Source organism: Microcaecilia unicolor, chromosome 2 (assembly GCF_901765095.1).
Source record: "Microcaecilia unicolor chromosome 2, aMicUni1.1, whole genome shotgun sequence".
Taxonomy (NCBI): Eukaryota; Metazoa; Chordata; class Amphibia; order Gymnophiona; family Siphonopidae; genus Microcaecilia; species Microcaecilia unicolor.
In genome coordinates, this window is record NC_044032.1 from 591,612,011 (window position 1) to 591,733,906 (window position 121,896).

Genomic DNA, 121,896 nt, shown 5'->3' on the forward strand with positions numbered 1-121,896 from the left:
CGGAGAAAATTTTTCTTCACCCAACGTGTAATTAAACTCTGGAATTCATTGCCGGAAAATGTGGTGAAGGCGGTTAGCTTAGCAGAGTTTAAAAAGGGGTTGGACGGTTTCCTAAAGGACAAGTCCATAAACCGCTACTAAACGGACTTGGAAAAATCCAAAATCCCAGGAATAACATGTATAGAATGTTTGTACGTTTGGGAAGCTTGCCAGGTGCCCTTGGCCTGGATTGGCCACTGTCGTGGACAAGATGCTGAGCTCGATGGACCCTTGGTCTTTTCCCAGTATGGCATTACTTATGTACTTATGTACTTATTTAGAAAAACAAAATACGAAAGTGCTAAGCCCCTAAGAGAAAACTTACACTGGCTTCCTCTGAAAGAATGTATAACTTTCAAAATATGTACTCTGGTGCACAAAATAATTCACAGTGATGCCCCGACCTACATGTTAGACCTTAATGACCTGCCACCCAGGAATGCTAAAAGATCCAGGAATGCTAAAAGATCAGCACGCACATTCCTAAATCTTCACTTTCCCAGTTGTAAAGGTCTAAAATATAGATTAATACACGCATCTAGCTTTTCATACTTGAGTTCACAAATGTGGAACGCATACCACTTGACCTGAAAATAATTCACAATCTAATTAACTTCCGTAAGTCATTGAAGACATATCTCTTTAACATGACATACCATAATGACTCATAATTGGAACCGTAATTCACCATCATTTATTTAATAATCGGATTATTTTCTCCCTATATCGTATTGTTTAATTTCATTATGTAATCCACGTTCAATATATGATACCAATTGTATGTAATCCATGTTAAATATGTGTTAACTGACTGTTCATTATATCATCCTTGTTCTATATGTATTACCAATTGTATCTGTATTCTGAAATGGCATAAGTCATGGCGGAAAATTGTAAGCCACATTGAGCCTGCAAATAGGTAGGAAAATGTGGGATACAAATGCAACAAATAAATAAATAAATGTATACATACCTCTTGTTAGGTTAATCAGTCTATGCTCATACATATTCACTATGGTGTTCACACCCAGTTCTTTATTTACATTATCCACATTATGTTCATGCTATAAGCACATATATTGTTTTTATTGGTTAGAATTTTTATAACTGGACTGCTATCTGCATACTTACCATGCTTTATCTTCTTTGTTCACTTGTCTGGCACTTGTGTGTTTTATGCTTTAAAAAAAACTCTTGTTTTTCAAATATATTATGATTTTCAGCATTTGAATATACCTATGATTTAGTATTACATGTTTTTAATTTTTCTGCATGTCTATGTGCATGTATTTTATCTATATTTTAATAATTTGCATTTTTGTATGTATGTTTCATTCCAAACCCCGCTGTTTACTACGCCATGCTAGCGGCTGCCGTGCGCTAATGCCAACAGAGCTTAATCACTTTGAATGGGCTGTGTCTGCATTGCCGCATGGCTTAGTGAACAGGTAGCTAGTGTTTTGTAAACCCCTGATGCATGACCACATTGGGTCTATTTTAATAATGATTTCCCTGGACACCGGGTCTGCTCCGGTTTCTTAAGCTCAAAACTAATGCTGCATCAAGAAGGGGCATTCTCACTATTTTTTATTGTGGGTTGTGCATTAACATTCAGATTAATGTATGGTACATGCTCTAGGTTAACGCGGAAACACTTACTGCCTCCTATTTAGGACGTTGTAAGTGGTCCCATGTTAACTCTGCATTACGCAGTTACTATATGGTAAATATAATGCACTACCTAGTTAATGCTTCCATGCCCACTCTCTACCCATGCCACATCCCCTGACAGAAAAGCTCAGTATTGCACGCTTTAACACATGAAAACAGGCTACCACAAAACGCAGTTGTGTGGTAGCCTGTTTCAGTGTGTTAACCCCATGTTAAGTGTTTAGTGCCGTTTAGTACAAGGACCCCCTAAGACAGAAAGATCCATCTAGTCTGACAACTTTGCATCCTGGTGAATTGCCATTCATAGAATATGATTTCTCAGCCTGTTCACGATGAGATTCTCTGTGCTTAGCCCATCATTTCTTAAATTCTGATATTACTGTTTTGCTTCCATTTAAAGGCAACTCCATGCATTCACCTCGCATTCCATGAAGTTATATTTTCAGATGTTTCCTGACTCGCCCCACTTGAATCCTCGTCTCATGACCCTCGTTGTAGAAATTTTTTTTAATTTTATTTTTATTTGCATTTAAACAATTTAACAAGCATTGCAATTGAAAAAATAAAGCACATTTTTGAAATAACAAACTACCCCATCCCCGTGTCTACTGAGACATGCTAGCGGCTGCCGTGCGCTAATGCTGACACAGCTCATTCACTTTGAATGGGCTGTGTCGGCATTGCCGCACAGCTTAGTAAACAGGAGGGAAAATGTCTTCCAATATCCTGAAGAATAAATTAGTGCTCCTCAGATCACAGGAAGGAGGGAAAATAATTAAAAAAAAAAAAGAAATTAAACCCCTGAAGCTAGGGATAAAAAGGAACAGAAATATAAATCATCTAAATCTAAACTGAGAAAGCCAGCATAATACAATACAAGCTTTTCTTCTTACTGAGCTTCTATAATCGAGACTACCAGGAGTTCCAATCTCTTAGCATAAATAAATAATTTCAGCTGTTCTGTGTCTTAAAAGACATATTTCTTGACTGAATAGGTTAAACAACATTTGCAAGGATAACGTAATAAAAATTTGGCACCAAGTGAAAAAAATCTTTTTGCCTCATTTGTACGCTCTTGTGTAAACTTTGTTAAATCAGGGAATATCCAAATCTTCTGACCTAAACAAAGCTTCTGTCTCTGGCAAAATAAACCTTAATTATAGGGTCTGCATCTTGTGTAAATGCAAAGGTAACATGGAGAATTGCCCGGGTCACAGTCTCTGTATCAGATTTTTCCAAAAATGCTTTGAGAGGTCAAGACTGTCCTGAAATATATCTTCCATTTCTACAACCTGGGCAGCTCCCTGATCAACTTTAGATAGCAAATAATAAAAGTTTAGTAGTAGGACATAAAGCCTTTTTTGGTATTAACAGCACTTCCTCAAAATCTTCAACTGGTTAGCTGTAAATATAGAATGTTTAGGAAAATTAAGGGGTCCTTTTACTAAGGTGTGCTGAAAAATGGCCTGCGGTAGTGTAGACGTGGTTTTTGGGCACACGCAGATCCATTTTTCAGCCCGCCTGTAAAAAAGGCCTTTTCTTTATTTTTGCCGAAAATGGATGTGCGGCAAAATAAAAATTGGCACACGTCCATTTTGGGTCTGAGACCTTACTGCCAGCCACTGACTTAGCAGTAAGGTCTCACGTGTTAACCGGGCGGTAATGACCTACGCGCATCAAATGCCACTTGACGCGCATAGCTGACATGCGCCAGAAAATAAAAATTATTTTTCGAATGCGCGTAGTGGATGTATTCCAAAAATGAAATTACTGCAAGGGCCACACGGTATCCGGCTGGTAACTCCAAATTGGCAAGCGTTAGGTATGCATAGGTGCCTAAGCGGCTTAGTAAAAGGGCCCCTTAGAAAGCACAAGTTCAAAAACCTCATAGAGTTTTCCAGGTTCTCAATCCTTCTATTCATAATAACCTTATCTTTAATCAGGGCAGACTGTAACTTCTGTGACTCTGAAGACTCCACTGCTGTCTTTTGAAGACTCCATAATATTGTCAGTTTTCATTGCAGTTGTACCAAAAATCACCATAGCTTTAGTAAGAGAAGTTACTTCTATTTGCAAGGAAGTCAGACCCTTCCAAACAGAGTCTAGAGCAGGGGTGTCCAACCTCGGCCCTTGCCAGGTCGGGCTTTCTGGATTTCCCAATTAATATACCTGAGATCTATTTGTATACAATGGAAGCAGTGCATGCAAATAGATCTCATGCATATTCATTCAGGAAATCCTGAAAACCCAGTTGGATTGTAGTCCTCGACAACCGAGATTGGATGACCCTGGTCTGGATATCCACTCAGGTCTTACCAGCGGCATCAGTGTCTTTAACTGCTCAAGCAATGTATCCTTCTCCAAAACATACGGAAATCCTGAAACACAATTTCCAGTCAGAGAATCACTTGGCCAGTTGCCCTTTCCATCTCCACTATGAACTGATGTTCCAGGGACTTCACCAGCCCGAGAGCTCTTCTCCTCAGTAGCCACGCCATCTTGCAACAAGGAACGCTGCAGCTCACTTCCGGGTTGGGTCACCATCGTAGGGGAGAGAGAAGATTGTTGCTGATCTGGACTCAAGGTAACATCAGAGTCTCCCATAGCTGCTGCTTCTAATGGCTCAGCAGAAGAAGTCAGCATCTGTTGGGAGAAAGCTTCAGGGATAGTAGGCTGCCATAAGGGAGAAATCACCTGTGACTTGGAGGGAAAATCTTTAGGTTTCCCTTTTTGTTTTTTCCCCATTCTCACTGGAAAAAATGGAGCAGCATTCTCCCATGCCTCTTCTCAGTCAGCCATCTTGGATCCGCCTCCTGATGTAGAAATTTCTTTTGACTAATAGGTTTGCTTCATGTGTGTTACTTATACTTTTGAAGTACCCTAACATGCTCCCTCCATCCATATTTCTCCTCTCCTCTAGGGAATATATATTTAGGTCCATAAGCCTCACTTCAATGAGCTTTTGATATACAGCCTGCACATGTTAGCAATGTTTTCTTTTGCTTTCATATGGCTAAGATAGATGCAGCAATTTAAAATGTATATTTAAGTGGTCAAAGAGAGAGTGTATCATTGTAATATCTCCATCATGTTTATTCATTAAATTTTCCACAATCTGTTCTTGGTGGCAATGGCCATATACTGGACAGTGTAATTTTCCATTTCTCCATCATACATCCACATTTGTGCAGATATGATTAAGAACCACCCAAGAACAACATAGAAAATCAAAGCCAGGAAATTTCTAAGTTGGATCTTTCACAAGATGTTTGAGATTTCATATAAACTCTATCCAGTATTCCAGCTTCATTGGGGTTGATATTGCACAGCAGTCCAGAAGAACTTGAAAACTTTTAAACAATAAAAAGGGGGCTTCTTGAGGTCCTGGTAGATGGGGAGATGTTTATTTTCCTTAATTTGTTGGGTTTCCCTTAGAGGAGGAGAAATAATGTGAGACCACAAGCAGCATTGGGACATGGTTGATTGTTCTGGTGATATATTACATTATCAACAAGACAAGCATGATTGACACTCTTCCGTAGTCAATAGTTGGCAATCAAGTATGTCAGGACTAGCACTGACATCAATAGCATTGGTGCCGATGCTCTCCAACTTGTGCCCATCAGCTTCTAGACCAGGTTGCCTTTTGTCTTTCTCTTGGCAGCTACCTTCAGTTAATGACAAAAGGTTAATTTTCAGTCTATTGCCATTCCTAAAAGGGTTGAAGTGGAGTCAAGTGTTACCCTTAGATTATGTTTAGTGCTCCTATTATAAAGATTTCAGGCTATAGCTGTTTGTTTTATGGCTGTTTAAATCGCCTCCTGTGTGCTAATTAGGTCTCTATTCAAGGTGAACTTGATATCTAATCACTGGTTCTGTGGGTGCTGTGAGTGCTTGAGTACCCCTAGTATAAGCTGAACCTCCCGTGTCATCTGATAAAACTCTCCTTTCATCTTGGCTGCTGCAGGTTTAAGAAATTAAAGAGATGACACAGGAGGCAGATTTCAAATTGAAAGTATTCCTGAAGTTGGAGTAGAGGGGGATCAAAAATCGTCCCCCTGTTCCAACTTCAGGTGTTTTTCACATAGGGTATTTGTTTTTTCCTTTTGGTTGGCATTTATATTGAAAGTATTGCCACCTATGACTTGATACCCCAAAAGTAACTGCTTATATTGCCAGGACATGATCTTTTGCATATACACATTTGCATGATTTTGTTGATGCAAGTATTAAGCTTAGTGGCAGTCAAACATTTCAGAGTAAGGATACTCTTTTGCCTAAATGGATGTGAAGCATCTATTGCCCATTATTATTGAAACCAGGAGTAATATTTGGTGATGGTCATTGATCTTTAGGAGTTTCTTCATTAGAATATTAATCCAAACCATACAGTTGGGTGATAACCAGAGTAGCAGGACCCCACAATGTGTTGTCTGTGTTCATATGGAAGAACATTTTGCAGTCCCTGTTCATGACTAATCCTGCTGCAGTGTGAGGTAATGGAGGTTTGGTCTTCCTGCCAATCATTGGGCAGGGGTTGTTTTCTGTATTACTTTTGGAGGGAAGTATAAGAGACCCTGTTTCCAGAAGCTTCGAGTCTAGTAATGCCCTGCATAGGAGGGCTAGGTCATTTGTCCCCAGGTGGATTATAACATCAGTATTAGAATCCTTACTCTCCTCTCGGACCACATTCAGTATATGGTCTGTACGTTTGGTAGCTGAGGATCCTAGAAGGCATTTCACTAGGTTGGGTCCTTTGAACTGTGTTCCTAAGTTAATACCTATGATAACAGAGTTTCATACCAGTAAGAATTTTCTGCTTTGCACTGATATGTCATTCTTTTGGGGATGTCTCTTGGATTGTGTTACATCCCTTGCCTCTGGCTTCACACTCAAAAGCAGGTATTCTATACAATGGAACCTAATTTCTGGGAATGCCACTGACCCACCCATGCCCTCCCATGGCTACAACCCCTTTTCATTTGCACACTATGAAATTTAGGTGCACGTGTTATAGAATAGGGCACAGGGCAGATCCATGTAAAACTCCTAATTACTGCCAATTAAGTGCTTGTTAATTCCAGTTATTGATTGCTAGTGCTTAACTGGCTAATTAATTTACAGTGGGGGAAATAAGTATTTGATCCCTTGCTGATTTTGTAAGTTTGCCTACTGACAAAGACATGAGCAGCCCATAATTGAAGGGTAGGTTATTGGTAACAGTGAGAGATAGCACATCACAAATTAAATCCGGAAAATCACATTGTGGAAAGTATATGAATTTATTTGCATTCTGCAGAGGGAAATAAGTATTTAATCCCTCTGGCAAACAAGACCTAATACTTGGTGGCAAAACCCTTGTTGGCAAGCACAGCAGTCAGACGTCTTCTGTAGTTGATGATGAGGTTTGCACACATGTCAGGAGGAATTTTGGTCCACTCCTCTTTGCAGATCATCTCTAAATCATTAAGAGTTCTGGGCTGTCGCTTGGCAACTCGCAGCTTCAGCTCCCTCCATAAGTTTTCAATGGGATTAAGGTCTGGTGACTGGCTAGGCCACTCCATGACCCTAATGTGCTTCTTCCTGAGCCACTCCTTTGTTGCCTTGGCTGTATGTTTTGGGTCATTGTCATGCTGGAAGACCCAGCCATGACCCATTTTTAAGGCCCTGGCGGAGGGAAGGAGGTTGTCACTCAGAATTGTACGGTACATGGCCCCATCCATTCTCCCATTGATGCGGTGAAGTAGTCCTGTGCCCTTAGCAGAGAAACACCCCCAAAACATAACATTTCCACCTCCATGCTTGACAGTGGGGACGGTGTTCTTTGGGTCATAGGCAGCATTTCTCTTCCTCCAAACACGGCGAGTTGAGTTCATGCCAAAGAGCTCAATTTTTGTCTCATCTGACCACAGCACCTTCTCCCAATCACTCTCGGCATCATCCAGGTGTTCACTGGCAAACTTCAGACGGGCCGTCACATGTGCCTTCCGGAGCAGGGGGACCTTGCGGGCACTGCAGGATTGCAATCCGTTATGTCGTAATGTTTTACCAATGGTTTTCGTGGTGACAGTGGTCCCAGCTGCCTTGAGATCATTGACAAGTTCCCCCCTTGTAGTTGTAGGCTGATTTCTAACCTTCCTCATGATCAAGGATACCCCACGAGGTGAGATTTTGCGTGGAGCCCCAGATCTTTGTCGATTGACAGTCATTTTGTACTTCTTCCATTTTCTTACTATGGCACCAACAGTTGTCTCCTTCTCGCCCAGCGTCTTACTGATGGTTTTGTAGCCCATTCCAGCCTTGTGCAGGTGTATGATCTTGTCCCTGACATCCTTAGACAGCTCCTTGCTCTTGGCCATTTTGTAGAGGTTAGAGTCTGACTGATTCACTGAGTCTGTGGACAGGTGTCTTTCATACAGGTGACCATTGCGGACAGCTGTCTGTCATGCAGGTAACGAGTTGATTTGGAGCATCTACCTGGTCTGTAGGGGCCAGATCTCTTACTGGTTGGTGGGGGATCAAATACTTATTTCCCTCTGCAGAATGCAAATAAATTCATATACTTTCCACAATGTGATTTTCCGGATTTAATTTGTGATGTGCTATCTCTCACTGTTACCAATAACCTACCCTTCAATTATGAGCTGCTCATGTCTTTGTCAGTGGGCAAACTTACAAAATCAGCAAGGGATCAAATACTTATTTCCCCCACTGTATATGTGGATCTGGGGGGTAAGTGCTTTTACAACATCCCTTAGCAATGAGTTTCAGAGCTTAACCATATGTTAAGTGGAAAAATATTTCTCCTATTTGTTTTAAATGTATTACTATGTAACTGCATGGCATATCCCCTAGTCTTTGTACTTTTTGAAATTCATCACCCCCAGTTCTGTAACAATTGATTTGAATTTATCCGTTCCACTCCACACATGATTTTAATAGACTTCTATCATCTTCTTCCGCAACCATCTCTTCTCCATGCTGAATAGTTCTATCTTCTTAAGCCTTTCCTAATATGAGAGGAGTTCCATCCCCTTAATCAGTTTGGTTGCCCTTCTCTGTATCTTTTCTAAATATGCTATATTGTTTTTGAGATGGGGGTAATTAGAATTGTACAGGATTCTTGTGCCCACACCTAAAAATTCAACACACTCTGTTCCGGCTCCTATGGAAAGAAGATTAGTCAGAGAAGAGCTGGCATCCAGCCTAGGGGGCAGCAGCTGAGTGTCAATGTCAATGTGGTACCTTTTGACCGCTATTTCCCTAAAAAGGGTTTATAGTGGTTTTCAAGACAAATAAAAATATATTTGATCAAGAATTACAATAGTGAGAAAATATAATGCATAAAATGGAATACAAACAATTTCAGTGAAACAATGATTACAGTGATCGATCAAAAACGTGTGTCTTTAGTTTTCTTCAAAACCTCAAATAGATGTCCATTTAACCCGGGTCCATTCAGTTTTCCAGAAAGAAATTGAGGTTCTACACATATATGAGGTCTTTATGATTTATATGTGCAGCCTCTGATTCCAGCTAGCTGATCTGTGCTGTGTGTAGCAAAGCCTGGCTTGAGCTGTCCAAAGTGTTGCCTGTTGTGTTATTCTTGAACACAGTAAATCAAACAGCTAGAGATCTCAGGAACTACACACTAGCTGCATGTTCACCTCATCACACATGCAGAATAAAGATCACAAATTACAAACAGAAACATACATGCAGACAAAATGAAAACTCCCCTTAAAACTATTCATTTTCTTCTGTACTTTGCAATATAGAAAAGCTGATAGTTCAGTCCCAAAAAAATGTTTTTATTTTCTAGCCTTTTTTTTACAGGTGCACCAAAAAAATGATTCTGCGTGCACGCATCTGCACTACCGCAGACCATTTTTCAGCGCACCTTAGTAAAAGGGCCCCATACTTAACTAATATATATCATCAGAAATTAAGCAAAGGCCATACATATAGCCTAGATTGTAAGCTCTTTGAGCAGAGACCGTCCTTCTATGTTTAAATTGTACAGCGCTGCGTAACCCTAGTAGCGCTTTAGAAATGTTAGTAGTAGTAGTACAACCCAATTAACTAGAAAAATAGTTCACCTAGAAATGCTGCATAAATGTGTGTGTGCTTCCCCATCTCCCCAAAATATATCTCAACTATGATGAAGTGCTCACCTCTGTGACAGGGGCTGTGAAATCAGTATAGCACCTCATAATACTTTGTGACTGAGTCTGTAAGGCGTTACAATTTCCTTAGTCGATCCCAGAAGAGAAATATAAATATAATGCCCTTTTTATGGCGTCAATCTATTTTTTTTTCTTGAGTTTCCTTTCTCTGTTAAAATATGTTTCTCCAGTGCAAAAGGCAGTGCATACACTAAAATGCACTGCCTGAGTTTTAAAAAGCCATATAAAATTCTTTACAATCCCAAAGGGACACGTTTGGAAAAGCTAAGTCAGGATTTCATTACTTCCACGAACAATGAAACCAGAGAAACTGTACGGCTCCATGCCACAATCTGTTTATATAACAAAAATACCATAATACAGTATGGTATGCTTTACATACCACATCAAACAAATGCATTCAAAACGCCTTACTATTGCATAATATATCCATGGTATATACTGTAAATATAATGCACTAATACTGTATATTGTATCATGGTTCATGCAGTCACTGAAATAAAGTGAGATTTGAAGAGAAGAGAATAAAGAAGTGAGGCAGAGTTTATATTTCGAAATGAACTTTATCCCATTTTTAATGTGCTGGGCATTGTAATTGAATAATTGCAACGGTAATAAGTTGTTTTGGGTAATTTGGAATTTGCATAATGAAGTAATTAATATCTATGGAAAGAACAGATTGTGTGTGATTATCAGCCCCTTGAGGAAGTCCTGACTAATACGAAATGGCTTCCTTTTCCTGCATGTTTATGGTTTTTATTACAGCATAATAACATTTGGCTTTCATTTTTTGTTGCCAAATGCAAGGTTCTTTTTTTTTACCACTTTTACCCTCACAAAAAGCTGTCTGTATCCATCTGTCTGTCACTCAATCCCTCCCCAATGATGTTTTCAAGCTTTGGGCCCTTCTACCTACAGTGGGGGAAATAAGTATTTGATCCCTTGCTGATTTTATAAGTTTGCCCACTGACAAAGACATGAGCAGCCCATAATTGAAGGGTAGGTTATTGGTAACAGTGAGAGATAGCACATCACAAATTTAATCCGGAAAATCACATTGTGGAAAGTATATGAATTTATTTGCATTCTGCAGAGGGAAATAAGTATTTGATCCCCCACCAACCAGTAAGAGATCTGGCCCCTACAGACCAGGTAGATGCTCCAAATCAACTCGTTACCTGCATGACAGACAGCTGTCGGCAATGGTCACCTGTATGAAAGACATCTGTCCACAGACTCAGTGAATCAGTCAGACTCTAACCTCTACAAAATGGCCAAGAGCAAGGAGCTGTCTAAGGATGTCAGGGACAAGATCATACACCTGCACAAGGCTGGAATGGGCTACAAAACCATCAGTAAGACGCTGGGCGAGAAGGAGACAACTGTTGGTGCCATAGTAAGAAAATGGAAGAAGTACAAAATGACTGTCAATCGACAAAGATCTGGGGCTCCACGCAAAATCTCACCTCGTGGGGTATCCTTGATCATGAGGAAGGTTAGAAATCAGCCTACAACTACAAGGGGGGAACTTGTCAATGATCTCAAGGCAGCTGGGACCACTGTCACCACGAAAACCATTGGTAACACATTACGACATAACGGATTGCAATCCTGCAGTGCCCGCAAGGTCCCCCTGCTCCGGAAGGCACATGTGACGGCCCGTCTGAAGTTTGCCAGTGAACACCTGGATGATGCCGAGAGTGATTGGGAGAAGGTGCTGTGGTCAGATGAGACAAAAATTGAGCTCTTTGGCATGAACTCAACTCGCCGTGTTTGGAGGAAGAGAAATGCTGCCTATGACCCAAAGAACACCGTCCCCACTGTCAAGCATGGAGGTGGAAATGTTATGTTTTGGGGGTGTTTCTCTGCTAAGGGCACAGGACTACTTCACCGCATCAATGGGAGAATGGATGGGGCCATGTACCGTACAATTCTGAGTGACAACCTCCTTCCCTCCGCCAGGGCCTTAAAAATGGGTCGTGGCTGGGTCTTCCAGCACGACAATGACCCAAAACATACAGCCAAAGCAACAAAGGAGTGGCTCAGGAAGAAGCACATTAGGGTCATGGAGTGGCCTAGCCAGTCACCAGACCTTAATCCCATTGAAAACTTATGGAGGGAGCTGAAGCTGCGAGTTGCCAAGCGACAGCCCAGAACTCTTAATGATTTAGAGATGATCTGCAAAGAGGAGTGGACCAAAATTCCTCCTGACATGTGTGCAAACCTCATCATCAACTACAGAAGACGTCTGACCGCTGTGCTTGCCAACAAGGGTTTTGCCACCAAGTATTAGGTCTTGTTTGCCAGAGGGATTAAATACTTATTTCCCTCTGCAGAATGCAAATAAATTCATATACTTTCCACAATGTGATTTTCCGGATTTAATTTGTGATGTGCTATCTCTCACTGTTACCAATAACCTACCCTTCAATTATGGGCTGCTCATGTCTTTGTCAGTGGGCAAACTTACAAAATCAGCAAGGGATCAAATACTTATTTCCCCCACTGTATATAATGGCACATCCCCATTGGCAATGCTTCTGAGCTGTGCCATACTCCCTTATATCTTCATGTGGATGCCTTAAAGCCCCACCATTTCTCCAATAATGACCCCAAGTTCTATCTCATTCCCCCTTGATCCCTCCCCTCCCCTCCCCCTCCTCCTACCTTCTATTTATAGAATGACACAGGAACAAAATTTGTCCCCATCCCTGCCCCATCTCCATGGGTTCTGTCTCCATCCCGTCCCGTCCCGTCCCCGCAGGCCCTGTCTCCGTCCCCGCCCCATCCCCACAGGTTCTGTCCCCCGCCCCATCCCCGTGGACTCTGTTCTCATCTGCAGAATCCTTGAACACATGATTTTATATTCAAATCTTTTTATTAAACTATAAAAAGGAACAACATGCTGTGCAACTGTTGTGTATAAATTACAAATAGAAAACAATAATAACAACTAGCAGCTATAATAACCCTCCCTCCACCACCACCCTCTACCCTTCCAACCAAGGCATCCTAATCCATCCTGTTAAATTGTCCAGGGGTACAAAAACAACCCGTTCTATATGCCCTAGAGTGTAGAAATATGCCCTATGAAGCACTGTTATGATTTTTTAATCTGTAGATGAATAAGAAGCCATCAACAATCTCGGGATTCAGTCTATCTCTCATGTCTTCCACAGTCCCTCCTGCAATAGAAGATGTCTTCTTAGAAGATCTGCTGGTAGCAGGATGTACCGTATCCCCCACGCAAATTTTGCCAGCTGTGGCCAGCATGTTTGCTTGTTTTTCCAAAAAATAAAAATATTGTCGTCTGCATCAACCATACATAATAACAGTCCAGTTCATTAACAGGCTTCAAAGTAGAAAGTGGCATGGGGACAAATTTTGTCCCGTCCTCACGGGCTCTGTCCCCATCCCCACCCCATCCCTGTGGGATCTGTCCCCATCCCCACCCCGTCCCTGTGGGATCTGTCCCTATCCCATTCCCACGGTCTCCGTCCCCGTCCCCATCCTCACGGTTACTGCGGGTCCCCGTCCCCGTTTTTTTACAGAGGGTGTGTTATGGGTGGAGAGTGGGTTTTCCTGCATAATCCAAGTTTCAAACTAGAATTACTGTGCACTAACCCCCAGATTCTATAAATGGCAACCAAAGCTGCATGCGCAAATCAGTGCATGTAGCCAATTTGCGTGCACAACTTAATTGGCTACATTAGTATCAATAATTGCTTGTTAGTGGCCAATTATTGTTTAATCAGTGCCAATAATTGGCCACTAACAAGCAATTATTGATACTAATTGGCACTAATTAGAATTTACGCATGCAACTTTCTAAGAGTAGTTTGGGGGGGTGAGGGGGGCATTGCTCCCCAAACACAGGGCCGGTGCAGTGCTGCAGGCAGCTCTCCATCCTGCCCTCAGCTCCCCGACTGACAGCCCTCCTTTCCGTTCCTTACCCCCCCCCCCAAGCGTTTAACCCTTTTATTTTTAGTGGCAGCGACGGCAGTGAAGAAGAAAGCACTGCGGGCTCACCTCCAGCTTCTCCCTTCCCTCACACAGTGTCCTGCCCCCGCGGAAACAGGAAAAACATTATCGCAGAAGGCGGGACACTGTGTGAGGGAAGGGAGAAGCTGGAGGCGAGCCCGCAGTGTTTTCTTCTTCACTGCCATCGCTGCCATTGAAAATAAAAGGGTTAAACATGCGGGGGGGGCAGGAAGGAATGGAGAGGAGGGCTGTAGGGGAGCTGAGGGAGGGCAGGGAGAATCACTGGACATGGATGGGAGGGGAGAGCAGGGGGAGAGAAGATATTGCTGGACATGGAGAGGAGAGGAGGGGAGGGCAGGGGGAGAGAAGAGATTGCTGGACATGGAGAGCAGAGGAGGGGAGGTCAGGGGGATAGAAGCGATCACTGGACATGGAGAGGAGGAGAGGAGGGGAGAGCAGGGGGAGAGAAGAGATCGCTGGACATGGAGAGGAGGGCAGGGGGAGAGAAGAGATCGCTGGACAGGAAACAAGGGGAGGGCAGGGGAGAGAGGAGAATTGCTAGACATGGATGGATGGAGGGGGCAGGAGTGAGAGGAAATTTGCTGGATATGGATGGATGGATGGAGGGGGCAGGGGAGAATGGAGAATTGCTGGACCATGGATGGATGGAGGGGAGGGAAGTCAGGAAGGAGATGCACATGGATGGAGGGGAGGGAAGAGAGGAGAAGTGCTGGGCATGGATGGAGTGGAGGGCAGTTAAGACAGGAGAAATGTTGGACAAGGATGGAGGGAAGGAAAGACAAAGGAAGAAGATGCACATGGATGGAGGGGAAGGGAGAGAGGAGAAATGCTGAACATGGATGGAGGGGAGGGAAGACAGAGGAAGTAGATGAACATGGATGGAGGGGCGGGGAGTGAGGAGAAATGCTGGATATGGATGGAGGGAAAACTGCTGAATCTAAGGGCTGGATCGGAACACTTTGAGGAAAGATACTGAAACTCGAGGAAGGATAGGGTGTCATGTGTTTTTCATGTGTGATCAAGGTGCAGTATTCTGCTAGCGTGTAGTACTTGCAGCCCATTTTGTTTTGTTTTGTTTTTCACTAGGTGTATTGGTGTTTTAGAGCCCGGTGTAATTGCAGTGCTGCCTTTCCACACAAGGTTGTAGCTTGTCCTGTCCTTGGAATTAGTACTGTTATGGTTTGATAAGGTTATGAGTGTGTTTTTGCACAAGTTTGTGTATAGTGTTTTGCAGTGGAGAGGTTGTGTGTTGGCCTTACTGAGTTGGCACCAAAACATCAGAAAGTATTTTAGAGCCTAAATCATGACACACTACCTCTTGAATGATCTACATATAAAGCTTATGCATTTCTAAGGTCTACACTGGCATGGTATGGGAAAGGGGGTGGGGAAATACTACTGGCGAGGAAGAGGGAGTGCTGGAAGTGAAGGAAGAAAGGGAAAAAGAGCGTGCTTTTTTGGGAATAACCATAATGTATATGTATGAGATATCTCATACATATTCATTATGGTTATTCCCAAAAAAGCCGGCCTTCCTTCCTCCATATTAGCATATATATATGCAAATGAATATGCTAATATGCTCCACCCCATCTTTTGTCCCCCCCCCCAAATGCAACCAAACTACGCCCATGTTCTAAGCATATCCTGTAAAATTGTGGGCGTAAATTCTAATATGTGGATCACAAATGGAGGTGTGGCCATGGGTGGGTCATGGGCATTCCTGAAAATTATGCGCACTTTTATAGAATATGTCCGATCTGCGCCTAAATTAGGCATGGGCATTTACACCAAGTTTTAATTGGTATAAACGGTTGTGCCCAAATTTTAGTTGCGGAGACAGACACTTCGCGTATTCTATAAACTGCACCTAACTTTAGGCGAGGTTTATAGAATAGCACTAAGCTCGGTTATTTCAGTGTCGATTTTTTGTGTCATTTATAGATAATGCTGAGTTAGCATAAATGCTCCAGTATTACTGTTTTGCAGGTATTGTGCACTCATAGGAACATTAGCAGACAAGCAAAAAAAAAAAGAAAGAAAATACCTGACTAACATTGTGGTAAACCTGGGCTCAGCGCACAGGAAAGTTCATATTTCACAGCACCTTAGTAAAAGGGCCCTCATGTATTTTATATTTGCGTGTATGCTTATATTGATTGTGGAACTTCATATACCACCTTATTTGCAGCACAAGTCAAGACAGTTCACATAACAAAATATATACTAAAAAAAAGGAAAGGAACTCAAGCATAATATAGGAAAGACACAATTATACGAAGGAGCCATTCAATAAAAACAAAATCACAGCACTGTCAGAAGCTTACTCAGGTGGAAAAAAGCATTAATCAGGTCTATCTCCAGTCTGAGGTTCCAGTGGTCTTTGGAAAGCAGAGATAGAGAAGTGTGCATTCAGTGCCACTTTGAATTCAGTCAAAGAAGACTCAGATCGCAGGAGTAAAGGAAGGTCATTCCAGAGAGAGGGAGCCAAAAACAAAAAAGAACTATTTCTTGTGCTTTCCTAATCAGCTCTAGAAGGTCGAGAGAGGACTAATCTATGGTCATTAATAGATCATAAAAAAATCAACAGGTGCTGTTGTAAAATACTAGTGGAACTTGAGACATCCCAATCTGGACATCTCAATTCCGACTTGTACATCCTTTCTAAAATCCATCTCTATACATTTTTGTCACTGCCGCTGCACTTACCACACCACGGGGGAACCATAGATCATCTGCATGGCCGCCACACATACCATGCCATAGAGGAGCTATGGCCCAGCTGTGTGGCCATCCTGGTTTGACATCAGCGCATGTGGTCCTCACTGCAGCGGGGGGGGGGGGGGGCGCTTGTTCCGGGATCCCTCAACAGCTGAAGTTTTGGCATACATGCGCATTCTGGGCATGCCCTTCAGTGTGCCAGGCAAGCTAGGGAGGGAGATCTAAACCAGCTGCCCCAGCATCTCCCTGTCTTTGCAACTTCCTTCTCTATCACTTATAAGTTGCTGGCTTGTGCCAGGGTTCCTTTCGGTTCCTGACGCCTGTCTCAGTGCAACCGAAGCCCATCTTGGGATAAGGCTGCTCCTTGTACTTCATTTGTTCCAGTCTCAGCTCAGCCGAAGCTCGTCTTGGGATAATTCTGCTCCACATACTTCAATTGTTCCAGTTTCAGCTCAGCCAAAGCCCATCTTGGGATAACGCTGCTCCACGTACTTCAGTTGTTCTAGTCTCTGCTCAGTTGAAGCTCGTCTTGGGATAATTCTGCTCCACATACTTCAATTGTTCCAGTTTCAGCTCAGCCAAAGCCCATCTTGGGATAACGCTGCTCCACGTACTTCAGTTGTTCTAGTCTCTGCTCAGTTGAAGCTCGTCTTGGGATAATTCTGCTCCACATACTTCAATTGTTCCAGTTTCAGCTCAGCCAAAGCCCATCTTGGGATAACGCTGCTCCACGTACTTCAGTTGATCTAGTCTCTGCTCAGTTGAAGCTCGTCTTGGGATAATTCTGCTCCACATACTTCAATTGTTCCAGTTTCAGCTCAGCCAAAGCCCATCTTGGGATAACGCTGCTCCACGTACTTCAGTTGTTCTAGTCTCTGCTCAGTTGAAGCTCGTCTTGGGATAATTCTGCTCCACATACTTCAATTGTTCCAGTTTCAGCTCAGCCAAAGCCCATCTTGGGATAACGCTGCTCCACGTACTTCAGTTGTTCTAGTCTCTGCTCAGTTGAAGCTCGTCTTGGGATAATTCTGCTCCACATACTTCAATTGTTCCAGTTTCAGCTCAGCCAAAGCCCATCTTGGGATAACGCTGCTCCACGTACTTCAGTTGTTCTAGTCTCTGCTCAGTTGAAGCTCGTCTTGGGATAATTCTGCTCCACATACTTCAATTGTTCCAGTTTCAGCTCAGCCAAAGCCCATCTTGGGATAACGCTGCTCCACGTACTTCAGTTGTTCTAGTCTCTGCTCAGTTGAAGCCTGCCTTGGGATAGGATGTTTTCTGGTGCTCCTGCTTATGTCCTACAGGTGATCTGTCTACCGCCGGTTGGGACGCCTTCCAGAGCTCAAGAGCTCACCCGCTCCTGTTTATGACAATTTTGATATCTATTTTATCTTAATAGTTCTCCTGTTTTAATTGTCCACCACTTATAATTTTAGGTGGGTGGTTTATTAATAAGTACATTCTGTTTAATCCCTGATCTAGCACTGTTGCATGCATGCATGCTCAGTCAAGTGAAACATGTTAGAAAGTACATATGTAACCCTGGTTTAGCCCTCTGTTGGGGCTGCCAGTTAAACTCCCCAGGAACAGGGTCCACAAAACAATTGGTACTTTCGATGAGCTGGGTGCAGGCCAGGGCCAGGCTAAATGCCGGGGCTTTAAGCCATCATTTTGTTAATATGGGCCTAACAGTTTATGCTGGACAGAACTGAAGGCCATATTAAAGGCTGCTTATTAGCCTGAGTAGATGTGTAACCAGGCCTCAGAAAAGGTTAAAAAATAAATGGCAAAATACTGGAACAGCAATGATGAATTTCAGAGGAAGTGTTAATACCAGCTGCTATGTAAAATAACCTATGATATGAAAGAACAAGGAAGTATAGACAATTTCAGAGAAAAAACATAAATATGTTTTACTGGTAAAATGAGTAATGGAAAACAACATGCTAGGAGATTAACAGAGAATAAGGAAGTAGGACATAGGTAAACAAAACCTGTGGTTGTATGGGTCAAGTGAGAATGACCCTCAGTAATTAGAGGTAGGCCTATTTCTTGTAAATGATATATGAAGTAAGTGGTAATATATAAATATGTCTGCTGATTACATGGAAATCCAATACTGATAAACAGAATAACAGATGGCCAAAAGAAGAAGTAGAAAATATCATTTAGGGAACTAGCAGAAGGCGGAGTTAGTGATATAAAATGACAAGTCTTCAATAGATGTCAACGGAAGGCTTAATCTATAAAAGTTGTAGCCCAATCAACAGGAATCAGAGATGTAAGCCTGAGTATTCACGCGTTGTGACCAGATTACTACTCTCTCTATGAGAATAAGCCTGAGGCCTATATATTGATTGATGCACCAACTTTATGCTGTATTGTTGCAGGAATTGCCACTATTGTTAGCAGAATCTGTGGTACTTCAGGAGTCAAACACCACACACCAGAATGAGAGAGAAATCTTCTTTATTTGCCAGCAAACAAAGTAGGACAACAGCGCTAGCTCTCTCTGTGTCCTGTCCTTCTGTGTCTCTTCTTCTGAGCTCTCTGGATCCTGCCTCCTGTCTTCTCCTGTCTGTTGTCTCTCTCGTCTAACGTAAGCTGCTTCTGCTCTCCTTTATATAGGGTCCTAAACCCTTCTAGCCCCCCTTTCTCACCAGATGGTAAGGAATAGATTGATTACCCTGTCTTGAACTAATTATCTTTACACATTTACTCAAAAATATCAGTTACATAGGTTTCAGATATTTCCTAAACTGACCTATGACCTGGGGCCTCTCAAACCAGACAATGTGGCACCTATCTCCTGCATTTTATTATTATTCAATTCCCAGCTAACTTCATAACTTAGGTTCATTGAGGGGCTAAGGGGCCAGTCTTGCTTAATGGCACACAGACATGGTTTATTATTACTTTCAGAAGACCAGTCCTACACTTAGCTATAATCCATCAAGGAGAAGAGAGTTGACTTGTCCTGACCTCTTTCACCTAGCTAGGACTGTGGATAATTCAAACCAGATGATGACCTCTTAAACTGCAGACAAATCTCACTTGAAAGTCAGACAAAGATGTAACACTGAATTGAAAAGATATTCTACATAGAGATAGAACTTATTAATTAAACAGAATAAAACATATTTTAAAATAAGCAGAAATCAGTATTCCTTATAAGACAAAATCTAAATCATCTAGAATTATTTAAACCTACACTATCTCCTTCTAAACAGCGTTCAGTCTAATCTTTTAAAACTGCAGTATGCCTTTGAACTAGCATTAACAATCCATCACTCAAAAAGGGACAAAGAAAGTTTCATTTCTCTCTGACCTTTCTAACCTCTAGTCTAGCAAAAGCTAGACATTTGAGTAATTAAACCCAGATGGCATTCTTCCACTTTACAGGACTGAACCAAAGTTAAAATTAATATGATTTCTCTGCCCAAGCTGCCTCAGTATAACCTGAATTGAAATAACCATTGTAATCTTGGGAAGTCATGGAAACTGTAATAATAAATTTGCTTCTTCTCATACAATCTGAAAGCCTTCTGAGTCTGTCTCCTCTCTTTCTTGTAATTATAACAAGTTCTATTTGCTTCAGTGGTGGACACTGTTAGTATCAATAGAAATGTGTTTGACTATACAATAGAGAGACAGGGGGCTGGGAGTCAGAGGTTTTTACAATTTTCATCTCTATATCATTGTCCATAAAATACACACTCTCTCTCTCTCTCTCTCTCTCTCTAGTTCAAATAACAGGAGCTTAACCGAGATTGGATAGCAGAGCTGGTAGTGGGAGGCGGGGCTGGAGGTTGGGAGGCGGGGAAAGTGCTGGGCAGACTTATACGGTCTGAGCCAGTGGTGGGAGGCGGGACTGGAGGTTGGGAGGCAGGGATAGTGCTGGGCAAACTTATACGGTCTGTGCCAGAGCCGGTGGTGGGAGGCGGGGGTAGTGCTGGGCAGACTTATACGGTCTGTGCCAGAGCCGGTGGTGGGAGGCAGGGATAGTGCTGGGCAGACTTATATGGTCTGTGCCAGAGCCAGTGGTGGGAGGCGGGGATAGTGCTGGGCAGACTTATATGGTCTGTGCCAGAGCCGGTGGTTGGGAGGCAGGGCTGGCGGTTGGGAGGCAGGGATAGTGCTGGGCAGACTTATACGGTCTGTGCCCTGAAGAGCATAGGTACAAATCAAAGTAGGGTATACACAAAAGCACACATGAGTTGTCTTGTTGGGCAGACTAGATGGACCGTGCAGGTCTTTTTCCTGCCGTCATCTACTATGATACTATCCAGTTTATAATTGAAAAAGAAAAACGCCTATATTGCGACCCAAATCGGGAGATAGACGTTTATCTCACAAAAATGAATAAAGCGGTATAATCGAAAGCCGAATTTAGACGTTTTCAACTGCATTCCATCGCGGATGCAGACAAAGTTGATGGGGGCGTGTCGAAGGCGTGGTGAAGGCGGAACTGGGGCGTGGTTATCGGGCGATCAGAGATGGGCGCCTTTCGCCGATAATGGAAGAAAAATATGCGTTTTTAGCGAGAATTTAGGGCACTTTTCCTGGACCCTGTTTTTCCACGAATAAGGCCCCAAAAAGTGCCCTAAATGACCAGATGACCACTGGAGGGAATCGGGGATGACCTCCCCTGACTCCCCCAGTGGTCACAAACCCCCTCCCACCACAAAATATGCCGTTTCACAACTTTTTATTTTCACCCTCAAATGTCATACCCACCTCCCTGACAGCAGTATGCAGGTCACTGGAGCAGTTATTAGGGGGTGCAGTGGACTTCAGGCAGGTGGACCCAGGCCCATCCCCCCCCCACCTGTTACACTTGTGCTGGTAAATGGGAGCCCTCCAAACCGCCCCCCAAACCCACTGTACCCACATGTAGGTGCCCCCCTTCACCCCTTAGGGCTATAGTAATGGTGTAGACTTGTGGGCGGTGGGTTTTGAGGGGGATTTGGGGGGCTCAACACCCAAGGGAAGGGTGCTATGCACCTGGGAGCTCTTTTACCTTTTTTTTGTTTTTGTAAAAGTGCCCCTTAGGGTGCCCGGTTGGTCTCCTGGCATGTGAGGGGGACCAGTGCACTACGACTCCTGGCCCCTCCCACGAACAAATGCCTTGGATTTATTCGTTTCTGAGCTGGGCGCTTTCATTTTCCATTATCACTGAAAAACAAAAACGCCCAGCTCACAAATTGTCGAATAAAACATGGACGTCTATTTTTTTCGAAAATATGGTTCGGTCCGCCCCTTCACGGACCCGTTCTCGGAGATAAACGCCCATGGAGATAGACGTTTTTGTTCAATTATGCCCCTCTATGGGAGTCAGAGGTATTTACAATTTTCATCTCTATATCATTGTCCACAAAATACACTCTCTCTCTCTCTCTCTCTCTCTCTCTCTCTCTCTCTCTCTCTCTCTCTCTCTCTCTCTCTCTAGTTCAAATAACTTTACTAATAATTTGCAACAGTCAAGTCTAATAGCAGCAAATGAGACAATTTCAACTCCTTTGGTATGTCCCTTGGGTAAATATATGTGCAAATTTGATGTGGTAAGAAATTCTCATTATTTAACTATTTACAACAGTTCAGTCAGTCCTTTACTCCCCATCTTACCCATCCCATCCAATAGAACAATCCGGGGCTGCAACTTGTCTGCTCTCTCGTCAGGCACGCATCTCACTGGGCTTTTCCCCGACCTCCAAACCAATTCTGGACTGGACTTTCCTGTCCATCCTTACTTCGCTCAGAGGTACGGGTTCCACCTCCCACCTCTGCCTCCAAACAGGTCCTCCCCCGTTCCGCTCCTGAGAAGGTTCCTTTCCTTTTCCTCTACTGAAGTTCTCCTTTCAGTCCCTGTTCTTATAGCAGAGACTCCCTTCTTGCCTCAGCCCCCGGTTGCAATGCCAGATGGGACACCTCCTATCCTCAAGGGTCTTGGCGGTGGTGAGGGCAGCCAATGACCATGTGCTCGAACCGGCACCCCTTTTTATTTCACCCAATACTCCTCCCCCCCCCATGACATCCTCCAGTCTGTCATAATATTTCTATTCCCCCCCCCCCCCCCAGATTAGCAGCAGCTCTTATCAAACACTCCTCCCCCTTGTGAGGTTAACCACCCCTACCAGCCAATAACTACTCCTCCAGTCCTCACGGTAAGGGCTTCCCAGTTTTTAGTAATCCCTTTCACAGTTCTCCAGGGAATTACACACATTTATAGTGAACATCGGTTATGTTGTGCTGGGTCAGACCTATCTGACAGTAGCAAGTCCAGTTCAGTAAGAAGTACTGAGCAGATCTTAGAAAATACATCCAGGGATGAGCAGTAACATTCTGAGGTTTGCTTGGCTAATAATTATATATGGACTTTGTCCTCTAGGAAATTGTCCAAAACCTTTTTTAAAATCTATCTGCATTAGATTCCTTGACCACATCCTCTGCCAGTACATTCCACAGCTAGATTGTTCACTGAGTGAAAAATGCTTCCTCTAATTTGTTTTGAATCTGAAGTGTCCCCTAGACCTGGTATAGTTCAAAGGCATAAATAACCATTTGTTCTTCCTGTTTCACCCTGCTCATGATTTTGTAAACCTCTATCAATCCCATCCGTATCAGTCATATCTTCTCCAAAATGAGCCCTAATCTGTTCATCCTGTTTTTATAAGGGGGTTTTCCATTCCCTTTAATATTTGAATTGCACTTCTTCAAATGTTCTCCAGTTCCGCTATATCTTTTTTGAGATGGGGCTACTAGAACTGCATACAGTATACACACACTGTAGATCTATAAAGACGCATTACAATATCCTCTCTTTTATTGTCCCTTTCTGAATAATTCCTAGTATTCTATTGTTAGACTGCAGCTACACTGAGCTGAGGATTTCAAGATATTGTGCCATAGTGTTTTCATGGTGTGACACAATGGCTCCTTTCCACTTTTCCTGTTGACAGATTCCTCTGCATGAAAGACTTGATGGTGAAGTATGTCTCACATGGTGACAGGCTGTTCAGGGTTTGTGTGTGTGCTATAAGGGTTGAAGTATATCAGGTATATATGCAGTGTTGGTCAAAGTAGTTAAGTAAAAATAAATGTATATTTTAATACTTAAATAAAAGTAAAAAGTACAGTGAAGAATACATTAAAAAATTTACTTAAGTGAAAGTAAAAATGTTATTGCCTAGTATAATACTTTTTGAGTAAAAAGTACAAGTACCACAACTAATGAATACAACTACTGTTAGAGTTTTTATCCCAACAAATTTATTGCTCTATGTGAGACCCCAAGTGAGGGTTATAGGGTGACCCTGTCAATAACACAGTTGGGCAAGATTGTAAACATGAAATAAGTTGTTTTTATTAACTTAAATCTGAGGGCTGTTTCTTCATAGCCTAGAACAAAAGTAAAGTCTCTTATCTTCAGAGGGGGAAAGAGTTTGCTTGGGTCTGTGGCCTACAGGGCCCAAAACACAGTCTGTGGCCTGTGACAGCCATGCCCCAAACACAGTTTGTATTTCTCTCTTTGTATTTCCAAATCTGGCTCCAGAAAATTGGCTTACCTCAGCCAGATCATAGCAGCTAGAAGTGCTCAGTAAAGGCATATGCTGGGGCTTCAGTTCTTCCTTCCCTGGGCCTCCTTACCCTCAGCCTGGCCCTGTCTTTTAAATTTCCCAGATACTGACTCAATCCCTCCTGGCTCATTTCATCACAGGGTGGGATCAGTGCTCTTAAGGTAGCCCAGGTTATTTAGAGAGGGACTTTTCTTAAGGATATGGGGCAGTGTTCTATAAGCCCCATCATACTCTACAATTCAATCTACCTTGCTTTTAATAAAACTAAATTTATGAAAATGACTGTCACTCATGTGAGTGTGCTTATGAGTGATTAATCCAGCACAACTGAAAAGGTTCAACAACAGAAAGTGGATAGTTCAGTCTGATAAAAAGTTTCTTCAAATCAGGCCAGATTGCTATAATACTGATGTCTTCTGACTGGGTCTGCAGGTTCTGATCAAGGGAATCTCTGAAACACTTGACCTCCATATAGCAAAGAATACTTTATCATCATTATTATTGTCATTATCATCTTCATTAGAATCTAATGCTATCTAATTCATCACTTAAATCTTCATCTTTATCTTCATTATCATCATTATTCTGTCCAATTACAAAGAAGGTTTTCACAAGTTGGAATCATTGTCTGTCATTAATTATTTTCTTGTCTGATAGCAAACTCTGTTTGGATATCTTTGAGAATTGATGCAAGAACATCAAATGTGTGGGAACTCTTCAGTCTTTAGGCCAGCCAGACAAACAGACTTCCTTCCTAAAGGCTCTTATCAATCCAGTGGACAGTTACCCCAATTTAAAATTTCCCATGGGATGGTGTGCAGTCTGTTTTGGTAGAGATATATATCTGTTCATCAAGAATTGCTTCCAGATTCAGCTTCATCTCCACTTTAAAGTGGCCCAACTCATCACTGTTCAGTTTGGCTAGAGGCCAGTAACCAGTTCACAAACACAGGCAACTTCACTGTTCTTATAGGTTGTATTTACTGAACAACAAAATTTAATAATCCACTGTTTGCGTGACAAGGTTTGCAATAGCAAAATCATGTTCCCAGTTTTGCTGTTTCATTTGGTTTACTGAGGAAGCATCATTTCCATCTCCCTTCTGCTTTTATTTTTTACTTTTAATTGCAAGCATCAGATGTAACTGAGTAAAAGTAGTAAACATTGGTGAAATTATTACTTCAGTAAAAATTAAGGTAACAAATGTTATCCTGTACCTGTTTATGAGTAAAGTACCAAAACTTTTACTTAAGTACAGTAACTAGCTACATTTTATTTAGTTACTATACAACACTGTGTGTGTGTGTGTATATATATATATATATGCAGCAGAGGCGTAGCTAGGTGAGTCATGAGGGGAGCAGTCGTTCACCCAAATTAACTTCTGATGGCACCTGCACCTATTTTTCATGCGATTTGTCGAGTTTAAAATACACGCTGGCACTGTGGGCAGCCCACTTTCCGCTCCCCCATACCCTCAACCTGGCTACACTTCTGATATACAGGTAGCAGCAGAATAGCAGCTAAGTATCCGTCAGTGGTGGAGACAAGGGAATCTCTGGAGGGGATTGAAGGGGGGGATGTGTGTGGGTGATGTGTGTGGGTGATATGTGTGGGAGAAATAGGAGGTAGGAGCATAAGGGGTTTTGTGTATCTATTTGGAAGTATGTGTGGTAGGGGCATGAGGAGTGTGTTGGGTTATATTTGTGGAGGTGTTGGGGATATATGAAGGATTGGGGGGCTGTGTATGTGTGAGCAGTGTGTGTGGAACTTATGGTATAGTGTGTGTGTGTGTGTGTGTGTGTGTGTGTGTGTGTGTGTGTGTGTGTGTGTGTGTGTGTGTGTGTGTGTGTGTGTGTGTGTGTGTGTGTGTGTGTAAAGTGTAGAGCTACAGAGGTATGTGGGGGGGGGGAGATGGGAGAAGGGTCTGTATGGTGGGTGCTTCTGGGTGTGTTGTGGGTGTCTCTGGATATGAGGGTGGATAAATTCTTCCTTCTCCCCATCCCTGTATTCTCCCTCCTCTGTACATCACCTCTCCAACCCTACTGATGAGTGTAATTGCAGTTATAAACATATGCCAGAGCTCAATAATATTCTCTCTTCATTAGGGTAAGGAAATTTGTGGAGCCCCTGCTTCTAGTCTGTTTTGTAATAATGTGATGTAATGTATGTAACTGACAGTGGGTGTTTTTTGGAGGAAAACATCCTTCTGAAGCCCAGTGCAAGGATATCTTGAACTCTAGGCAAACCATTAATCTTGCACCCTCCAATTTTCAGCCACTGCCAGCACAAGTCCAAGCAGACTTTTAACATTTACTGACAGCTCAGCTTCTGTAGCCAGAGAAGGAAGGGTGCTTAAGAGCACTTTGCTTTCCTCTGAGGTGTAGGGTCAGCATAGACATCTCAGCTCCTGAGACCGTCACTTAAGGGCACGTTGGTTTCCTCTGAGGCATGGGGTCAGCACAGTCAGCTCAGCTCCTGAGGCTGGAGAAAGAAGAGGGCTTAAAGATGCGTTGGTTTCCTTTGAGGTGTGAGATCATTCTCATCAGGACCCACCTTTTCCCACAAAAGTGGCCAGAAATTCTTCTCATGGACTGCAAGTTAAAAGCAAAGCACAGAACAAGTCAACAAAGCAAAAACAGAACCTCTGTCTGAAAATGAACAAGCTTTACCGTCTTCAGCTTTGCATAGGGAAGAAAAAGGAGGTTTTGCTGCAGCAGGGAATGACTTTAGGTAGGATATTACATTGTGTGTGACTTTTTTGACCTCATTGCTGAAGTACAGAACTGCAAATGATTTGAGCTAAAAATAACCAGATGAACAGCTAATGCCACCACTGGGCCAACCGATATAGGATCAGTCCATTGCCCTGCAAATTGCAATCTGACCTTCCCTGCACCCAATGCATACTAATCCCCATTCTGAGAGCGTGGAAACATTATATGCAGTAATAAATGAACAAACAGAGCTGAAATTCATTTCAGTTCTGCTGTATGCATTTTACATCTACGAGTTACCGGGAAAGATAATTGGCCAGATTTATCAAATATTTTCTCCCACTGTGTGCTGATGGACAAAAAAATCCTTTGATGAATCAGGCCCAATGACTCCTGATGGCAAAAATAAATCCAAAAAGTTAATGAGTTTCAGTAGCCTGGAAGATTAATATGGGGTTCGTGTAGCAGCCACAGCAGTTTCCCTGTTATCAATTTAAAGGACAGGTTTGAGCTTCTGAGGAACCACATCCATCGTAACACGTCAGTGCATTTCTTAGGACTTATTTCATTTATATTTCAGTGGATTAGACTGATATATTATTGATCCCTGCTTATCCAATTTTAGTTGTCAGTACAAACATAAGTCCGAACTGAAAAATGTACATAATGGCTTGACACCTGCTAATGATCTGCACTATAGCAAACTAACTTTTCAAAAGATGTTGACAGTGTAAAGCCGCTGCATGTTTCCTATCTGTCCTTGAATAATACACTATTCCTATTGCAGCGCTTGCCGTTTTTATCCTCCCAGAACTTTTAATGTGAGGAACTTCCATCCTGGAGGAGATTTTCTAACTTATAGTTTTGCAGGAGCCATAAGGATATTTGAGCTTATGTGATTTAAGTCGATGGAAGTAAAAGCAGTAGGGAAGGCACCTGTCTTACGGAGTTGTGAGTAAAGACTTAGGGGCTGATATTCAGACCATGGGAGGGAGCCTGGCTAAATCCTGTGATCGGCGGTCAGCCCGAATGTTCAATGTCAGGTCGTTTCCAGTGACGTATTGAATATCCAAATTATTTTTAGCCAGTTTAAACTTAACCAGCTAAGTTAGTATTCAGAGATAGCCAGTTATGTTTAAACCAGCCAAAGATATTCCAGCTATTTATTTATTTATTTTTTATTTGTAGCATTTGTATCCCACATTTTCCCACCAATTTGCAGGCTCAATGTGGCTTACATTTGCCGTAATGGCGGTTGCCTTGCAGACCATCGCCATTTCCGGATAACAGAGTTACAAATAGTATTGCGTTAAGGTGCATACATACTTGGTACTAAACTTGTAACATAACATTGTTAGAATGGATCAAGTTGTATATGTACATCATGTGCATAACATAATAAGAACAGACAGTGGTGTGCTGGTAAATTTTTAACAACAGGCTCTCTCCCCGGTCCACCTCGGTGCCCCCCCCCAAAAAAAAAAATTGCAGAGCTGGCTATAGCCGGGGGGGGGGGGGGGATTACTCTCTCCAGGAAAAAAAAATTAAATGATCCCAGGTTCCAATCTAATTCATGTTCAATGTGGGATAAAATGCCATAAATAAGTAAATAAATATAAACTTTTAATGTTGAGCATCTGATTCTCAAAATGAACATATTCCAAACACTATAATGAAAATAAAATGATTTTTTTTCTACCTTTGTTGTCTGGTGACTGTTTTTCTTATCATGCTGGCCCAGTATCCGATTCTGCTGCTATCTGTCCTCTTAACTCCGTTTCCAGGGCTTCCTTTCCATTTATTTCTTTCCTTTCCTCCTTTCTTCTTCATTTCTGGTCCTCAGCTTCTGCCTATTTTCTTCATCCATGCGCAGTTTTTCTCCTCTCTTCCTTTTCCCTCATCTCATCTCCTTCCTCACTCTTCTCTCCCCTCCATCCATGTCCAGCATTTCTTCTCTCTCCCCTCCCCTCCCCTGCCCTGCATGCACCATACCCAGCGACCCCCTCTATCCACCCATGCCCAGCAGTGACTCCCTTTTCCCCCCTGCCACCCCCTCCCGAGTTGTTTGGCGAATTCTTCTCCTCCCTCCCTCCCTCCTGATCTGGTCCCTCACTGCCCGCTTGTTCTTTGAATTCTTCGGGGCAGGCAGTCTTGCCTGCCCGCTTCCAGCACTGACTGTCCCCCGCTGCCGATTCGCGCTTCAAAGTGGCCGCCGAGACTTCAGCAGAAGTCTCGCGAGGCCGCCTCTGGAAGTCTTGGCGGCCATTTTTAAAGCGTGAACCGGCAGGGGAGGACAGTCAGCGCTGGAAGCGGGCAGGCAAGACTGCCTGCCCTGAAGAATTCAAAAAACAAGTGGGTGGTGAGGCGGATCCGGAGGGAGGGAGGAGAGCCAGAGCCGGCTCGCAATTTTCAACAACCGGCTTACAAGCCGGAAGAAAATTTAACAACCGGCTCTTGCGAGCCGGTGCGAGCCGGCTCCAGCACATCACTGAGAACAGATCATGTTGCATATATACATCATGTGCATACATACATGGTAAAGAATAATACATGATGGTATTGCGTGAAGGTTCCTAATGTGGCCACTTACAATAGGAGGCTATGGGATGAACGTTTGGGATAGCCGGCTATGTCGCGCGATATAGCCAGTTATCTCCTAACCACTAACCAGGAATATTCAGTGGAGGATAGCTGGTTATCCCTGCTGAATCTTGTTGGATAGCTAGTTAAGTGCCATTTAACCAGCCAGGTGCTGTTCCTGGCCTGTTAAATGGTTTTGAATATCGGGGGGGGATAGGAGCTCGAATACCCCCGATATTGAGCAAAATACTTGACTGTGTCCAGAGGGGTGTAATTTCCATTGGGCTTAGCAACCCCCAATCATTTTGAAAATTTGGCTCTTATGAGTAAAGACGTGTGGAAGTGTCCAGGCTCCAAGTTATCAGATGAGGTGCTGGATTATTCAAAAAAGAGCCCTATAATATCAGACGAGTAGCCTAGTGGTTAGTGTAGTGGATTGGAAAAAGAGCCCTATGAAGCCATTGTTAACCCTACTGGCTGCTGTCTCTTGTTTTAATTTAAAGAGCCATCATAGCATTTCTCACAGTAAAACAAACAAGACCTTCATACTGTATTCCCTTTCCTACAGACTAAAAATTAGGTAACACAATAAAAGTTAATTGTCACGAAATGCCTAGCCACCTACCTGGGGCTTCCCCTCGGCCACTTAGAGGGTCTATCTCCAGCATAGCTCAGGTCCGCCTGCACCTGCCACTTGTGCTCTACACTAGCACCCTCCTCCCACCGACTGGGTCACAACTGCCTCTGAGCGAGTCTCCCACTCTCAAGGTGTACCCCAGTGATTTCTAGGTTACTGGAGCCACACTTCCAGTGGTCCCACAGTTCCTAGAAAGCACTCACAGACCCAACACACAAACCATTAGGATTCTTAGTCAGTCCAGACAAGCAGAGGCAATAAACTAAAACTGTTTATTGTTATTATTTGGGTGTGTATCCGTGGTATTCCATAACACTATGCACAAATTGCCAGAATGGACAGAGAATATGGATTTTTCCAGACGTCGCTAGGGTGACGCAAGAGAGGCAGAAGACTTTCCTTGTAATGAGGCAGGAAGCCCTGGCTTTAGGTGCAATCTTTATGCTGCAATATCCTTGCAAATGTATAATTATTAGGTGTGAAGAAACTGTTTAGACAATATGCAAATATTTAGTTTTCTAATTGACCCATTTTTCAGTTACTTGTTACTGTTTGCTGATTGCATTTTTTTTGTTCACTGTTCAAGTGTGACAATAAACCTGTTTAGTTTGTTGACTCTGCCTGTCTGGACTGATAAAGAATCCTAGTGGTTTGTGTGTTGGGTCTGTGAGTGCTATCTGGGAACTGTGGGACTACTGGGAGTGTGGCTCCAGTAACCTAGAAATCACTGGGGATAATTGGAGAGTGGGAGACTCGCCCAGAGGCAGTTGTGACACAGTCGGTGGGAGGAGGGTGCTAGTGTACAGCACAAGCAGCAGGTGCAGGTGGACTTGAGCTGTGCTAGGGATAGACCCTCTAAGTTACCACGGGGTAACCCTGGGTGGGTGGCTAGGTGTTTCATGACATTAGAGTATTAGGTGCATGTTTGTTGTACCAGAACAACTTTGTTCCTTTTTGGATTTGAAGAAGCTCTCTCCAGGTTCTGGATCATATTGTTGATGCAGAACAGATTCTCTTTGCTTTGGCTTAGGCACAAATTATTGTTTTGCCTAAACCAGGTAAAGATTCTCAGTGTCCAGCTTCCTACCGCCCTATATCTTTATTGAATTTTGAAACTAAATTATTGGCAACTCGGATGGCCTGTTTTTTGCCGGACCTGGTGCATGAGGCTCAGGTGGGGTTTGTGGCTGGCATGTCGACAGCTAAGAATCTCTGTAAGATTTTGGCATCCTTGGCATATGGTCAGAGGCATAACATCCAGTCAGTGCTCATTAGCTTTGACGCAGAAAAAGCATTTGATAGGGTCAGATGGGATTTTTTGTTTGATACATTGAAGGCTTATGGATTTTCAGGACGCTTTCTCTCAGCTCTCAAGGCGATATACGCGAAGCCAAACGCCCACCCTAACTAGCCCCAACCCAACAACATCCAAAACTCATTTTACTAACCTGACCGAACGTCATTTTTTTTCTCAGCTTAACGATCAAATAATATTACAGAAAGCCTAGCAACCACAGTGCCTATGTACTATAACTAAAGAAAATTAATCAAATTCTGATCATGAAAATGTCTATCTAGTCATTCTTCAAACTGATGCATGGATGAAAATCAAAACATATTTATTCTTCTAACCCAAGTTAGCCTGCAGGATCCAAAATTATCGCACATATACTTATGTATTTGCATATTTCTCCTTTGAGTTGTTTTTTACACTAGCATGAACTGGAAAGTGATATACTATGTTCTATGACCAGAGCAGAGATTTCATTGCTGTGAATGAGATTTTATTCTTGTTATAATGATGCATGAAAAACAATGCTACACAAAAAGCCATCATGAAATATTACAGGTCTGCAGAAGGTTTTCTAATTAGTCATTGAATTTTGATTTATAAATTGCATTTGATGAATTGTATTCTTATTTGCTGCAAACCACTTTGGGCAGTCCTTTAGGACTGAAAAGGTGGGGTATACGTGTAACAGAAAACAGTGCACAGAATTCAGAAGTAAGCCCAGCAAAAATGAAATAAAAAGTGCCAATACTAATGCAAACAAAAAAATTCTGATTCTGTGTAAAGTTTTTAATATTAATACACCTGTGAAGCAATAAGCATGCCTAATTTTTTTTGCTGGACTAATAGATAAGTGGTTTTACATTTTATTACCTCATTCATGTATTTTTTTTTGTATTAAAACTCTCGCAAGTTATTTATGCACATCTGAAGCGGTTAACAATGTGTTCTTACATTCTGATCAGTGCTCAAATCCTGCTAACGTTCCTTGTGGCCTTGGGCCTCAACTGCCTTGGGTACAAACATAGGGGCCATTCTGCTAAAGCAAGCTGAAATTTATTTAATGAATTAATTTGTAGCCCAACCTTTATTCAAGGCGGGTTAGAACACCACATACAGGTTATACACAAAATGACTAACAACTAATCAATATAAAAGCAGCGAGGCAAAGAAGTCAGTGAGGCTCATACAGCTCATGGCAGGACATAGGCTTGACTTAACAGATATTGTGTTAACATTGCTTTGAAAGACATAACATTCCTCTATGTCATGAGAGCTAAAGGCTGAAGGACCTGCCACAGAGAAGGTGCCAGTTCTTGTAATATTCAGGCGCACGTGTCTGGGCTTATTGTGTACTAACACAAGACTTTTCCGCACGCTAAGTCTAGATTTAATGCAGCACTTTATATTTGTTGATTTTCAGGTCATATGCTAATGTGGTATGTAGAAAATGTTAACACAGGAGCACTTATCGCCTCCTATTTAGGAGATGCTATGTGCTCCCACCGTAACACTGTGTTAATGTTTCCATACCCGTTCTCCATCCATGACATGCCCCCTCCAAAAAATACTTTAAAAAAAATAGTTAACACACTGTTAGTGTACGGAAAAGGAGGAAAAATACCACAAAATGCTTTAGCACATTTTGCAGTAGCCCATTTTCCTGCACTAAACATGGGTTAAGGTAGGGTTACCACATTTGCCATGACAGAAAAAGGACACAAAATATAATTCAGCCACGCCCCTTCACACCCCTGCTCTGCCCCGTCACACCCTTGTCCTACCCCTGTCACACACCAGACCTGCCAAGTCTCCCGCATTCAGCGGGAGACTTCCGCTTTGGTGGGTCATCTCCTGCCAAAGCAGGACAGTCTCCCGCTGAGATGAGGAATTGCTGGTTTTTTTCACCACCACTGCTGCTTCTCCCAATGCTGCAGTAGTGGCAAAATAACAACAACAAGAAAAAAGCAAGCGCAGGGCTGCAATTGTTTTCAGTCATTGTGCTGTCAGTTATGCCGGTCCTCTGCCCCCTGGAACTCGAAGTTGATGTCAGCGGGGACACAGGACCGGCAGAGCCGACAGGACATGCCTGAAGGCTGCTGCAGCACCGTGCTTTTTTTTTTTGTCGCGGCTGCTGCAGAAGGTTGCATGGAAACAGGAGGGAAATGAAAGTAAAAGCCAACAGGTTAGTTTTTTCTGTTTCCCCTTCAAAACAAAGCAAGCAAACCTATGAGCTGCTGTATTAGAACTGAAAAATGAGCTTGCAGAGCTATTGTTAGAAATATGTAATTTATCCTTAAAATCAAGTGTGGTACCGGAAGACTGGAGGGTGGCCAATGTAACGCCGATTTTTTTAAAAAAGGTTCCAGAGGAAATCATAGACCGGTGAGCCTAACATCGGCTGCCGGGCAAAATGCTAGAGACTATATTAAGAACAAAATTACAGAGCATATTCAAAAGCATGGATTAATGAGACAAGCCAACATGGATTTTAGTGAAGGAAATCTTGCCTCACCAATCTACTACATTTCTTTGAAGGGGTGAACAAACATGTGGATAAAGGTGAGCCGGTTGATATTGTGTATCTGGATTTTCAGAAGGCATTTGACAAAGTACCTCATGAAAGACTCCAGAGGAAATTAAGGAGTCATGGGATAGGAGATAGTGTTCTATTGTGGATTAAAAACTGGTTAAAAGATAGAAACAGAGGGTTAAATGGTCATTATTCTTAATGGAAGGAGGGGTAGTAGTGGGGTTCCCCAGGGGTCTGTGCTGGGACCGCTGCCTTTTAACATATTTATAAATGACCTAGAGATGGGAGTAACTAGTGAGGTAATTAAATTTGCTGATGACACAAAGTTATTCAAAGTCGTTAAATCACGGGAGGATTGTGAAAATTACAAGAGGACCTTACGAGACTGGGAGACTGGGGTCTAAATGGCTGATGACGTTCAATGTGAGCAAGTGCAAAGTGATGCATGTGGAAAGAGGAACCTGAATTATAGCTACGTCATGCAAGGTTCCACGTTAGGAGTCACCGACCAAGAAAGGGATCTAGGTGTCGTCGCTGATGATACGTTGAAACCTTCTGCTCAGTGTGCTGCTGCAGCTAAGAAAGCAAATAGAATGTTGAGTATTATTAGGAAAAGAATGAAAAACAAAAATGAGGATGTTATAATGCCTTTGTATCGCTCCATGGTGCGACCGCACCTCGAATATTGTGTTCAATTCTGGTCGCTGTATCTCAAAAAAGATATAGTGGAATTAGAAAAGGTGCAGAGAAGGGCGACGAAAATGATAAAGGGGATGGGACGGACTTCCCTATGAGGAAAGGCTAAAGCGGCTAGGGCTCTTTAACTTGGAGAAAAGGTGGCTGAGGGGAGATATGATAGAGGTCTATAAAATAATGAGTGGAGTTGAATGGGTAGATGTGAAGCGTCTGTTCACACTTTCCAAAAATACTAGGACTAGGGGGCATGCAATGAAGCTACAATGTAGTAAATTTAAAACGAATTGGAGAAAATTTTTCTTTACTCAATGTGTAAATAAACTCTGGAATTCGTTGCCAGAGAATGTGGTAAAGGCGGTTAGCTTAGCAGAGTTTAGAAAAGGTTTGGACAGTTTCCTAAAGGAAAAGTCCATAGACCATTATTAAATGGACTTGGGGAAAATCCACTATTTCTGGGATAAGCAGTATAAAATGTTTTGTACTTTTTTGGGATCTTGCCAGGTATTTGTGATCTGGATTGGCCACTGTTGGAAACAGGATGCTGGGCTTGATGGACCTTTGGTCTTTCCCAGTATGGCAATACTTATGTACTTATATCATTCTTTATTGTTGGTAGCATTTTTTAAATTTAATCTCACTTATATTTTCAAACAGGCTGGTTTGTGCTGTATACAGATGTTCATAAAAGTAGTTTAATAAGGGAATAACTTTTCATAGGTAGAGTAGTAATTTGTTAGAAATTGTAATCAGAGTGTCATTTGGAGGGGCTGGTTATGGGGACACCGTAGGATTGTTATATTTGTGTGAAAATTTTATTTTTTTCTCAAGGTAAAGGGCCTCTAAGACAGACCACGTTATGAGAATCAGGTGCTCAACATTCAGAGTTTCTATCTATTTATTTATTTACTTATTTATATCATAATTTATATCCCACATTAAACATGAATTGGGTTGAAATATGGGAACATTTAAAATCTTTTTTTTTCTTATGCAAAAGAAAAAGATGACATGAGATAGAGTGGGCGGGGCTGGGGCATGTACTAAAATCTCCCTCTCAAAAACTGGGACCCCTTGGCTCTGACACATTTGACCCACCACACCCCTGCACCACAGTGTCACCTTGACCCCCCCCCCCCCCCCCCAAGATAGCCAGATTACCTTTCTCTTCCCCATGTATGCTCCTTCCCAATCTTTTTTCCAGTCTCCCTCCACCCACCTTTTTTTTTACAGCTTCCTCGCTCCACCCACATGACTCCATTCACATCCTTTCCCCTCCCCTCCTGTACATTATCTTCGTGCCCTGGTGGTCTAGTGGCCTCTTTGGGACAGGAAAGAGCCCCCTCTTTCCTGCCCAGTGCTGCTGCAGACCTCTTGCTCTCAGTGCCGCTTCAAAATAGCTGCCAAGAGTTCAAGCAGTGACCTTGTAAGACTTCTGTGGAAGTCTCGTGAGGCCGCCGCTTGAACTCTCGGCAGCCATTTTGAAGCACTGCCAGGAGTGAGAGGTCTGTGGCCACACCGGGCAGGAAAGAGGGGTCTCTTTCCTGCCCCAAAGAGGCCACTAGACCACCAGGGCACAACAATAAGGTACGGGAGGGGAGGACACCCTGAGGCCCGTCTGTCCGCAAACCTGGACAAACGCCCCACAGTGTCCTCAAAGAGAGGGTATGTTCAGGTAAAACCAGTGGCGTTCCGAGGGGCGCTGACACCCGGGGCAGATCGCCGATGCGCCCCGCCCCCCCCCCCCAGCGAAGAGACAACCCTCCTGGGTGCACGCCGCTGGGGGGGTGCCGCGCGCCAGTCAGCGTTGTTGGTTTCCATGCTCCCTCTGCCCCGGAAACAGGTTACTTCCTGTTCCGGGGCAGAGGGAGCATGGAAACCAACGACGCTGACCGGCGCACGGCACCCCCCCAGCGGCGTGCACCCGTGGCGGACCGCCCCCACCACCCTCCCCTTGGTACACCACTGGGTAAAACCAGACACGTGTAACCCTAGTTAAGAACCTAAAGCAGTTTAGTAGAAGGGCCTCTTAGATTGTAAGTGAATGTAACTCACCATGCTACAATGGAAAGCCAACAACATCTAAAGAAACAAAACCTGATAATTTCAAGTGCAGCAATAATTTTAATTCTTGTTAAGCCCACATTTTTCTGCAAATACTTTAGAGAATTTGATGTGTGTGCAGTATGTTGTGTGCAAGTTCCCGGACACTGTAATGACATATTTCACTGCATTCTCTGAAATTGAACTCCTCTGCTGGAACTTCTTTCCTCCAACTAAAAATTGAGGACCAGATCTGGGACCTATTCTCTAGTCCTTCATTCCTCTGCTCCCTTCCTTAACATTCCCTCCCTTGCCTCAGTTCCCTACGCAGAAAACTCCAGCAATATTGAGTTTTAGCCTTGCTGTCTCTGGTATTACAAATTCCTCTGCATTATTGCACTGGTGCGGAACAAGGTAAAAGAGACGGATCCTCCGGATGAGCTATATGGAGATAGCGTTGCAGTTGCCCACAAGAATTTGGAAAAGTAGTGTGGTTTTTATTTTACAGAACACAAACCGATTTCTGATCTATGAGTTGCTTTCAGCAAGACAATTGCACAGCCAATTCTGCAGGGTCAGACTTCGACTCCATTAGTAGAGCTTGTTCTTATAATCAGTGATCGATTGCTCGAGTCTTCCCTTATGTTGGACGGGGAGGTCAGGAGCCTTGCTGTTTCCAGTTGCGTCATTTGACACTTGGCAGTGTGCAATCGTGGTTTACGGGACGGTCTTTAGTGTTTGCAGGTTTTTCAGGTATCAGTTCCTTGCTTGGAGTGTGTGTGTGTGAATAATAGGGACTCTGATAACCCGTGCGTGTGAAATGGGGGCTCCGAAAGATCCTTAAATATGGCTATTAATACTAGGGGGAAATGCAGTGTTCAGACTGCTCACTGCTCTTTTTAATTGTATCGGTGTTCTTGCATTTGCTTCAAAATCAAAAGCACCTTGTGCTCTGAAATTCCCGACCAGAGTTTTCAAGTAACTCAATTCCAGGAGATTGCAGGCTGGTCCTGGATTTCTGCCATCCTCGTATGCTTTATGGAACCTTCAGCTCCGATTTCAATAAGTACTGTAGAATCAAAGACTACAAACACCCACATTGCAGCTTAAAACCCGGAATGGCCACGTGGGGGCTCGTTTTCAAAGCACATAGACTTGCAAAGTTACATAGCAACCTATTTAACTCTGTAAGTGTATGTGCTTTGAAGAAAGTCTGTGTGCTTTGAAAATGAGCACATAGTGGAACTGGATAATTTGGCATTTCTCTACTGTTCTGGACTATGCTTCAAAGGGGAAGGGGGCTTTCAGCCAATCAGATTTCTCCATAAAGAAACATCTACCCCTCCCCCTCCCATACCTCTCTTTTTGGTATTTTGACTACAGTAAATGCCTCAGGCTCTCCATTCAGCTGCTTCCTAGAAAACATTTTCCAGTGTATTTTTAAAATAAATACAAAGTATACATAATGTATATAATTTTGCCTTGCTGTATGTATAACTTATTCTTTATTCATGCATATTCATTTTCTATGCAAATTACTGTAAATTTCATGGTTATGAAGATATCCTTCTGTTTCTCAACCTGTCTTGCTACAGGTGGGCATAACGTTAATGTGTCAGTAGATGGAAGCGCTCTGCATATGTTTCCTCTTGCTTTGCATTCATGGGCCCATGGAGTTTCTGTGCCCAATGCCTGTTAAAGCATTTCGGTTTGTGGTCTATTTTAAGTCCCAATTCACATAGTTACTGCCTCGGGGCGTACGTGCTTTCAGGCACCAGAGTTGCAATACAAGGATTTTAGTTTGGATGTTTGTTTATCCAGAATAAATTGGACAAAAACTGATATACGGCACAGGGCTAAGGGATGTCCTATTTTCCTCAACAGTTAGAACACCATTCGGGCTGATGGTTGCATCCGGACCAGCGTGTATGTCATGAATCTTGTTTGAATTCACTCTTCCTTAGCTGGGGTGTCAAATGCTGATGGAAGGCACTGGCTTCCTCTGTTGAAGGAGGTGGTTTCAAAGTCGGACTGGAATAGCAGAGACTCAGACTATTGAGAAGCACCTATACTTATCGGTTAGGCGATACGGACAGTCCTACCCACTGAGAGCATCCCTATTGAAAAACAGCGCTTATGTGATTTAATCTTATTGTTTTGTCCTGTTTCCGCAGTGTTGAGGATCACAGGTTCAATCGCAAGAGAGTGAAGGTGACATCTCAAATGGGGCAATTCAGTTGCCTGGGGTTTGGCAGATGCCACACAACTAAGCACAAGTGCTTTTCAAAGAATCTTATTAGATAGAGGGATTACATCTTAGAGAGATAGATAACATGCAACAACTCATGTAACAATGGTCCCCACCATAACATGTTTAACAACGGCCGTGGGGGGCATGCAAGACCCTTTTCCTTTGGGCCACAACTGGCCGCAGCTAATGGGGTTGCCTGGGGCAAGTTATATTTAACTACCCCAGGCTGGTGGCGGGAATACCCGAGCCTGAGTGATTGGAGGAGCTCTAAGTCATCAAGTTGCAGATGGGTTCGACACACCCTGTTGTGCGACAGGAGTGTCCTTGTACAGCCTATAGCTCATTTGTCAGTCTTGCTTATGGCGGCGGACTAGATGCTTTAATGGTAGCTTTTAAGAGCTTAGAGTTTGGCTCGGGTATCCTGTTTTTGATTGTATCAAATACAGTCATGTGTTGTAATAACGATGCGGCCAAGTTGTTTTACAAATTACAAAATGAATGTGTGGTTATTTATTAGTTTGGGTTCTGAGTTCCAAGGCACTGAGACAGGGTGTCATGGTTGCCTGTGTTAGTGTAGCTTTCTTTCCAGAGGGAGAAACCGTGAGAAGAGACTAGAGCAGCTGGACTTCCCAAAACGCCATGAGCAGACAAGCAAAAGGAGTCTATTGGAGCTATATAGCCTGCAGGAGCTGGCATGTGCACAAACAGCAACGGACCAGAGGTCCAAAGAAACAGATGCACTGGAAACTGTAAAACTACAGGCACTGCACATTTTGCATCACAGGAGCAGTGGGGATTAGGATCAGGAATGGCAGCATAAAACTAAGGTGCAGATGATCAAAAGCCCCGCACTGTTCCAAACAGCGCTATAAAATTAACGCCCCTGTGATCAGAGCTAATAGCATGCAAATTAAGGCACTCTTAGCTGTGATCATAGGGGTACTTCTGTGAGAGGATTGTGCCTGGGCATGCACCCAAGACACAGTCCTCCTGCAGAAGTTGTTTGACAGGCCTGGGCTGTGAAAAAAAAAAAAAAAAGCCCGGACCTGTCATACAGCAGAAGAGATTTGACAGGTCTGGGATTTTTTTAGTGGGACCGCTAGCCCTCCACACCTGCACCAGCACCCTCCTCCCCCTCCCCCGCAGCCTACCTCATAGTTGAAAGAGGGAGGGACTAGTACTCCCTCCCTCCTCTGTAAGCGCCCTCTCAAGTTAAGCCCAGCCCATAAATCCCAGGATGCACTGGGCAGGGTGCCACCATTTTGAGGAGGCGTCCATAGAGGACGGAGGGAGTACTAGTCCCTCCCTTCTCCAAGTACAAGGTAGGCTGTGGGGGGGGGGGGGGGTGCCGGTGTGGAGGGTTTGCGGTCCCAGTAGACCACCAGGGTCTTTTTAGTGTTTGGGGGGTGGGGGCCTGCACCTCCAGGCCTTGTGTTTGGGGGAGCGGGCTTAGGTTTGACATGTCCAGGAGAAAATCTCAGATCTGTCAAACATCTTCTGTTGGTCTCCCTCATCCCTCCCTTGCTGGCAAACCATAATGCCAGCTCCGAGCTGGCATAGGATTTGCAGCGGGATTAGCACCCTTGTTTGGCACGCTGCCCACTGATCATATGGAGGAATGCAGGAGACCTGCATTTGCATACAGTTATCAATCTGATCGCTCGCCATCTCCAATCCTGGAGTGCAGGCGCTAGTCCAGCGCTAATGGCCTCTAGGGCCCATGTTTGCTTCTGATCATTGGCCCCTCAGTGAGGGGACAGAGGAAGACTGAGAGACTAATGAGGTGGTAGGGAGGCTGTGGAAAAGAAATATTGGTTGAATTAGGGCTGGGAAGGAGAGAAAGAGAAAGTGATGTGCTAAGACAGCAGATGATGACCATACCACCTATCCAGTTTGCCCGTAAACACCAAGTGCTCATCTCTGCAGGAGTGGTTGGACCAGAATCAGTATATATTAGTAGCATGGGCCTGAAGTGGGAGTGGTGAGAACAGCGCAAACTGTGGAACCAGGAGTAGCAGTGAAGCAGCACTAGATAAGGAACAAAGAAGGTGGTGGGGAGGTTTAAGGAAAAAAATGATGGTTTGGGCATATGAGGTGGGAGGTAGAAAGAGGGCTGGGGAGTGGTTGGAGAAAGACAGAGTAAGATAGGAACTGGCTGTGGGGGGAGGGGAGAGAGGAGAGGAATGGAAACAGGCTTGTGGGAGTGAAAGAGAGAGAACTGGGGATGAAGTGGGAGTCCTTGAATATTCTGACATCTAGTTTGCACAGCTAGAAATAGTCCTAATGCATCTGGCCAAGGCTGATCACTGCAATGACCAGACTAGGCATGTTGGGTTGGGCGGAGAGAGGAGGGAAAAGGGGTGTTATAAAACAGGGAAACTGACCCCATGTGTTCACGAGTGAAGGCTCATTGTATTGATTAAGCTGGAGGCCCAAAGTAGAAGAAGAAAATTCAGGCCAATAGCAATAATTTTGAAAATAATGTACAGTGCTGAAAAGTCACAAAATAATATTTGGATTTAGATGGAAACTTGCTAGAGGACTCAATTCTCACTAACCTGCTGAGTTTGTGATTCTCCTGTAGCAGTGTAGTATTTGCAATTCCTGGTTCTACCCATTGAAATCAGCGCTGTAGATCCCATAGTGTGTCTTGATGAGCTTATCAGAAACCCAGGACTGGCTTAAAATCTCCCTCCTCCAAGATAAAGACTGTTCCTCCTCTTGATATGTTAAAGAGATACTTGCGAGATATTTTGAATATATCAGACCAGAATTTACCACCATTTACTTCTGTTTATTATGTCCCAGGAAAGGAACTGAATCAAATTCCTGAAACTCCAATAGATGTATCTCTTTTGCTCAAGACTTCTGATTCCGAATTAGCAACGGCGGCAACTTTGGTTGCTACCGTTGCGTTGTTACCGGATAAAAATTGGATCTTCCGTCTTTCCTTTCGTAACGGAGAAAAACCCTTTTTGGGTTATAAGATATCATTATTTCCTGATGTCTCTAAGGAGACAAGGAGACGGAGGAAACAATTCTTGCTCCTTAAGTCTGAAATAATACAATTGGAGGGCACCTTTTTTTTAAGGTGCCCCTGCAAATGTAAGACTTGATGGGAAGAAATATGTGTTTACAGAGCCCGCGCATGCATCAGCTCTTATAACTTCGGTAAAAAAGGATAAACGCTAAAGGAATAAGTAATACACCTCAATAGAATTTGCATTAATTTAATTTCCTAAATTTGTTTTTTGATTCTCCTTGTATTCCTGAATCTTGGATTTCCAATTTATGGACTTGAGTATTAATAACCTCTTAATAGATTGTTAATCTTTAATGATATATGTTTAAATTTTTTTTTTATGTTGCTTTTCCTACCAAGATGTTTTCTTGAAATTTTTGATGAAACTGAATAAATAATAAATTTTTAAAAAAAATCTCCCTCCTAGGACTGAGGAACTTGGCAGCTTTACAGGATCCTCTTGGAGGCTCGTAAGCTCTCTATCCCAGGTGTATGTGTGACATCGTCCACAAGGGTTGATTTTTTTTTTTTTTTTTAAATTACTGTGGAAGTAAATTCACCCAGCAGCTAGCCACCTGCAGGAGCAGGCCAGTTTGCATTTTCCACACCAGCTTGCCCAGGACTGTCCTGTGAAGTGGTAAAATCGTGCCCCTGTGTGCGTGCGATATTATACTTCACCTTTAAATATCACCATGGTAGCCATAGCCTTTCTCACATGTCTGAGTGTTTGCGTCACAATTGCTCCTTTTTTGGTGTGCAGACATTAGCTGCTTTTCAGGATATGTTTCCATGAAACTGCTGCTTTCAAGGAACCTATTTGTGGTATTAATTCACTTTGGAAACATCATCAGGACTCTGTCACGGGCCTCATCGTCCTCTGTAATTGATTATGCAGAAGTTAACATTACACCACAAATGTTAAGTTCTTTGAAGAATCTTTATCTTGATTTGATGCTTGTTCAATTAATAACAAATAGGAGATGTTTTCTGATGTTATATTTGAGCTAGGTTGCGCTAGATTGGGGGTGGGGTGGGGGCTGTTAGAGTGCTAAATTGCCCTGCATCGAAACCAGGCATTTCTTAATTATGTGATACTAGGAAAAAATGCCCGTTTCTGAGCGGAATGAAACGGGCGCTAGCAAGGGGCCCCCTCCCTCCGTCCCTCGAAGCTACTTGCCTTGTTCGCTGTGGGCCGTTTCGGCCCTCGAGTGTCAATAGCTCCGCCCTCGACGTCATGACGTTTTGATGACGTTTTGACACGAGGGCGGTGCAGACACTCCAGGGCACACCGGATATCTCGGGCGCCTCAACTTCCATGGAGGCTTCAGAACGTTGGGGTTGCCTTTTATATATATAGATATTTATTGTTGTGTTTCTATGTTTTTTCAGAGATGAATTACTCTCGATTCATCACTGCAGTAAGTGCAGCAAGAAAGGTATCTAAGATTAGAGAACTGAGTAAGTATGTGGGTTTTTTCGTGACCATTGAATCCATGTGAACATTATTTTGCTCTGTGCTTTAGTAACTTAAAGATTGGGGTTTAAAAGAGGAATTGTAGGTTATTGATAAAGAATTACTGCATCCTCTGGCAAACAGTTCCAGAGCTTAACTATTGGGTGAAAAATATTTTCTCCTGTTTCTTTTAAAAGCATTTCCATGTAACTTCCTCAAGTGTCCCCTAGTCTTTGTACTTTTGGAACAAGTAAAAAATCAATTTACTTCTACCCGTTATACACCACTCAGGATTTTGTAGACCTCAATCAATATCTCCCCTCATCCATCTCTTTTCCAAGCTGAAGACTGAACTAGGCCCTGCTGTGCTTTCTAGAGGCTATCTGTAATGCTGTAGGCTGTGGCACAAAGTCCAATTTTTAAAACTATGGGGAAAAGGGTATGGAGACCCGTTAAAGTTTGCTTTTTTAAATTCTGTCTTTATCAATAAGCCTACAACTCTTTTAAACCCCAACCTTTAAATCACCAAAGCACAGAGTAAAAAAAAGTTCACTTACCTCTTCTCTTCATCGCGATTGGTGTCCACAACTATCTTCACGCACGAGTCAGATTCTCCCTCCACCCTATCTTGCTGTCCTTATTTTTTCCTAATCCCTCCACCTTTCTCACCTAACCTTGCTGCCTACTCCAAACCTGATAAAATTGGAAAAAATATGACTGTGGGCTTGGCTGCGAAGCTATGTTATGACACCTTGGTTCAAACATTTTGATTTCTATTGTAGTTTTGATAACCCAGAGTTTGACCTGTATTTTATAAAGGCAACATTGTCACCTGTGTGCCTCTGTAAAATGGGATTCCAGATTGAGTTCTGCTCTGAAGAAGGTATAAATGTGTACATGTACCATGGAATGGAATTTATGCGGGATGCAAAGAACAAACATTAAAGAAACTTCAGATCGCTCAAAACATGGCAGCTAGGCTTATCTTCGGAAAAACGCGATTTGAAAGCACAAAACCCCTCCGTGGAAAACTACAGTGGCTCCCAATCAAAGAACGCATTGCTTTCAAAATCTGCACTCTGGTTCACAAAATTATCTACGGTGAAGCCCCGGGATACATGACAGACTTGATCGACCTACCAACTAGAATCAACACGAACGTAGCTAAATCTGCACTACCCAAGCTGCAAAGAACTCAAATACAAATCAACTTACGCATCCAGTTTCTCCTACATAAGCACACAACTGTGGAACGCATTACCAAAAGCCTTGAAAACTACGTACGACCACCTAAACTTCCAGAAAAAAACTAAAAACTAACCTGTTTAAAAAGGCATACCCTACCGATCCAACATAAATGCCTGATCTCTGCAACACAACAAAACTAAAGTACGTAATGGACATAACACAACTCTTCTGTTGTACAATTCCCTAATGTGTCTGTGCCACATGAACTTTATCTTACCACAATATCACTTTGTATTTATTTACACTGGAGTCTGCAAACGCTTATCCGGTACTATGTAAGCCACATTGAGCGTACAAATAGGTGGGAAAATGTGGGATACAAATGAATAAATAAATATATATACGGTATTTTATAAAAGAATAGCAGGTATATAGTAACCCTGCCTCTACTCTGCCCAAACTCCCTGGGAAAGTGAATGCCTACTGTTAGGAGATTTACATGTAGGCGCATGTGCAGAAGCACAATTTTGTAAGAGCCCTTTTCTGTGTGTAAAATAGGTTTTACATATGGAAAAAACTTTATCAAATTACCCCTCTAAGGTCTGTAGGCCTGCGCTCCTGGGGGGAGTGAGCAGGAATATTTGTATTTGTTTTTAATATCTAGTTTTATCAGACGGGAAAATGGAATTGTTTTGGTGGTTGGTTTTGATAACTTTACTGTGCCTTGGTTTGTAAGATATTATGGAATATTATTATTATTCATCACCTTTCTTTCAAAGTATGCCGAGGTTGAGGTTAGGAGGCCGGACTCAGTGTGTTGGAAGAGATATACGTGAGTCAGTAATTTATCCAATAGAAATTATTGGCAATAGACCCTTGTAAAAAGGAAAATGATTATAGACGTTCTGTTTTAAAGCTGGTGTTGATGGATTATTTTATGGGTAATAATAGCGTTCATCCAGTTCCATGTTGCTATTTTAATACAAGATCTATTAATAGTAAAACTACAATATTGAGAGAGCTGATTGAGGATTTTAATGCAGGTTTTATATTTATTATTGAAACTTGGGTTATGGACCATGATAGTCCAACTGTAGTTATTCTGTGTCCAGCTGGATATAAGATGGTAAATTGCCCTAGACCAGTGGTGTGCTGTGAAATATTTAACAACAAGCTCTCTCTCTCCGGGCATAGCCAGCCGTACAATTTGGGGGGGGGGGACCGAGGTGGATTGGGGGGCAACACATTCCTCACTCTCCCCTCCCCCCCAATGCGGACATCCTAGGCATACCTTTGCTGACAGGGATGCGGATTATCATTCTCTTTTGATCTAAGCACAGGGAAAAAAAAGATTTTAAAAGCTCCCAGGTTTCAACCTAATTCATGTTTAATGTGGGATAATATAAATGTCATAAATAATTTAAAATAAGTAAATAAATAGATAGAAACTCTGGATGTTGAGCACCTGATTTTCATAACCTGATGCCTGTTTTAGTAGCCCTTTACCAGGAGAAAAAAAATCTCTGCATGAATACAACACGTGCTAGAGTGTCCCTATAACCAACCCTTCCTCCAAATGACACACTAATTATGATTTATAACAAATTACTACTCTACCTATGAAAAATTATTCCACTATTATACTTCCTGTCTGTACATCTGCATGCTGCACAAGCTGGTGTGTTTAAACATATAAATGAGATTAAATAAAAATGCTACCAATATTAAAGAATGACAACATGGATACAGCAGCTCAAAGGACTGTTTGCTTTGTTTTGAATGCACAGAAATGTCGGCTGTATGGGGTAGAGCAAAGAGACAAGGAATGAACTTGACTTCATGCACCTTCTGTTCTCAATCTAACCTTGAGCTGCAGTCCTGCACCCGATGCTGCCGGCTTCCTTTCTCCTCCCAGGCCGATACTGCGGCGGCCTGAACGGAACCACGAGCTGTGATGCTCACGCTGGCTGCGGACTAAACAAAAAAAACAGCATGAAACCAAGTGCGGGGCCATAGCCCTGCGCACACCGCTGCCAGCTTCCTTCCTCCTCCCTCCCCTCAGGATGTAACTTCCTGTTTTGGGGAGGAGGAAGGGAGCCAGCAGGGGCACACGCAGGGCTATGGCTCTGTGCATGGTTTTTATCAGCTGTTTTTGTTTTGCCGCTGCGGAGAGAAAAAAGAACAACTAAGTGAGACGTCCAAGCCACAGGCAACTGGGGCTGATGCTGCCAAGAAGGAACCTGAGCCACTCCAGGCCAAATTTTGGGAGCCGGTTGTTAAAGTTTAACAACCGGCTCCCAAAATTCTTTAAAAAATAACAAACAGTTCTGGCAAGCCAGGGCGAGCTGGCTCCAGCATGCCACTGCCCTAGACCAAAGAAGATTGGAGGATGGTTTGGTTTATAAAATCTTTCTTGACAATTAAACTTGTAGCTTCTGTAGCTACATCAGGGATAGAAGCCATGATTTGCCAATTGGAGGATGATGCTTTAGAGGGTGCATTAGATATTATTTTAATTTATGGAGCACCTGTAATTGGTTCAAGAATCAGAATAAAATTTTAGGTTTCATAACTCAATATTCTACTTATTTTTGACAGATATTGATTTGTATTTCGAGGATAGGACAGATCTAAATGTTATAAATTTTCTTAATTTTTTAGAATTTATATAGTATCATTTTGAGATAAACAGTCCAACCCATGAGAAAGGGCATATATTGGATTTTATAGCCACATTAACTCAGCTGAAGACACACTAAATTAGATGTGATACAGACTGGTTACCTGTGATGTGGACTGATCATTATGTAGCTAAATTTACAATGTATTTTTCTAAAATGAAGCAAGAGAAAAATCAAAGCCCCAGAAGGAAAATTGCAGTAGATAAATTTTGGTTATATGTTATTGATAATTTGATAATTTGAACTCTGCTGAGGCCTCATTTACTTCCAGGTTGTTAGACTGGAATAAAACTCTGGAAGAGGCTTTGGATCAATTTACAATGGAAGGCATTAAGAAACATAAAAGAGCATTTACAAGTCCCTGGTACACAGATTCATTAAGAGGCCCTTTTATAGAGCGGCGGTAAGCCCAACGAGTGCTTACCACTCGCTGTTCCGGGACTACCACCGGCCCATTGTGGCTACCGGTGGTAGTCCCACCCTGCGCGCACGCCATTTCTGGGGGAAAAAGAAAAACCCCAGAAATGGCTTGCACGGTGCTAACCCGGTGGTAATCAGCATCGCCACGCACTGCCCGATTACCACCAGGTTAGCGCAGGAGCCCTTATCGCCACCTCAGTGGGTGGAGGTAAGGGCTCCCCACCACATGGCCACATGGTAAGAGTTCTCTTACCGCATTGCCATGTGTGTCTGGGGGCTTTTGTAACTGCTGCGGTAAAGTGCCCTGATGCGCAGGAAAAAGGCAAGTGCAGAGACCTTTTTCTCACAGCTTGGTAAAAGGACCCCAAAGAGATCTAAAAAGATCTTGTCGTAAGTTGGACAGGCCTTGGAGGAAGACATTAGATACACAGAAGAAGATATGGCATAAAATGATTCAAAAATATCAAAAGGCAGTTTCTGAGGAAAAAAAGCTGTATTATAAAACTTTAATAGGAAAGAATAACTTCAACTTAAAAATGCTTTTTTAGAATCTTTAATAATCTTACTAGAACATCATCAGTAACTGAGTTTTCTGAAATTTACCATCCTTCTGCTGATGAACTGTCTAACTATTTTGTTGATAAAGAGAGAAAATTATATCTTCTCTTCTGAGTTGGCCAACTGCATCAGTGCCAGCAATTGTTGGTCATAGAGATCATGTACCAGTAGATAGAGTTTGATCTACTTTCCAAGAGGTTTCAGAAGCTGCAATTTCAATTAAGTTGAATGACGGAGAATTGTGAGGTTTCTCAAATTGAATGGAATGCAGGGCCCGAGGCAGCATGGCTTCACTAGAGGCAGGTCATGTCAGACGAATCTGATTGATTTTTTCAACTGGGTGATCAAACAGTTGGACGTGGGAAGGGCTCTGGATGTGGTGCATTTGGATTTCAGCAAGGCCTTTGACACGGTTCCGCACGGGCAAGTTATAAATTCCCATGGTATGGGACCTAAAGTAACTGACTGGGTTAAAAGTTGGTTGAACAGAAAGAGACAAGAGGGTAGTGGTAAGTGGAGCTGGCTCTGAGGATAAGGATGTTATCAGTGGAGTACCGCAGGGATCAGTCCTAGGGCTGGCTCTTTTTAACATCTTTGTGAGTGATATTGCGGAAGGGCTGTCTGGTAAGGTTTGTCTCTTTGCGGATGATACCAAACTCTGCAACAGGGTGGACACCCCAGAGGGTGTGGATGACATGAGGAAGGACATAGTGAAGCTTGAGGAATGGTCTAATATTTGGCAACTAAGATTTAATTGCTAAAAAAATGCAGGATCATGCACTTGGGTCACAAGAATCTTAGGGAATATTACAATATAGGGGGTGAAGTGCTTCTGTGTATAAAGGAAGAGCGGGACTTGGGGATAATTGTGTCTGATGACCTTAAAGTGGCCAAACAGGTAGAAAAGGTGACGGTCAAAGCCAGAAGGATGCTTGGGTGCATAAGGAGAGGGATGACCAGCATGAAGAAAGAGGTGATGGTAGCCTTGTATAAGTCTCTGGTGAGGCCCCATTTAGAGTACTGTGTGCAGTTCTGGAGACCGCACCAGCGGAAAGATATAAACAGGATGGAGTTGGTCCAGAGGGCGGCTACAAAACTGGTAAGCAGTCTTGGACATAAAACATATAAGGATAGGCTTTTGAATCTCAACATGTACAGTGGGGGAAATAAGTATTTGATCCCTTGCTGATTTTGTAAGTTTGCCCACTGACAAAGACATGAGCAGCCCATAATTGAAGGGTAGGTTATTGGTAACAGTGAGAGATAGCATTGGTGGTGCCTTTTATATAGAGAGATTTAAATATCTCAGGGGCATTAATGTACAGGAAGAGAGCCTTTTTTAAATGAAGGAAATCTCTGGAATGAGGGGGCATGCGATGAAGTGAAGAGGAAATAGGCTTAGGAGGAATCTAAGGGGGTCTTTTACTAAAGCTTAGCTTGATTTTTCTGTAGCAGGTCCCATAGGAATAAAATGGGCCCTGCTGCAGATAACTTGAGCTGAGCTTTAAGGAAGTATTCATTTATAGAAAGGGTGGTGGAAGTGTGGAATGGCCTCCCGGTGGAGGTTATGAAAACGAGGACTGTGTCAGAGTTTAAGAAAGCATGGGACAAGCATTTGGGATCCCTTAGGAAAAGGAGGAGTTAAGGGTTACAGAGGATGGGCCATTTGGCCTTTATCTACCGTCATATTTCTATGTTTATTAGATTTATGTCCATTCTTTTTTTAAAAGGTATTCCTAAAGATGTAGTACATTGGATTACTAATTTTGTAAACAGGTCTCTTAAAGAGGGAAGCTTTCCAGCAAACCTGGAGAACTTAATATTAACACCTATACCCAAATCTGCAGGAATTGATTTGTCGTTACCCAGTGGCTAGTATACCATAGATGACTAAATTGATTGAATCTTTAGTGGCCTCTCAAACAATGGATCTTCTGGATAATTTTCAAGGATTACATAGTACACAATATGGTTACAGACCGATGCACAGCACTGAATTGTTACTTTTAACTTTGCTTACTAATGTAAAAACATTATTGAGTTGTAAAGTTCCATCTGTTCTTTTACATCTGTTTTTTCGGGAGCATTTGATACTGTGGATCATATACTGTTATTGGATCAATTAAGTGATCTTGGTTTTACTGGGGTTGTTTTAAAATTGTTGAGGTTTTTTTTTTTTTTACAAAATAGAAGGTATAAAGTAAAAATGATGGATAATTTTTCAAAATGTTGGTCTTCTCGCATCGGAGTCTCTCAGGGGTCACTGTTGTCTCCAGTATTGTTTAATATTTTTATGAGTACATTGGGTTCATTATTAGAATCTTCTGAATTTTATATATCATCTTATGCAGATGATATTTTTATTTTCATACATTTAGTATCGGGTTTTGAGGACAGTGGTAAGCTGATTTCAGATTGTATAGTAAAGACTCACTGCTGGGCTACCATGAATTTATTGAAATTAAATGCAACTAAAACAAAGTTGTTACATTTTACTTCAACTCTATCTGATCTTCCCAATAAAATTGTTCTATCAACTGGGGAACAATTGAGTTTTGAGACCTGGAGCAGGGTCTTGGGAATTATATTGGATAATTTTCAAGTGTTAGTTCAAGCGCTAATTTTGTCACATCTGAATTATTGCAGTGTTCTATATTCAAGAATACAAACAGGCTTATTTTTGAAAGAGAATGGTGCCCATCTTTCGACACAAATCGGGAGATGGGCGTCCTTCTCCCAGGGTCGCCCAAATCGGCATAATCAAAAGCCGATTTTGGGCGTCCTCAACTGCTTTCTGTTGTGGGGACGACTAAAGTTCACAGGGGCATGTCGGAAACGTAGCAAAGGCAGGACTGGGGTGTGCCTAACATATGGGCATCCTCAACCGTTAATGGAAAAAAGAAGGGCGTCCCTGACGAGCACTTGGCCGACTTTACTTGGTCCATTTTTTCTTACGACCAAGCCTCAAAAAGGTGCCCGAGCTGACCAGATGACCACTGGAGGGAATCGGGGATGACCTCCCCTTACTCTCCCAGTGGTCACTAACCCCCTCCCACCCTAAAAAAAAATTTTTTCCAGCCTCTATGCCAGCCTCAAATATCATACCCAGCTCCATGACAGCAGTATGCAGGTCCCAGGAGCAGTTTTAGGGGGTACTGTAGTGCACTTCAAGCAGGCGAACCCAGGTCCATCCCCCCCCCCCCCACCTGTTACACTTGTGGTGGTAAATGTGAGCCCTCCAAAACCCACCACAAACCCACTGTACCCACATCTAGGTGCCCCCCTACATCCCTAAGGGCTATGGTAGTGGTGTACAGTTGTGGGGAGTGGGTTTTGGGGGGGTTGGGGGGCACAGCACACATGGTAAGGGAGCTATCCACCTGGGAGCTTTTTCTGAAGTCCACTGCAATGCCCCCCTAAGGTGTCCGGTTGGTGTCCTGGCATGTAAGGGGGACCAGTGCACTAGGAATGTTGGCTTCTCCCATGACCAAATGGCTTGGATTTGGTCGTTTCTGAGATGGGTGTTCTCGGTTTCCATTATTGCCGAAAATCAGGGACGACCATCTCTAAGTACGACCATCTCTAAGGTCGACCTAGATGTTGAGATTTGGGCGTCCCCGACCGTATTATCGAAACGAAAGATGGACGCCCATCTTGTTTCGATAATACGGGTTTCCCTGCCCCTTCGCCGGGACGTCCTGCAAGGACGTCCTCAGGAAAACTTAGGTGCCCCGTTCGATTATGCCCCTCAAAGTAAGTTACAGAATAAACTATAATTGATGGAAAGCACGGCTACAAAATTGATTTATGGTGTAAAAAATTATGATCGAGTTACACCATCCTTGATTGATTTGCACTGGTTTCCGATTGCTGCACATATAGAATTTAAAGTTGCATGTATGGTTTTTTAGATTATTCATGGTCTATGCCCAAGTTCTCATACACAATTATTATCCATTCCTTCTTTAAGATCTTCTTCTCGATTTTGTTTGACATTAAGTTTGGGTTTTCCTACAGTTAAGAATGTGTTACTTAAAAATTTCATGATAGTTCAGTTCATTCAGTTACTAATCTAGTAGTTTATGGAACACTATCCCAGTATCTATACAGACAATGACTAATTACGTGCTGTTCTGAAAATCTTTGAAGATTTACCTGTTTAACAAATATTTTGAATGATCTTTAATAGGTTTTAGATTTGTTTTATTAATTTTTAAGACCCACTTTGATTCTTATGTAGATATAGGCGGGATACAAATATGTATATGGTATGGTAAAACATGGTGGCTAAGGGTGGCATTGGAGGAACAGTGTATGATGTGGAAGGCTGTGAACTTGGAGTTTCAGTTTTTCAAGGAAAAACAGGGCTACATAGGTCAGAGTTCCCAACCTTTGTGGCTGTATGGAGGAGTGGCCTAGTGGTTAGCGTGGTGGACTTTGGTCCTGGGGAACTGGGTTCGATTCCCACTGCAGGCACAGGCAGCTCCTTGTGACTCTGGGCAAGTCACTTAACCCTCCATTGCCCCAGGTACAAATAAGTACCTGTATATAATATGTAAGCCGCATTGAACCTGCTATGAGTGGGAAAGCGCGGGGTACAAATATAACCAAAAAAAAAAAAAGGACCCTATTTCATCCTCAGCTGTCTCTGATACCTTCACCACGCTTAGTCTTTCTCCGTCTCTTTTCCTCCCCTTACCTCCCCCGTTACTGTCCCTGCAGTGAGATGCCACTAGTCTGTCCTCCATCAGCCTCATCACTCTTTTTCTTCTCCTCCCGTCCTCAAGCCAACCATTGCTTCTTTTTTGAGTAACTCCTCCAGTGTCCCTAGATTCATGGACTGAGCCAAGGCTGAACCCACTTTTATCTCTACTTTTTCTTTAGCATAGCGCAGAGCTGTTTTTCTCGTTCTTCCTCTTTTCCTAACTGGAGTGGTGGAGTAGCCTAATGGTTAGAGCAGCAGACTGAGAACCAGGTAAGCCTGGTTCAAATCCCACCATGGCTGCTTGTGATCTTGCAGGGTTAAATGACTTGCCAATTGCTTCAAGTGCAAACTTAGATTATAAGCCTTTCGAGAGCAGGAAAATACTTGAATGTAAGTGGGCATGAGCTAAATCCAAATCCCTTCCTTCCCTTTCTCTAATTCTCAGGAGTTGGGCACTCATGATGTCCTGGAACTACTTCCTTATTTGCACAGAATAGTTATAGCAGCACCTGAACCACACAAATTACACATTTAGCATAACTTTAGATCATATTAAGGAGGCAATAGGGCTCATTTTCAAAAGAGAACAACATCTCAAAAACGGCATGAAGTGGAATTTGGACAGTTTTCTGGGATATCTGTGTGACCAGTCAGCTAAGAATGCTGCCCCCCCCCCCCCCCCCCCCCATACATTCTAATGGCTTGATTTTGTGCATTTTTCCCTTGGATGTTTTTTTTTTTTCTTTCTTTCGAAAATGGTCCTAAAAGACCGATCACAAAAACATCCAGCAAATGGCCATTTTTGAAACAAAATGTTGGATGTTTTTCTGGTTTCAAAATGGCCATGTTTGCTACTGGAGTTTTGGACATTTTTCCCAAAACATCCAAAATCGGATTTAGATGTCATATGAAAAATGCCTCTCCACATGTTTCAGAGTCCTGTGGTTCAATTTTGCTGTTGTAGCTTTTTGAATTCCATGCTTTATCTGTTGATGTTACATTGTGAAACATATAGTTGAAGTCACAGAGAAAATGAATTTCCAACTAATTCTTCCTTTCCATTCTAGCTGAGCTGACCTTGAGGTCACCAAAATCCCTAATCTCCATGGCGGGAGGTTCACCAAATCCAAACACGTTTCCATTCAAGACAGCAAGCATAAAAATTGGAGATGGAACCACCATTACAATTGGAGAGGATTTGATGAAGAGAGCCCTTCAGTACTCCGCCTCAAGAGGGTATAGTAAATGTCAGAACTTTTAAGAAAGGATGTGTCTACCATACCACAACACAATACTACTTTTGCGAATTATTTCTGTAGAAGTACTCGATAGATGCAATGCTGTACAGGTACACACAAGACAAATCCTACTCCGTGGTGCTTACAGTCTAGTTAAGACAAATGAGGCATCGGGAAATGTATTTATTCTGCCTACTTAAAATCAACTAGGCTGTTAATGGGGAGAGAGTGAAGACTCAAAATTTAAAAGGTGGAACTTGAACTATGGCCAAAAAGTGAGGACCACACCAACTCAGGATAGCTATTTTAGGCAAGATGGAAAGTATGGAATCTGAAATTAGAGGTGGAGGAAAAGGACAGAGGTAAGAACCACTTGCCTAAGGGGGAGAGAAAGAACACAAAAGAAGAGAGCTAATAAGAAGCTGTAGAGTGAAAGTACTCATAGTTGAAAAGGAACTGTATGCAGAAGTGGATGCGAAGCCAATGGAATGACTTGAAAAGAAGGGCTGCATCATCATAATATTATTGCAGGAAGATTAGTTATGCCACTGAACTTTCTACTGACATATGGAATGAGGTCCTTGAGCAGCAGATCTATTGAGAGCAGGTTGCAGTAGTCTAGGAATCAGTCTCTGAGATGAATGGTGATTATCTAAAATTTGCTATGCCTTTATCCCCAAACGAGTATTTAATCTGTAATTGAGGATGTTGATAATTGTTCTCAGATTGCATTAAAGATTAGCAAAAGTTGCATAGAGTGTCCAGGTCACTGAGGAAGTAATGCTTGGTGATACATTAGACTGGGTATTGCAGCTGTGTATTGATTCAGTAGAAGGTAATAGTGACTTAGGCAGGAGCACCAGTCCTGGTCAATTTTTTCCACCCCCTGCATGCTATCCGCCTGATTCTATAAAGGTCTTCCAAGTTTGAACACCCAAAATTGGGCACGGATACCACTTTTCTTTGCACTTATGAGCTCAAGGTGCACATAACTGCATGTGCCCAGATATAGAATTCCCTTTCAGAACTGTAAGTCTTCCAGGAACAGGGAAAATACCTAGTGTACCTGAATATAAATCACCTTGAGTTATTACTACTGAAAAAGTGTGAGCTAAACCTAAATAAGGGGCCCTTTTACTAAAGGTTGGCTTGCACTAATAGCGGATGTAATGCTGCACATCCTATTTTATACCTGTGTGTCACATGGCACTTAGTGCATGCTAGTGTCCATTAGTATTTGCTAAGCTTTAGTAAAAGAGCCCCTGTATAAATATATTAGGATATATTTGTTTAATCTTTCAAGAAATTAAGTGGTGGATCAGAGGGTTTCAAACACAGTGAAAGTGAAAAGAGAGAAAGAGAGGATAGGAATAGGAATGAAAGAGTAGTTTATTCTCTGCCATCCAGTTTCTGACAGCCATGCTTTAGGGATTTTCTGAATCCTAGGTAACATTCCTGACTGTTCCTTTCTCTTAACTTTGTCTGTAAACTTGTCTAAGCTCTTTCTGGACCCCTGGTTATTATCATTCCTTCTCGTCCCACCAGACCAGTCCAGATAACTGGGTTTGTGCTGTCCTGCCAGCAAGTGGAGACTGACAACCTTGGGGTACACCACAGTTTGTTTGATATGATGTAGGTGATGCATTTTGCCAGTCAGCTACATTCCAACAATCTTGAAGATAAGAGCCAAAACCAAGCTAAGACATTTCCATTGACATTTCTATTTCACTTAGATGATTAAGTAATATTGAATTCTCAACAATGTCAAAGGAAGCAACTGGTTTGGCTTCACGTCCGAACATGGTGCGTATTTTCCTTTGGGTTAAACTCAGGGGTGGACTGACCATTCGGGCAACCGAGCAGTGCCCGAGGGCCCAGAGGCTGTAGGGGGCCCAGAGCCTCTTCAGGGATGCCCGTCGCACACTACAGCCCTAACCGGTCCTACCTTTAAAGGCGCGCCGCTGGTGATCTAGTGGCCTCTGCGGGGGGGAATATGTTCTTTCCTGACCGCAGTGCTGCTGCTATTCCCCCTGCCAGGCACCGCCATACTTTTAAAATGACGGCCAAGACTACAGTGGGAAGTCTCAGCCATTATTTTGAAAACACGGCGGCGCCAGTAGGCAGAGGAATAGCGGCAGCACAGCGGGCAAGAAAGAACATGCTCCCTCCCCCCCCCCCCCCCACCCCCCCCCCCCCCCCCCCCCCCCCCGCAGAGACCACCAGACCACCAGGGCCCTTCAGGTAGTACCAGGGCAGCGGGGGCATTGGCTGTGGCGGTAGGGGGACAGCAGTAGGGGGTATGTCGGGCAGCAGCCAGGTGGGGGGTCAAGACCACTCCCAGTCCACCCCTGGTTAAACTTATCTATCCACACAGTCATTTGTTGATTTCCCCTCTGGGATTTAAACTTGGTCTTGCTACCTTAGTTCAGTCTCCTTTTGAACCTCTGGATACCACAATCTTAAAGATATCACCCTTAAGACAGTTTTTCTTTTAGCTATTTATTCGACTCTAGAGGCAAATTTCAGAATTGCAGTCCTTGTCCAGTAGAGAGGTTTTTTTTTTTTGGTCTTCAATGAGGATGTTACGTCTGTGGCCGTGACCACCCTCAGACTTACCCTGTTTCTGGGAGTCAGTGGCTGTGCTGGCTTCTGCTTGTCTCTGTCTCTGTCTTGGTTTCTCTCTGGCTCTGTGTGCTGATTGCCCTACTGAACCTCACCTGTGTGGGCTATGCCTTTTCCAAGATGGCTGCCGCCGACTCCTCTATGCCAGTATCCAAGATGGCTGCCGCTGGGCTGACTGCTCTGTGTGTCAAGCCTCTGTTTGGATGCAAGGTGATTGCTGCAGCTGTGCCTCTGGTGTGGAAGGGCTTTATTAATCACTTAGAGACTACAGCCCAGGCCTTTGCATTTCATCTAGGGCCCTGGTGTATAGAGTGCTCTGTACACTGTTTGCTCTGTGTGAGTTTCTATGTTTGACTAGATAGCTTAGGCACCGTGTGGCTTGTTAGCCTGTGTATAGCTTTGCTAGTGCTCTGTGTTTGTTTAGACTAGCCAGCTTAGGCACCGTGTGGCTTGTTAGCCTGTGTATAGCTTTGCTAGTGCTCTGTGTTTGTTTAGACTAGCCAGCTTAGGCACCGTGTGGCTTGTTAGCCTGTGTATAGCTTTGCTAGTGCTCTGTGTTTGTTTCCAGTGCATGACTTGTTAGCTTGGGCACAGTTTTGTTGTTAGCTGGTGTATAGCTTTCAAGTCTCCTGAGTGTGCTCTGTGTATGTTTCTTGTGTATGACTGGTTTGCCTGGGTATAACGTTTCTATTAGCCTAGGTACAGTTTACTAGTCATTGTGTTTAAACCTGCCGACTGCCAGAACCCGGACAGTCCCTGCCTGTCGGCCTTGCCTGCGCCTAGGTGCCAGGGGGCACTCCTGGATCTTCATTCCTGCTGTTCCTGCTTGCAAGTTCCAGTTCCGGGTTTTCCTGTAAGTCCTACCGGCTGCCAGAACCTGAGGGCTCAACTCTCGGGGAAAGGTGGTCAAGCGTAGGTGAAGCCTAGGTCCAGTGTGTTCCAGTCCAGCGGGTTTCACTCCTGTATGTTCCAGTCCTGTGGGGCCCTCCAGTGTATTCCAGTCCAGCGGGCTCCACTCCAGTGCGCACCCGTCCGGTGCGTTCCAGTTCCGTGTATTCCAGTGTAGAACTCCAGTCCGGGGTTCCGTTCCAGTTTTGTCTCATCTCTACCTTGGAGGTGATCTTGCCTGCCACTGCCGCTCCACAGTAGTGGCCCATGGGCTCACGAACCCAGTGCTCCCGGGGAAGAAGCCTGACAGTATGCCAAGGTCCTCGAGCGCGCGACAGAATGCAAAGGCCATGAGCCCGGCAAGAACCCCCACCCAGCCGACCCAGCTGGGGTCCAGCTCCGTCATTGTGCTTGATCCTTCTATGACTCTTCGTCAGTATCGTGGGAAACTGTTGTCTCATCCTGTTTTGAAGAAGACCCCTGAAGCGGCAGCTGAGAGAAAACGTGTCCGGTGGCTTGGAATCACTGAAAGCCCAGTTTCAGATATGGACCCTTTCATCACGCTCTCAGAGTATCGCCGCAGCCTTGTCCTGAATCCAGCTTTGTGGGATACTCCGGAAGCTGTTGCTGAGAGAAGACGTCTTGGGAGTTCCATGCTCTGGGCCCAGCAGGGGTCCAGTCCCATTCAAGCAGAGCGCCCAGACAAGCCTCTGAATCCAGTCCGAGCAGCGCGTTCAGCCAAGCCTCGGAGCCTAGTCCAAGGGAAGCTCCTAACCGAGTCGCCGACTCCAGTTCAAGTGGCGCTTCCACTCAAGCCTCTGAGTCCAGTCCAAGGGATGCTTTCGACCGAGTCTTCAATTCCAGTCCAAGCAGCGCTTCAAGCTAAGTCTCTGCGTCCAGTTCAAGTGGCGCTGTCTACTGAGCCTTCTAGTACCAGTTTGGATCCCAGTTCCAACCCCATTTTTGATCTGGATCCGTTTCTGACACTCCAGGATTACCGGGTTGCACTTTTGTCTGATCCAGCCTTGAAGAATACTCCTGAAGCTGCAGCAGAGAGAAGGCGTGTCTCCTGGCTTGGGTTTGAAGAGAACCCAGTTTCTGCTATTGACCCTGCTACCAAGCTCTTCTTTTATCGCTTCCAGCTTCTCTCGGATCCAGCCCTGCGGGATACTCCTGAAGCCCAAGCTGAAAGAAGGTGGCTTCCTGATTTTGCCCGCCGAACTTCTGAGTCCAGCCTGAAGGGCTTTGCCAGTCAAGATGCTGAGTCTGGATCGAGTTGCAGTTCCAGTCAAGATGCTGAGTCTGGATCGAGTTGGAGTTGCAGTTCCAGTCAAGATGCTGAGTCTGGATCGTGTTGCAGTTCCAGTCAAGATGCTGAGTCTGGATCGAGTTGGAGTTCCAGGCAAGAGGCTGAGTCTGGATCAAGTTGCGGTTCCAGTCAAGATGCTGAGTCTGGATCGAGTTGCGATTCCAGTCAAGATGCTGAGTCTGGACCGAGTTGGTGTTCCAGGCAAGATGCTGAGTCTGGATCAAGTTGGTGTTCCAGTCAAGATGCTGAGTCTGGATCAAGTTGGTGTTCCAGTCAAGATGCTGAGTCTGGATCGAGTTGGTGTTCCAGTCAAGATGCTGAGTCTGGATCGAGTTGCAGTTCCAGTCAAGATGCTGAGTCTGGACCGAGTTGCAGTTCCAGGCAAGATGCTGAGTCTGGATCGAGTTGCGGTTCCAGGCAAGATGCTGAGTCTGGATCGAGTTGCGGTTCCAGGCAAGATGCTGAGTCTGGATCGAGTTGCGGTTCCAGTCAAGATGCTGAGTCTGGACCGAGTTGCGGTTCCAGTCAAGATGCTGAGTCTGGATCGAGTTGCAGTTCCCGTTACAATCAAGGGGTTGATTCCAGTCCGGGTCCAAATCCCGGCTCAGTTTTGGATACCAACCCAGGTTTCAGTTCCAGATCTGCTTCTGTTCAGACTTCTAGTTCCTGTCAAGACTGGGATGCCACTTTGGGCCCCAGCCCAGCTTCTGATGTCAGCTGGGGTAGTGGCTTCAGCCTTGCTCTTGCCATTACACGGAATTGCCAAGAGGTCCAGGACATTGTGGGTTCCCTCTGGGAAGGGTTACATTTGAATTTTGTTCCTCTTGATGCATCCATGTTCCTGAGGTGGCCCCGTGGTGATTCGAAGGAGCCTCCTGGTCACAGGTGCTACTTTTGTCTGCCAGTTTTGAACTTCCTTGTGACTTCCAGTCCAGTGATCTATGTCTGGCTTTTGAGACCCATCAGGAGGTTTCACCATAGTTACCCCTGGACACCTGAACTCGTCAGGGAGACCGAGAGGGGGGTCTTGAGGAGGGGGTACTGTTACGTCTGTGGCCGTGACCACCCTCAGACTTACCCTGTTTCTGGGAGTCAGTGGCTGTGCTGGCTTCTGCTTGTCTCTGTCTCTGTCTTGGTTTCTCTCTGGCTCTGTGTGCTGATTGCCCTACTGAACCTCACCTGTGTGGGCTATGCCTTTCCAAGATGGCTGCCGCCGACTCCTCTATGCCAGTATCCAAGATGGCTCCCGCTGGGCTGACTGCTCTGTGTGTCAAGCCTCTGTTTGGATGCAAGGTGATTGCTGCAGCTGTGCCTCTGGTGTGGAAGGGCTTTATTAATCACTTAGAGACTACAGCCCTGGCCTTTGCATTTCATCTAGGGCCCTGGTGTATAGAGTGCTCTGTACACTGTTTCAGTGTTTGCTCTGTGTGAGTTTCTATGTTTGACTAGCCAGCTTAGGCACCGTGTGGCTTGTTAGCCTGTGTATAGCTTTGCTAGTGCTCTGTGTTTGTTTAGACTAGCCAGCTTAGGCACCGTGTGGCTTGTTAGCCTGTGTATAGCTTTGCTAGTGCTCTGTGTTTGTTTAGACTAGCCAGCTTAGGCACCGTGTGGCTTGTTAGCCTGTGTATAGCTTTGCTAGTGCTCTGTGTTTGTTTCCAGTGCATGACTTGTTAGCTTGGGCACAGTTTTGTTGTTAGCTGGTGTATAGCTTTCAAGTCTCCTGAGTGTGCTCTGTGTATGTTTCTTGTGTATGACTGGTTTGCCTGGGTATAGCGTTTCTATTAGCCTAGGTACAGTTTACTAGTCATTGTGTTTAAACCTGCCGACTGCCAGAACCCGGACAGTCCTGCCTGTCGGCCTTGCCTGCGCCTAGGTGCCAGGGGGCACTCCTGGATCTTCATTCCTGCTGTTCCTGCTTGCAAGTTCCAGTTCCGGGTTTTCCTGTAAGTCCTACCGGCTGCCAGAACCTGAGGGCTCAACTCTCGGGGAAAGGTGGTCAAGCGTAGGTGAAGCCTAGGTCCAGTGTGTTCCAGTCCAGCGGGTTTCACTCCTGTATGTTCCAGTCCTGTGGGGCCCTCCAGTGTATTCCAGTCCAGCGGGCTCCACTCCAGTGCGCACCCGTCCGGTGCGTTCCAGTTCCGTGTATTCCAGTGTAGAACTCCAGTCCGGGGTTCCGTTCCAGTTTTGTCTCATCTCTACCTTGGAGGTGATCTTGCCTGCCACTGCCGCTCCACAGTAGTGGCCCATGGGCTCACGAACCCAGTGCTCCCGGGGAAGAAGCCTGACAGTATGCCAAGGTCCTCGAGCGCGCGACAGAGGAAAAGCTTGTGTTTAGACTGATTCCATCCTTCCTTCCCAAAGTGGTGTCATCCTTCTACCTGAATCAGACTGTCTCTTTACTTGTTTTTCAGTCTTAAAAATGAGGGTAGTGCAGTTGCTTTGTACAAATTGGGCATGGGATACATAGAGTGGAGGAGTGGCCTAGTGGTTAGAGCACTGGTCTTGACATCGCACTGCTGCTCCTTGTGGTCTTGGGCAGGTCACTTAACCCTCCGTTACCTCAGGTACAAACTTTGATTGTGAGCTCTCCTGGGACAGAATTACCTAGTGTACCTGAATGTAACTCACCTTGAGCACTACTGAAAAAGGTGTGAGCAAAATCCAAATAAATAATAAATAAACATTGAAGAAGTACCTGAAGAGTGTGAAGGCAATAAAGAAATCAAATAAGCTCTTTATTCGTTTCACTGGAGCACATAAAGGGGAAGTTGCATCAAAAGCGACAGTTGCTCACTGGGTTAAAGAGGCCTTTGCTTCCGTGTATATTCTACATGGTCATTTAGTTCTAGACATTTTGAAAGCTTATTCTACGTGAGGTCAATCTGCTTCTTGGGTGGAAAACTCCTTTGTTTTTCCTCATGACATTTGCAAAGCAGCAACCTGGAAATCTATGTATTGTTTTGACCATCACCACAGATTGGATGTTCAAGCTTAAAGTGATGTGGTCCTTGGGGCCCAAAGTATTAGTGACAGGGATTTTAGTGTTCAATCCTCAGGAGTCCTGCTTTGGGTACATACCATGGTCCTGGATTTGTCTGGTAAGACAATAAGGAGGGTAAACTAGTTCTTACCTGCAGATTTTCTTTCTTTTGAGTCCCTCCAGACCAGACCAGAATCCACCCATAGTTCTTAGCATCAGTTTGTTTTCCATCTCCTGAAGCATAAAGCTTTTGATTTGGCTAGTGCATTATTCTTGTTTGATCTTTAGTCTGGAGAGCTTTATCCTTCATCAGTGGGTCTCTGTTGAGTGGTTAATTATCTCCTAAGGGAGTGTTTCCCTTTTAATTGCCTTTGCTCTTCTGCTTTATTATGATGAAATACTGACTGGCCATGGGGTTACATAGGGTTCTTAAGTGATGACATCACAGATCAGTGGTCCTCAGTCTCCTCCTGTTGGCATAACAGCATAAACCCAAGGGTCTGGACTGGTCTGGAAGAACTCAAGAAACGAAAATTAGCAGCTAAGAACTAATCTACCCTTATTGTTAAATGTGGTTAGTGTGTATAAACCAAAGATGTGTACTGCATATCTTAAACCCAGTCTGACTTTTACAATACTGATTTAAAATATTCTTAAAGTCAAACTAATCAACTCATCCCAGTTTCCAATGTTGTATACATGAATTTTGTTTTTTATATTATTGGTCTTTCAGAATTCCAGAATTATTATCTTGGTTAAATGACCTACAAAAGAGTCTTCATAATCCTCCTACTGCCAGCTATAGTCCAGAGAAGGGGAAAATGTCACTGTGTGTCACTACTGGAAGCCAAGAGGGACTAAGCAAGGTAGGACAGGGTAGGGTGCATTATTTACTGTAAATCCGATTTTATGCATTTAGACCTATTTACTAATAACATAGTTTAAATGAAGAAATGATCACACACTAGTAGCACTACGGGGGGGGGGGGGGATTCTGTAAGTGGGCACCTACTACTAATCTATTTCTATAGTGCTACTAGACATAGTCTGTGTAGTACACATTATCCCCTGGATTCTATATATTGTGCGCCTAGAGATCCTCACCTAAATCAGCAAGGATTCTTTAAAAATGCACCTAGCTTAACAAGCTAATGAGCACTGATATCAGCGCTTAACAAGCAATAATGAGCACTAATTGGCACTGATTAGAATTTAGGCATAGACATCGCTAAGCGTATTCTGTAACGATGTGTGCCAAACTTCTAAGGCACGCAGGCAAAAAGGGGTGTGGTTATGGGCGGGGAAATAGCATTTTGTGAGTTCTGAAATTTATGCACCTAGTTTTAGAATATGGCCCAGGGCACTTATGTGCTGGGATTTATGCCATGTTTTGGTGTAAATGGATGCGTGTAGATTTAGGCACTGAAATAGCTAAGCATATTCTATAATCGGCGCCTAAATCTAGGCACCAATTATAGAATACGCTTGGCACTTGTATATACAGTGCACGTCGGATAAGCGCATGCTCTGTTTAACTGCATGCCATACTTCGGTCCCGTTTTTGGCGCCATCAATTTCTATGGGGACAAACTTCGGTTTAGCGCACCACTGATAAGTGCAAGATTTGCTTATATGCATGGTTTAAGACCGCTCCTCTTCAGTAAAGACTCCGCATAAGCGCGCGCATGGAATATGGAAGCCGATTGGCGCGTGGCAAAGGGGTGGTAAATTTGAAATCTCGTTGGTTAACTGCCACAGGTAGAATAAGCGAAAGAATGTTGTTAGAGTGTACACTGGAGTCGTCGTTGTCTCGCAACTGTAAGACTTTAACACTGGCTGAACGAATAGAAGTTCTTAAAAAATTAGAAAACAAACAAAGTCAAGCATCTATTGCTAAAACAATATGGTGTCAATCCCAGTCAAATTTCATGTATCTTGAAGCAGAAAGATCAGCTTCTGGAGACTGGCAAAACAATACAAATCCACACCGGAAATGAAAATGGGCGGGAAAAGCTGAGGAGGTAGAAGATGCTCTTCTTCGATGGTTTTCTCAAGTCAGGAGCAGACAGTTTCCTGTCAGTGGTCCACTTCTTATGGAGAAAGCTAATCAGCTAGCTGAAAGTCTTGGACTAACTGAATTCAAAGCCACTGTTGGATGGTTGGAAAGATGGAAGGAGAGGAACAACATAAAATTCAAGAAACAGCATGGTGAAAAACAAGACGCTGATGACTTTGGTGCTGAAAATTGGGTTGTTTCAGTTCTTCCTACCATCTTGAATGAGTTTGCACCTCGTGACATTTTCAGTGCTGACGAAAACGGACTCTACTGGCCAGTGCTTTTTTTGTAGAAAAAAAGATGCCGGTACTCATTATGAGCGGGGTCACCACATATGGCGCCACCCCTATGATAGCCACACCCCTTATACCAGCCATGGTGCATAGAAAATAAATAACCAGACATCTTTGAAAGATACTAATATAGGAGAAAAAAATAACATGATTTTTTTTCATTATAAATAATTTCTGTAAGCTGTTACAGCTCCAGTATACAAATGAATACTGATGTGTTCAAAAATGATTTGAAATGGAGGAAAAGCCTCAAATGCAAGGGAGTACTCCGTCGTTAATTCTCACAACATAAGGGAGGTCCCTTAAATCATCATGGGCAAAAACCTCCTATGTCAAAAGTTAAGCTGCTATGTTGTTCTAACCGTGTATTTCTACTGAACGGTCAAGAAAAATACACTTATCTCTAAATCTTGCAGTCAAAATGACACCTCCCACGGCCCAACTTCGGCCCAAGTTTTGAATTCTGCCTCAGGGTCCGTGGTGTCTGACTGAAGAAATCTACAAACAGAACAAATTTAGTCACATCATTATATTACTTATAAACATCAACCTCACCAAACGTTCTCAAGTTCCCCTCACAATGTGCACACTATCACCGGCTTTAACTTCTGACTGCCAGTCAAAATGGCCGCAGTTTTTAAAGTCTCACGTCAGACACTACCAGGGCAAAACCCACCCCGGGAAGTGTCAATCAAATGACATCACACTTGCTAAAAAAATTGGTTCCATTCAATCCTGGTGTTTATCCCATATGGATGCAGAGTGCGAAAGTTGACTGTTGAATACCTACATCATTCATTGTAGAATTAGTATCGCTAGCACTTAAAAATAATTTTTTCCAATTTGAAGGCAGACTTTTCAAACAGATAACAGGGGTCACTATGGGCGTCACTATCGCACCTTCAGTGACGAATTTATTCGTGGCAGACTTTGAGGAGAAATACATCTGTGTTTCACCGTGGTTTGACAAAGTCAAACTGTGGTTGAGATTCATAGATGACATTTTTTGTCTTTGGACAGGGACTAAAGAAGAACTTGAAAATTTTGTGAAGTTCCTGAACAATTGACATTTTTTTTTGAGATTCACTATGCAATTTGACATACATACTATATCATTTTTGGATGTCTCAGTCATGAAGAGGAACAACAAATTCCACACCACTATTTTCCGAAAAGAAACCGACAAACACCTTCCTGGATTATGATAGCTGCCATCCGAAAAAGTTGAAAGACAGTTTACCTTTCTCTCAATTCTTGCGTTTTAGGCGCATTTGTTCTGATATCTCTGAATACAAAAGCAGAGCCAGAGAATTGAGTTCCAGATTGAGAGATAGAGGATACCCTAAGGAAGTTATACAACAAGCCTATAGACGGACCAAATACAATAATCGTGATTATCTTTTTTTGCCCAGGCAGGTAAATAACAATGAGGACGAAGAAACTCTAACTTGTATGGTGCGTCATTCCACTACAGTCAATAGGTTTGCCAGTATAATAAGGAGTAACTGGCATGTTATACAAACGTTACCTGGCTTTGAAAATATGAAGTTTGAGCGTAACTTATGCTCATAAATTTAAGCTCATAAACTTTGAAGCGTAATTTATGCTCTTAATGTATGTTAAATCTATGAGCATAATAGGCCCTAAATTAAGAGCATAAATTTAGGAACATAGATTATGTTTGTAATTTAGGAGCATAAATTTAAGAGCATAGTCTTTATAGAATATGGCCCATAGGAGGAGATTCTATATATGAAGCCTAAAAAATTGACGCTGAAATCAGTGCCTACTAATCATATTCTTTAGGCGCCGATTATAGAATAAGCTTAGTTGATATTTCAGCACCTAAATCTGTGTGCATCCATTTACGCCAACTAAAACATGGCGTAAAGCCTGGAGCGTAGATTTAGGCACACTGGGCCATATTCTATAACTAGGTGCCTAAATTTCGGAATGCCGACGAAACACCCATTTCCCCGCCCATAACCACACCCCTTTTTGCCTGCATGCATTAGAAGTTTGGCGCACATCATTATAGAATACGCTTAGCGAGTTGTGTGCCTAAATTCTAATCAGTGCCAATTAGTGCTCATTGCTTGTTAAGTGCTGATATAAGCACTCATTAGCTTGTTAAGCCAATTAAGTTACGCACGGTGTTATAGAATCCACTCGTTCTGGCGCCTAAATCAAAGCACACTATATAGAATCCGGGGGGGTATTCAGCACATTGCTGGCTAAGTTTAGCAGCCAAATTGGATCACATAAATAGCCCGTCTTATCTTTGGCTGCTATAAACTTAACTGGCCAGCACTGAATATTAACTTGGCTGATTAAGTTTAAGCTGGTCAAAAAATAAAAAGACTGGAAACGACCTGGCATTGAATTTCTGGGCTCAGCTCTGATCATGGCACTTAGCTGGCCTGCCTCCTGGAGGCTGAATATCAGCCGGACAGTTTTTTATGTCAACCCATTCACAGACTGAAGGCCATCTCATTTCTTTAATGCTTTATTAAACATCCTGTTATTTAAGTGCAAAGCAATACTACAGGTTACACAGGAGCAAGTTTCTGTCCATTATAAAGTGGAAAATGCACAGGGAAAAGTAAATGTGGCTTTGACCTTGCAGGTGTTTGACATGCTTGTTAACCCTGGAGACAGCATCCTTCTAGATGCACCCACATACTCGGGGAACATGGCAGCAGTAAGTACTACTTAATGGATATAATAGAAACAGAGAAAAATGAAGGTTGATAAAGACCATATTCTGCCCATCCATGCCATCTACTCTCCCTTTCACTCCCTTAAAGATCCTACTTGTACTTGTCCCAAGCTTTCTTAAATTCATATAGTTTTCATCTCTGCCCCCTCCACTGGGAGGCCCTTCCACGAATTTACCACAGTTTCCACGAAGAAGCATTTCCTCAGGTTACTTTTGACTCTGTCCCCTTTCACCTTTGTCCGAAGCCCCCTCATTCCAGAGCTTTCTTTCAGTTGAAAGAGACTCACCTCCTGTGCATTTATGCCACATAGGTATTTAAACTCCTCTATCATTTAAAAAAAAAAAAAACACTCCCTGATGTACTAGCAGCACCCACTTTCCTCCCTTCTCTCCCAATTCCAAAGAATAATCCCTAGTGTCCAGTGGCACCCCCACCCACTCAAAAAAAAAAAACCCACTCCATGGTGTCTACTGACACCCCCCTTCCCTTCCCTCCAACTCCAAAAAAAAAACCCCTAATCCCTGATGTCTAGTGGTATCCCCACACCACTCTCCTGGTTATACCTTAAGAGGCAGGAGCAATGTCTACTCACTCCTGCCGTCAGAACTTCCATTAGGATAAATAGGGGCACCCTGCCCTGTCCGGTGCAGGGTACCATCAGATGCGTCAAGTGGTACCCTGCACTGTTGAACTCATGAAAACTTCATAGGTACTGAAATCCTGCTTCAAATTGGGAAACAAAAATGCTTAATTAAGACTCATCAGACAGATGGAAGTTACCTTCTGAACGATATCGATCCTTCAGTCCTACGCTGCAAAACCATTGTCCAGAAAACTGCAAATCATAGTTACTGAAATCCCGCTTCAATTTGAGAAACAAAAACCCTTCTGAACGATATCGATCCTTCAGTCCTGTAGTGGAAAACCGTTGTCCAGAAAATTGCCAAATCTGATCTTGTGCTTTTTTGCTTGCTTTGGTTTCTTGCTGTACTTGGAACCTTCTCTTCTCCTTTTTCTGAAATCCTTTCTGCATTGCAAACCCAGAGCAAAAGCGTGCTAACCCCACGGTAAATGTGCGGGAAGATTTATTTATCTGCCCCTGGATAGGGAGGATAGCTCCTGGCTGTGCATTTTTGCCATTGGCCTGCAGGAGTGTATTGAGGGCCTGTTTTTACTAAACTCCTCAACTTTGGTGGACATAATGAGGTGAAGGGAGTGAAGATGGCTCTTAAATCCAAGTAAAAATTTCAAGGCCTGTATTAATGCTCATTCAACTGTATAAAAGTCAATGGTGTGTAAAATATGAACTGTACTAGCAAATGTCTATTGGATTAAGCTGTGTATCTCTTGAGTCAGCCTTAACTGCTCTGCTTACATCTCCTGATATTCAAGCATTTATGTTGCTCAAAAGCTTGACAGGAGAGAGAAAATATTTGTGCAAAGGGCTCCCACTTTATGGTCATGCTAGCTAGTTAGCATGATAGTAATATTTGAGGTGCATCCCACCTATCTCAGTCTTCACTTTCCAAACTGCAGAAACTTAAGATACAAGCTACTCTTTGCCGCCTCTTTTTGCTTTGAGTCCCCGTTACTGGAACGCATTACCATTAACGTTAAGAGAGATAGCCGATCATGGTCTGTTCAAGAAGTCCCTGAAGACCTACCTATGTGATCGATCTTACTCCTTTGCTGCTTGACCTCCTGCAATCCCTCATCCCTTTTTCCTATTGTTTCCCACCCTCCCCCTCCACTACCTTATTCTCTGTTGTCCTAGAATTACTATGTTATTCTTTTCCTGAATGTTGTAAGCCACATGGAGCCCGCCTCAGTGGGATTATGTGGGATATAAGTGTTCACAATAAATAAATAAAGTAATGTCAGTGTGCTAGCTCATTAGTGCTTCCACTCCCATTCTCCACCCCTGACATGCCCTGTCAAAACAATATATATAAATAGTGCATGCTTAGCGTGCATAGATGGCAAAACTAACACAGAATGCTTTAGCGCCAGAAGCGTAGCCAGGTTTTGATGTCAGGGGGAGCAGACCTTTTGTAAAATAGGCGTCAGTGTGAAGCTGAAGAGATGATCCACATAGACGCCATATTATTCAAAATCCATTTCGGAGAGTGACTGCTCCTCCTGCACCCCACCTAGCTACACCTCTGTTTAGTGCATCCTGCTTTTAGGCCATTTTTGCTGTGTTAGACATCCGTTAATGTCTAATGCAGCTTAGTAAAAGGGCCTCTGAGTTCTTGTTCTATTTTTAATTTTCTCTTTTATTGGTAGCTGCTGCCTTTGGGCTGTAACCTTATTAACATACCCAGCGACAGAGATGGGATTATCCCGCAAGCCCTGAAAGAAGTTCTGTCCAGGTGGAGAACAGGAACCGCAGCGAACCCCAACAGCACATTCCCCAAACTCCTTTACACAATTCCAAATGGCAGCAATCCCACTGGGACCTCCCTAACCATGGAACGGAAACGTGAAATATACCAGGTACATGAAATGGATGGCAGCTGCTTTTGAATGTGCTGATTCACTGGTTCTAGAAGGTCTTAAACTGTCAGCTTTTATTTCTTTTTCTTAATTTATGTTGATTACTTACTATACTACTACTACTTACCATTTCTGTATCGCAACTAGACGTACGCAGCACTGTACACTTGAACATAGAGAGACAGTCCCTTCTCGACAGAGCTTACAATCTAATTAGGACAGAAAAACAGGACATATAAAAGAGATTAAAAACTGGTTTTAGTACTTTGTAGGCTTCCATAAAACAAGTTCACCCATTTCTATTCTTCTATCACCTTCTCCCACTACTCCAACCAGAGTTACACTTAATCACACTGACCACCCTTCAACATCTTCAGTCCTTCTGTGACTGTTCTCTTGTGCTTGACTGCTTAAATATTAAATGCTTTACTTTTTGTCTATTAGATTGTAAGCTCTTTGAGCAGGGACTGTCTTTCTTCTGTGTTTGTACAGCGCTGCGTACACTTTGTAGCGCTCTAGAAATGTTAAATAGTAGTAGTAGTTGTAAGTGCCATATGTGATGAATTAAGAGTGCTTCATATTTTCTGTTTCATTTGATCCTTATTCCTTTTTTATTATTATTATTATTTTACAAACTATTTTACAAGTCAAATACTTGAACAGGAAAAAACCCGGAAAAGTAAATTATTACATATCACATAAAGAAAAATTATTATTCCCCTTTAGACCACATTTAAGGGGGTGTGTACATTACGTAGCTCAGGAGACAAGCTTAAGGAAATAGTTTCAGAAATGGTTAACACGCTTTAACCACACCCTGACCATTACTTGGAGGGGCATAATCGAAAGGGACGCCCAAGTTTTCCTGAGGACGCTCCTGCGAAGGGGCAGGGAAACCCGTATTATCGAAACAAGATGAGCGTCCATCTTTCGTTTCGCTAATACGGTCGGGGACGTCCAAATCGCGAAATTTAGGTCGACCTTAGAGATGGTCGTCCTTAGAGATGGTCGTCCCCGATTTTCGGCGATAGTGGAAACCGAGGACTCCCATCTCAAACGACCAAATCCAAGCCATTTTGTCGTGGGAGGAGCCAGCATTCGTAGTGCAATGGTCTCCCTGACATGCCAGGACACCAACTGGGCACCCTAGGGGGCACTGCAGTGGACTTCAGAAATTGCTTCCAGGTGCATAGCTCCCTTCGCTTGTGTGCTGAGCCCCCCCAAAACTCACTCCCCTGTAAACATACACCCCTGCAATCAGTTTAACATAGGACTAGACTTTGTCAATGTTTGCTATCAGTATTTTCACCAACATATGTTTACAGGTTTGCTGACCCCTGAGGCAGGCTCACACGCTGGAACACGGCCTTGTCAGGTCCTAGATACTTTTAACTTTGGAAGTTTTTGTTTGTTTTGTTTTTTTGCCTCACTTCTTTGTTGTTGTCTACACGTTTGTGAGGGTTTGGATTTTCTCCTCCTTTTGTGTTTTTGTGTTGCATATGATACAGGAGCAAATTACAAATTGTTTCCCCATTATTATAAGTTTCCAGACATGTTAATAAGTCAGTAGATTAGCTGTGCCCATATCTGTTGATGTCACTACATTGATTGGAAATTGTTACAATCGTTTCACAGTTATTTTGTCAATGGAGCCATATAATAGCTACAATAATTACTTTGTAGGGTTCATTACTTTTGTTGATTTTTGCACTTTTCTATGTTTAGTCCCTTTGTTCCCACATGAGAGAATTCCAATTTCTGTAGATAGCATGTCCCAATTTTGAGATACTCTCCTTTGGTTTCCATGTCTCAGCCTTCACAGTTTCCAGTTGGCTAGCAAATGGCCTCTGACTGTGCTATTCTCAACCAGTTCTAGCAATATACAAGTGTATCTCGGGATGTACAGCTGCATACAAAAGATAGATTTCACACCAATGCATTACGTTAATTTGTTAACAGAGTTAAACCCTGTGCCTTCCTTTTAGTCAGTTCTAAAGATCCTGACATCTTCCCAGGATTGTGTATGGGCTGTCTGTTAAGCTGAATTGAGCAGAGACAGATAAGAATATGTGAATTGCCTTACTGGGTCAGACTAAAAGTCTGTCTAGCCCAGTCTCCTGTTTCTAACAGTGGTCATTCCAGGTCACAAGAACATGGTGGTAGAAGCCCCAAAAGCAGTGCTTTTTTTGTGCCGGTACGTGCCGGTACGTGCCGGTACGGCGTACCGGCACCTTTTTTCCCTAGGGTTCCTGACTTGCGTTCCTGCCGCCCGTCGAGATCCAGCGCCCCTGCCCCAGCTGCCCGCCCTCTTTGCTTCCCGACAGCTCTGCTTTCCGATCCAAACCTTCCCCCCCCCCCCCCCCCCCCCGCGACTCGTTTCAATCTTTTATTTATTTTTTTTACTTGCAGTCACAGTGCCAGCGTTGTTGAGAGGACCAGGCTCGCCTCCTCATGCTTTCCTTCCCTTCACTGTTCCGATTCGCTGCCTCTCAGTGTCCCGCCTTCGCGGAAACAGGAAACAAGTCACAGGAAGGCGGGACACTGAGAGGCAGCGAATCGGAACAGCGAAGGGAAGGAAAGCATGAGGAGGCGAGCCTGGTCCTCTCAACAACGCCGGCGCTGTGACTGCAAGTAAAAAAAATAAATAAAAGATTGAAACGCGTCGCGGGGGGGGGGAGGTTTGGACCGGAAAGCAGGGCTGTCGGGAAGCAAAGAGGGCGGGCAGCTGGGGCAGGGGCGCTGGATCTCGACGTCGGGTGGGGAGAAGGTCTGATGTGAGGGTTGGATGAATGGCAGACCCTGGGGATGAGAGAACAGGGCATATGCTGGGCGCTAGGGGTTGAGGAGAGAGAAGGGTATTTTGCTGGGGCTGGGAGAAGGGAGCTGATTTAGGGAGAAGAGTCTGACTCTGTGGCTGGGAGAAAAAGGGACCAAGGACAGACGTTGAGGTTTGGGGCTGAGGGTCTGATGCTGGGGCTGGAGAAGAAGGGGAGGGCAGGGAAGAGAAAATTGCTGGATATGAAGGAGAGGGGAGGGGAGAGAGGATAATCAGTGGACATGGATGGCAGGGGAGGACAGGGGGCAGAGAAGAATGGGTCGCGGATGGCAGGGGAGGACGGAGCAGAGAAGAATGGCTGGTCACAGATGGCAGGGGAGGACGGAGCACAGAAGAATGGCTGGTCACGGATGGCAGGGGAGGACAGGGGGCAGAGAAGAATAGCTGGTCACGGATGGCAGGGGAGGACGGAGCACAGAAGAATGGCTGGTCACGGATGGCAGGGGAGGACAGGGGGCAGAGAATGGCTGGTCATGGATGGCAGGGGAGGACAGGGGACAGAGGAGAATGGCTGGTCATGGATGGCAGGGGAGGACAGGGGACAGAGGAGAATCGCTGGACATGGGAGGGGAGAGCAGGGGAGAGAGGAGACATGCTGGACATGGATGGAGAGGAGAGCAGGAGATAGAGGAGAATTGCTGGACATGGATGGATGGATGGATGGAGGGGTTGGCGGGGAGAGAGGAGAAATGCACTTGGATGGAGGAGAGGGGAGAGAGAATTATTTCTTTATATGGATACAGGGGAGGGAAGAGAGAGGAGAAATGCTGGACATGGATGGAGCGGAGGAAAGAAAAAAAGAAGATGCACATGGATGGAGATGAGGGAAAGGAAAGAGAGGAGAAAAACTGCACTTGGATGGAGAAAATAGGCAAAAGCTGGATCCATGTTGTACCTCCTCCAGTCAATTCCGCAGAGGAGGATCCAGCTTTTACTTATGGATGTAGGTCAAGAAATGAAGAAGAGGAAAGGAAAGAAATAAACAGAAAGGAAGCTCTAGAAATGGAGTTAAGAGAACAGATAGAGAGCAGCAGAATCAGAGTCTGGGACCAATATGGATAGAAAAACAAAGTCACCAGACAACAAAGGTAGAAAAAATCATTTTATTTTCATTTTAGTGTTTACATCTGCTGTCTTATTTTGCACTGGGTATACTGGAGCTGTATGTAGCTTACAGAAATTATTTATAATGAAAAAAATCATGTTATTTTTTTCTCCTATACTAGTATATTTTCAATGATGTCTGTTTATATATGCCATGGCTGCTATAAGGGGTGTGGCCAATGTGGGTGTGGCTATCATAGGGGTGATATGTGGTGACCCCGTCCACAATGAGTACCGGCACCTTTTTTTCTACAAAAAAAGCACTGCCCAAAAGTATCAAGATTCCATGTTACTGCCCGAGGTGAGGGGGCACATTTTAGCCCCCTGCCATTGCCGACTTTGCCCCCCTCCCGCCGCCAACCCTGTCGACCCCCCCCTCCCGCCACCAACCCGCCGTCGCCTACCTTTGCTGGCGGGGGACCCCGACCCCCGCCAGCCAAGGTCCGCTTCCTCCTGCCACTGCCTTTAAAAATATTCTTTCAGCTGGCGGGGACCCCAACCCCCGCCAGCCGAGCCGAGGTCTTTGAAGTTCTTCTTCGTCCTCGTGCTGTTCAAAGCTGCATCCAGTTTTGGAGTCTGGGGAAATGGGCTTTTCATGGGCATTCTGAAATTTACGCATGTAGTTATAGAATATGGTGTAGTGCGTGTAAATCTACATGCTGGGATTTATGCCACATTTTCGTTGGTATAAATGGATGCGCGTAGATTTAGGCACTGAGATATCAACTAAATGTTTTCTATAATCGGCGCCTGTTATGGAATACGCTTAGTAGGCACTGATTTCAGTGCTGAATTTTTTTTTTAGGTGCCATATATAGATTCTCCGTCTTTATAGTAAAGATCACTGACCATTTTAGTAGCCTCACTCTGGACGCACTCCATCCTGTTTATTATCTTTTTGAAGGCGCCATCTCCAGAATAGTACACAATAGTCTAAATGAGATCTCACCGGAGTCATCACCTCTTTTTTCCTACTGGCCATTCCTCTCCCTATGCACCCAAGCCATCGCATTTTCTTCCTGCTTGCCCACCTTAAGACAGTCACATACAATTACCCCCCAAATCCCTCTCCTCTTTCGTGCATCTAAGTGCAAACAGCGCTGTTTTTAGTGCTGTGAAAGACTCTGCAACCAAATTGCAAAGGACTCAAAACACTTATGATGATCTAAACAATTGGGCAATAAGTCCCCTACAATGACCTCTGACATTTTTGCAATCAGACATATGCAGGCTACAGGTCTAAACTTAGAAGGTTGTCTTGACTTTAATGTAGCTTTTTTAAGAATAGACGTTAGAACAGTACCTCCTAAAATTGTAAGAAAATGTCCAGTTTTCAAAAGACTGTTTTATAAAAAAGTAAACCAGTCAATGATTTGTGCGCTTTATTGAATTGACCCCAGTATGTAGAAATTGCAAGGGGGTGAGTTGGATGTTACTTGGATATGGGCTGGGTGGGTCAAAAATCTACACATATATTCCGCATTTCATAAAGGGATTGTGCATGTAGGACCTGGTACCTCCACTTGCTCCCTGATACTCAGGGGCATAGCCAGCCCTCTGATTTTGTGGGGGACCTAGGAGTGAACTTGGGGGGGGGGAAGGGGAGAAGGCAATCGGTTCCCTTCCCTCCCCCACCCCCGGGTACATTATAAATACCTTTGCTGGCGGCAATGCCGAGATCCTACCAGCGAAAGAAATTCACTGTTGAGCCACTCCCCTTCTCCTGTTGTTGCTGCAGGATACTGCCAGCGCTGCTTAATTTGCGGTGTATCAAATCCAATCCCGCTCACTGGAAACTTGTTCACTTGCTTCACAACTCAAATCCAAAGAATGAGGACATTGTGGACGTTTGGATTTGAGTTGTGAAGCAAGTGGACAAGTTTCCAGTGAGCGGGATTGGATTTCATACACCGCAAGTTGTGGCACTGGCAGTGCACTGTTTTTTAGCTTCCACTCTTATCGAAACATGTTTTGCCTGGGGACATTGCATTGGACATATCATACATAGAGACTGACTGTAGAGTGTTTCATCCGTTATTTATTAAATATAGTTGCCGTCTGCTTTTTTCAGCAGTGTCTTTTTTTCTCCTTTTTTGTGAGTTTGTTCTTCCACTGTTGTTTTTGCTGATGTGCTGAAGCCAGTGATAGTAACCCCATTGAGGTTTTTTTTTTTTTAATTTTAATTAGCCAGTGTGGGCTTTCCTCGGGGAAGCTGAGGCTTCTGCTTTATTATCTTGCTTAATGCTTGTTGTAGCAGTAGTGGATAGGGAACACTCTATATTGGCCTTTTGAGCAAAATTTATACTTTGAGTAGTGATTCACTTCCAGTCTCTGTAGTCTGTGAAAGATGGGGCTCCACATGGGCTGTTGCAGCAAGAAATAGAACTTCAGGTTAACAAGGAACAATATTACATCTTTTTATTTATTTGTTATTTTGCCTTTGTTATACCGCAAATGTTTAGAGCATCAAAGCTGTTGACAGTTATAAAATTAAAAGAGATTATAATATAACCTAGGACCCTGTTTACTAAGGTGTGTTACTGTTTTTAGCGCACCTATAATTAACATACGCGCTAACCATGTAGGCGCCTATAGGGATATTGTAGGCATGTACATGGTTAACGCGCGTTAAAAACGTTAGCACGCCTATAACACTGCTTAGTAAACAGGGCCCCCTTGTGACAAATGACACAAAGACAGAAGACGAAAACAGGAATTTTTAAGAAGGGATGAATAGCACAACAGATATTCCTGAAAACTTCCAGGAAATAGGACACATTTGGATAGGTGGTCTGAGAGTGAGAACCCCACTAGGAAATTTTCTTTTTAAAAAAATCCTGTAAGAACCCCTGTTTCAGCACAGCAAGCGAGCTCATATTTCACTGGCTCAAATAATGAGTTTTATGGCTCATCTGAAAAGCTGTCTGGTAAGACTTCATAAGCTATCAGTTCATTCATCATTCAAAGTGGGCAGTCCCACATCTTTAAAATAGCTTTATGTAATTTTCTTTCCCGAGTAGCCTCCAAAATATAAAAGTAATCAACATGGTTTAAAGAGCTGAGCTCTTTAAATTCTGTGCAAACTACAGCATATATAGGTTTTGGGTTTTTTTTGTATTAAGATACCAATCAGAATTAGAAAATTTAAGCCTAAGAGAAATAAAGATAATTACTTAGTTCACATCACATGGAAAGAGAGAGATAAAATCAACAGCAAACAGTAGATGATCCAGAGAAAATTATCTATCCGCTACACACACCAACATAGCACTCTAACAAACTCCTAATCATTCCACAACTCACTGCTCAAAGAATGACAAATAGAGGAAAAGAATAGATGGCATCAAACAATCTTATCCTGTAGAAGTTTGTTCAACTGCATTAAGGGGTGAATTCTATATATGAAGGAAAAAAAGCACTTTTCTATAAACCTCGCTTAAAGTTAGGCATGGCTTATAGACTTGCGCATGTGCCTGGGAAATCATGGCTAATTTTAGGCACAAATTATTAAACTTTCGGGGTAAATAATACCTACTAGAGTACAAATATTTTAAACTAACACTCACAGTACTTACACTTCAACTCTGTGATCAAATTTACATATACAGTAAAATTTATTCAGTTACATTATGTGGATATGTACAAACTTCCAATATATCTCAAAGAAACCTCAGTATTCCTTGTCTACTAGTTCGCCAACCGCTCACAGTCGCTCATGACGCTCATATATATCTAATCATTCCGCCATTCGTTTTAGTCAATGTGCTCTGAACTATTACATACACATTACATATACATTTGAGGTAACCCTCACTCTTCACACCATATGTTATACAAACGCATAGCAGTCTATGTCCTCAGTAAATTACTTTTAGGCACAGCCATATGGAGCAAATGTACGTGCCTAAATTAGGCGTGTATCCCCCTCATTCTGTATCAGCATTCATGAAAGTTAGGAACATCCCCATTCCACCCTTGACCCTCCCATTTCCGCACCCCCTTTTTGAACCTGCACAGATCCCATGCCTAAAATTACGCATATATATTTCAATTAAATCCAGTTAGTGCCAATAATTGGTTGTTAAGCCAATTATCGGTGCTAATTAGCTCATTCAGTTAAATTGTGCACACAAATTGGGCGTGCACCCGAATGTGCATTTGCAATTTTTAGAATTAGGGGGTAAATCCATAAATACTGAGTCTCCTGGAACTTACAGGGGAATCTCAGATAGAAGGAAGCTGCTATGGCCGACACCCGGGCTCTCTTCATAAGAAAAGACTTCTACGAAGTTGTTTGGCTTGAGTCACATATGGAAAGACCTGAATCTTCAGACACAAAAAAGAAAATCTTTTATTTTGAAACATTTTTTAAGAATCATCAGCTTATCCTGTTCTGTAATGAAAGAGATAGCCCTGTTGGAAATCCTGTGATGCTCCAAAAAACCTGAGAAGTCAAAGCTCACAGGAGCACTTACCAATCTGCTCACCTCCTCCACCTCAGAAATAAAACAAATGTTTTAGAAAGATAACATTTTGAGATCCCAGCATCTTCTATATTAGAGACAGGAATTCTTCAACATTTGATATTCAAAGCGATTTAACTGGGAAAGAGAGGCTGCTGCCCAGTTAAATTGCCTGGGCCCGGCTATCCACTGACATTCAACAGCAAGTACTGCTGAAAATTAGCATAGACCATGGCTGCAGTATCTAGGTAGTGCAGAAGTACATAAGTGTTGCCATACTGGGATAGACCGAAGGTCCATCAAGGCCAGCATCCCATTTCCAACAGTGGCCAATCCAGGTTTACAATTACCTATCAAGAGCCCAAAACAGTACAATACATTTTATGCTGCTTGTTTTAGAAATAAGCAGTGGATTTTCCCCAAGTCCATCTTAATAATGGCTTATGGACTTTTGTTTTAGGAAGCTTTGTTAAACCCTGCTAAGCACTTTTCCGGACACCAGTGATATTAACTGCTGGTGAACAGATAGAAAATGGGCAAATAGAACTGCTTTTTATGTCGTTCTATCTGTGTCTGTCTAGCTATCCAGGTATTGGCACTGAATATCAGTTGGTACCTAGATAACTTCTGGGTAGTGGCCTGAAGAGTCCTGCGGTCTCCCCTCCCTCCCCAAGGCCTACCTTTATGGTCCATGAAAATATAGCTTTTTATTTGAAAACTGCATTACGGTGGTATACACCGTCTCGATCATTGCAGTCTGAACATCAGCAGTTACTTGTGGTTCCTGCATTACATATACATTTTCCATCCGTGGACCAATTGAATGGAACAATCTGCCATTGCGACTCAAGTATGAGACCAGTGGGCCTGCATTCCGGAAGCAGCACAGAGACTTTCTTTTGTTTAAGGCTTTGTTGTTGTTGTTCTGATTGATTGCTGTACCTGTTATATGTTTGATTTTTCTCTTGTGTTTTTGTTTGTTGATTATTTTATAGATGTTTTTATTATAATCCGCCCTGGATAAGGGCCATAACACCTGAAGCTATCATAGAGGCTGGGCTGGTATGTACTGTTTCTTTCACATCTTAGGGTGGTAGGAGGGGGGGTCAGTGGCCACTAGGGGAGTAAGGGGTGTCATGCCTTAATCCCTCCAGTGGTGATCTGGTCATTTAGGGCACCGTTTTGTGACGGTCGTGATTGCAACAGGTCTAGACCAAAACGTCTAACTTTTAGCCCTAGACATTTTTACTCTGTTCCATTATGGCAGAAAATTTCCAAGATTTGGGAATGCTTAAATCCCGCCTCCAACATACCTCCTTGTGATTTGGACACACTGTAGATGAACTGCATAGAAAAACGTCTTTAAAATGGGTTTTGAAAATAGCGATCTCGACATTTTGGACAAAAAGAATCCATTTGCTGCTTTGTGCTGCTTTTTGGATGTTTTTTCTGTTTCAAAAATGAGCCCTGTACAGGTACTTATTTTGTACCTGGGGCAATAGAGGTGTCACAAAATGCCTAGCCACCCGCCTGGGGCTACTCTGCAGCCACTTAGAGGGTCTATCCCCAGCACAGCTCAGGTCCACCTGCACCTGCCACTTGTGCTCTACACATCACCGACTAGGTTCCAACCGCCTCTGGGCGAGTCTCCCACTCTCAAATTATCCCCAGTAATTACTAGATTACTGGGGTCACACTCTCAGTGGTCCGACAGTTCCTAGAAAGCACCCACAGACCCAACACACAAACCACCAGGATTCTTAGTCAGTCCAGACAAGCAGAGGCAATAAACTAAAAATGTTTATTGTCATGAAAAATTAGAAAAATGAATAGAAAAGGTGCAATAAACACACGGTAACAAGTAACTAAATATGGATCAGTTATAAAACTAACTAAACATTTGATTACTATCTAAATAGTACCTGGGAAGTTCAGGATATATAGCTGCTCACAGGTTATCAAATATAACTATTCACAGAGCCACAGCAAAGAGATCTTTCTCTCTTTTCTCCCTGGCTAAGACTAGAGAAAAAGCCAGTACATCCTAGCTGAAATTGAGCTCCTGGGCTAATCAAAGCCCAGAACAACAAGTTTTAAAAGTGGCTGGCCACATCACTGCAGGTTAACTTCTTCTCTGTGTGCTAACCAAGGGGGTCTTTTACTAAGGCGCACTCACATTTTCGGCACATGCTAAAATTGTAGGTGCTCTAAACGTTGGAGATGCCAATACATTCCTATGGGCATCTCTAACGTTTAGGGCGTCCACAGTTTTAGAGCGCGCTAAAAACGTGAGCGCACCTTAGTAAAAGACGCCGTAAAGAAGGAACAGTCATTTCTCTGTAACAGCTTTAAACATAAACGTGTACCACCTGTTGGCCAAACTAGAGAAATACACTTCCAGAAATAATCAATACAGTTTACAGGTTTAAAACCCACTGTTTTGTTACAGGAGGGTTAGGTGACTTGCCCAGAGTCACAAGGAGCTGCCGTGGGAATTGTACGCAGGTCCCCTGGTTCTCACGCCACTCCTGTACAGATGAGACAGGGATGCTTTTCTGTAGGGAAAAAAACCTTTTTTTCTATGGATAGTAAATAATTTCATCAATATAAATGACTTAGAGGTCCTTTAACTAAGCCACGCAAGTGCCTACGTGTGCCAGTTCCAAGTTCCTGCCCTGCTACTGCGTGGCCCGGGCAGTAATTCCATTTTTGACGCGCATCAGTAAATACTTTTATTTTTATTTTCTGCCACATGGGTGGCAATCAGCATTTGGACACGCGTTGACCATTACCACCCCGTTAACACACGAGACCTTACCGCCAAGTTAATAGCTGGCGGTAAGATCTCAGACCAAAATGGACGCATGCCAATTTTCATTTTGCCACATGTCCATTTTCAGACCCCCCCCCCCCCCCCCCCACCAAAGGCATTTTTTACAGGTGTGCTGAAAAATGATTCTGCGCACAGCCAAAACACGTGCCTACATTACCGCAGGCCATTTTTCAGCGCACCTTAGTAATAGGACCCCTTCGTTGTAATAGGGAAAAAAATCTTTTTTTTATGGATAGTAAATAATTGCATAATAATTTGAACATCTAAGAGTAACTCTAGAGCATTATTTCAGTTTAGTAAATGATTTGGTTAATTTTTCTCCCAAGATCATTTTACTCAGCTGATTTGGTTCCTGACTGCAACTCTATCATTGAGTTTTTCCAAGTTAAGATTGCAAAGTAAAACTGGAATTGGGGAATACATGTTAAGATTTTGACTGACATTCTCCTTATTAGGAATAAAATAGGCCATGTGACCTATTTGAATAATTCCAACGTAATAATTACCCTTTTTAGATTCTGAAAACATTCGTAAGAACAGCCTGCTGAGTTAGGCCAGGATGTATCATGCCCAGCATCCTGTCTGTTACAGCAGCCAGTCCAGGCCACAGATATTCCTCCTGTGTACAAACAAGAAAGAGGAGAAAATCCTGAAAATCAATTTTCCAAGATACATTTTACAGTTCCAGGATTTTGATTTGGCTTTCTTTTCAGATTGCAAGAGATTATGATCTGCTTATCATAGAAGATGATCCGTATTATTTTCTCCAGTTTCAAAAGGTAAGCTTCTGTCTGCTTATATTATAGCTGACACATCTTTTGGATATGTCCCACTTCAAACCTGACACATTATTTAGATGATGTACATTATGCAAGTGGGGAAATGTTCCTGTATGCCTGAATAGTTGTTATTTCCCTGTATGCATTTGCCCACGCACTTGGCACAGTCTGCAAAGGGACAGAATAAGTATCCTTTCCCGTGGAAAATTGTCTCAGGATAAAGTACCCGCAGTAATTTACAGCCACTCTCTTTGTGATTGTATTTTCCACATAGGGTAACATACAGTATATAGTTTTAAAAAAGCAAAGTTTTGTGTATTCTTGCCTTTTCCCCTTAACCTTGTCAGTAGGAACACCTTCACACCTGCCCCTGGATTCTGTATTGATCACCCAAATTTGGGCACAGATCCTAGATCTGGATGCAAACAAATTAATGAGCCATTAACAATCAGTAATTGGTGCTAATTGGCACTCATTTGGATTTACGTGTGGATCTGCCCCGTACCATATTCTATAAAATGAGTGCTCAACAGGGATGTCGCCATGGGCAGGTTTGAGGCGTTACCAGAATTTAGATGTTATAGAATAGGGCAGAGGTTCCCAAACTTTTTCAGTTCACGGCACCGTTAGTGTCCGAGCATGGCCCCCCGCCACATAGGTCTACACCCCCACATTTCTCTTCCCCCCCCCCCCCCCCCCCCCACACACACACATTTTTCCACTGCTCACCTTCACCTGGAGCAGCCCTGGGGGGCCTCCTGTGCTCCCTGTATCTCCATCTCTCCTTTTTCCTGCCCCAATGTTCCTCCCTGCCCAGCATCTTTTCTTTGTCCTTGTCTCTTCCCATATTCAGCTTCTCCCTTATTTTTCCCTTCTTCCCGTACTATCCTGCCCTGCCCACCCTACCCAACTTGAGTGTCACGTCTCTTCCTCTCTCTTCCAAGCCTGCCCACCCCCTGAACAGTCTGACTTTTCTCCCCTTCAACCTTCCTCCTCCAATCAAGTCTCTCTTCCCCACTCCCAGTGAGCCCTGCATCTCTTCCCCTTGCCAACTCTCCTCCCTAGCCCCAGTCCCCTGTACCTCTCCAGCAGCGGCAATGATTAAGAATGTTTTCTGTCAGCATCGGAGCCTCTTCTAAAGCGTGTCTTGCCTACTCTGATAACAGGAAGTTGAATCAAAGTAGGTTCAACGCTCCAGAGAAGAGGGCAGCTCTGACGTTGGTGGAACACTGTCTCAATTGCCGCTACCAGAGAGATACAGGGGCCTGGGGCTACAGAGAAGAGCCGGCGGAAGGGAGAAGGAGAGATGCAGGACTCATGGGGCACAGGAAAAGGAAGAGAAAAAGAGACATAATGAAGGAGCAGCAGTGGTTCGGGTGACGGAAGGAGGGAGTTCAGGATTTGCCATGGCACCCCTGCACGTTTGCTGCAGCCCACCAGGGTGCCACAGTGCACAGTTTGGGAACCGATGGAATAGGGTCATTTATACACCTAACTGCGATTAGTTGTGCGCCAGCATTTACACCAGGTTTCAGTAGGCGTAAGTACTCGCACCCAAGGTTAGGAGTGAAATGCGTGCTAAGCTAGTATTCTATAAAATATGCTCTGTGCAGAGCACCCTTTGTAGAATGTTATCTTAGCGTGGATCTGCCCGACACCTAACTCTGGGCACCATTTACTGAATTCTCCCCCAGGTGGGTAAAAGTAGATACAAATGATGCAGCCCGTTGTAAAAGCAGGTCTACTTCTTCAGCAGATATTCTGCAGTTAAATAATAACCTCAGAGAAGTGTACCACTTTGAAAGGTAATCAGCAATGGTCCACCTTGCATGTCAAAAACGGTTGGCAAGGAAAAAAATGATGAGAAAAAAAAATCTAATTTAAACATTTAAAAGCCTAGCTTTTTATAGCTTCAGATGTGAAATGCGTAAATACCTCTCTGTTCCAGATGGAGCCAGTTGGAAATTGCAGTTCTGAGATACAAATATTCAGTTTCTTGAGACATTGTAACCCTGTCACTAAGAATTTCAAAATGTTTCAATATTTTTATTGTTTAAGCCTTGGACCCCAAGCTTCTTGTCAATGGATGTTGATGGTCGAGTCATCAGGACGGACTCAATGTCTAAAGTTCTCTCTTCTGGGTAAGATAGTCATAGTACTAGTTACATACAGGCTCATTTTCGAAAGAGATGGACGGCCACCTTTCGACATAAATCGGAGCATGGACGTCCATCTCCCAGGGACGTCCAAATCAGTATAATCGAAACCCGATTTTGGATGTCTCCAACTGCAGTCTGTCGCAAGGACGTCCAAATTTCAAGGGGACTTGTCGGAATCGTGGTGAAGGCAGGACTTGGGCGTGCCTAAGACTTGGACATCTTTGAGCCATAATCGAAAAAAGCAAAGACGTCCTAAAGTAAAACTTGGACATTTTTACCCAGACGTGGTTTTTTACGAATAAGGCACAAAAAGGTGCCCAAAATGACCAGATGACCACTGGAGGAAATTGGGGATGACCTCCCGTTACTCTCCCAGTGGTCACTCACAGAGATGAAACAAACGTTCATGGAGTCTGAAAAAGATCAGAGATTAGAACAGAGTAACAGAACAGTATAACTGGCTAGCACTAGCATTTTTAGCAAGCGCTAAAAATTAGTGCACGCTAACTGTGTAGATGCCCATAATATTCCTATGGGCATCTACATGGTTAGCACACACTAAAACCACTAATGCACCTTTGTAAACAGGGCCCTAAGTAAGTACACCATCAAATTATTATAGATACCCAAATCAAAGAATGTGTTCTAAGCATTCATCGACTAATGTACATCACAGTGGTCAGTTGGCTTGGAATTTTATGCAGCCTATATTAGGGTAAAGGGTAAAGGCTCATGAATTTGATATACTGCCTTTCTGTGGTACAATCAAAGAGGTTTACATTTGTTATATGCAAGTACTTTCTCTGTCCCTAGTGGGCTCACAGTCTAAGTTTTTGTACCTGACATGTGCCAAACCTTCTGCCCCTTTTCACTGTTGTGGCTTTCCAACTGCTTCTCTATTTGATTGCGCCTTAAAAGAATTTTAAAGCCTACTGTTCTGGCTTTGGATTTCTATCTAACATTTTAAGATGGACACCCCTTTGCAGGAAGAGTTGTAGTCCCTAGATCAAATGTAGTTTCTTTGTAAAATAGTTTTTTGGTATTGTCATATTTTTGGTTATGCAGTGGTCGGCTGGAAAGTTCTCAATTAGGTACTTTCATGTACCCAGTGTGAATGGCAGTAGATATGTGTTTGAACTACAGATTTACAAGGCTCTGCCTTCCATATAGTAAGTAGCGTACTAGGTTTTAGTACTGATCCCAACGGTCTGATATAGTAATGTGAAATTTGTGCATCATACAGTTTAACTTTTTCTCTTCTAGGTTGAGAATAGGCTTTTTAACAGGTCCTGAGCCTCTTATTGACAGAATCGTTTTACATATACAGACCTCAACAATGCATACCAGCACTTTCTCACAGGCAAGTTCATGGCGTGGTCAGAAAATAAGTATGTCTAATAATCAAGCACCTTTTAGAAATTCTCTGTGCTGGTGTAAAACCCGACAGGATATTTTCAACCCTAGACGTGCAATCCTTTTGTGAAATGGGGAATACGTGTGTAGATCTTTGCCTCATCCGGGTCCTACTCAAACCATGTCTCCACTATGCCCCCTTGAAATCTCTGCACTTTGAATATTGGGTCCTTACTCTTTAAAAAAGCAGTGTGTGTGGGAATAAAGTGAACATTAGAACAGCATGCATATTTTTTTAAAAATCATGGGGCTGTTCCCCCCCCCCCCCCCCCAACACACACACACCAATCTAAACACACCCCAGAAATGCCTCTTGTAATCTGGCAAATAGCACGTGTGCCATGGAAGCCTATGCATACTTTCATCTGAGAGGAGGAGGAAAATTTCAGACAGATCAGTTAACTTGGATAAATCATTATTTACTGGTCAAATGGCTTTGAAAATTGCCCACTGATTGTAATTGTGTATTTTCTTTCTTACAGGTAATGCTGTCGCAGCTCCTTCATCAATGGGGGGAGGGAGGTTTCCTGAAGCACGTAGACAGGTATTCAGCTTGTTTTAGTATATTGGACCATGAAAGAGTTGTTTTTACAAATGGAAACCCAAAGCTAGTGACCACTGATTCTTACCTACCACCATTCTCTCCTACTCAGCCAGTGCCATAGACAGATTTCACCGGGCCCTTAGTATCCAACAACGAAATAACTCGATGCTGAAAGGTTTATCTACTTTCCCTATGTTAGCAACCCAGCACATGCTCATCTTCTCCATGCCATACACCTCCACTTCTTAGAATGCAGTTCCTGTAGCTCTTGGGTTAGTCAGAGGTTATTAGTACACATAGATTGTGCTGCAGCTCAGGGAAAGCAATATTGCTTATCTGTAACAGATGTTTACTGTAGACAGCAGGAGTCATAAGGCACACAAGTGGATGACATCCTCTGACAGTGCCAGTTCAGAACTGCTTTCCCAGAGATCAGAACTCAAAGGGGGCAGTAGTAAAAGATGAGCTTTTACCAGTGCTTTTTTCCTAGCAAAAAAGGTGCCGGTACTCAAATGCCAGGCCACCCTTTAGGGGTGGGGTGATCACTGAGGGACCCACCCCACAATAGCCAGGCTTCCTGCAACCAGTCACAGAATCTATGACAATTTAGAATTGTTGTGTGTAGAGCCTGAGCTCTTTCATCAAAACTTGGGGACCATGTGTCAATTTTAGCAGACAATGGAAAAATGGCCAGTATTCAGTACCCCCTCAAAAAAAGCCCTGGCTTTTACTGAACTATGATTTACCATGAGAGTTAGCAACCTGTGATATAACAGTCCCACAGATTTCTGACTACCATAGTAAAGACTAACGCTGCTTGTGAGCCATTTTATATGGAAACATGAACCCTAGTCATAGTAGCACAAGATTACTACTATGGGTGTCATTTTGGAAATGGCATCAGCCAGGGCAGATGCTACTGGTGAAGCTACTGGTAGGCCCTTTTGGGGGTGGAAAGCTTGAACGGGGGTAGGGGGACAGCACAGACCCTGCAGGGTCCAGCCAAGTAGCATAGGACCACGGCTTTTTGAGGCCTGATGTTCCCTGCATGATTTTATGGCCATAATGCAACGTCAGATGTATATCTGGTGCACACCGCAAATCGCGTTATGATTTTTACATAGTAATGAGTTTATTTACATGCATTTGCATGTTTTGCATCTCATTATTATGTAACCTGTGGTGGAGTGGGGGCTTCGACGTTAACTTCAGAACTTTTAGTACAAGAACAGTGGGCAGATGACTACGGTCTGTGCCCTGAAAATGGCAAGGACAAATCAAACTCGCGTATACATATAAAGTATCGCATACCATGTAAAATGAGTTTATATTGTTGGGCAGAATGGATGGACCGTAGAGGTTTTTTATCTGCCTCCATTTACTATGTTACTATGACCTAAATATCACCATAGCTGAGCAGGACAAACTGCAATAGGGCCCTTTAAGTCGCATTAATTGTCAACGTGACTTAAGACCCTAATGCAGCTTGATAACCGCCTCCGTTAGTGTAAAGTTCTGATCACCCACAGCCTTTCCTGCATACAGTGGTATCCTCATCTCTTCAGTTAGTTCCAAAGCTGATGCATTCAGGCAACTGTTGGGGGAAAACATCTGTTACAGAAAAGCAACGTTAAAGAGTCATGGGATAGGAGGCAAGGTTCTGGTGTGGATTAGGAATTGGTTATTGGACAGAAAACAGAGGGTAGGGTTAAATGGTCATTGCTCTCAATGGAGGAGGGTGAACAGTGAAGTGCCGCAGGATCAGTACTGGGACCGTTGCTATTTAACATATTTATAAATGATATGGAAATTGGAACGACGAGTGAGGTGATTAAATTTGCAGATGACACAAAATTATTCAAGGTTGTAAAAGCATGTGCGGACTGTGAAATATTGCAGGAAGACCTTAGGAAATTGGAAGACTGGGCATCCAAATAGCAGATGAAATTTAATGTGGACAAATGCAAGGTGATGCACATTGGAAAGAATAATCCAAATCATAGTTTCCTGATGCTAGGGTCCACCTTGGGGGTCAGCACTCAAGAAAAAGATCTAGGTGTCATTGTAGATAATACGCTGAAATCTTCTGCTCAATGTGCGGTGATGGCCAAAAAAGCAAACAGCTCAGACCTTTCCTTCTATCAAGTATAGAATTAAATTTAAAATTCTCACTCTAACACATAAGGTTCTCTACACTGCCACCCCCTCTTATTTAGCTTCGCTGTTTACCGCCTACATGCACCCACCCCCGGTCCTTAACTGATAATAGGCTTGTTTTACCATATCCTGCTAAAGCAAGATGGGAGTCATCTCGATCTGCTGCCTTCTACTTTCTCTCACCTGCCTTATGGAATTCAGTTCCGCAGTGTCTTCAACTTGAAAGTCTTACTTTCTTTTTAGAACATCTTTGAAGACCCACATTTTTCAATTGGCATTTGACTATTAATACCCTATCAAATGGTCCCTGTGATGCGGGTTGGCATTTAAACAATGGGCAGATACAAATGAATGTTAGATTAGAAGAGTAAACAAATGCAAGGTCATGATGTATGAATGTCTTTATTTTGCCTGAATGTCATCTGGTTTGGCTTTCCTATCAAATTCTGGAGTTCCTTTCTTCTTATTATAAATTGATTATTTTTAATTATAAACCGTTTCAGTTAGAGGTGGTATAGCAAACTAAGGGCCTCTTTTACGAAGATGTGCTAGCATTTTTAGCGAGCGCAAATATTTAGGGCACACTAAACGTTAGAGACGTCCATGGACGTCTGTAATGTTTAGCATACCTTAAATATTAGCGTGCACTAAAAACGCTAGTACACTTTAGTAAAAGACCCATTAAATAAATGATAATGTAACATACTGTAGATTTAATATCACATAATACACATGATATGAGCACTGTACAAATGGAATACCCCTAAAGAGCAACACCTTTAAACATTCATATAGCATACATAAATTAGGACTGTAACGAATACTCGTATTCGATTCGGCCCGAATACTGCCCCAAATACATTACTCCTATTCAGCCAAATAGCGATTTAAATTCGAATTAGAATAATTCAGGGCTCTACTGTGCTAAATCTTTCTGGAATAAACACTTGATCTCTTGTTGCTTCTTTTATTATTTATGTTAAAACTTAGTCTCTACAGTTCCGTCAGTGCTGATCGGAGTTTTTAAATTAAATGTTTGACTGACTGACCCTGACACAGCCTAACAAAATGTTGGCCACCATCGGTCACAGTCTGGTCTCTGGTTTAGCTGGGAGAAAGAGACTATGCAGCTACGTGTTTCTGTTTTAAGCTGATATTTTGCTATTCAATTAAAATCATAAGGTTTTGCTGGGAAGTTTTATGCTAGTGATGAAGAAGTCCTGCTTTACCAGCTGATATCTGGAAGCTTCTTAAGGCTTTTTCCTCCCTTTCCACCATTTTGAAGATTTTCATTGGCTATCTGGATAATGCCATTGAGAATTCACAGCTACAGGACTAATATTTTTAATAGTGGCCACTGTAACTATGTCCATTTGAATATCAGGCCCTTGGGAATTGCTGACACCCCACAGTACTGAATACTGAAAAATGAACCTGCCTTCCCAGGTGATTGGGATCCTCATTTTACAGTCCTGTAGCTCCCAGGAAGTCCATCTCTCCTTGCAGGTACCATTTCGGACAAGGGGACCAATAGGTTCTAACAGTAATTTTTTTTTGCTTTTAGAATGGCAAGTTTAAGTGCAACTATGGTTATTCAGCACCATGTCTTCTAATGAATCTGAAAATATCCTGATATAAACTAGACAGACTATACCAGAATCTGGGTCATTGAAAAATGATGGCCTGTTTTGTCTGCCACAGAGTACAGTTGGCAAGCTTTTGCCGTCCTCTCTCATGGCTTTGTGTGATGTCTTTCTCTCTGGTTCACAGTCTTTGATGTACCTTCTTGTTTCTGCAACAGAGCTAGACTGTCCATTTTACAGCATGAACTGGTAGCTCCCAACTTAGTTCTTACTGGGGTACTTGTTGCTAAGTATTTGTGACCAGTGTTTAGAACTGGCAGTGAGGACACCTTTAAAAAAAAACTGACCTCCCTAAAGGTTTGTGGAGGAAAACCCTTGCCAGGTGCTGGGCTGCAGGTTACTATGATAGTGATATACTGTGATAGAACTTTTATATGACAGATGAGACTAAAATGCCCAATGCCCCTACCCTAAATGAGGTCACAATAACAATCTGTGATTGAGGATAGACTGATGTGTATAAGTTAGAGTCCAAAACCAAAATTGCAGCCAAAACCATAACCAAAAACTAACGTTTGGTTATGTGAATGTGAACCAATGAGGCCCACTGGGGATTGTCAGAGCTTGCAGTTAGCAGGTCTCTGCTTAACCCACAGGAGCCTATTGCCCTCCAATCCCAGTAGATGCAAGCAGAGGCTGGCAACTGGAACAGCCAGCTTAACAAGGACTTCTCAAATAAGTATGGCACGTTTGGGTTCCCAAGTCAATGCTGATGTAGTTAAATGTCTTCTGATACAGGAACCTTATGAGACCATGTGAAAAAACAATCATGATTACCAAACTGTGCACAAGTAACAAGAGAAAATAGCTTTGAGATGTTTTCTGTTTGTATTCACTTATTTAAAAAAATGATTATTACTAAAATAAGGTAAAGGAGTCCAGTCATTATACCATCCTGATTCACAATCCAGAATAAAAGAAAATCCCATTGATGTTACTGAATGCAAAGACTATAAGCTCTGAAAAATTACAATCAAGAACAAAACATTTCTCAAATTATTTTCTAATATCTAAACTTTATTTTATTGTATTTATTTCCATACTAACCTATAGGTTGGCCAGTACTTGTGCTTGAAAACAATCACTGCAAGTTCCTTTCTCATAGAATCTAGTTTCTGCATGTCAAAAGTTTGATTAAAACACTACATCTTCATCATACCCAACAGGAGTTCAGGATACTCACAATTATTTATTTATTTATTTGTTTGTTTGTTTGTTACACTTGAACCCCGCACTTTCCCACTCATAGCAGGTTCCATGCGGCTTACATAGTAATAGGAATACAAAGTATAGTCAGAGAAAACAGGCTAAGCTTAGCAGAGTAATGGGGAAGTGTAGATAGGTAATATAATAAGGGAGAGGGATTAAAGGAGGCAGGAAGAGGTGCTAGTTTTAGGCTAGATTAAGATAATCAAGGGATAGGGTCAGGGTGAACATAGGGAAAAATTGGAGGAGGCGTGCCCCAAGTCATTGCCGTTGTCGCAGGATCAGGTGATGAATATTATGAATTAATATAAATGAGATAGATTTGCATACAATGGAGGCAGTCCATGCAGATTTATCTCATGCATATTCATTATGGATATATTAAAAACCAGACTAGCTTGTTTGTGTCCCATAGGTTGAGAACCCCTGCCGTAGAGTAACAAGCAAATTCAAACCACTCTATCCTTTAGTGCAAAGGGTAACTGGAGCAAAGTTCACCCTTGCAATGACCAAAGCATGAATCCAAATGATGAACAAACACAGTACGCAACAACATGAAGGAACAAGGCATTAAGCTAGGCAATGTCAAAAAACTGTGAAATAATAAGGCAGTAATGACACTGAACCAGCCAAGAGGCAGGGCATAGAAACCTTAGCTCTTTAGGCTGGCTCCAGCAGTGCCAATCAGGACAAGACATATATTTTTTAGAGGCAGGAGAGCCAGAAGCATAGCCTTTCCCACAGTGGCATAGCTATGGGGGGCATGGGGGCCTTGGCCCCCCAAATTGACTCTGGGGCCCCGTGTGCACAGCGACTGAAAACAGGGCAGGGCACTAGGCAATGTGAGACCAGCACAAGACAAACACTTTAGATGGCAGGGATTGCGGACCCCCGCCAGAGAAGGTACCTTTGCAGTGGCAGGGGGGGGGGGGGGGATGGAAGCGGTAGCAGGAGGGCAGTGGGTGGGGTTGGAAGTGGCTGCGATGGGGAGGCAGGCCAAAATGTGCCCCCTCACCTTGGGCCCTGGCCCCCTCTCCTGTCAAGGTCTGGCTAAGCCCCTGCTTTCCCAGAGGAGGAGAAGCAAATATTCAGCTGCAGCCAGCCAAGTTCAGGCTGGCTTTGTATCCTGATATACAGCAGCTCCCTGCTGGTCCTGATGCAAGGCAGGTGAAACCTTCTGGTGCATATTTTATGAAACACTTGGCCCAGCTCTACACAAATGCTGCCCCAGGAACACCTAAGTGCGATCTGAATAAAAATGCAGATTTATGTATGCAAATATACCCATGCAATGTTTTTAAAGTTACCTCATACACTGTCCTTGGCATCCAAAGATAGGCACGTAATTCGGACTGGAGTTACAGAATAGGGTCACTTGTATGCGTAAACTAATTGATTCAATTGGTGCTTAATTGTCAATAACTATCAATAATTGGCCTTAACAAGTGCTAATTGGCACTAATTAGAAGTTATGTGCGTAACTGATCTCTGCCCCTGTTCTGCAAAAAAATGCACCTAATTTCTATAGTGCTCATCTGCCATAGGAGAAGAATGGGCAGGTCAGGGGAGTGCCCAGCTTTTATGCATGGATTTATGAAATACTTGCATTTATGCACCTAAATGCCAGTAGATAGGAGCATGCATTTCCATCAGCCTTTTGCTGGTGTAAATGCACACACCTAAAGTTAGGCATGAGAATTTGGACTTAAGCTAATATTCTCTAATAGCAGTTCTGTGCAGAACTGGTGTTATAAAATTTGCATTTAATACCCTGTATCTCAGTGCCTATCTATAGGCTCCATTTACTGAATGTACCCTTGTGTGTATTGTGTAAGGGGTCCTTTTACTAAGGTGCACTAACAGATTTAGCACATGCTAATGATTAGTATGCGCAAAATGCTGCACAGTTCATTGTGTATCTGTGGGCTTCTTATCATTTAACGCATACTAATTCATTAGCCCGCACTAAATCCATTAGTGCACTTTAGTAAAAGGATCCCCAAGTTTCCCTTGTTTATCACAGCTTGCTGTGTTATGGTTGTCTAATTCAGACTTTTTTTTATTTGTAGCGTGGCTGAGTTTTACAGGAAACAGCGCAATGCAATGCTTGCTTCAGCAGAAAAGTGGCTAACAGGTCAGTCACCCCAGTAAAACAATTAGGGCCCCTTTTACAAAGGCATGCTAGCGGTTTTAGCGCGTGCTAAAAATAAACGTTCGCTAAACACTAGACACGTCCATATATTCTTATGGGCATCTCTAGCGTTTAGCACATGCTGATTAAAAATACTAGTGCGCCTTTGTAAAAGACCTCTATAGAGGCCCTTTTACTAAAGCTTACTGCACACTAATGGAATTAATGCATGCTAAATGTTAAGAAGCCCATTCTTTACCTATGGACTTCTTATTATTTAGCACATGCTAAGCTTTAGTAAAAGGACCCCTGTGAAGAAACAGTGTGTTTTAAGCCTGTAAAATGTATTGGATATTTTCCTGCATTAATTATGTCCTGAAGTGTATTTCTCCTGTTTGGCCAGTAGGTGGTGTTTCTTTGCTGTAAAGCTGTTACAGAGAAACGAATGTTCTTTTCTTTAGTTTTAGCACAAAAGCAGGGAGCAAGAAGCAGTATACTTTTGAAATTCTTGTTCTGGGCTCTGATTGGTCCAGGAGCTCATTTTTATTTGGAAAATACTGGCTTTTGCTCCAGTCTTATCCAGGAAGAAGAGAGAGACAGATCTCTTTGCTAAGGCCCTCTAAACAGTTACATTTGATAACTTGTGAGCAGCTATATGTCCTGATCATCCCAGGTACTTTTCAGAAGGTATATAAATGTTTAGTTAGTGTTACAATTGATCCATATTTTAGTTACCTGTTATTGTTTGCTAATTGCACATTTTTTTGTACACTGTTCAATTTTTAAGACATTAAACAATATGATGTTTATTGCCTCTCTGTCTGGAGTGAAAGAATCCTGGTGGTTTGTGTGTTGTGTCTGTGAGTGCTTTCTGGGAGCTGTGGGACCACTGAGAATGTGGCTTCAGTAACCTAGAAATCACTGGGGTAATTTGAGAGCGGGAGAGGCTATGGGAGAGGGGTGCTAGTGTAGAGCAGGAGCAGCAGGTACAGACGGACCTGAGCTGTGCTGGGGATAGACTGTCTAGTGGCCCCTTTATGAGAAAAATAAAAATGCCATGTATATGCATATACATAAAGGGAGAAACCTGTGTAATCAACTATAGATAAGTTATATAAGTATTGCCATACTGGGAAAGACCAAAGGTCCATCAAGCCCAGCATCCTGTTTCCAACAGCAGCCAATCCAGGTCACAAATACCATTTTATACTACTTATCCCAGAAATAGTGGATTTTCCTCGAATCCATGTAATAATGGCCTATGGACTTTTCCTTTAGGAAGACGTCCAAATCTTTTTTAAACTCCGCTAAGCTAACCGCCTTTACCACATTCTCTGGCAACGAATTCCAGAGTTTAATTACACGTTGAGTGAAGACAAATTTTCTCTGATTCGTTTTAAATTTACTACATTGTAGCTTCATCACATGCCCCCTAGTCCTAGTATTTTTGGAAAGCGTAAACAGACACTTCACATCTGCCGGTTCCACTCCACTCATTATTTTATAGACCTCTATCCTATCTCCCCTCAGCTGCCTTTTCTGCAAGCTGAAGAGCCCTAGCTGCTTTAGCCTTTCCTCATAGGGAAGTCGTCCCATCCCCTTTATCATTTTCGTTGCCCTTCTCTGCACCTTTTCTAATTCCACTATATCTTTTTTGAGATATGGCGACCAGAATTGAACATAATATTCAAGGTGCGGTCGCACCATGGAGCGATACAAAGGCATTATAACATCCTCATTTTTGTTTTCCATTCCTTTTCTAATAATACCTAACATTCTATTTGCTTTCTTAGCCGCAGCAGCACACTGAGCAGAAGGTTTCAACGTATCATCAACGATGACACCTAGATTCCTTTCTTGGTCAGTGACTCCTGACGTGGAACCTTGCATTACGTAGCTATAATTCAGTTTCCTCTTTCCCACATGCATCACTTTGCACTTGCTCACATTAAACATCATCTGCCATTTAGACGCCCAGCCTCGTAAGGTCCTCTTGTAATTTTTCACAATCCTCCCACGATTTAATGACTTTGAATAACTTTGTGTCTTCAGCAAATTTAATTACCTCACTAGTTACTCCCATCTCTAGATCATTTATAAATATGTTAAAAAGCAGCAGTCCCAGCACAGACCCCTGGGGAACCCCACTAACTACCCTTCTCCATTGAGAATACTGACCATTTAATCATTCTATCTTATAAATAGTTTTTAATTCACAATAGGACACTACCTCCTATCCCATGACTCTCCAATTTCCTCTGGAGTCTTTCATGAGGTACGTTGTCAAATGCCTTCTGTAAATCCAGATACACTTATTTTCGAAAGAGAAGGGCGCCCATCTTTCGACACAAATCTGGAGATGGGCGTCCTTCTCTCAGGGTCACCCAAATCGGCATACTTTCAACACAAATCTGGAGATGGGCATCCTTCTCTCAGGGTCACCCAAATCGGCATAATTGAAAGCCGATTTTGGTGTCCCCAACTGCTTCCTGTCGCAGGAACGACCAAAGTTCCCGGGGGCGTGTCGGAGGCATAGCGAAGGTGGGACTGGGGCGTGCCTAACAGATGGGCATCCTCAAGCGATAATGAAAAAAAGAAGGGCGTCCCTGATGAACACTTGGCCAACTTTACTTGGTCCTTTTTTTTTATGACCAAGCCACAAAAATGTGCCCTAAATGACCAGATGACCACCAGAGGGAATTGGGGATGACCTCCCCTGACTCCCCCAGTGGTCACTAACCACCTCCCACCCCAAAAAAAACAACTTTAAAAACTTTTGTCATTTTTTTTTAGACTATGGGTGAAGGACGTCCTTCGCTATGCCTCCGTCCCTGCGACGGCAGTTGAGGACGTCCTTCCTGTGCCTCTGTCCCTGCGACGGCAGTTGAGGATGTCCAAAATGTGGATGTTTCTGTGAGAAGGACATCCATGCCTTTGCTATGCCTCTGACACCCCCTTTATTTATGTGGATTTGGGATCACAAGTAGCAGCAGTGGGATTTGAACCAGCCACCTCTGGATTGCAAGACCAGTGCTCTAACCACTAGGCCACTCTGCCACTCCACTCCCTTGAAATTTGGCCGTCCCTGTGAGGGGGACAGTATGCAGGTCCCTGGGGGGGAGGTATGTGTGTGTGTGTCAGCGGAGGCATAATGAAGGCGTGGACCTTCTTTCAAACATTTTGGTCGTCCTCAACTGCCCCCACCCCACAGGGATGGCCAAATTTCAAGGGAGTGGAGTGGTGTGGAGGAGTAACGGAGTGGCGGAGTGGCCTAGTGATTAGAGCACTGGTCCTGCAATCAAGAGGTGGCTGGTTCAAATCCCACAGCTGCTACTTGTGATCCAAAATCCAAATAAAGGGGGTGTCGGAGGCATAGCAAAGGCATGGACGTCCTTCTCACAGAAACATCCACATTTTGGACATTCTCAACTGCCTTCACAGGGACGGAGGCATAGGAAGGGCGTCCTCAACTGCCGTCACAGAGACGGAGCCATAGGAAGGACGGAGGCATAGGAAGGACGTCCTCAACTGCTGTTGCAGGAAAGAACATCTTCAACTGCCGTCGCAGGGACGGAGGCATAGCGAAGGACGTCTTTCACCCATACTCTTTAAAAAAAAAAAAAAAAGACATCCCTGACAAACACTTGGACGTTTTCACCTGGACTTCTGTTGTTCTAAGGTTGTATACAGCTATTATACATGCAGCTTGTCTGCATGTATGAATCCATCTTTGGCATGCATAGAGCAAATCGTGTGCAAATGAGCTAACATCTCTAAGGTCGACCTAAATTTGCTGATTTGGGCGTCCCCGACCGTATTATCGAAAGGAAAGATGGGCGCCCATCTTATTTTGATTATATGGGTTTTCCCGCCCCTTCGCAGAGCCGTCCTGCGAGGACGGCCCCAGGAAAACTTGGGCGCCCCGTTCGATTATGCCCCTCCACATCAACTGGATCACCTTTATCCATGAAAAATATTAGTGCAGGGGGTTACCCAGCGGTAATCGAGTAGTGCTGTATGCTGACCAGTTACCGCTAGGTTAGTGCAGGAGCCTTTACCACCCCTTCAATGGGTGGCAGTAAGTGCTCCCTCCGAAATGGCCGCACTGCAAATGCAAACTTACCACACGGCCATTTCATTTTTTCTAATTTTCACCACTGCAGTAAAAGGGACCCTGGGGCATTCAAAACCAGCCACCACGTCTAGCGCAGGGTACCTTTTACTGCAGCTTAGTAAAAGGGCCCCTTAAACTTTGGCCTATGTGCATGAGCAAGTTTTTTATGATGTACTCATTGGCATACTCAATATGTTCAAAAAATGACATTTTGTTAAAAATTCCAACAGAAAAGGAACAGAGATCGGGAATAACACAGAAGAGCTCTTTGAGGGGCTAGTACTTAAATTGTGGACTATGCTCCGAAAGGTAAAATAGAATGAATCATGCTTTTTTTTTTAGACAAAATGTTAAAATTTGGTTCTTCTGACAATTCTCAAATCTAAATTGGCTTTTATGTTGTTAATTGATTCTATTCACAAAATGCTTAACATCAAGATAATCATACTCACCAAATTAATATTCAATTAAATCCAAATATATATTCATATAGGAGAAAAAGACCCATTAATACAGAAGGAAAAGACTTCAGAAGCTCAGCAGACAAAAATGTGTTTTAGCAAACCCAATTAGAGCTGCTTAACCTCTGAGCAGCTTCGCCACTGGTCTCAAAAACCTCCCTTTTAAATTATTTTATAATATAATATTTTCAATCTTTGAATTTTCCACTTATCTTTCATTTCCATTCTCTCAGGTAAAAGTAAATAAACCAGGCAACTTAGCTTGCAATGAACGCTAGCTCTACAGAGCGCTTCTGTTTTGCTACTGCTTCTTTGGGAGATTAACGATTTGCCGCTCCTAAAAAGACTTACTGCCAATTTGTTTCCTAACAATGGGAAAGCAGCTAATACCCTGTTTCCCCGAAAGTAAGACATCCCCCAAAAATAAGACCTAGTAGAGGTTTTCCTGAATTGGAAGATATAAGGCCTCCCCCGAAAGTAAGACCTAGCAAATTTTTGTTTGAAAGCAAGGCCACCCCCGGGCCACCACCCCCACCTGAGGTCACCGGGCCCCCCTTCCATCGCTCCCAGAACTAACCTTAAACGCCTCCTTTCACCTTCGCAGCAAGCAGCAGCAGGGCAGACCTCTCCTTCCTTCTGTGCCCCACCCTCGCGGACGTTACGTCAGGTGAGGGCGGGACACGGAAGGAAGGAGTGGCCTGCCCTGCTGCTGCTTGCTGCAAAGGTGAAAGGAGGCATTTAAGGTTAGTTCCGGGAGCGACGGAGGGTGGGTGGGCCAACCCCGATGTTTCCCCGAAAAATAAGACAGCCTCTGAAAATAAGACCTAGCGCATTTTTGGGGGCAAAAATTAATATAAGACAGTGTCTTATTTTCGGGGAAACACGGTAGTTGGATTCCTGGTAAAATTCAAAGGATCTGAGGATCCAAGTGAACTGTAAATGTCCATTTAAATAAAACAAGACAATCATTCACACATATGTGTGCTAGAAGTTCTAAAGCATATTCTGATCCTTTGTGGATGAACGAGATGCATACAAATGCATAGTTTTCCTTTTGATGGCGTAATATTCTAATGAGAGGTAATTAGGATGATAATTCTTTAACAGTGCATCCAGAGGATGCCTCATAGGTACCTGTTATATAAAGAAAAATAGGCACCTACTGTCCTTTATAGATTGCTAGTGTAAATTTATTTTTTTTTTTTAATTTTTGTTACATTTGTACACCGCGCTTTCCCACTCATGGCAGGCTCAATGCGGCTTACATGGGGCAACGGAGGGTTAAGTGACTTGCCCAGAGTCACAAGGAGCTGCCTGTTGGATACATATGTACAAATGCACTTAGGCATTAGCACTTACGCTTGCCAGGATACTAAAAGAACTCCAACATGAAATTGCTCATCTGCTGTTAATGATCTGTCATTAAAATCGTCCATAGTACCTGAAGATTGGAGGGTGGCCAATGCAACACTGATTTTTAAAAAGGGTTTCAGGAGTGATCCAGGAAATTACAGACTGGTAAGCCTGATGTCAGTGCCAGGAAAAATACTGGAAACTATTATAAATAATAAAATTACGGAACATGTAGATAAACATGGTTAAATCAGTGTTTCCCAAGTCCAGTCCTGGAGTACCCCTTGCCAGTCAGGTTTGCAGGATATCGACAATGAATATGCATGAACTTGATTTGCATATGCTGCCTCCATTATATGCAAATCTCTTTCCTGCATATTCATTGTGGATGTCCTGACAACTTGACTGGCAAAGGGTGCTTCAGGACCGGACTTGGGAAACACTGCTTTAATGGGACAGAGTCAGCATGGGTTCAGCCAAGGAAAGTCTTGCCTCACCAATTTACTTCATTTCTTTGATGGTATGAATAATCCTGTGGATAAAGGTAAGCCAGTTGATGTTCTGTAGCTTGATTTTCAAAAAGCTATTCACAAAGTTCCTCATAAGAGGCTCCTGAGAAAATTAAAGAGTCATGGGATTAGGATGCAAGGCTCTGGTGTGGATTAGGAATTGGTTATTAGACAGAAAACAGAGGGTAAGGTTAAATGGTCATTTCTCTCAATGGAGGAGAGTAAACAGTGAAGTGCTGCAGGGATCTGTACTGGGACTGGTGCTATTTAACATATTTGTAAGTGAACTGAAAATCAGAACAACAAGTGAGGTGATTAAATTTGCAGTTGACACAAAACTGTTCAAATTGTCTAAACACAAGTGACTGTGAAAAATTGCAAGAAAGCCTTAGGAAGTGGAAGAGTAGGCATCCAAATGGCAAATGAAATTTAATGTGGACAAATGCAAAGTGATGCACATTGGGAAGAATAATCCGAATCATAGTTACCTGATCCTAGGGTCCACCTTAGGAGTGAGCACCCAAGAAAAAGATCTAGATGTCATTGTAGACAATATGCTGAAATCTTCTGTTGAGTGTGCAGCTGCAGCCAAAAACCTAACAGGATACTAGGAATTATTAGGAAAGGGATGGTAAGTAAGACCAAGTATATTATAATGCTCCATGGTGCAACCTCACTTTCCATATCATCATGCTGATCAGTCCATAGACTGGTGGGTTGTGTCCATCTACCAGCAGGTGGAGATAGAGAGCAATCCTTTTGCCTCCCTATATGTGGTCATGTGCTGCCGGAAACTCCTCAGTATGTTCTCTATCTCAGCAGGTGGTGGTCACACACAGCAGCAGCTCTGGCTAGGTCTCCAAGCCTAATTTTTAGGTTTTGTTGAGTACCTGGGGTTGAGGGCTCTTCTTGAGCAAGTGCAAACCTGGTGGCGCCAGGTCCCTCCTTTTCTCCCCCCTCCCGCTGGCTCCGTTAAAAAAAAAAAAAATGTTGAACGTCCTTAAGGGCGTTTATTTCGACGTTTATTTAAACATTTATTGCAGCTACTCACTGGGACACCAGGTCGTTACAGCTCGGAGCGAGAAGCAGGTAATTTTTACCTTTTTATAGCAGGCAGGGGGTTCCCCGATCGATCTCCACGTGGCCTATGGCGTCAGAGGGCGAGGGCGCGAAGAATCGCTCCCCGGACCGCGTGTGGTACCAAAGAAAGGAGGTTCTGTACGGCCTATCCTCGACCTCAAAGGGGTCAATCGGGCCTTGAAAGTTCGGCACTTTCGCATGGAGACTCTCCGCTCTGTGATAGCGGCAGTGAAGGCAGGGGAGTTCCTGGCATCCTTGGACATCAAGGAAGCGTACTTGCATATTCCCATCTGGCCTTCTCATCAACGCTTTCTGCGTTTTGCAGTCCTGGGCCGACACTTCCAGTTCAGAGCCCTCCCGTTCGGGTTGGCTACTGCTCCGCGGACCTTCTCCAAAGTAATGGTGGTCATCGCGGCCTTCCTACGCAAGGAAGGAGTACAAGTCCATCCTTATCTGGACGACTGGTTGATCCGAGCCCCCTCTTATGCAGAGTGCGGCAAAGCTGTGGACCGGGTGATTGCTCTTTTGAGCTCCCTGGGGTGGATCATCAACTGGGAGAAAAGCCAGCTGCACCCGACTCAGTCCCTGGAGTATCTGGGAGTTCGATTCGACACCCAAGTGGGCAGAGTGTTCCTGCCGGACAATCGGATTGTCAAACTTCAGGCTCAGGTGGACCAGTTCCTAGTAGCCTCTCCGCTTCGGGCTTGGGACTATATGCAGCTGTTGGGCTCTATGACGGCCATGATGGAAGTAGTGCCCTGGGCCAGGGCTCATATGAGACCACTACAACACTCTCTGCTGCAGCGCTGGACTCCGGTGTCGGAGGATTATGCTGTGCGCCTTCCCTTGGACCCAGCAGTGCGCAAGGCGCTGAGCTGGTGGCTGAAGACAGACAAGTTGTCTGCAGGGATGCCTCTTGTGACCCCGGAGTGGATTGTCGTCACGACGGACGCCTTTTTGACGGGCTGGGGAGCCCACTGCTTGGGAAGGACAGCGCAGGGGCTCTGGTCTCCTGCAGAGGCAAAGTGGTCTATCAACCTCCTGGAACTCAGAGCCATTCAGTTGGCACTTTTGGAGTTCATCCCGGTACTGGCGTTGAAGCCAGTACGGGTCCTGTCGGACAATGCCACGGCTGTGGCCTATGTCAACCGCCAGGGAGGTACCAAGAGCGCCCCTCTAGCCAAGGAAGCCATGAATCTATGCCAGTGGGCGGAAGCGAACCTGGAACAGCTGTCAGCTGCCCACATTGCCGGAGTCATGAATGTCAAGGCGGACTTTCTCAGTCGCCATACCTTGGATCCCGGAGAGTGGCAGTTATCGGCTCAGGCGTTCTTGGACATCATGAAGCGCTGGGGCCAGCTGAGCCTAGATCTGATGGCGTCATCGGCCAATTGCCAAGTGCCGTGCTTTTTCAGCAGAGGACGGGACCCTCGATCTCTGGGAGTAGATGCTCTTCTCCAACAGTGGCCGACACAAGAGCTTCTCTATGTGTTCCCGCCCTGGCCCATGTTGGGCAGGGTACTAGACCGGGTGGCAAAGCATCCGGGCCGGATAATCCTGGTGGGTCCGGACTGGCCCAGATGTCCCTGGTAAGCGGACTTGATCAGGCTCTCAGTGGACGACCCTCTGCGGCTGCCAGTGGAGCAGGGCCTGTTGCATCAGGGTCCCGTGGTGATGGAGGATCCCTCCCCCTTTGGTCTTACGGCCTGCCTATTGAGCGGCAGCGTCTGAGGAAGAAGGGCTTCTCAGACAAGGTCATCGCCACTATGCTGAGAGCGAGGAAGTGCTCTACTTCTACTGCTTACGCCAGGGTTTGGCGTACCTTTGCAGCGTGGTGTGAAGCAGGCTCTCTTTCTCCCTTCACTGTTCCAATTTCTTCAGTGCTGGCGTTCCTGCAAGAAGGTCTGGAGAAAGGCCTGTCGCTCAGTTCCCTTAAAGTCCAGGTAGCGGCTCTGGCTTGCTTCAGGGGCCGCCTGAAGGGTGCTTCCCTGGCTTCGCAGCCAGATGTGGTACGTTTTCTCAAGGGAGTTAATCACCTGCGCCCTCCTCTGCACTCAGTGGTGCCTGCGTGGAATCTCAACCTGGTGCTAAGAGCCTTGCAGAAGCCGCCTTTTGAACCCTTGTTGAGGGCATCTCTGAAAGACCTGACGTTGAAAGCAGTCTTTTTGGTGGCTATCACTTCAGCCAGAAGAGTTTCCGAGCTCCAGGCACTCTCATGTCGAGAGCCTTTTCTGCAGTTCACTGAGGCAGGAGTGACTATTCGCACAGTGCCTTCCTTCCTGCCCAAGATTGTTTCTCGCTTCCATGTGAATCAGCAGCTCTGTCTCCCTTCCTTTCGTAGGGAGGACTACCCAGAGGAATACTCTGCTCTCAAATATCTAGATGTGAGACGAGTCATCATCAGATACTTGGAGGTGACCAATGATTTCCGGAAATCGGATCATCTGTTTGTCCTGTTTGCAGGTCCTCGTAAGGGTCTGCAGGCTGCTAAGCCTACAGTGGCAAGATGGGTCAAGGAAGCCATTGCAGCGGCTTATGTGGCCGCGGGGAAGGTGCCGCCTATTCAGCTGAAGGCTCACTCCACTAGAGCTCAGGCGGCCTCGATGGCAGAGGCCGGGTCCGTCTCCTTGGAAGAGATTTGCAAGGCGGCAACTTGGGCATCGGCCCATACCTTCTCCAGGCATTACCGCTTGACTGTGGCTGCTCGGGCGGAGGCCCGGTTTGGAGCTTCAGTGTTGCGGTCAGGGATTTCAATGTCCCGCCCTGGGTGAGTACTGCTTCGGTACATCCCACCAGTCTATGGATTGATCAGCATGATGATATGGAAGGTAAAATTATGTATCATACCTGATAATTTTCTTTCCATTAATCATAGCTGATCAATCCATAGCCCCTCCCAGATATCTGTACTGTTTATATTCTGGTTGCATTTCAGATTCAAGTTTAGTCTTCAGTTCCTGTTCAGGAGGACTTCGTGTTCAAGTTTTTTCAATTGGATTCTTCAAGAGTTGAGACGAGTTTGTGTTACAGTGAGCTGCTGCATTCCTCTCCCCTCCGTTTTACGGGGCTGGATTGAGACATAAATTCTGCCGGCGCTCCCTCCCGCTTCGTGCGGCTGTAGGGCAGCTTTGTACCCCTCCCGCTTCGGCGGTGTTAGGGTCAGTCAGCTCCTCCCGCGGTTGCGGTTGCAGGATAAGCCAGATCCCCCCGCATCGGCGGGGTGGTGTCCCTCCCCCGCTCCGCGGGGATGAGCTGGACGGATTCCCCTCCCCCACTTGTGTGGGGATGAGCTGGGTTAATTCCCCTCCCCCGTTTCGGCGGTGGTGAGCTGGGCAGAGTGTCCCTTTGTGGGTGTAATTCTCTAAGTGCTGAGTCCTGCGGATGGAGCTTGGATATCGACATACTGAGGAGTTTCCGGCAGCACATGACCACATATAGGGAGGCAAAAGGATTACTCTCTATCTCCACCTGCTGGTAGATGGACACAACCCACCAGTCTATGGATTGATCAGCTATGATTAATGGAAAGAAAATTATCAGGTATGATACATAATTTTACCTTCAGTATTGCATTCAGTTCTGCTATATCTGCTATCTCAAAAAAGATATAGCAGAATTAGAAAAGGTTCAAAGAGCGACCAAAATGATAAAGGAGATAGAACATCTCTCATATGAGGAAAGGCTGAAGAGGTTAGGGCTCTTCGGCTTAGTAAAGAGACAGCTGAGGGGGGATATGATTATGGTGTAGAACGGGTAAAAATTGAATCCATTTTTCACTCTTTCAAAAAATACAAAGACCAGGGGACACTCAATGAAAATATTTTAAAATGAATAGGAGGAAATATTTTTTCACTCAAAGAATAGTTAAGCTCTGGAACTTGTTGCCAGAGGATGTGGTAACAGTGGTTAGCGTGTCTGGGTTTAAAAAAGGTTTGGACAAGTTCCTGGAGGAAAAGTCCAAAGTCTGCTATAGAGATAGATATTGGAGAAGCCACTGCTTTCCTTGGGATTGGTAGCATGGAATGTTGCTACTATTTGGGTTTCTACCAGGTACTTGTGACCTGGATTGGCGACTGTTGGAAACAGGATACTGGTCGAGATGGACCATTGCTCTGACCCAGTATGGTTATTCTTATGTTCTTAAGTGCTGGCGACTCACCCATCTATAAAATATGCTCTATGTAAGAGTTGCACATATTTACAGAATAGCACATAGGTGCATATCTGAATTGTGTGCACGTATGTTCATATATACATGCATGTGTTCTAGTATTCTGAACACTTCGTGCACATGACTAGTGCATAAATGTTAGTGCCTGCTATACAGTATTACAATCTGGCGCTCATTTTCAAAGCAGATGGACATCTCAAAATAACCAAAAAATGTCCATCTGCCAAAAATGTCTAAGTTGCGGTTTTCAAAAGGTAGAATTTGGATGTTTTACACTGCAGCTCATCGAAATAGCAAGGGGGCATGTTTTGGACAGGACTAGAATGGGACCAAAGTTAGGGCATCTTTCAGCAATAATGGAACAGGAAGAAAACGTCCAAGGCAAAAAAAGGAAGGTCATTATTTAGACCTGTTTCAATCATGTCCAGGATACAAAAAGGTGCCCTTGCATTACGTAGCTTCTGACTATACCTGAACCTGTGGGATAATTGTGTCCATCAACAAGGAGGTGGAGATAAAGAGCTGAAAACTGAGCTGAGACATAACTCTTTTGGCATCCAGTCCAGCTCCTCATTATTTTCTAGCTCTAGCAGGTGGATGGACACACTTTTCATTTCTCTGATTCTGAGTAATTTGCTCCTGGTTCAGTTACCGGTCCCCAGTTGAGCTTGCAGGTGGCTTGAGTCTGCAGAGTCATATCTGGAGGTCTTCAGATCCCTGTCTCTGATGCCCCATGAATTTACTTCTTCCCTTCCTTCACCTCTCCCATTTCCCATGGAGCTTTTTTTTTCCGCAGTACGTCCTTGCTGTCACAGCACGTTGGCAACTCTGGTTGCAGCACTGGGCAGTGGATACAGCATCAAAGTCACATCTAGTTAAACTGCCTTTTTGGGGCAAGTGCTCTTTGGAGAAGATCTCAGTAACTTGAAGAAAGAACTGTGGGAAACGAAGCCACAGTGGTTGCTGGAGCATAAGCTGATAGCATCTGTTCATCCGTCTTCAGGAGGCAGCAAATGGTACCGGCCTGGTCATCAGCGGTATGGTCAGAAGTCCCACTTTCAGGCACGCCAGTCTTCCTTTCGTGTGGACTGGAAATCCACATCTCAGTCAGCTAGTCTTCCTTGAAGCTTCTCAATGTGTGTCGAGTCCTTCTTAGATATCTGGAAATCACAAATGAGTTGCACAAATTAGACAGACTGTTTAAACAGAGGATTGGCCTCATGACTTCCAAGCCCACAGTTGCTAGATGGCTGAAGGAGACTACTGCACTACCTTTATTGCTTGCAGGGAAGCAGGCCTTGAGGGCTCATTCTACGAGGTGTACAGCAACATCCTGGGCGGAGCCTACCTTACTGTCTCCGGCGGATATTTGCAGGGTGGAAACGTGGTTGACGCTGCATACCTTTGCCAAGCACTACATGGTGGACGTTGTGGCGCACTCAGAAGCTAGTTTGGGGCTTCGGTCCTCAGGGCAGCAGCACCAGGATCTCGCCCAGTCTAGAGATTGCTTTTAAACATTCCACAGGTCCTGGAATATTGGGAACCTACTTAATGGAAGGAGAAATTAGGTCTTACCTGATAATTTTCTTTTCTTTCCACTATTTCATTAATCCTTCCCACTATTTCAGAGGTTTCTGAAATGTTTAGTCAGTGTGAAGTAATGTGTCTGTTCTGCCCCCATATTCATGGAGGCAGGGTGTATTATTATGTACTAGTAAAAAAGGCCCGTTTCCGAAACCAATGAAACGGGCGCTAGCATGTGGTTTTTTTGTGTGTGTATGTGTCACAGAGTTATTTTGTGTGTGTGTGTGTGTGTGTGTGTGTGTGTGAGAGTGTGTGAGGGTGGGGTGTGTGTGCAGGTTGTTGATGTGTGTCTTTTCTTTTGTTTTGTTTTTTGGGTGGGGGGGTTGGGGGATGTGCTGTGCTCGCAAAGTGGGATGGATTGGTGTGTGGCTTTGAGGGTATGTTTCTGTTGTATTGTGTGTGTGTGGTTTTTTCTGTCAAGGAGGTTTGTGGAGGGGGGTCTTTCTGTTGGTGAAATGTAAATGTGGTTGTAAGGGGGTCAGCCTTTGCTGAGTGGTGGATTGTTTTTTCTGGGGGGGGGGGGGGTTTGTGTTGTGCTGAGGCAGCAGTGTTGTTTTAGATGGGCGGAAGGTAGAGGAGCACGTTCTTGGTCTGTCGGTATTTTTTGGCTGTTTCAGGGCTGCTGTAGGAGAATGCTGGAAGAGAAATGTGCTGTGGGAAGCAGCGCTGTCTTTTTCCGTTGGGCTGGGGTTCTGGGCATCCTGGAGGTGGGAGACGGCTGGCCTGAGGATGAGGATGGTTGTTTTAAGTTGGCGGAAGGGAGAGGAGCACGGTCTCGGGCCGTCGGGGGGGTGATCTGGTATGTTCGGTCCATTTCAGGCCGGCTGCAGGGGAATGCTGGAACATTTATGCACTGCGGGAAGCAGCACCGTCTTTTTCCGGGTGCTCGGGGAATCCCCGAGGTGGGAGACGGCTTGCCTGAGGCTGGGGATGGTTGGGCACGTCCTTGGCCGCTTCGGCAAAAGGGGAAGAGGAAGGGGGTGGGGAGTTACCTGCAGCCACGTGAGAAACCGGGTATTCTTTGTTTGTTTTGTATTATTAGTTTGCATTTCTGTTGAAGAAAGAGTGGATGCCTTTCGAATGATGGAGGTGGTGCATCGGTGTGCGGTTGTTTCGTTAGTTTGGCAGCCAGTCTCCAGCGATTCCTAGGCAGGGAAGGAGTAGGGAAACACGCGGACCGTGTTTCCCTACTCCTCCCCCTTCCTTGGTCGCTGTTTGCTGCTGGCTGGGTCGCGGGTAATCCTTCCAGCTGGGCCGAAGCTTCTCCTGTTCGCCCATGTCCCAGATGGTGAGGGGCACGCTGTTCTCTGGCTCCACCGACTCCACATCAAGCGAACCCAAATATAGTCTGTGCTATAGTCCCTCCAGCACTCTTCAGTACCGGCATTAGGCATTTAAAATTTTCTCCCCTCCCCCCCCCCCCCCCCCCCCCCCAGTCTATTTTTGCACATACCCACAGCAGGAATATTCTTCTCTCGTTCCAGCGGTGGTTCTGTGCTCTCCCTGCTGCACAGATAATGAGCCGTTCTGCTGGGGAATGCTCCTCCCTTATTGCCACGTAGTTTCCTCTGATAGGTCTGTCTTACGTTGCCTACAGTTGCCTGGGAACGGTTTTGTGATGGTCCTTAGTGTTTCAGAACGTTGAGGGTGTTTTTTCTGATTGGCCCATCATGCGAGGGCAGGGCAGAGAGACATGGTCAGTGTTGTGGCTTCACCACCATGAACTGGCGAACCCTTCAGGGAGTGACTGAGTGACTTCAGAATGTTGTCTTCAGAACGTTGAGGGTGGGTTTTATTATAGTAGATATTTAGTATGAGTATTATTTGTATTCAATAGTATTATCTGTGTATAGTTAGCACTGTGTATTAGGACTGCTTTTCCTATAGTGTGCAGTTCCTGTGATTGACTCCTTGTGAGCTTTCCCTATTGGTTGTAAGCTCTGAGCTAGGGCCAGCACTCCTTCTCTGCCCCTGCAAGCTGTGTGAGAAAGCGCAATCTTCTTTGCATACAGTGGTGATCAGGAGCTGCTCTAGGGTGCTAATCCCTCCTTAATCTACTATAATTCCATCAAGATTTTTCACCATTTCCCCAGGTTATTCCCATTTATTTCCCCTGAGTTTTTCCCCTTTATTCCCCTTTGAGTGTTACAGCTTTTCCTCTCAGCTGGGCTGAGGTTCTGGCCATCTCCTTGCCTTTGAGATGGCTAGAGAGAAGGCAACACTTCTTTTATAAGCAACTGAACTGTAAATTGGATTTTCTTTGTTTATTCTGAGTACTACAATAAAGAAGATTTGCTTAAGAACTGAGAGTCTACTGGTAAAGCTTCTACTTGGGGATGTTTTTTTCTGGCTGTTTAAGTGCACTATACTTAGCCTAGAACACTATCAACCTTATTTTCGAAAGAGAAAGACGCCCATATTTTGACCCAAATCGGGAGATGGGCGTCTTTCTCTCGTGGGGGCCCCAAATCGGTATAATCAAAAGCCGATTTTGGGCGGTTTCAACTGCAATCTGTCGCGGAAACAGGCAAAGTTGACGGGGGCGTGTCGGAGGCGTGGTGAAGGCGGGACTGGGGAGTGTTTATCAGCCGATGAGAGATGGGCGCCCTCAGCCAATAATCGAAAAAAGAAAGGCATTTTTAGCGCGAATTTGGGTCACTTTATTTGGACCTTTTTTTTTTTTCACGAACAAGTCCCCAAAAAGTGCCCTAAATGACCAGATGACCACCGGAGGGAATCGTGGATGACCACCCCTGACTCCCCCAGTGGTCACTAACCCCCTCCCACCAAAAAAAAAAAACAACTTAAACAACTTTTTTTTCCAGCCTGTATGCCAGCCTCAAATGTCATACCCAGCTCCATCACAGCAGTATGCAGATCCCTGGAGCAGTTGTTAGTGGGTGCAGTGGACTTCAGGCAGGTGGACCCAGGCCCATCCCCCCCCCCCCACCTGTTACACTTGTGTTGGTAAATGGGATCGCTCCAAACTGCCCCCAAAACCCACTGTACCCACATCTAGGTGCCCCCCTTCACCCATAAGTGCTATGGTAATGGTGTAGAGTTGTGGGGAGTGGGATTTGGGGGGATTTGTGGGGCTCAGCACCCAAGGTAAGGGAACTATGCACCTGGGAGGTATTTTAATGTTTTTTTTAATTGTTACAAGTGCCACCTAGGGTGCTCAGTTGGTGTCCTGGCATCTGAGGGGGACCAGTGCACTACGAATCCTGGCCCCTCCCATGACCAAATGCCTTGGATTTGTTCATTTTTGAGCTGGATGCCTTCAGTTTCCATTATCGCTGAAAAACGAAACCGCCCAGCTCAAATCCGCACAAATCCAATGCATTTGCCCGGCACAAACCGTATTATAAAAAAAAAAAGATGGACACCCATTTTTTTTGAAAATACAGTCTGTCCCACCCATTCACTTACCCGTTCTCGGAGATAGATGCCCATGGAGATGGGCGTTCGTGTTCGATTATGCCCCTCCACGCTTACATAGAACAGTACAGGGTCAAATAATGCCTTTCACCTTGCATGGTGCTTCTTGCATTTCTCTTGTTCTCTACAAATTGTCCAGAGATGAGAGAGGTCCACACATGTTTGCTTGTCTGGTTAGTGTTAGGTAGCGAGTCATTTAAGCTTGTTGTGTTTATTCTGAGTTTATCCTTACTACATGTCTAAATAAATACTGAGGAGCCGGACTGGATGAGTACGGCTCCTCAGTAACTTGATGGAAGAGACTGGAAGAGAGATGTGTCTCTACTCAGTTTTCAGTTCTCTATCTCCACCTGCTGGTTGATGGACACAGTTATCCCACAGGTTCTGGTATAGTGGGAAGGACTAATGGAAAACAAATTATCAGGTATGACCTAATTTCTCCTGAGTAGCTGACTACTGGAGGGATGATAATTTCCCAATGGTTACTGACCCCCCCCCCCTGTCACCTTCCTAAGAACTGAAAGTGACAGTGGATATCAGGCTGTATGACAGCTTCAGGTATTATGGCCATTCCTAATAGAGCAGCAAGAAAGTGTAAGGAGTAGCCTAGTGGACAGTGTAGTGGACTTTGAACAACGGGTCCCAGATGTACTCTTTTATTTCTGTACAAATATGTGAGCCCTCTTGGCAACACCTTCAAGCATGATGGCTATTGTAGTGGTGTACCTTTAGGTACAGTCAGAAGCGGAGCCAGATTGACGGCGCGGGGGGAGCGAAAGCGGCGTGATAGTGGACTTTTGCTGGCGCCGGCACACATTTTCAATGCAAAACGTTGAGAAAAAAATAGGTGCTGGTACCGGCAGAACTCCGTTTGGGGGAGCAGCCGCTCCCCTGGCACCCCTCCCCCCCCCCCCTAGCTACGCCACTGGGTACAGTATGTTTTTTCCTAGAGAGTTCACAGTAACATATAAAAGAATTAAGGTGGGATTTGTACCTGGGTCCCATTGTTTAAAGTTTACTGCACTGACTTCTAGGCTGCTCCTGTGCTCTGTAGAGACGTCTGGCCATTTTTGTACAAATTGTGCCAGACAGATTTTTTATGCCTGCTTTTGTGGTGTTCATAACTTGAATGTTTCACTTTGGAAAATGGCTGTTAATTTTGGATGTTTTCAGAGCAAGAACAGCCTACTCCTATATTTTTGAACAGGAAATCTCAACATTTATCCTGTTTGAAAATGGCTGTGAGATGGATTGTGTTTTGGACATTATGAGCAGGATGTCCCAATTCTGACTTGGACATTCTTTCAAATGTGCTCGTCCCTATGTACTTCTCATGGTCATTTTTCTACTTTCCCCTATCTAAATCAATAGTAGATCCTGTACATTGGTTTCTGGTACTTATTCAATATGTTATCTGACCCTTAGGTTTGGCAGACTGGCACTGCCCTAATGCTGGGATGTTTTTGTGGATTAAAATTCATGGAATTAGTGATACACATCAGCTAATCATGGAAAAGGCCTTCAAGAAAGAGGTAACATATCTTCATTTGTCATGAAAAAGAAGTTCAATTTGTACATTTGTGAGAAAAAAAAAGTTCAATTTATAGAAATGTATTTGTACTTGAAGTAATACTAAGAATTCTAGAATAAGTAACCACAAACTAAAAATAGAAATATGTAGACAAAAATTAAACAGAACCACCGAGAAGCCATATTCTGCATACAGTGCAAACCAAAGAAAGAAATATTTTGCACAGTACAAACACATCCCTTTGTACCATGCAAAATATAAAAAGAGCAGATGTAAATTTCAAAAGCTTGCATATTTTAATTGCTACATTAAAAATTAACAAAGCAAAAACAGAAAATAAGTGGTACTCGTTCAACTCCACTCATTATTTTATAGACCTCTATCATATCTCCCCTGAGCCGCCTTTTCTCCAAGCTGAAGAGCCCTAGCCACTTTAGCCTTTCCTCATAGGGAAGTCATTCCATTCCCTTTATCATTTTCGTCACCCTTTTCTAATTCCACTATATCTTTTTGGAGATGCGGTGACCAGAATTGCACACATTATTCAAGGTGTGGTCGCACCATGGAGCGATACAAACTGCCCAGTTTAATTGGTTTGAATATCGACTCCAGAATTCCTGGAGTAATTTTATAAAATACCTTAACATGCAGAAAATCCTATATAAAATTGCACTCATTTGTCTGTGCAGCTGCTTTCTACGTAGGTGCACCTCAGGCAGTTTTATAAGAGCACAGCTGGACCTGATAAAATGGTGCACTGCCTTAGAATGTGTGCTGACCACACTCTCAGTTGTGCCCATTAGCCCATCCCTAGTACGAGTACTGTTTGGCTTTCCCAGTTTGGCAAACTGAATTAAGGAAAACAGTAAACTTATGTAAATACAGATGAACTACGTTTTGGCTCCTTAATATGCAAAAGCTGGCACAGTTAATTCAACATAACACTAAAGCAAATCATTCTTTTTAACTCAGTGTTAATAACAGTAGCAAACACTGCCAAAGAAAATGCAAGGTGTGTTCACAGTTCTTTCCTCTGTAAAAAGCACAGTATTGTCACCTGCTTCAGGAAAATTCCTATGATCAGAGGAATTGATTTGGAGGCAGGACTAGGAAAAAAAAAAAACAAGAATAAATGTCCACCAGGATCATCAGTTAGCTAAGGTGGAAAACACATTAATTTTCAATATTGCTTGTGCTGAAAAAAAGGAAGATATGAATAATGTCATCAGCCATTGGGAAACAGAAAAGTGGGCACAAAACCAGGAGTCCCAGAGACTGGATCACAGTAAAGCTAAAACCAAATTTTATTAATTAGTATATTTGACTCTACTCCTGGTTTTGTGCCCACTTTTCTGTTTATTTTACAAAGTATCCATGGGTCTTCTTTGAGTTCTCCACGCTTTGTGGATTCTCTATTGACTATATCAGCCATTGGGAGACAAATGAAATATTTACTTATGTATTTATTTTGATTTGTGTGTTGCCAGCCTGTTACACCCCAAAGCAATTTACAATATCACCCTCCTCCTCCCTTTCATTCCACCTTTACAGAAATCACACACAACACACTACCTATTATTCCCTTACCCCTTCCCCTGCTACCAATTTATAATGCTGCAGCCGGCCTATACAGCCATATTTTCAGCAATAAAATTGCAAATGGTTTGAGTTGTTATTTCATCTGGCAAGGCATTCTACCAACCTGGTCTCCAAACGTAGAACACCCTCCCCGTGTCCTTTCCAACTATGTTTCAGCTATCCCTAAGATAATCAGCAACTCCTTCCCTCCAACGTCCAGTCCATCTAGGTTAGCACAGTTTGGAGGGTGGGAGCAGGAAGGCAATGAACGTATCTATGGAAGATTTTGCAACTGGTGTGGGTCTTTGAGATGAACGTTCTGATGTCACCCAAGTGGATGGAGCTCCAGCTCATACTTTAGCAGTACTGCAGTGCCACTAACGAATCAAAAAAAAAAAAAAACCCAACAAGAACTTCTCCAACAATATAGTGCAAACAATAGGAGTGGAAATACACACTTAAATGAATAAATAAATAAGTAAAGAGAGCTGGGAAACCTTTCAGTGTCAATGCCCTTACAATGGGTCCCTTATGGCCATCAAAGTACATTGTAGTAGAATAATGCTATACATTCAAGCTATCTGGTGCACCCAGCTCATAGATGTTGTGCAAGTTTCCATGATTCATTACAGAAGTAACCTGTGTAATAAAGACAAAATTGTGCACTAATATTTAATAAGTGCAACATAGATGAATGAAATCAGTAAGCAATATACAAAAATATAAACCGCAGTTGGGAATGGGGTCCATAGGTAATACCTGAGGATCTGAAATGCGAAAACTACAGATATCGTCCTCATTTCATTAAGATAGTAGCCCTTCTATGAAGTTATTTGTTATGCCCTGCAAGTAACCTAGTTAGGTACAAGCAATCTTTTTCTTTTTATTCTGCCCACCCTTCTCATGGGCAAATAGAAGGCCTTTCTAATCAGTGAAACAGCTTCCACAGGTAAGCTAAGTACTTCCACAAAATAATGCTTCTATGCTTCCATGGGAGGGGTCAAGAGAATAACAGAAAAGTAAATTGCTCTAGAGCCATTTTCCAAATTCTGTAGTCTTCGATGGACTACATTCTTATCCAGAATTAATGCAGCTTGAGTAGAAGCCAGCTGACGTACCTACTGGTCACCTCTGCCACCTTTTACCTTGGCACAAAAGAATTTTCTTTTGCATGACAGACCAAACATGAACATTTATAACAATGCGAAACAATAGACATATCAGTGTGTTATTAAATATATATCGTGCAGCAGAGAGAGGGAGCAAAACAAAAAGTACCAAGAGCCTTCAAAAAAAGCAAGCTATGTGCTCTTTGTAGTGCCAGTGAGGTATTAACTTCCTTTAGTACCCTATCCCTTCACTAGCTCGGTAGACTTGTCCAGACTTTGAAATCCACACAGCTCCTCATGACCCTCTTCCCTCCTACCTTGTCAAGCGCTTTCTGAGCACACTCCTTTCCTACATACACTCTATGGTTTCTCTTAGCCTCTCTATAGGGGTCTTTTACTAAGCCAAGGTAGCGTTTTTAGCTCATGGTAGAAATCAACTGGCGGTAAATGCCACATCGCCTATAGGAATATAATAGGCATCTCAGTGTTTACCGCCATCTGATTTGTACTATGAGCTAAAAATGCTAAAGGACCCCCTATGGGTATGGTCCCTCACAGTTGGAAGATAGTATATATTCATCCCAAGATTAAGGACTCCACTCAGCCAGTGACCCAGCAAATTACCGCCCAATAGCTACTCTTCAATTTCTGGCAAAAATTACCGAGTCCAAATTACACCACCAAACTTTGGAACTTATCTCTAAAAATCAAACCCTGCATCTCCATCAGACCGGCTTTCGCCCACATCGCAATACGGAAACGACCCTTCTTGGTCTCACAACTTACATTTACCACCATCTTGACAAGTTTCAATCTGTCCTTCTGCTGTCACTCAATCTTACAGCGGTATTCAATTTAGTGGACCACTCTATTCTGCTTTCCCATCTCTCTCAGGCTAGGCTTAAAGATAAGGTTTATAACTGGTTCCTCTCCTGTTAGGACTGTACAGTCTGATTCCCTTCCTTTTTCTTTCACTTCTGGTGTTCCACAGGGGTCCATTCTAGACCCCTTACTGTTCAACATTTTTCTAGTACTTCTTCAGACTCTAGCACACTCTCTTGGTTTCACTGTATTTACTTATGCCTATAACATTCAGCTTCTTTGTACCCTTGACCCAGCAAATCCACAGGATATCTCATCTCTCAACTCTAAGCTTACACAGATTACTGACTGGCTTTGGGCTAATAAGTTAGTTCTAAACCTAAAGAAATCCAATTCTCTTCTTTTTGCTGCAGGCAACCAGGCTCTTCTCATCTGTCCAGTCCTACTCTGCAATACTCCTGTTCCCTTAGTCACAAGCACAAAAATTCTTAGGGTTACTTTTGATGATAACCTTTGAGAGATGCAATCCATAGGTGAGTTATTAGAGGCTCGTTCTATAAGCTAAAGCTGATTCACTCTATGCGATCTCTCCTCCACCGGTCAGCAATTAATGTCTTAGTGCATTCCCTGGTCCTCAGTCAACTTGACAGATGTAACTCGCTTTAGAAATCTCTCACATCAAAGGATTTACATCGCTTCCAACTCATCCAAAATACAACGGTTAAACTTATTCTTGGGACCTGGAAATATGACCATGTAACACCTGTATTTGAAAGTCTTTCACTGGCTGCCAGTTTCCTATCACATTTCCTACAAAATCTTGCTTCTAGTTTTCAAAATTAAGTCCACTGGAGATCCTGCTTTTCTCTCTTGTCTGCTATCTCCTTATGTCCCAGCAATATCCCTCAGTTTTCAATACGGCATCATTTGGTCACTCAGAAACATCACCCAGGCTAAAATTAGGCATGCTTTTTTTTCTGTGCAAGGACCTAAGCTCTGAAATCAGCTCCCAGAACACCTTAAGCTTCAAGCGTCCCTGCACTGGTTTAAGGCTGAGCTTAAAACTCCTTTTTATGGAGACATCTCAATGCCCTCTGCTGGTCCGCCAGTAGGCACAGATATCATGAGATTATGGGATTCTGAAGATGCTCCCCCCCACCCAATTGTGGTACACGCCCTGCTTTCCTATCATGATTTTTTAGTTCCCTCCCCCCCCCCCGCCCTTTTTTTATCCTGTCTGTTTTTGCTGACTCTTTCTTCTCCTTTAGAGGCAGATGCACTAAAGCTAAATGAGCCTTTAATGACCCTCCAACGAGGAAAATTTGATCCGTTGCATGCATCAAAGGGCTTTTACCGAGGAAGCCAGCAGCTAACGAAAACGGAATGGAGATGAGCAATTAGTGTGAAAACCCCATTGAAACGACATGCACTAACCTTTTCCGATTGCCTTTACGCAGGAAAAAGGCAGGAAATCTAACGAGAGGTCTGGACCTCTCGTTAGGACAGCTCTGTGCCAGGAAAAATCATTAAGTGTAAAAATAAACAAACTTTGAGCCAATCCCAGCGCATTAGCAGAGCTAAAAGCGCTGTGATTGGTCCAAAGGACGTCAGAAAACACATCAAATAAAAAAAATAAAAAAAGGATCGGGAGGGGGCAAGGGCGCTCATCAGGAGCGTCCTGTATGGACGGCCTTGCCCCCCCCCCCCCTGCTGCTCCCCACTTTCCGCCGCTCCCCCCCCCCCCCCCCCCGAAAAAGCAAAATGCTAGCTGCCCCGGTCCCCCTCCCTTCCTGTTCCTGTGTTCTACAGAGCTAACTCCGCCTCCCGTCATTCTTTCGCCCCGTGCCCCGCCCCCGCTGCCCCCCCTGAGGTTGACTACGCCGCTCCCCCCCCTCCACCGAGACCCCCCTCCCTATTAACGACCCGAGCAGCGCCTCTCACCTCTTTCAGAAGCGCTGCACGGGCAGGAAGATCTATTGTGTTGGTTGTAGTGTCTCCATGACGTCTCTTCTTCCCTGGCCCAGGCCCCGCCTCCTTCTGATGTAGGTTACTTACGTCAGAAGGAGGCGGGGCCTGGGCCAGGGAAGAAGAGACGTCATGGAGACTCTACAACCAACACAATAGATCTTCCTGCCCGTGCAGCGCTTCTGAAAGAGGTGAGAGGCGCTGCTCGGGTCGTTAATAGGGAGGGGGGTCTCGGTGGAGGGGGGTAGCGGCGTAGTCGACCTCAGGGGGGGCAGCGGGGGCGGGGCACGGGGCGAAAGAATGAGGGGAGGCGGAGTTAGCTCTGCAGAACACAGGAACAGGAAGGGAGGGGGACCGGGGCAGCTAGCATTTTGCTTTTTCGGGGGGGGGAGGGGAGCGGCGGAAAGTGGGGAGCAGCGGGGGGGGGGGGCAAGGCCGTCCATACAGGACGCTCCTGATGAGCGCCCTTGCCCCCTCCCGATCCTTTGTTTTTGGATTTTGCTGACCGGGTAGCCACGTGTATGTGTTGTGGCTTTTTTTTTTGTTGTTTTTACGTTTGCAGCATGCGCAGAGCAGCCAGCAAAACGCTTGGCTGCTCTGCGCATGATTTAGGGGCCGATTACCGATGTGTATTGTGATTCTTTGATACATTGTACGTTTGAATACCGATCTGAGCATGTGTGACTTTTTTTTTTGGTGCATTCTTCGTTTTTTAAAAATCGTTAGGGACTTTAACGATTTTGATTTTTTTACGTTTGGTTGCTGCATCTGCCTCTTAGTCTGTAAGCCGCCTAGCTGGCATTTGCTGATGGGCGGGATAGCAAATTATAAATAAACTTAAAACTAACGTACCTAAATGTATTTATTTATTGGGATTTCTTAACCGTCTTTATAAACAGATTCACTTAAGGTGGTGTACAGCTGGACCAGACAATTTTGTTAGCAACATATCAATAGGTGGAGGCTAATCCATCTTGGCAGCAGCAGAGGGATACAAATGATACTTCTGGGATACCAACTAAGTATATTCTATATACTACTCCTAAATCTAGGTGTTGCTTATAGAATGCACTTAGGCAAAAATGTTTTCTGCGTGGATTTTTTAGGCACCATATACAAAATCCCCCCTAAGGGGGGAATTCATCAAGCAGCATTATGACCTTAACTCTTGTTAATGAAATTAGCGTGCTCTAAATCCTGTGAAGCCCATAGGTATAAAATGGGCTTCTTGGCATTTAGGGGGGCTTTTACAAAGCGACGGTAAGCCCAACGTGGGCTTACCACTTTTTAATCCTGAATTACCACCAGCCCAATGCGGTCACCAGCGGTAGTTCTGGCTGGAGCGTGCACCATTTCCGGCGCTGTGTAAATTTATTTTCTGTAGAGCAGCACTAACCCGGCGGTTGTCTTACCATTTGGCCATTTTGGGGGGAATCATTTTACCCATTGCAGTAAAAAGGGCCCTGGCACATGGGAAAAACAGCCCCTGCTGCTACCGCAGGGCCCTTTTTCCCTCAGCTTAGTAAATGAACCCCTTAATGCACGCTAATTCCATTAGAATGCGTTAAGGCCCTAACACTGCTTGATGAATTCCCCTCTAAAGGAGGATTTTATTGCAGCAATAGATTTGTAGTGCCAAGTGTTCCATACTGGTATGTTTAAATCGATTATCAAAAAGTGCTTATATTCTCTCCTGTTTAAAGTACATGGAGCCTGATTATTCAAAAGGATTTAACTGGGTAGGAGAAGCTTCTGTCCACTGAGCTGGTCATCTGCCAATATTCAGCTGTACTTAAGAGGATATTACCACTGAAAATTGCCTCTGACCACCGAGGCACTGTCCAGTTAGTGCTAGGGCAGTCTGGGGATGGAGACGGCATTAACTGGTTAACGGTGATATACAGTACAGTCCGGTGATATACAGTACAGTCCGCTAACAGGTTAAGAGGATAATGTTCAGACAGCAAAAAGGCTATCCTAACTCTGTCTGTCGATCTAACTGGGCACTGGTCTAAATATCGACTGGTACCTGGTTAAATTCTGGATGACCGCACTTATTTGGATATTCAGTGCCCGGAGCCCAGCCATGGCCCGGCATTGTATATCTGGGCTTAATTCGTCCCACAGATATTAGCAGATTAATAACTGCTGACCACTGTGGGCTAAATATTTCCCCCATAGTTGTTTATCTTGAAAAAGGACCGTAGAGCCATTCTGCCCAATATTTAAAACCATTTAACTGGCCAGGAAGAACAGCTCCTGGCCAGTTAAATGGCACTTAACTGGCTATTCAGCAATATTCAGCAGGAGATCAGCAATTATCTCCCACTGAATATTGGTTATATTACGTGATATAATCGGCTATCCACTAATATTCAGCACATCGCCAGCTAAGTTTGGCAGCGTAAGTAGGCCACCGAAATAGTAGGTATATCTTTGGCCAGTTAAAACGTAACCGATCAGTGTTGAATATCAGCTTGCCCGGTTATGTTTAAACCGGACAAAAATAAACCAGATATTCAATTCCAGTCCTCGGAAACAACCTGGCATTGAATATCCAGGCTCAGCACCAACCGCAGCTCAGGCCTGCTAACTCCCACAGTCTGAGTATTAGGCCCATAGAGTCCAACTTACTTCTGATTGCCCAACAACACTGTATGGTAATACAGGGAAAATGAAGGAACACTGAGCATTTGTGACCAATTCATAACACTGAAAAAGTAATTTTTTTTCATTGAAAATTACTATTATTGTAGCCTTGAAGTGCTTCTTTGTTTTATATGTTCTTCCAAGGTTAAAAAGATATGATGTAACCTGAAAACCAACTTTCTCCCTAGGTGCTATTTGTCCCTGGGAAAGCATTTAACATTGAAAGTTCAGAACCTTCCCCTTACATAAGAGCTTCTTTCTCAGTTCCCTCTCCAGAGCAGATTGATCAGGTAAGTACTGAACACATTCCTGTAGTTATGTCTGGTTTATAATTCATGTTGTAATCATTTTATTGGAGCAGACACTGTGAAATCCCAAAAAATCTTTATTTGAACAGACCCGATGTGGCCACGTTTCGCTTGATAGGCTGCATCAGGGGTGCAGAACTAAAACAGCTGGCCGGGTACACACTGTGTTTAGCCCTGGTAGTAAAACTGAGCATCCAAGATGACTTCAGCACTTCATTAATTGCAGTGGACCACGACCACCCCCCCGTGACCCTGGAACCTTTTTAAAAATTTTCTGCAAAACATCCAAAGTCTGACTTAGACGTCATATCGAAAATGCCCCTCAATGTCACTGCTGTGTTTTACTTAAATTTAATTGTGTGACAGTAATAAAAGAGGAAAGAAGCGAATAAGTTACTAATCTTAGTCACACCTGTTCTTTTTAATTCTGAGCATTACTCTCCCAAATGACTTCCTTTTTGGTTTTGTTTTATGTGTTAGGGTTTACGGTTGTTGGCTATGGTCATCAAAGAATCTATATGATGAAGAGATGAACTGAGACATCAACAGCAGTCAATGGAAAATCACCTCTTATCCTTGTATTTTGATTGTACTGTAGAATGACTTTTAAATATTGTGTATTCTGAACAGTGAATGGAATTGTCTTCACTTCACATATCAAAAATCCTAAATGTCATTCTTTTATTCACTCAATAGTTGGACGTAGGACTTTGACCAAAACTAAATTTTTATAGATAAATATAAAATAGCCTCAACAGCCCAGAGAACCTCTCATTAGGACTCCACTGAAATAGCCAACATCATAGGCTCCTACCGCCTTCCGAAAAAACTCACAGAAGTCAAAAAACTCCCAAACAATGCACACTTACGGGAGAAAAAATTCTGTGAACAAAAAACGGAAGGCAGAGTATCTTACAATATCAAGCAAAGGTCAAAGTCTCCACACCCTTCTACCGTGAATATTGATGGATCTGAAAAATTACAGTATCCATTACTGAACTTTCTTGAAAAATAGTGAACTGAAGAATATCAAGGGCATCAACCACAACACAAATACTGTAACACTCACTTATCACATGGCAGTGACTAAGAAGCTCAAAAAATCAATAACTTAACTTGAATTGTTGTATTGTTGCTCCTTTAAAGTCGTGCATAATCCAGATTCACAAATCGTGATAGTGGTCTCTTCGAGGGGATGCCTTAATCTTAACAGTCACACTTACTAGAAGTTCTTGATCAGTATTGATTTCTCATACTGATCTTTCAAGTGGGTCTGAGCTTACAATCTAGCACATTCGCATTATCCTTTAAGTTTTCTTCAATCATACTCGCAATGTTATTCAAACTTTCTCGACAGCAAGGGACCCCACTGTTTCGCAACCTTCATCAGGAGAAATCCCAAAAACAAAAAATGTTTTTTCTTTTTTCTTTTCTCTTTAATCCATCGCAAACAATGCCTCAAAAATGGCAGACGTTCATATAGGACGCCAACTTTATAGCTCCACCCCTTGAATGTTACGTCACAGTCCACTCTATCCAATCACGCTCTATTACGTTGAAGGCACTCACAACATGAATCAAACTTTAGAGGAGCAGTAGAAAAGCCCGAAAAGAGCTAGAAGCTCAACAGCATACTTCACATAGAAATCAACCCCCTGGTTGTTGGGGGTTTTTACATTGCAAATGAAATTTGTGTAAACCAGTTCTGTTGGACCAAGAGCTGCTTGAAATAGTGACTAGTAGGTAGGTCTGTTCTACCTAAAAAGTATTATGGACAAGACAGAATTGTAGTACTCACTTTTTCAGATACTCATATACAACCATTGTGTTTAGGGGATGATAAAATCAGCTATGATTGAATCAAATCCAAAGTGTCTTATTTGAATGAGCATTCTGTTATTAAAATGCAAATAAATTAAATTAAACAGGTTGAATCATGGTGTCCAGATATCCAGTATTAAATAATGCCGGATGCTGGGAGAATGTTAAACCTGTATTACCATCTGGCATGATCTGGGTTTTTTGGGATGAGTTCAGGAGTGGAAGTTAAAGGGGAGGGAACCTGGAGGCATTTAACTTTTGTTCTAAATATCTGTCGGGTAGGGATGATTCTTTGGGACACTGTCTTTTATTATTGGGGGAGCAGGAGGGATCCTGCAGGAGGCTGAATTTTTCCTAGGAGGATGATCCTTTGAGGGCTTGGCAGCCTGCAATGCAGGTCTTTATTTACAGCTGGGAGCTAGAGATCTCACTGGCAAAATTTACGACCATTATTGCAGCTTCTAAAGTTTCCAACCAAATTTATTAGATTAGTGTTAAATATCAGCCAATTTAAGACCCTGCTCTCTGCGTACTTCAATCTTTTTATCTGGTGATTTTGTGCAAC

At 43.6% G+C, this 121,896-nt stretch overlaps 1 protein-coding gene across 2 annotated transcripts; it reads left to right on the top strand.

Moving 5' to 3' along the window:
* Window positions 1–37,198: 37,198 nt before the first annotated feature.
* Window positions 37,199–121,444, top strand: AADAT (aminoadipate aminotransferase). 2 transcript variants are annotated; one of them, XM_030191548.1, is made up of 14 exons: window positions 37,199–37,264; window positions 43,353–43,421; window positions 54,036–54,204; window positions 62,739–62,871; window positions 66,981–67,055; window positions 69,361–69,570; window positions 81,520–81,585; window positions 83,644–83,726; window positions 85,008–85,104; window positions 85,640–85,701; window positions 92,777–92,841; window positions 110,974–111,080; window positions 119,391–119,492; window positions 119,991–121,444. In XM_030191548.1, the coding sequence occupies exons 2-14, from the start codon at window positions 43,355–43,357 to the stop codon at window positions 120,030–120,032; spliced, it is 1,278 nt and encodes a 425-aa protein (XP_030047408.1). In that variant the 5' UTR covers window positions 37,199–37,264; window positions 43,353–43,354; the 3' UTR covers window positions 120,033–121,444. The 2 variants fall into 2 exon arrangements, with proteins under 2 accessions (XP_030047408.1, XP_030047407.1); XM_030191547.1 differs by lacking the exon at window positions 37,199–37,264 and adding an exon at window positions 37,348–37,443.
* Window positions 121,445–121,896: the final 452 nt, after the last annotated feature.

What these genes read in the sequence shown, in the direction of transcription:
- AADAT (XM_030191548.1), top strand. Translation starts at nt 43,355, where the DNA reads ATGAATTACTCTCGATTCATCACTGCAGTAAGTGCAGCAAGAAAGGTA. An exon ending in ATTTTCTCCAGTTTCAAAAG is followed by an intron (nt 81,586 to 83,643) that starts GTAAGCTTCTGT and finishes TTATTGTTTAAG; the next exon opens with CCTTGGACCCCAAGCTTCTT. An exon ending in AGCAGAAAAGTGGCTAACAG is followed by an intron (nt 92,842 to 110,973) that starts GTCAGTCACCCC and finishes TCTGACCCTTAG; the next exon opens with GTTTGGCAGACTGGCACTGC.